The following is a 138,121-nucleotide window of genomic DNA, read 5'->3' as shown; positions in this document are numbered from 1 at the left end:
AGCAGCCCTGCTGCCAAGTGAGGCCCTGCTATCTCAGCACACACCTTCTCTTCTGTTGCTGATAAATGGGGCTGACAAGGAAGGGTTTGGAGGCTCCTCCCAGCCCTGCCCCTCATGCACTCCCCCCCCCAAGCACTCATATTATCTGTATCAAGCACATTTTAATGTAAATGCCCCAAGCATCTCTTTCAGAGGTACAATGCCTCCCGGACTAAGCCCCTCAATGGCATCAGCACATTTCTCGTGCCTCAGCTGCTCCCGCAGACAAACAGAAGTGTGGCTCTCCACAAAGGGCTATGGTAATGCCAAGCTGGAAGAGAGAAGAGGGGAGGGGGCAAGCAGGGGCCAAAGCTATTTCAATGACAGAAGAAAAGGCAGGCTCCTGGTATCTGGGTGAGTCAAGGAAGGGCCAGGCCCCACAGATGGAGCTGCACAAGGCAGACGGCTCAGCCTTGCAGCAATACATCACCTCTGCTTGGCGTGGAGGGCTCCGAGGTCCAGCACAGGGATGTCTCGGAGTGTGGCTGCAAAGGCAGGGGCTGGGCTTGCAACCTGAGATCTCTCCATGGAGAGAAGCATGGGAAAGCTGAAGCAGCCCATGGAGAGAGGAAGGAGCGTGCGGAAAACCAGGGAACACTGAAGGCTCTCATGTGCCATCGCTGGCTTCTGCATGTGCCGCAGGGAGCATCAGGCATGAGAGAGTCCTCGTTCAGGACAGGACAACTCCTTCTGCCAGGAACAGGCCAATGAGCAGCATGTTCAATGAGAAGGGATGTAAGGCTCACCCAGCCCGAGCTTTTCTCTGCAGCAGTTTTATGTGCCAAACCAAGGGTTATAACTTGGTGCATCCCTCATAGGTTGGATCTTCACAGTCATAGATTAGGAGCAACCTCTTAAGTGCCCTGATGGGTTTAGCAGAGATGTGGCTTGCCTTGGTCTTCCTTTGGGCTCCATCCTGTGCTCAGTAAAGCTTCCATAGGGACCAGCCAGGATCAGCAAGGGTTCCTGATGTGTACAGAATGGCTTTCCCAGCGTTGCTATGAGCCAGAGTGCTGAGCAAGCTTGACAAGAAGGTCAGGATCCATGCGTAAAGCCCAGGGCAGTGTTTCCAGCTGCTTCTCACATACAGAAATCAGGCATCACATGGCCTTACTCTTGCTGTCAGCCAAGCCGTGTACTCAGCTTATTAATCTCCCTCTGCAAAATGAGGCCAAGGGCACACAGGCATCCTTTCCATCAATTCCTTCACTCTGCTTTGATAATCCACCAGGAAACTGCAAGTAACTTTGCAGTGAGAGGCAATAACTACAGGCATGGTCATGGGATGAGCACAGGATTTGACCCCTGTGTGTCAGGAAGGGCTGGTGCCTGCCCTCTCCCTTGCTGTGAGAACAGAGACATGGCCAAGGGCAGCCAGTGCCAGGGCTGCAGTGCCCATGGGGAGCACTAATGCTGCTTCCCCCAGCACTGCTAGCCAGGTGAGCTGGACCAGCCTCCTCCCATCCATAGGTGTTTCAGCACTATTTATTCCAGCAGGCTTTGCACCAACCCAGCAGCAGGATAGGACAGGACACACAGGACAGCCCTGGATGCAGTAAAGAGCCCCTGGAGATGAATCTGGAGTTGGGCTGATGGAGAGGAACATGGAACACGATGAGGCTGCAGCAGCAGCTCAGGGGATAAAACAAGCTTCCTGCCTCACTCCTTCTGAACATGCAGCTTCCTGACATTGACATTCCCCAAGCCCAGAGCCTCATCCCACCCAGCAAGCTGGGGGCTGCAAACCCAAGCCAAGCGCAGTGAGGTTTGGGCCAGCTCTGCCCTGGAATGTGGGACCACAGCAAACCATTGTGGCAATAACAGGCACAAAGTGTTTGTGTCACGGCAATGCAGGGAACAGACTGCAAGCAGAGCCTGTGTCCATCCCTGCCATAAGCTCAGGGTCACGCTGGTCCCTTGGCTTTTCCAATGGCTGGGCCAGGCTCTGCACTTTGCTGGGCACCAGCTCAGAAGCCAAACTGGTGTGGGTTACATGATCCCAGGGCTGTCCTGACCTGGAGGCAGCAGTTATGGTTACACATGGGGTGTCTTCCACTTAGATGGAGATCCCTGCAGTGCTCAGCCCCACAAAACCACCCCAATCAGAGCTAATGCTCTCTATCAGAATGGGAATGCACAAGGGAAGAGCTACACTACAGAGCCCACTGGGGTTATTCACCTCCTGACACACGCAGGCATCCCTCCAGCTCTCAGCACATCTCACAGCCTGAGCACTGAGGTAGGTTGTGCCCCATCCAGCTCAGTTCAGGACGTGCACAAGCAAAGCCCATTCCCTGTTCTTGTGCAGCCAGGTCTCTTGTAATGGGGGGGTGGAAGAGCCAGCACTGTTGGACACCAGCACACAACCATGTGCCTGCTGCTCCCAAGCCACTCTGCTCCCCTTTCTCCTCACTCACTCCCATTCTCCTGCATAGCTCACTCACAGCGGATGAGACTTCCCTCCAATTTCCCATTGAAAACCAGGAACACAACTGGACTGAGGCCAGGGAAATAAAACTTGGGCTCCACAGGACAGTGATTCAGTAGTGCATAACCAAGGGTATAATTGGAGTTGCACTTACTCATACAGTCTGGGTGCTGGCATCAGCTCGTAGACACCAAACCACACCATGTTAAATTACAAGCCAGGGAAAGGGCAAACTTGGCTTGTTCTTGTCCTAAAGACCTGCTCCCCTCCAGTCCTCAGCTGCCTGTCATGCTCTGTGACAGGGCTCTGCAGGGCTCACATATGCAGAGGGGAATGGGCTGGCTTCCTCCTCCCTGTCCATCAGCAGCATCTTTGCCATACTCCAGGTGCAAGCAGACCTGTGTGGTCAGCTAAAGATGAGTGAGCTGGATCTCTGCACCTAGGGCATGCTCTGAAGATAAGGACGTGATGTGACCTGCAGCATCTTTACTGCCACAACGATGCAAGAGAAGCAGACAGCACAGGTTGGCTCTAAGATCCCAGGCTGACAGGCAGAAGGGATGCTGGCCCCTATCCTGTTTGAGCTCCAGAGTCACAGACACCAAATGTTTTCCATTTCATGTGTATGAAGCTGGACAAGGAGCTGAGCAGCTACTGTCAACCCCTGCACTCTGGGGAGGTCACAAAGAGAAGGTGAAGTTTGTGGTGGGCACGTTTAGAAAGGGGAGGAATCATTACTCCGATGCACTTGCAGGCTCATCCGCCCGGCTTTGATGCCAGGTGAAGGAACAATGATGCACCCCTCTGTCAGCAAGGAATTAAACCAGAACAATGTAATTAAGACCAATTACATGGCTTTATGGAAAGGGAATTTGTCAGACTAACATGGTGCTGCTCGAGGAGATTAAGGGATTGGGCGATCATGGAAAAGTGCTTCCAGATGAATTTCTGACAGAGGTGGTGCCAGAAACACTCTCAGCTCTCAACCCCACATGCTCACAGTGAATGGGTGATCCCCAAACCAGGAATAACCACTTTGCTGTTCTCCTGGACAGGTCTCAGCTTTTCACATTGGTTACCTATTTCCTGGGGGAAAGAAATCAAACCTGGAGTGTTTTCCATAAGTGTAGGGCTCTGTATGCACCTTGATGTCCAGTGTCCCCAGAGGCCAGGACAAAACCTGAGTGCCATTCTCAGTGCACTGGCCTCTGTGGGATGCAGGCAGAAAAGCCACTCTCTGGGTAGCAGGAGGTGGGGAGCAGCAAGTGCTTTATCAGGACACAGGACAGATGGGCACAGTGCCTCCTGATGCTGGAGATGTCTCTGGGCAGTAAAGCAGAGCCCTGATGTGTCATGAGACAAGGAGGCACAAAAAGCACAAGATGTAATCAGTTCTAAGTAATGTTAAGTTTGATGGCTTTATAATGGAAAATAACTGCAGTGCTTGAAGGTAGTTGACAGAGTTTCAGGTCCTTAGGACCTTAGTACAAAAGGTGTAAGAAAAGCAGAATAGAAAAACAGGACCTGGGGATGGAAAGTATCCAGGACTAGCAGATGCCCAGGATGGGTCTACTTTAACTGATACATAGGAGGATGGGATGATTGCTATGTCTGTAATGTTCATTAAGCTGGGAAAAGTAAAGGACCCTTAAAGACCATCACATTTCTGTGTGCATGCAGGAAACGTTCTGGAAAATGATATAATGTGCCCAGTGACCATGTAGGGATGGCCTGTAGAGCAATAGGGGACACACGTTAGGAGGAGCTATCCCCCGTGTCTCCCAGTGCTGCATTAAGGAATACCTGCTTGTCAGCTTGAAACTGTTGGTGAGCTTGTTCCTCTGGATCAGTCAGGAAATGCACAATCACTGTGGACCTGCTGGGAAGCCCATGGTGGGGCTCCTTGATGCAGTCCACTTGCATCTGGAGAGATGAGGAGCCCACAGAAACCACAGGGCAGTGATGGACTGATAGGTGGTGAGCTCAGCCTTAGGCATGCCCAAGGTTTTTGCTGGCAGCAGGATGAAGCAGAGCATGAAAGGAAGCTTTGGCAGAGGTAACAGCATTGCTGTTGTGGTGTTTACCTCCCAGCATGGAGAACACCACAGCAGAAAGCCCACAGCACGAGAGGCAACTGAAGGAAACCAGAGCATCCCCATTAATTGCCCGCAGGCAATGAGCCTTATGGGGTGAGAACACAAGGCCCAGCTACTCAGAGGTCCCTCTCCCATCCAGATCTGGAGCAAGTCCCAAAAAGAGGGAAGGCAGCTGCGAGGGGCTGAAGAAACTCTTGCTTCATCCCAAGTTCCTTTCCCTACAGGTTCAAACGAGCAGGAAACATCACTGAAACCCCAGAGAATCCCAAACACCTCTGGGGTTTTACCTTACCGAGACTTATCCCCAGCACCTTCTGGAAATGCCTCTTATTGTGTTTGGTTTCTGGTCCTTCCCGGAGAGGTTGTTCTTTGGGCACAGCTCTAAAGTCAGCTCCACATTTGTGGTCTTAGCAATGAGCTGGTTCTTCACCCCCATGAGGCAGTTGAAACAGCAGCAAAGCAGAGCTGCAAATCACTGCTTTCATTGTCAGAGAGTAACTTTTAACACCTACAACCACATAATGAGTGAAAACCTGGAACTGGAAATGCAAATAGACATATAATTCATAATTAATAAAGCAGTTCTTGTACTTTGTGCCCAGGAAAGCACCATGCAGCTCCTATCACCCCTTCACCGAGGTTATTCCACATAATAAATTCCAAATGAGTGGTGACGGTTGTATTTGGAATTACATTAATATCTGTGCATGCAGATCTGATGGCAGAGAGATGAGGATGAGGCAAGTGCTGTGCAGGCAGCAGGGGGGCCCACGAGGATGCTGCAGATTCTATGTAATTGCCATCAGCTCCAAATGAATGAATTCATCAGCTCCTCTTGCATCCTGGCAGAGGGGACCCTCTCAGGCAGAGGCAGCCAATGTCACATCCAGGTGACTGATGTGAAGGGAGGGTTTAAAGGGGACATCTTCTGTGCTGATCCAAAGTCTTTGACCCAGGTCTGGGTGGGGAACTTGCATCTGGACACATCTGTGCAGGGATGGGGCTGGAGGAGCAGCCTGGAGGAGAAAACAGCTCAGTTCAGATACCCTGGAAGCAAAAAGAACCCTCGGGTTAATGCAGTCCTGAGGGGAACCAGGAAATACAGAATTCCAACTGAACAGAAAGGTTTCTTTTGAGCACTACCAAAGAGCTGGGAAGTTGGAAGTGGCTTCATTTCAAACTACAGCACAACACAGTAAATTTGATGTATTGAACTCTTTGTTTCAATAACACAGTTACTTTTCAGTACTTAAATACATTTTGGGCAGAAGTGTCAGATGAGGTCTCAATTCCTTTCAAGATCTTTATGTTTCTGTAGCAATGACTTTGCTGTCACAAATCACTGAGTGGGAGCAAATGACTGAACACAATTCACTTCTTTTTGTAATGAAATAGGATTGCATCCCAACTCTTTTTCTTTGTTTCCTGCACCTTTCTCCAGGGCCATCCCCCCATCCAGCAATTCACATCTGCAGAGGAAGGCATTTGTACAGCTTCACATGGCCCCGGGCATCTTCCTTACAAGCCAAAAGGTAGGGAACATCCTTGGCCTGAGCAGACTTGAGGTCAAGATTATTTTAGGAAAGCCAATTGTCATCTTCGAGCTTTACTGATGCACTCAGCACCCAGTACCAGCATCCAGCACCCAGCATCCAACACAGTATTCAACACACAGCACTCAGCATCCAACACACAGCATTCAACACACAGCATCCAGCACACAGCAGCAGCATCCAGCATCCAATACACAGCATCCAGCACCCAGGATCCCTCCCCACCAGCCAGCCCCACTGCTGGGCTGTCAAGTAGGCAGAAGCCCCAGCCACACAGAGCCCATCTCTGCCCGCACCAAGAGCAGCTCAAAGGCAAGCGTCCCCTCTCCATGCTCTCCATCTCCCCCCATTCCCTCTGAGCACAAAAACACAACAGAAAAAGAAAGGAAAGAAAAGAAAGGAAGAAGAAAGGGGGAGGTGGGGGGCAAGGAAAGAAAAGAAAGGGGCGACTTCCAGCCAGGCAGTGAAATGCCATCTGTCTCCTGACAGCTCATGTGACACTGACAGACGTCCACTGCGAGCCGGAGCCAAAGGCACAGCAGCCCATGGCCGAGCATCCCTTCCCCAGCTCCATCCCGAGCGTGCTGAGATGAGAGAAGGTGAATCAGGCTCATCCCCCATTGCTCTTCCCACCCGGAACGTGCCTGGGGGTGCTGGAAGCAGCAGTGCTGGACTTTGGAGCAGGGCTGTCCCCGTGCTGTGACTGGGATCCCCTGGACCCTCCTGCCTCCCTCTGCAGCTCCTGGAGCACAAAGGCACAGAGCAGCCGGCAGCCCAACTGCTGAGCGGCCCGCAGGGACAGCGCGGGGCTGACCCGGGGACCCTCCGGATGGAAGGGGCAGGGAGGACAAGGCTGCCCCAAAGAGGGAAGCTGCAGCTCCTGTTTCCTGGGAGCACAGATGGCTCGAGATGACACAGGCGCTTCCCAGAAAGAGATCCGGCCCAGAGCGGCCCCAGGCAGGCAATGGGGAAGCTCCTGTGGAACAGGAAAAGCCCCAAATGTCACCAGTTTCCCTGGATTCCCAGCGGTGATGGTTTGGGTTGGAAGGGACCTTAAAGCTCATCCAGTTCCATCCACAGACAGGGACCCCTTCCACTGGAGCAGCTCCTCCAAGCCCCTGTGTCCAACCTGGCCTTGAGCACTGCCAGGGATGGGGCAGCCACAGCTTCCCTGGCACATGGTTGCCAAGCAGACCCCCAGCATCACCTCACCCAGCTCCGGTCACAGCTTTGCTGCCCACCAGCATCTTTACAGCATCTGACCCCAGGGGTCCATCTGACCTCTGCAGCTGCCCCTAACCCTGCAGTTACCTCAGGTGACACCTGAAGTAGCTCCAAGTCATGTCCTGTTCCTCTCAATGCCTGCTCTGCCTGTGCTTCCTGGGTCTTGCAGGGGGATGGTGCCTGTGTGGATGAGGACCAGGGCTCAGGGCTGCCTGCGGGACAGGGAGAGCACCACTACACCAAGGGCTCTGAGCCAAGAGAAAAGGGTCACAGGGTGCAAAAGGCTCTAGAGAGACCCTGAAGAGTTTCGTGCTGTACCAGGGGGAGAAGCCCAGATCATGCTGTGAATGACGGTGTGGGATTGGCTGGCCTCAGGCCATGGGAGGGATGGAGACAGGCATTACTGCAGGTAGGGCTGGGAGATGAGGAGCTGCTTCCACCCCAGCCCTGCAGGAGCCACCAGTCCCGAGTATGGAGAAACACTGTGGAACAGCCTGGCCCTGCTGTGTTTAACCTGGCTAATGATTAGCTAGATAGGACGTGGCCATCCAAGGGCACAGGGTGAAAACAGCCCTTCTGCCCTTGCTTACACAGCACACACAGCTGGGCCATTCCCACAGCCAGCACCCAGAGAGCCACAGCAGCAAGGAAATGCCAGCTTGGGAGCAGCATCCCAGCTCTGCTCCAACCATCACCCCAGCAAGAGCTGACCCCCACGTACACAACCACATCTCTCTGCAGAGGTGTTTCTGCATCCACAGGCAAATCCAGGGAGCTGTGATCTTGCTCTTTGTCCTTGTGGCATCCATCAGCTGAGTCAGGAGTTTATGTGAAGCTCTAAGGTCACGGAAGAGGTTTCCTTGTGTGCCTTGTACTTGGAGACCCCACAAGGTTCGCTCCAACACCCTCATCCCTGCCCAGAGAGCAGGGGCAGGGGCTGCTGCAGCAGTTCCACAGCAGACTCCTCTTGATACCCAGTACATCCTCCCACCTCTCACATCACTGCTGTGATGAAGAGCAACAGGTCTTTGACTTTCCTATGATCCCATCTCTGCAATGAGGGAGTGTGAGAACTGATAAACCAGAAGGGATTCCCACCTACCTGAGGAACCCCCTTCCTAAAACCTCTTCCAAAGGCACCTTCTTAAAGGATGGATCAGTTGATCCTTGAGGTCCCTTCCAACCTGCTATTCTATGGTTGATTCTCTGACCAGAAGTTGAAGGCTCTGTCCTTCTGTCTCCTTTCCTTTCCTTCCTTCCTTTCTTCCTTCCTTCTTTTTCCTCCTCATCCATCTGAATGACAAAGGTTTCTGGTCGCAGTCCTCCTGGGGACTCACACAGCAAGGTTGCTGCTCACTTCCTGACTGGCAGATTAAGGTAGATAAAGGGAGAGATTTGTCTATTGCCTCTGTGTTGCTGTGGCTCATTCAAGGCCTGGCCAGGAGCAAGGGGGGATCTGACCCACATCAATAATAAGGAGCAGCATTTTTAAACCAAATCATCTGGAAAATTCACAGATGATTCCGTCGGTTCCTTCTCTTGTGTCACTGGAGGCTCATAAATAATTCAGCCTTGCTCAAATATTTATGGAAATCCATTTAGCCTCAGTCCAACATCACCTCCCTCGGAAAACAGTTTCCTTTCCTATCATCTCCATTGCAAACCAAGTGTCCCGTGTCCCACCAGCCTCACCAGGGCCAAGGGCACCTCTGCCCTCCTAGGAACATACCCAGCACCAGTCCTGCTGAGGGGGTCCCCAGACAGCTCTGGGGCCATGGGATGATGCAGGAGCAGGTCCAGCAACTGCCCCCGTTGTGCTGTGGGCACCCTGAGCTGCACCATGGGGATGTGCAGAGCTGCTGGCACATGGAGGGCAGCTCCTGTGCAGGTACCAGTTGATGCTCAGGTCACTGAACCCTGTGCACAGGAGAGGCTCCTGGAGGTGATCAAAGGTCACAAAGCAAACTCCCACAGGAGCCTCGGGGATCTCCCTGTACCCACTCCCAGGGCAAGGTCCATGGGGCTGCCGGACCCACTGAGAGCAGTGACCCAGCACTTGCATCTCACTTCCTTGCCTCCTCTCTGGCTGATGCATTAAGGCTTCCCAAGAGCTCTCTTTCCCAAAGCAGAACAGCCACACAGGCTGCCCATCCTGCCCCCCACCCACATGGCAAACCCACCAGGCTCAGAGCACCTCATTGATCCTGCTGGGAGCTCAGCAGGTCCGTGGGCTATTCTTGTCTCTTTATGGAAAACCCACTTCAAAGGAGCAGTGTCTGAATCTCTTCCAGCACCTTCACTGCACACAAAGAAACTGGACAAATCCCCAGGGTCAAAGAGCTCTCTTTGAGCTTCCTTCTCCAGCCTTCACTTCTTGGCTCTTCATAAATTATTCAGCTTTCCTAAATACACAGAGGGGTCCCATTAACAACTAATTGTGCTTATTTAAAACAACTGTGTAATCAAACCACTATAGTGTTTCACCTTTCTCATAGCCCTGATCATCATCCAGAGGTCAGGTATGCCCAGAGGATGACCAAACAACCATACAAATCAAGATCACCCACTAGCTCAGCCACATGGTGGGCAGCCACATGAAGCCCATAGGGAGAAGCCACATCTTCTCCAGCCTGTGTTCCCTGCAGCTTCTATAAGTATTACCTCTTACTAGGTCACTTACCTGGCCTCTCTCCCTGAGTTTCTGCACCTATTTCTCTCCCCTTTGCCTGGAACAACATGTGGAAACCCTGCATTGGTTTCCAAAGTGCAGACAGCTTCAATGGGAAAGGGGAAAGGGACATTGGAGCTATCAGGCCTGGCACAGAGAAGCTGCAGCAAGGCTCTGCCTGGACACTGAAGAGCAGCATGATGCAGTCTGCCTGCAGCTCCCAGTGCAGGGACACATCTCCTTCAGCATGGGAGACAAAGGCATCAGGATGTGCACAGATGCTGACACAGAAGAGCTTCACTGGGAATAATCAGCCCTTGTTGGGAGAAAATCCAGGGGAATTTTTTACCAAAAAGGTGGATAGAATCCTCTTCCTGTTTGTTTGGGGGTTTTTTCCTCTCCTGTCCAGCACTTATGACCTGGGGCCTTGGGAAATGTGCTCTTGTCATCAGACTCATTACACACTGGGAAGAAATGGATGCTCCTGTGCTGCAGGGTCCGGCACTGCCTGACATTTGGGATGCCACCTAACGATTCCCCTTCATTTATAGCCCCATTGTAAAAGTGTCTGCAGTCAGTGGCAGGACATCACCTGCTCTCTCTTGCTCCATGAAAGCTTTGTGCATCGGCTGTGCTCTACTCCAAAAGGGGTTAATTTGTGCCCTCTTCTCCCCCAAGCACAGTTACACAATCAATCTCCAAAGAGCTGCTTGGCTTTCTCCTCCCTTCTCCAGCCTTCACTTCTTGGCTCTTAATAAATTATTCAGCTTTCCTAAATATGCAGAGGGGTCTCATTAACAACTAATTTTGCTTATTTAAAACAACTGTGTAATCAAACCACTATAGTGTTTCGCCTTTCTCATAGCCCTGAATTATTCATGTGCTGGGAATCTGCATACAGATTTATTGATTCTTAAAAGGGTGCATTTTTCACAGCCTGGAGAGAAATAAAAAGGACCCCTGGTTATTCTGGTTTGGAACATTTTGGCCCAAATTCCCATTTAACAAATCATAGGGTGTTTTCCTGGGAACAGACAGCAGGAAAACCCCCAGCATCACCTGGAATTCTGGAGTGCAACAAAAGGGGGTGTTTCCAACATTGCAATTCATCAGTTGCAGAGTCTTGACTTGCAGTCTTATTCCAGAGTGCTAATGGTTTATTGTTGCAGCATCCATTACACAAGTGACTTCTTGGTGCCTTTGGGTGCTCCCATACCAGCTACAAAGAAGAATGCCTGGGAGAAGAAAGGACATGCATGCAAAGCCATCGGTATCACTGGATCCAGTCTGGGCTTATCCCCCAAAGAAAGCACTGAAGGTCAGACAGATGAATGATCCCAGGGGAAACTTCATTTAAACACAACAGCAGGAACTTGACAAAAACCCCAGTTTTACAACAAGGGCCACATTAACCAAACCCCTGCTGCAGCACCAGCACATGGGCAGGAGCAGCTCTACTGACACTGCTTAAAGTGCATCTGAACATATGCTCTCAAGAGCTAATTCTGTACAGACAGCAGCCCTGAAACAGCAGCTTCTGGGGAACATTGCCAAGACAGACAACAGGCAAGGAAAAGAGACTGGTTTAAGCCTGGATGCTTGAAGAAGTCCTTGGCAGGGTGGCAAGAAGGTTTCGGCTCCTGTTGAAGAATCAAGTTTGTGCTCTTGTTTTGGGTAGAAGGAGCTCTGAGTTCAAATGAAAGGCATCCAAATTACTTCAGATAGGAGATTGCTCAGGAAAGAGCAGAAACCTGACAGGATGGCTCACTTAGCAGAGGACAATCCATGTGTGCTTGAGACAGATCCTGCCTTGCTCCAGGAGTCACAGTCCTGTGTGCAAAGCAAGAAAGTCCCATTCACTACCTTGAGATCAAAATGTGCACTCCAGGACCCCTTTCCACCTTAACAGGAGAGGAAAAACACATGAGCACGCTGGGTTTACACAGAGCACACTGCTGGTGGGCACCAATAATGAGGACAAGGAACGTGGAGATTCATGCAGAGGTTAATATGCCTCCAAAAACCAACCTGCTTAAGAGCTAAGTGCATCCCGACTGTGATGCAGAACTGGCCACCAGCATGGCTGGGTCCTGTGGAGGGTGGAGAAGGTGCTGTCCTTGATTTGTTGGGTGAGAAGGAGCCAGTCACCTTCCTCTTGCAGACCTTGTTATCCCAGATGGAGCTGGTTCTATTTACCTACATTCATAACTACAGTTTTACAGCCTGGGTTAATGTTGGTTTCCAAGTGACTGCACTAAAGTCTCATCCAGCCCTTAGCACCCATCCAGAGCACCCATCCTCTTCTCCAGCACTTCACAGGTCAACTGCAAAGCAACACAGATGCATGAAAAAGCTGATACAGGCAGCATCAAAGCACAGCTCCTTCCTGCAGCTGATCTTCAGAGCATGTTTCCCTGGGACAAACCCCTCACAGCACCACAGAGGAGGAGATCACTTGACTCCTCCTGATGACTTTTACCCATCACAGCTCTATGCCTGGAGCATAGTCCAGATCTGCTCTTCAGAGATAGGTATCTGACCTGCTCTTGACACCAGTGTCCAGGCAGGGCCCAACTGTCCTGGGTTCAGCAGTAGCAGTTGTTTTTCTCCTTCTCAGTAGCTGGTGCAGTGCTGTGGTTTTGACTTTCGGCCTGGGAACAGCGCTGACAACACCAATGTTTTTAGTTGCTGCTCAGTATTGTTCAGTCTGACCAAGGACTCTCTGAGTCTCATGCTCTGCCAGGGAGGAGGGGAAGCCAGGAGGAAACACAGACAGGACACCTGACCCAACTAACCAAAGAGGTATTCCATACCACAGCACATCATGCCCATTATATAAACTGGGGGCAGTTACCCAGATGGGTCAGATCACTGCTTGGTCAGGCTGGGTATCGGTTGGTGGGTGGTGAGTAATTGTATTATCTTCCCTTGTTATTTCCCTTATCATTATTATTATTGGTGGTAGCAGTAGTGATTTGTGTTATACCTTAGTTACTGGACTGTTCTTATCTCAACCCATGGGAGTTACAGTCTTCTGATTCTCCTCCATATCCCTCCAGGAGCAGGGAGAGGAAGGGGGAGGAGTGAGTGAAGAGCTGTGTGGTTTCTGAGTGACAGGCTGGGCTTAAAGCACAACACCAGCACACCCATTCCCATCTCCCCATGGAGAGATGGAGCAGATGAAACTCAAAACCATCCTGAGGACTGATGTACAAGCAGGTTGTTGTCGCACGTGTCTGAGTAGCTCTCTGCTGGACCACAGTGGGTGTGAGCACTGGTGCTGTCCCTTCGCTGCCCTCTCCTCCTGCCCCGTGGAAACAGGGAGCGGCAGGGAATGCCTGGATTCCACAAGAAGCTGAGGTACTCGTATAGGCAGCATTAATTACGACTCTTAACATTTAATTACAGGTTCCCTTGGTTTCCACTGTATATTTACAGCTAATTCCTCTGTGTTTCCGTAGCTCAGATGTGAACTCACACTCTAGCAATGGCAGAACCACTCTGTGTGTTCCAGACCAGCTATGATCCATCACTCATCTACAGGCACCTAGAGAGAGCCAAGAGGAAGAGCTGGGTGTTCCACCCTCACCCTGGCTCCCAACAGCTTGTACCAAAAATGGCCTCGAGCAGTTTAGAACAAGAATCCCCTTGAGATCAAAGAGCTGCAGAATTAAGCCTTTAGGGCCAGTAATCTACAGGGAAGCTGGGACCTTGAGGGACACAAGACCCTGCTCCAGTGTAAAGGGACTGCAAAAAGGAGTTGACCTGAAGCAAAAATCTGGGAGCTGATTGCTTGCAGTCACCCTCGGTGCTTCCCCAGATGCCCACAGAGTCACAGGGATGCACACGGGGACAGTGCAGCAGGGACATCACAGGGACTCACATCACGACATATTCCATCACATCCCTTTCCTGCAGTTCCCTGCTCCCTTCCCATCCCCTGTGGTGTGCTGCTGCCCATGCTCGGGCAGAGGGTCTAAGCTGCCACAATGGGTTTGTGCTCCCCTTGGCGTGGCTCCATTGCAGGGTGCAGTGAGAAGGGAGCATCCTTGTTTCTGCACCAGTGCCAGCCCTCTTCCAGGAAGCCAGACCTGCAGAGCTGGGCTGCAAATAGGACTTCAGACCCCCCTCTGGTCACTGGGTGTCTATTGTCTCTGCTGTGAGGGAGGCAGATGCTTCCTCCAGCTGAATTAGGGGTCCTGTGACCCAGGAACAAGAGCACATTCCGGAAGCTCAACCGTTTTCCCCCATTCCCAATCACTTGCCAAAGGGACAGATCCAAGTGGACAGGAGGCACCTCGTGGTTCCCGGAACCAAAGTCACCTCTGCCCTCCCCAAACACAGACAGGAAAGTGCTCCCTGCCTTCCCTGGGAGCTGAGCTGCCACAGCAGGGATGCGCCCATGGGATGGGTGTGCAGCAGCTCTGCTCTACAGTGGTGGGCAGCAATGAGATGAACCCTCCCTTGGAAGGCAGGGAGCAGCAGCTGCCTTACCCATCTTCCTGCAGTCTTTTCCCATGGATTACACTGGCCCTGACCGTAGAGGGCTTGGAAATCTCTGTTGTATCACATCTAACGCACAAGCACCAACTGGCTCGAAGGGAACAGCAGGAAAACAACCCAACTTACAAACACAAACCAACACACATGAGACTGCCTGAGCTGCTTGGAGCACACAGCAAGCATGCTCTCAGCTTGGCACTATGCTCCCAGCAGCAAGACCATGTCACAGTGGTCCCTTCACCAGCCACTCCAGGAGGATCCTGCAGTTCCTCTCTCTGCAGGTAGCACTGGAGCTGCTGCATCCCTTTAGATGGCATTGAAAGAGAGACAGGAGCAGTGATGTTCATCTCATGGAGCTTAGAGCCCTGTGGCTCTGGGCCCCCAGCACCTTTGAAGCACACATATCACAGTACCAGGGCTGTAGGGACAAAGGGAGCTTCATTTCTGTAAGGGAAGAAGGAGAATACACCCAGCACAGGAGAAACGTGACCGCTCCCTGCTGCCCTCTGCCCTAGTTGGATGCAGACGAGATAAATCCTACTGACTCCCGGCTCATTCTGCTCCTGCTCTGCTTTTGCTCAGGCTAGCACACGGATACCAACATGCAGAGGCATCTGCACTGCCTGCTCACCATCACTGCAGCTGGCCCCAGAGGAGCTGAGAGATCCCCCTGCAGCCAGGGCTCTTCCATCTAAAACCACCCTCCAAACCACACAAGGGATGGATTCAGCCTCTGCATCCCCACCACTGGGCTAAGCAGCGTGTGTGGGCAGGTGGGAATGCAACTGCCTCCATCCCACCACACTGTGCAGCAAAGGTGATGGATGTGGGCCCAGAAGCTCTGCAAAGCAGCAGTGGTACAGGGTGAGCTGCCTCTGAGGACACTTGAAGGGGAGGATGGCTGGGGCATGGCATGGAAACCCTGCCTTTCCTGCCTGTGTTGGTCATCTGGAGCCACTGAGCAGAGGGGCTGCCTGATGCCACCACCGGTTCTATGAGCTCTTCTAAAGAAGCATCCTCACTGTGTCACTGAAGCAATCACCTGATGCACAACCACACCACTTGGGAATCCACCTCTCCTCTGGCACTTCCTTGCCCAAGCCAGTCCATGGCAGGCTTCAGGTCAGATGGTCACAACAGGGCATTGCTTAACCCATCTGCTCTTTCCCGAGGACAGATCCTTCACACCTTGGCTTAATGTCCCAAAGGAGTCATCCAGGGAGTCATTCAGCCCTGGGCCACATCTGCCCAGGCACACAGCTGGTCTCTGGTCCTTAGGACAAGACACAGCCATGCACTGCAATACAGAGACATGCCTGGAGCACAGTACAAAGACTGTCCTTAGACATCAATCAACCAAGTGGCCCACGGACACATGGATCTGTCCCTAGCAGGTGGCATCCACTGGTTCCTCTGCAGCCTGGAGAGACATGTCCTGTATGACCACTGTGAAAAGACATCTCAGTTATGACAACTGGGTGGGAAAAAACAAGGGGGAAAGTATCAGTCCCATCCTGCAAAGCACAGTCCTCTCCTGCTTGCCCTCTTTGTTGTTTGGTTGGGTTATAGAGGTGCAGGAGCATCAGGGTCTCTACCCTGGGACAGCAGCTGTGATGGGGTGGGACCAGAGGTGGCTCCTGCCTGACTGCCCCATCGCAGTCATTGCTCCCAACTGCTGCTAGGACAGCTTGGACCACTGCAGGATGCCAGCCAGTGGACATTTTGCAGTGTAACCCTCCATGGGATGGAGGTTTCTGCCCAGACTCCTTAGCGCTCTCTCCTGCTGTGCCATGCTCTTGTGACCCCCATGCTGTGCCCTGCAGCCTGTGATCGCTGGGAAGAGCCAGGTCTTCCCCATCACATCTGCTCCATCCTCCCCCCAGCTATGATCCCTCATGCACAAGCTTTTAACTGCTTCCTTGTGGTTCAGCCTCTTCACACTCACCATGGCCACAGACTGGACACAGTTCATCAACAACCCAACTCTGGGTGTTGCTTTGTATTCAGAAGTGCCGGATGCTGAGCAAGGTGCAATCCAGCTCTCATTAGAGCCAAGACAAGGACCCCTCTGGCCTTGGGAGGTTCTGAATGAGTCCTCACGGGCTCTTGGTCTATGTGCAGTCTCATTCTTCAGCTCAGCCAGGCCCAAAGCTTTCCATTCCTATTTAGGGGAATTACCCCATTTGCCTGTGTTTGTTACAAGCATCAGAATGAAACCCTTTGAATTCCATCTTAATGGGATCCTGCCCCTAAGGGACTAAACCTTTTTCTTCACAGCAGTCTCTGTCTGAGCCATGCATGAGTACTTGGAGACCGTCCCAGTGTTTACCTGGAGCTGCACAGAGCTGCCATTAGTTGAACTGAATGAAGTTAGAGCCTTTATGAGAGATTCCAGCAGAGGTGGAGGCCGATCCCCTCTGATCCCCCCTCCTGCCCAGCCTGCAGCTCAGGAAGGAGCTGGACCTTTGCTCTTTGTCTTGCTCCCCAGCAGGCAAGCAAGGTACCAGTGAGAGCTGTGCTGCTCCTGGGTGGTGGGATGGAGCTGCAGCTGAGGTTGCTGTCTCTGCACCAGGCTGCACCCGAGCTGCACCGAGGAGGAGCTCTGGCATTGTTGATGGGCAGGAAGAAAGTCAGGGTGCTGATTATAGCCCGTCAGCTTCCCCAGCCACTTCCAGCAATTAGGCTGAAGGACTTTCCTACTAAATCAACAGAAATTGCTTCCTTCCCTCCTGTTCCTTGGAGCAGAATCAGCAGAGCCGGATCCCAGAGCTACCCACGTGTATGGTCAGGACAAGGAGTTCCTGAGACATCCAGGTGGAACGGTGCCTCCGCACCCAGCAGACACCAGCACTGGGCATCCCAGGACCCTCATCTTCATTGATAACCAAGCAAGAGATAGCAAAGAGATCAACCTCCAGGGCAGGTACATGGCAGGTGAAGCAATGTCCGCTCACAGCACTGGAAGCTGGGCTGGGGTCAGGAATCATTTGGATTGCTGCTAATAGATCCTGGTGGATTTGTGGATGGATTACTTCCCCTTTCCCCTCAGCACCATACACTCAGTCCTCTGGCAATTTAAACACCTCTAATTTGGACAAGGCAGGACCCAGCCTTTCCCAGCCCCTGGGGTACAGTCCCTTCCCATGCAGCAGGGCACTGACTCCAACCATGCAAACAGCCATTGCACGGGGCTGATATGGATGAACACAAAGCTCTTTTTCCAAGGTTATTTTCCCCCTATTAGCTCAGCCAGCACTGGCACAGAGGTAAGCAGGATGATGCCAGCAAGGGCAGGAGCCCTGGCAAGGTCACAGAAGCCTCCACTTAGATCAGCTCCTGCCATGTGAAGTGGATGGGACAGTTCCCCCCTTCCCTGTCTGTACTCCATGTTCCTTCTCTTCCCTGTGTCCTTGGTGTAATGCAAGCTGTACCTTTCCATGGCAGAACAAACGCAGTTTTCCTCTTGCAAAGTGCCTTGTGACACAGGGAGGAGGCAGAATCTGCACCAGAGGGTCCATCCCCAGGAGGCAGAGCAGCACATATCCTGCAGGGCAGCACGATCCACAGCGCGTCCTTTGCATAGCAGAGGATGAAGAAGCAGAGCTTCTGGCAGCGTTTCCCAATGACAGGGATGGCATGGATGCATCCAGAGCCTGAGGACATGAACGTGGACCTGCCCAGGCAAGGGGTTCCTGGACCACTTGAGCTGGGGAGTGTGGCAGGAGGGACCCAGAGGTCTCCTGTGCTCAAAGCAAGCTGTCAAGGGGTTGTCTTTGGGATCATCTTCTGCTCTTGACAAAACCCAAGAGGGAACTCAAACTGCCCTCCTGGCCCATCAGCTTTTCAGTCAGCTGAAGGCTTCAGGGGGTTTCCTTACACATCCCCTGCTCCCGTCCCCATGCTGGTCCCTTCATGGTGGGCACTTCATGGGCAAATGCGATGGGGCAGAGCCATGCCTGAATCCCCAGCACAGGGACCTGCTTCCCATGAGGACCATGCCATGGGAGAGCGTTTTCTCTCGCTGTGATAGTTCCCTGAGTTCACTCATCTCAGGAAATGCAGCATTTACAATTTAGAAACATTCTGTCAATTTTGGCAGGTTTTCCATCTCCAAAACCTGTCAGTTTCCTTCCCCCCCCCCCCCCCCCCCCCCACTCCTCCTGGTCCCCAGGCCCACGTCGGTCTGGTTCTGATCCACAAACACAGTGCTGCCACTTCCAGTCAAGCAAAAATCCCGGATCCATCTGATTGATAGCATCAGATTTGCTTAAAGATCATTTCAAACATCATTATTAAAAGTCACAGGGAAACGGGGTTGATGTGATTTGCCATCTGTGCTTGAGCCTGAAGAGGTGACGTTTCTGTCCAAGTGAATCCAACCCAAGACCCTTTTTCTTCAGTGACAGCTGAGATTGAGCTTGGCATCTCCTGCAGATGGAGCTTCCTCGGGGATCAGAACTTGCACGAGCACCAATTCTGTTCTCAATTTAAGCCCTGGGGCTTCCCAAATGCAAAACCTCAGGCAAGTTCCTCACAAAGCGGCGTGCAATATGGGCTTGGGGCTTCCTTCTCCTTCCGGCTCTGCCTCATGCAGCAGAAACCAGCAGTGAGCTCTTGCAGATATGGAGTGCAGTAAATGAACCATAGCAGGCGCTCAGGGAAGTTATTATTGACCCTACTTGAGATTATGCCTGGAATACCGGGATCAGCATTGGACCTCAGTTCAGGAGGGAGGTGAAACCTCTTGCCATGGGCAGGGACACCTTCCACTAGATGAGGCTGGTCAAGGCCCCATCCAGGGGCCAGAGGGAACTGGACCGTGCCCATCCAAGCTGATGAGCCTCACCTTCCTGTTGATCCAGCTGGGAGAGGGGAGGAGGGTGGCTTATTCCCTAGGAATACCATAAGTGTGGCCCCAGAGAATCTCCATCAGCCTTGAGGGCAGTGAGGAGAGCACTGGGTGGTCTGCGGGTGTCTCCATAGGTGTTTTCCATCACCTCCTTATGGGTTAGGTACAATCACCTCCTGGCAGCAGAGCCAGGGGAGTGATGGCACAGTGAGAGGTGGCCCTGTGGAGATCTCAGTGGGTGCAAACCCCTTGGAGCCACCCCAAACCCCCTTCTCCAGGAGTCCCTGCGCCATTCAAAGCAGCCTCTTCTCACCAAACAGGCTTTGGTGAGACAGCAGCTGGGTCTGTCCCCAGCAGAACCACACTGGTGGGGGTTGGTTCCTAGCACCAGCCTCTGGATGCACCTCACCCTCCTCCTCCCACCTTGGTCCATGGAAAACCCACCCTGGTTTCCCCACATGCTGCTTTCTAGAGCCACCACAATGCAGCCGGTCTGATGTGGAGCATCAGGGGCTGGCTCTGGATGGGAGCAGCCAGTCCCTGCCTGGGGAAGAGGTGAGGTCTGCACAACGTGGCAGCATCTTCCCCCTGCCACAGGCAGCTGCCTGCACCCCGAGGATGCTGCTCGCTGGGGGAGCAGCTTCCTCCCTGTGCCGCACAGGAAGCGATGCAGTATTTATAGCCCTTGTCTTGCACAACCTCCGGAAAAACCTGCACTAAACCAACCCCCCTGCACCAGGGCTGCTCACACCATCCTGGACCTGCAGGTCCTGAGGAGGAGTTGTAGGGTTGTCCCCACCATACAAGTGTAGAGTGGGTTGGGTTGGAAGGGAACTTAAAGCTCCTCCAGCTCCAACCCCTGCCATGGGCAGGGACCCCTTCCACTGGAGCAGTTGCTCCAAGCCCCTGTGTCCAACCTAACCTGGAATAGAAACAGTTCTGCATTCATTATTTTAGGTAATTCTGAGTTTTTGTTTCTATTCTGAACCTTCCTTTAAGTGATTTTCTGCAATCACATAAAGCAGGAAAATACTGAGATTTCAAAACCTCCACTTCAAAAGGAAACATGGAAATGTTTCGCTCCTGAAGAGCTCTGAAACAGGTCCAATTACAGCTCTGAACTTTACTTCCCTGGATGAATTCTGCTCCATTCGGCCCAGTTCCATGATTTCTTGGTAGATTTGTATAGGCTGAGGCAATACCAGTTCCAGGAATTTTTCCCAACCAGTCCGGCCCTAACATCAGTCCACTTCCAAGCTCAGCAGTGTTCATTTCCAGTTGATTTCCATCTGACCTGGAGGTATCCCCACCCTTCTCTGTGTCCTGCAATCAGCCCTCTGAGCAGCCTACAAGACACCAGCCCAACTGGAAACAGTCATGGGCTGTCTCCACTGGAGCTGGGGGTCTTCCCATCTCATCCTAAATCAGACCCATTTCTGGGAGCCGGGTGGGCTCTCTCATTTACAAACACATTGTGTCTGAAAACTTAGTCCACCAGAAGAATGCTCTTTGCTCATCCCTCCTGTGTCCTGGCTCTGCAGCTTAGGGAGAGCACACAGAGGGATCTCCACCAGCATCATCCCAAGGAGGAGAGGCAGCAACAGCATCACTGTTTCCCCATCAGTATTTCCAGCACGATGAAGCTGGCTCCTGGCACTGTGAGCAGACATGGGTATGAGAGGCATGGGCACAGCAGGACTAGGTGCAGCACCCACTCCTCTCCCACAGACATTTTGGAGGGGCCACTGAGCTGATTTTGGGTGTCAGATCATTACAGCAGTGCTTCTGAGCACATCGGATCTATGGCAGTGATACCCCAGGAGTGAACCCCAAAGAGCCTCCCATGCTCATTTGAAATCAGACCACACTCAAAGCCCATCAGGACAGGTCCAAGGAGTTTCATTTCTGGAAGGCTCCAGTTTTCAACCTTCTTTACATGCAGTTTTCAATGGCACTGGAATCCAGAGCTGGTGCAAGGCCGTGTGGCTGGAAAGGAAACACATTCCTGGGATCACCAAAGATGAGAGGGAAAAGAAAACCCAACAAAACGCTCTTGTTCAGCAGAAAAGGAACCAGGAACAAAAAGCCAACACGACCAGAGTGCCAGCCAAGTGAAGGGGACTCTTAACGGCTCCTGTCTTTCATAACCTGCTTCCCTTGGAGAAGAGTGACACAATAACAAGGCTTAGCGGTGCAGGCAGCACTGTGCATGGAGACCTGCATCCTCCTCCACACCAGCAACCACCAGGACTTCTATCCCTGCTGTATCCCTGCGAGGCAAGCCAGGGTTTCTGTTCCCATAGTACATATGGATGGATCTTTGGGAGGTAAATGCACTGGGGCATCTCAACATATGCAGCTGTGCAACTCCTGACATTGGTGCCTTAGTCCACAGGGCAACTCAGCTGTGGTACAGAGTCGTGTGCTCAGCCATTACACACATTCATCAGCTGGAGATATGGGAGAACTGGACAACCTCTGGTGGGGACCAAGCGTGCTTGAATCTGAGCCACTCTCACTTATCTGCCCTGGCTGAGGACTTCCTCCTCATGAATGGTCATGAATGGTTCATTAGGAATGGTCATTCACAAAGAGTGGCCATTCATCTCCAGGGGAGCACCCAGGGTTACATGAATGCCTCTGAAAAGGGGAACACATGAAGCCCTGAGAGTTCAGCATCTTGTCCTGCTTCTGAGAAAGGAGGTGACCAAGTCCATCTGCACTTTGCCCACTCATTGCATCCCATCCATCTGTAGTGTCAGGGGCATCAGCAAGGTAACCAAGAAGGACTACATCAAACAGCATTTTACCTTGTAGACACAATATACGAAACATGAAATCTGTGCTACAGCTCTGTATTCAGGATCTTTTTCTGGATTAGCAGAACCCATCAATAGTCTTGGCTGCAGGGAGCTGATAGTTCCAATATCCCAGCAGGGAGCATAGGAAAGGTTTCTGGTGTGATGGAATTCAGAACTGGCATGGCTTTTATCATTTTGCTAATGGCATTCCTCATAGCTGAGCCCATAGCGGAGCCTGCTGCCCCTCTCTCCCTGCATAGGTGTTGTCTGGAAAGGTCTGCTTGGCTGTGGGAGCTGTGGAAGATGAAGCCCTGGAGCACAGGGAAGGGGTTTCCATGGCCCCAGCTTCCACTGGCAGTGTGCAGAGATGCTCTGCCTTTGCCTGTGAGCCATCATCCCTCCATCCTCGCTGGGAAAGACCCAGCCTGAGGCTGCATCTTGAAGATAACTGCTAACATGGGAATATTTACGCAGGTCTCTCCTCTGGAGCCAGGCCAAGCTGCTGTGGTCTGTGGCCTCCACTAACAAATGTTAGAGCAGAAGATGGTGTTTGTTTAACTGCTTGTTCTGTCAATACTGTAGCTTGCAAAAGCCCAGAGATTGCACAGCCGGAGCCGGCCACGTGTTGGAGATGATCAGCTCTTGCACCAAGAGCAGGGGCTGTTTTAAGGCAAGGTGGGACTCTGCCAGGCTTCATTGCTCTCTGATCACAGAATCATGGAATGGTTTGGGTTGGAAAGGACCTTAACATCATCCAGTTCCAACCCCTCACACTAGACCATGTCACTCAAGGCTCTGTCCAACCTGGCCTTGAACACTGCCAGGGATGGAGCATTTACCACTTCTTTGGGCATCCTGTGCAGCACCCTCACAGTGAAGAGCTTCTGCCTTAGATCTAACCTGAATTTCCCCTGTTTGAACCCGGATCAGGGGGTGGGAGGGTGGGATGGGGGTGTCCCTGCTTCCCTGCTACACTCTGAGCTTGGAGATCTCCAGCATGAAACTGTCCTGGCCTGCATGGGTCTGACCATGCTTTCAGCAACAGCTCCAGCACCCCAGGTCTTGCCCTGTGGGAAGCAGACATCCCTGCATTCATTTCAGCTCCTGCTGTCTTGCTGATAGTTTCTTCCGTGTCTGGCCCCAGCATCGTGCCAAGTGGGGTATTATCCATTGATATCAGTACATAGCCCTTGATATCAGTATATAGCCCTTGATATCAGTATATAGCCCAGGGTTCTGAAATGCCATAGGTTGCAAAAGCAGAGTGAGTACAAAGTGATGTGTTCCCTGCTCTAGCAGGGAGCTGTACCCATAGGCTCCTGCCAGGATGCGGATGAAGGCTGGGAGGAAGAGGTGAGCCCAGGACGGGGCCATCAGAAGCAGGGAACGTGCTCCTTTTGGCCTGTCCCCCCACAGAGCTCTTCCCCTGCCACCTCTGCAGCCCAGCCCCACTTTCCTTTCCTCTTTGCAGAAGGTTTCAGGGTTCTTTCTGAAGTGGCTTGAGTTGGTTGTGAACCAGAACCCGAGTGCTGCGCTGGGAAAGCTGCCGGGTTTGGTGCTTCTTAGAATAGCAGCTCTGGGGTTTGTTGTTTTTTCTAAGCCTTATTTATAAACTGCTGCTGTTTGGGGTTCTTTTTTTATGACAAAGATAGCGAGTTCAGGAAATCAGCAGTGGTTTCTGTTATCTGGAGCACAACCACGCGAGAGAGGGAAGAGGGTGTCACCTCCAGGAGCCTGTTCATGGAAACTCGTATCTCACTGCTTCGCCCCATGAGGGACAGATATTTATAACCCCTCACGTCTCCTCTTCCTGCTCTTTGCTGTCACCAGCTTCAAAACTTGCTCATTCTTTTAACCCCACCAAAGTAGCCGGTGAGGGAGGGCCCCCTCTCTTCCCTTCCCAGCTATGCATGGTTAGTTCATTGCTCACATGTTGCATTGACCACAGTCACACCAGTTCAGGTCATCTCCCATAGACCTCCCACCCTCCTGCCTTGTCCTGGCCTTGCGGGTACCACATTGTGCCAGGAACACCTCCCATTCCCCCTCCCTGGCACAGCTCAGGTCCATAATAAACACTGGTGTGTCCCACACCTCGTGGGCAGCACAGACCCAGCCAGAGCAGAGGGATGCAGAGAGGAGGGGAGGGCATGGGACAGCCCATGGGTACCTCTGTGACCCAGTGCTGGGTGTCACGGTGGTCAGAGCATAAGGGCATGGACACCCATGGTGGGTTCAGCTGTGTAATGCAGGTTGCAAATATACCAGCAGCAGAACACACTGAGGCATCCCCCACAAGAAGAGAAGATGCTTGGAAGCTCAAGGGGATCTCAAGATCAGGGGGCTCCTTATAAGAGTCTTCCCATACCTAAAGGGGCTACAGGAAACCTGGAGAGGGGCTTTGGCCAAGGGCCTGTAGGGACAGGGCAAAGAGAATGGCTTTAACCTGCCAGAGGGGAGACTGAGAGGAGCTCTTAGGCACAAATTCTTCCATGTGAGGGTGCTGAGGCACTGGCACACGGTGCCAAGTTCTGCATCCTTCCTCAAGCCAGGGACCTCCTTGCCATCCAGCTCTCCTGCACCTCACCCTGTACCCACTATCCCCAACTATCCCCAAACCACCTTCCCTGGAGCCCGGACAGGAGGAGCACAATGAGAGCAAGGAACTAAAAACGCCTTTCAAAAGCACACAGCATGGCCTGTGGCAAACAGGAGGACGGTTTCTCTCCCTGCCTGGCACTCCACAGCTTTCACCAGCTTGTCCCTTACACAACAGATGCCTTCAGCAATCAGTGTTCCCAAAAAGGGCAATTGCGCTTTAATCCTGACAATGACAGCAGCAACACGAGCTGTTTTCCTAACATCACATATGCCAAAAGCTCCCATGGATTTCAATGGATACCAGCCAGGAACGCACACTTTCGGGTAGTGCATGTTTTCAGGTTACTCCCAATAAATTGATCACTCGCTGAAGCATCCAGGCCATTTTCCTTCTTACAAAGGAAACATGTCCATGTGGGATCTGCGCTTCCTTTGGCCACAAGTCCTGCTGCTTTGGCTGACCTCCAGACATCTGGCACACATCCACTGCACCAGGCCAGCAGTGTTGCTCGAGCCTGCTGGCACTGGCACCCTGGTGACACAAGATGCCTGCACTGCAGGCAGGTGGGAGCAGGATGGCTGCTCCGTGGGATGTGCACGGAGGTGTTTCTGTCATCACAGATGTTTTCTTCTTTATTGCTCAGAGCCTGCAGCCTGAGCCAGGGTCCAGCACAGCTCACCCCTGATGCAGGAGGAGCCCAGGAGGAGGACAAAGCCCAACAAAACCCTTTGCCTGCTGCCATGCACAAGCCTCCATGCCCAAAGCTGCAGCCACACACTACGGAGACTGGAAGTCTCTGACAGCAAAGGCTGTGATGCTCTGCCCTGGCTTCGGGGGAGGTTGGTCCCCAACCGGAACTGGGGCTGTTCCCAATGGCACAGCCCAAGAGGAGCAGCTTCTGCTGGAGGCAGCCATGGGACTGGCACGGCTGCCCATGGCCACACTGCACATGGACACCTCTGATGCCGTGTGATGCCAGTCAGGTGGCAACAACTGGATTTGTTTTCAGGAATACTGAGCCGATGAATAACAAAAATAGGAACCTGAGGAACAGGTCCCAGCGACCTGGATCCCTGGAACAATCCCAGGACTGAACTTTCAGTTGTCCTGACTCATCCACCGCATTCCTCCCCTGGCCACGCAAACCGGAGCCACCAGGCACACAGCCCACTGCGAGCTCACCACTTCCCAGGGCTGCCATGGCCACTGCTCAACACTCAGACTGGTTAGGAAATGGAAAAGCACTTGAGCAGGAATGAGGTTGGAGAAGCACCGTCATAGCCATGAGGGTCTGGAAATACCAGGCAGAGCATCGTTGCTCCATCAACCCAGGGAAAACAACCACTGCCATGTGCAAAGGAGGTTGCATAACATGAAGGAAAGAGAAGGCAGATAAACAGCAACAGCTATTTGTGACGATAACGAAAGAACCTCCACACCAGAGCCCTCCCCTCCCCAAAGAATCCCCACCATGGCCCTGACTACTCCACACTTCCCAATACGTGACAGTTGCATGAGTTGCATGAGGCAACTGGAGCAGCCCAGAGGAACCGCCACCAGCTAATCTGCCTCAAGACAGCAGCAACACAGGCACCAAGAGATAAGAAGAAATGACCTAAAAGGTCTCTGACTCCATGCTGTGCCTTCCAGGAGCAGTCATTCAGGTGGGAAAGCCCCACTACTGCCCATCTCCACCAATCCCACTGACATGCATGGGATGCCCCATGGGAGGAACTGGCAGAGGACAGGGCATCAAACAGGGACCCAGGAAGAGGTAGCCTTAACACATGATGCCTGACTCAATAGGCTCCTTGCCAGAGAAACCACAGCACGCTTTGTCCTTTTATGCTTCAAATACAGCCTGACGGAGATCACGATGACCAGGACATCCAGAGAGGCCACATGGGCAGAAAGATATACCCAGGCAGCAATGGGAGCCAGGCCCCTGGCAAAGCAGCTTCTTAACCTGAAGCAGACCTGTGGGTTGCTCACATCAGAGATTACTCATTTGCTTGTCTTTAACAGGGAAAAGGACACATAGGGAACCTGTGCAGGATGGTCATGGGATTGAAGGGGCAGTGCAAGAACAGAGCCTTGTGATATGAGGGGCTATGAGGGTGCTGAGGTGCTGGCACAGGGTGCCCAGAGAAACTGTGTCTGCCCCATCCCTGGCAGTGCTCAAGGCCAGGTTGGACACAGGGGCTTGGAGCAGCTGCTCCAGTGGAAGTTGTCCCTGCTCATGGCAGGGGTTGGAGCTGGAAGAGCTTTAAGGTCCCTTCCAACCCAAACCAGGCTGGGATGCTGTGATTCTGTGATGTTGCATGTGGACCATCCCTTTGACACTAGAGCCAGCTCAGTGTGCTGGTTCAGTGTGCGGACCACAGACACCATATGGAAACCTGGAAAACTCCAAGGTGGAAAGGAAGGAAGACCCAAGGGAGCCCATGCATGCTGGTGGCCCAGCCTCTAGCCAGGGTCTGTGCTCTGGTTTCCTTGGCCATGGGGAGGGTGGCAGCACAGGGGACACGTGCAGCAGAGGCAGGAGCTGGTGATGTGCGTGGCCCTGCCCCACGTCAGAGCCCGTGCAGGCAAACCGGTCCGGCAGCTGCCTGCCCCTGCTGCCCGGAGCAGCACCCTCAGGGCCAGGCTCAGGCTGTGCATCCATGGCTGGGTACTGCTCCCTCCAAAGCAGGGCTGGCTTCCTGTGGCCAGAGCCCACTCAGGAGGTCCCTGTGGGGGGGTCAGTGGGATGTGTGGGCAGAGTGGGGATGGGCTGTGTGTGCCTGGGGGTCAGGAACCAACCCAGCTGAACTGGGGCTGGATCTGCCTCAGGACTAGAAGCCTTTTAGCCCTTTGAGGTCAAAGTGCAGCCAACGCCTGCCATGGCACAGCTCTGAGCCCAGGGCGGCTGCACTGGCACAAGGCAAAGCTGCAGGGCAAAGAGCCAGGACTCTGAGCAGGGCCTTGCCAGGTCCCACATCAGCTCTGCCTGCACCAGCAAGGAGAGGCCAGACCCCAGGGTCCCTCCTCCCCAGCCCCACAAGGACATCCTGAGGGGCACACGGTGGTGCCAGGCTCATCTCCATCCCAGAGATGGAGAACAAAGCACAGAGCAGAGCAGGGAGCAGGCAGCACAAGGGGTGCAAGGCAGAGGAAAGCAAACAAGAGAAAGCAATTGAGGAAGCTCGTGTCTCAGCCAAAGTCCAAAGCAGGAGGCGCTTGCAAAGGACACTGGAAAAATTCCAGTGATGTTATCTGCCCCCACAGAGCAAGATTAGCACAGAGGAGGAAAAAGGCCATTAGAAGAAGTTGTTTACAAGCCGGGCAAGCCAGCTCAGTGGTTGGAACACACCAGCACTGGGGTCAGCTGCTGGCCTGGCTGCCACTTGGGAGGAAGCACCAAACCCCTCCATGCCCTGCTCTGGTCTCCATCACCTTTGCCCTGTGTAGTGGTCCAGGCAGGTGAGTCGCTATAGGTGCACACAGGGAGCCATACATCCCCAGGCACGTGTGCAGTGAGCTTGCAAGCAAGACACATGCGCCTTGGCAGCTGCCAGAGCTGAGCGGAGGCACAGCCTGCCCTTCCTCTGCTCCTGAGTCACACAGGTTAATGGCAAACACAGTGGAAGGTGTCCCTGCCCATGGCAGGGCTTGGAACTGGATGAGCTTTAAGGTCCCTTCAAGCCAAAGCAGGCTGGGATTCATTGGTTCTATCATCTCAGAACAACCCAGAGACTCTGGTCAGGCAGAGTTATACACGGTGACAAGAAGCTTAATATTTAATTTAACTTGTACATCTTGGCTTGTTGATGGGTTTATTTAAAGGCACACTGGAGAAACTCCATTGGAATTTGCTCCTGGTTCAGTGTTTACAGCACTATGGCCTCTGCAGAGCGGGTGAGCTGCAAACCCTCCTCACTGCCACCTTCCTTCTTCACATACCCAAAATGTAGACTCACAGAATCACAGAGTGCTTTGGATTGGAAAGGACCATCCAGTTCCAACCCCTGCCATGAGCAGGGACACCTCACACTAGACCAGGTCACCCAAAGCTGTGTCCAAACTCACCTTGATCACTGCCAAGGTCAAGGGATGGAGCATTTACCACTACTACATGTACCACCATGTAGGTACCATCTTCACATGATGAGGGGCAGATGAGGTGAGGACAGAAGGTTTATGGAGAATAGGCAGATGGGAAATGGCCGCTGCCACGTTATGACTGCCTTGATGTTTTATAGCTGATCCTCCTGTTCACTGTGTGCCCTAGACATTCTCCACGCTCCATGGAGCAAAATGCCTTAGTGGTTCACATCTGGACTCCTCCAGCCCAAGATCTTCCCAAAGACCTTCATCCATTGCTGCAAAGCCAACAGCACACAGGAGGAGCAGCTCACCTGATGCTGGAAAAACAGTACTTCAGGAATCCTCTGTGATGCAGCCGAGAGCTCCAAGGAGTTTCAGCTGGTGTGAAGGTGATTTATGCACACTGCTGCCCTGCATCTGTCCATGGCCAGACCCAGGTACAGCAACACCAGGCACTCGTACCTGCTTGGGAACTTGCAGGAGCTCTGCAGGACCAAGCATTGACACAGCTGGGCACGCAGTACTCTTTGGACCATAGGGCTCCTCAGATCCTTCCATCTACATCCAAATACAAAGCTCACGTTATTACTCCAATCTCCGTGCAAAGGTAAGTCCCACCCCACAGCAGTGGGTGGGATGTACACTGAAATGCATAGTGAGGGTTGCTTGGGCAGAGGAAATCCCCCCAGAAACCCTCTACCCACTCTCCATTTATCAGCACATCCTACATCCTGCAAAGCTCCTTATAAAAATGGTCTTTTTTTTTGCTTTCCCCCCCCTCAAAACTGAGATCTTGGGCTGTAGATCAGCAACTGGAATTAACAAGAACCAGTTCTGACATAAGCAAAGCATTGGAAGATCAAATGTTCACATCTCTGCCCGTGCCACCACTCTGGAAGCTTTGGGGACCTGATGTGATCACAGTAATGCCACTGGAGCTGTGCATGATTATCAGAGGTCAAAGAGGAGGAGGCAACATCTTACATAAATGAAATGAGTGGTGACAGAGCATCACTGTGCATCAGGCTGCAGGCACCCTCCTAAGAGGGAAAAGGGAAGGTCTGCAACACGCTGGGGATCAGATGCCTGAGCTAATGCCCACCCACATGGATGCCTTGACCTGGACACACACAAACACAGGAGGTGATTCCAGATCCCCAGTCATGCAGAGCCAAACCGGTGCCACTGGAGCAGCAGTGTGATTAATTCCCAGCCTGGGTAATCCACCCTGGATAACTCAGGGCTGATGACACCTGTACAGCCAGATTGGGTTGTCCCAAGTCAGGAAGCTGTGAATGACACACTGCTGGAGGTGGTTTGTGTGGTGACCAACTGACAGCCCCAGGGCTGGGGCTGGTACCCAGACAGTTTATCTGCTTCCCCAGAAAGGCCAGTCTGTCCAGGGCCAGTGACAGATGGCAGCACATGGGGGCCTGCAGCTCGAGTCACTCACCGTGCCTTGTACATACAGATGCAGTGGCTTGAGTCCTTCATGCTTGAGACCTCAGTACAAGGAACTACGGCTTATTCTGAGCCAAAAAGACCAGTGAGAGAGATGCTACCAGGACTAGTCTTTAGCTGGGCAGAATGAAATGCAGCAAAGTCTATGCTGGTCCCTGTAAAGTACGATATTACTGCTTCAAGAACAGTCCTCATGACACAGAGCACAAGAAGGTGGCAAACAGGGAGGCTGTGGATCTGTGGATGCTTCCCTCCACTGCGATGCTCCTTCCTACCTGCTACTCCTGTCCAAGGACTCCTGCCCCTGCCCAGGACCTGCTCTACACACCACACCTCCAAGCGGGAGAGGTTTTTATGGCTGGATGCACCTGCAAAGATGAGGGCAGACACTCCCCTTGTGCTTGTTTCTCACCTGGGTGTGCATCTGCTTGTGAGCTCTCAGGCAGGTCTATGGGAGCGGGTGTTTATTAGCACTAGAAAACACATTTGTCAAAATCTCTGCAGTCAAATCCCAATCATGATGTAATTCCATTAGACAATTAACCAACTGATTCATCCGCTGAGGCTGCACAGCCTGAAACTCATCACAGGCATCCCAGGCCTGATCCTTACACCAAGGCACATAAGTGGGGTAGTGAACAGGGATGACCCAAGTTTCCTGCAGCCGAGTATCCCTGGTGCCCACACCACACTGTGGGATCCACGCTGGGGATACTGTCCCTTGCTCCAACCACCTCCATGTCTCTTGCCCTTGTTGATGCTGATATGGAAAAGCAGGATGGTGCACACACCATCTGTGGGCACAGTGACACCAGGCAGCATGGCTGGACCATGGCACCCTGTTCAGGAGCAGAGTTTGGACTTGGGGAGACACTCACCCTCAGCATGGTATCAGCAGGAAATTGGGGGTGCTGGGCCCTGGCACTGGATGTTGTATGATGCTTTCCTCCCCAGCCTGCCTGAGGTGTCTGCACCTCAGATCTCAAGAGGAGCACCCAAACCCAGCACTCTGATAGTGGGGATTTGCCAACATCATAGAATCACCTATGTTGGAAAAGACCTTTAAGCTCATCCAGTCCAACCATTCCCCAGCACTGCCAAGGCCACCACTACCCCATGGCACTGAGGCCTCATCTCCACGGTATGTGAACACTTGCAGGGACGGTGACTGCAGCCCTGCCCTGGGCAGCCTGTTCCAATGTCTGAGCACCCTCTGGGGAAGGAATTGTTCATAATCTCCAGTCTAAACCTCCCCTGGAGTAGCTTGAGGCCATTTCTTCTTGTCCTGTCATTGGTTCCTTGGGAGCAGAGACCACCTCCTGGCTCCATCCTTTCAGGTAGCTGTAGACAGCAAGAAAGACCCCCTGAGCCCTCCAGACCGAACACCCTCAGACTTGCTCTCTGGTGCCCTTCGTGCTGGGGCAGCCGGTCCCCCCCACGATGGGCTCTGCTGTCCCAACAGAGCTCTGCTCTCAGAGCCCCGCAGCAGCCTCCGAGCCGCGGCGCAGCTATCGAACCGCCCCGTCGGGGCCGGGCAGCCGCTCTCCAATGGCTGGCGGGGCACCGGGCCCGCCCCTGCCGCGGCCCTATAAGTGCCGGCTCCGAGCGCCGCGCACCGAGCGAGCGGAGCTGAGTTCCAGTCCGAGCTTCGCCGCTGCCGCCGGTGCCCTCCGGAGCCCCGGATCGGTGCGTACCCGAGCGGGCACAGTCCCGCTCCTCGGGCCGGTGCGGGGCCGCGCTGCGCTTTGTCCGCGGGCAGGCAGAGACAGCAGCGGCTCCCGGGGAGGGTTCGGAGCGGAGCCTTCCCCCCGGGGGCGGCCGTGGGGCGTTCTCCGGGATCCTCGTCGGGAGCGGGACGCGGTGGTGTCCGCCGGAGCCTTGCCCTGAGCCGCCTGTCGCCTTGCAGGGGCCTGGAGCCATGGCCGAGCACATGATGATGTCCATGAGCCACGGTGGCAACGGGCTGCAGAGTTACCGCATGGGGGTGAGCGGGCTGCAGGGACCCCCGCAGCACGGGCAGCACGTGCTGAGGACGCTGCCTGCCGCCGGTCAGATGATGCCCTACGGAGGGGCCACCATGGATGGTGCGATGAGGCCGAGACCGACCCTCAATGGACAGATGAGCCATCACCAGATGCAGAGTGCGATGATGTTCAATGGCCCCAGTCAGCAGCAGCAGCAATACATGGGGCCGGTGGGCACCCAGCAGCTGATGGCCAGCATGCACCTACAAAAACTCAACACCCAGTACCAGGGTCACCCCCTGGGTATGAGCAACGGGCCCATGGGAGCTGGTGCCCAGCAGTACAGAGTGGGGCCAAACCAGCATCCAGGCATGCAGCACATGCCCTCACCAGCGCTGACCTTGAACGTTATGGACACTGATCTCATAGATGAGGAGGTCTTGACATCCCTTGTCCTGGAACTGGGATTGGACCGGATTCAGGAGCTGCCAGAGCTATTTTTGGGACAGAACGAGTTCGACTTCATTTCAGACTTTGTTAGCAAACAGCAACCCAGTGCCATCAGCTGTTGAGGGGCTTTGAGCTCCTCCTTGTGTCCTGGTGGTTTTGAGTTTGTTTCTAACTTCCTTCTCCACCTGCCATCCTCCTCCCTTCCCCTGCCTTGCCCTGCCCTGGATTCCTGACCTCCACAAAGAGACAATCATCGGACACTGGCTTGCAATGGATTGTTTTTTTTTTTCCCCTTCTGTGTGGTTTTCCTGTGTGGGAGTTCCTGGGGAGGGAGAGTGCACCCCAAACAGCAGACCAAGAGCTCTTGCTGTAGAGCTGCCTCCAAATGGCATTAACAGGATTTCTGGCTTAAGTAGAAATAATGGACTTACGACTTTCCACACCTCTGCTTTGGGTGCAGGCAGCGATGGAGCTGGATTTGCTCAAGGATTCTGTGGTGCCAGTGAAGTTAAAGCATCCCCTGAGAGAGGATTGTCTCCCCGGTGCATGGTTTGAACCAGTTTCCCCTTGCAAACAAGGGTGGGGTTGGATATTTGTTGGGACTTTTTACTGTGACAGTAAATAGGTCTCCAGTCCCGTGTGTCCAGCTCGGAAAGGGGGCACTTCCCCTGCAGCAGGCTGTTCTCTTAACTGGCTGAGCAGAATAAAGGATGCCTTGGGGAAGGGTGTGCATACGTGCCTAAATGTTCATCTCTGGAACTTCAGCTCTCTGACCTGTACAGCCAATCAACTGTAAAATATACCAAGTGCTTGAGGTTGATTCAGGCATAAAGGCTTAAAGCTGCAGTCTAGCTCCACTTTTTTCCGCCTCTGAAACCAAATAAAGACCACGAAGCTGTATATTCCAGTTCTAATCTTATTTATTTTTGTTCTTTCCTCCGATTATTTATTTGCGAAGGGCTCCTTTTGTTATTTGGCTTTGGGACTGCTAGGAAGGATGCATGGAGAGTACTGCAGCTTTAAGATGCTGGCTTCCAAAAGCAAGCAAGCAAAGCCTGGGATAGTTTTCAAGCTGCTCTGCAGAAAGTCACTTCCCCCCCGAGAGCTTTGTGCTGGACGCATAGGACTGAGAACCCAACACCTTTCCGAACGTGATAAAGATGACTCGGTTTCTCGTTCCCGCACTCAGGAGAGGGTCAATGGAAAGAAGCCGGTGGGGTTTTGTTTCCTCCTCGGTCTCTTGTTTCCAGGCTGCTGTTAACTCCGGGTTGCTGCTGCCCTCTGCCGCTGTCAGCTCCTGTGGCAGCCGCCGCTCAACCCAGCGCGATTGTACAGCCCGGTTTGCAAATAAAGCTGACCCATCCGCGCTGTGCGTTCGTGTGGTGCTGTCCCTGGGGCTGAGCCCTCACCCGAGCTGCCAGGCTTCTATTTCCAGCCCTCCCAGTGTGGTGCTGCTCCTCTGTACTCAGGGCGAGATCCCAGCGGGAAGATGCTGCTCTGGTGCAGCCCTACTGCTGTCTGACCCGAGGGGCTCAAATGAGGGGTGGCTCTGCCAGGAGCTCTCTGCTGCAGTTTTCTGTACTACAAATCAGGACATCCTTTGCTCTACTCTTCCAGAGCTTAGCTTGTTCCTTTAAAAGGTTCCCAGCCCGTCCTTCTGCAGAGATCACTTGTCCTTCTGCCTTGCAGCAGTGGGGGTCTGGATGCTGGTATTGGAGTGGCTGGATCACTTAGACCACACTCTGGGTTGCCTGTCCGTGTCCCTTTGCCCTACTCAAGAGCATTTGTTAAAGTCCTGTTCTTTTGGTGGTGATGCCTGTGCAATCTGGTCAAAAAGTCAGTGGCAGGGCTTGTGTTGCAGGTGGGAGAGCCTTGCTCGGGATGTGAGCCCTATGGTGATAGGCTGGTTGAGACCTAGAAGAGCTTTCTTGTCTCTGAGTACCTGCTGAATAGCAGAGGGCTTGGTCAGCAGACTGTGGGTAAGGTGCAGGGAGATGGCAACAGGATTTATTCTGTATAATGAAAGTAGCTGAACCCCAGAACAAAGCAGCATGTCCCAGTGCTGCAGTGCGCTGGGAAAGGGGCTGTTGATTGAAGTTGCAGCAAGGGAGCTGGTGTGGATGCAGAGGTGTGAAGCGACTGAGCGGTGTTACCTCTTCATTTCCTCAATAGTCACTGTTAATCATGGTCAGCCTCTATGATTTCCTAGGCCCAAACCACTTCTGATTTCTGCTGAAGGCCTGTTGAGCTCTGCTCTTCCCATCTAGCTCACTCTGACCTCTCCATCCAGCAACAGGCAGGAGGGCAGCAGGGTGATGCCCCAAAGCACTGGTATCTTGACAGGCAGTGCAGAGCGGTTCGTGAGCTTTGAGGACACAAGTGAACTCCTTACTTATGTCCACTTATGCCTCCTCACTGGAGAGTTTGCCTTTACAGACAGCTGCTGGGAAGCACCTCTCCTCTGAGGTACCCTTCTTGGGATAGAAGGAAGGGTCTCCAACCCTGGTGCCTGGGGATAGCTGGGCAGAACCACCCTGTTCCCTCACCTAGGCTGGATCCTCTGCTACATTCCAAATGGATTTTGTAGCTATTCTTGTGCAAACCAGATCTTGGAGCAGCCTCTGGGAGGGCAGGAGTGTGAAAGTACAGAAAGATAAAATACATTGCTCTCTATCCCTGTCTTTGACCACATGTGAAGTTTGCTGATGGTGCTTCAGTGATTCAGAGCAGCAAAGATGAAAGCCCAGTGCAGAGCAGGTGAAGGATCTGTTAACATATGGGCAGTATGAAGAGTCTGTAAACACATAAAGATTGTGTTTGTCTTAGGAGGCTTCAAGAGCAACAGAGTTAAGGGCTGGAAGGCTGGCCAGGCATGCACTACCACGCGTGTTTGCCTTGTGTTTGTGTTCTGCTAGAGGCGGTGTCTGGGGCAGGATATGATAGTGCCTGTCAGGTCTTTTGGCTTGACCCAGGACACCTCTTATGCCACAGGATGTGGTAGGTGCTGTGACACGTGGCCTCAAAGAGCAGATAGACAAAAGACATGGGGGAAAAAAATCCACCCTAATGAATAGATCCTGTTTCTGAGTCAGGAAGTCTTTGATCCAGGAAGTGTTTGAGGCACAGATCAGTGATGGAGCGTGATTGAACCTGGGAAGGACCACGGCATTTGTGCCAGCATCCTCTGCCCTAGGCACTGCTGTCAGTCACAGGTAGAAGCAGTGCTCTGCATGCCAGGAACCTGTGGTGTGACCAGCCTATGGGTGACCCATGAGCATGTGCCCCCACTCTCGCTGCCCATTGCACCCAAAGGGATTAACCTCAAGTGAGTACTGCCAGGGAAAGACAATGCAAAAGCCCATCTAGCCCTACCTCCTCTCTGGGACTGGGCTGTCAGGGAGGATTGATGGTCCTCAGGATGCTCCTTCACAGCTTTCAGAAAGGAGTGGTCCAAGGAGTTCTGAGCCACAGGTTATGTCTTTACCATGTTAAATACCCTGCTGTGGACCTATCCACCCTATACCTACAATCACTTGTTAATTCATAGGTATGTTTTACTTCAGCAACACCTTCTGCCAGCAAAATCCACAGGGCAATTGTGAAGATGTAACCAAGCTCTTCATAAGAAGCTTAAGCTCTGTAAGCTCCTCTTCATTTTAAACCCACCACCCACTCACTGTGTTGGGTGTCCCAATTCCCAACCATTTCTTGGTCACCTTCTCCATTTTATAGCCTTAGTGTGTTCCCTCCTGAGTGTCTCCCCATTCAAGGATCACTTTGTGTTGTAGGTTGTTTTGAGTACTTGTTTCTGCCCTCTCTCTAGTTTTATGGGATGGAGGAGGGAACAGCACTGGTTTAAGCCATGGCTGTGTCATGGGTTTCTCCAATGCTATAATTAGATCTGGTTGTTCTGTATTTCCATCATTCATCACAGAACCACAGAAAGACTTAGGCTGGAAGGGACCTCTGGAGGTCACTCAGTCTGCTCCAGGCAGGGCTGCACTCAAAGGCAGGGCAGCTGCTCAGGGCCTAGGCCAGGCAAACATGGAAATCATATTTCTTAAGGATCTTAAGAATTTCTTAAGTATTTCTTAAGGATCTTAAGGTCCTTTCCAACCATAACTGTTCTATGATTCTATCAATCTTCAGAGACTGGAATTTCTCTGGACACTTAAAAGCTGAGGGTCTCTTCTGGGCATCATTTATGGCACATTACAACACTCCTGCTTTTCAGATGCTGGTTACACTCTGCCGTTAGGTTGCTTCATAATTGCTCCACCAAGGTATGGACCAAGTCCTGCTTTTCCTGTTTCAACTGTAAATACAAATGTCAGTTGATTGCAGGGCACTGTAACGAGTTGAGAAAAGCTTTGACAAGGCAGCCAACTCCTGCTGCCAGCTGTATGTGAAGCTCAGCAGCACTCTCAGTGTGCAGGCGGCTGTGCTGCATCCTGCAGCCTCCACATGGAAGGTTGTTTCCTTCCCAGATCTGCCAGAAATACCACTTGAGTTTGTGTTTTCAGGGAATTCTGCAAGTTCAGCCTGTGTGACCTGCTCGTGACCATTGGAATGCCACAGGGGTGAAGGGACCTCAGTTTGCTGATCTTCTCCCAGTCTTGGCTCTGACCCACGTGTCCATCCTCGCTAGTACAACTGTGCTTGATGTGTGGAGCCACACTGATATCTGACTCTCTGTTCATGGATGTTCATGCTGCATAGTCTGCCCCATCTTCTCCCAGCTTGTAGTGCTGCTGGATAGTAGCATAATCTTCCATTTACTGACACTTCAAGGATGCTGGAGTGGGACTCTTCATCAGGGATTGTAGCGATAGGACAAGGGGTGGTGGGTTCAAGCTTCAACAGGGGAAGTTCAGGTTGGAGATAAGGGAAACCCTCTGCACATCTCTACCTTTTTCCAACAGCACCAAGACATCAGAAGTGGACAGGGAGGTTTTCTTTCACCCTTTCAGTCTCAGTCAAACCCTTGTGAATTGCTTTGTATTGCACATGGACTTCTGTGCTGGGCTACTAAGAGCCACAACCAAAAGCCACCCCAGCACTGGGAAAATCTGGGTAAGGCTGCGGTGCTGTGTTGTGAGCAGTGCCAAGAGCAAACTTTGTTTGCAAAGGGACACAGCTGGGTCAGGGAATGAGCTGTGCTTTTAATAATTAAACCTAGTCCTAGCTTCCCTGGAGTCCTGGCAGGGTTCAAAAGAAGATCCCATTGTCCCTGAAGGAAGAGGAGCTCAGCACTGCCCACAGAGCCTACTGGGGCAAGGCAAGGCAGAGATGCCAGCATCCCTAAGCAATTGGGTAAAATCCTAAGAAAGGCATCTCATGGAGATGAGGTTTGAAGGTGCCTATTTCTCTCCTTTGCCAGGGAAGGAGAGCTAGCTCAGGCTTGGAGACTGTGTTTGAGACATCCTGGAGCAGACAAATCATAGAATCAGATCCTAGAAGGGTTTAGGTTGGAAAGGACCTTAAGATGACTTCGTTCCAGATCCCACCTCCAGTGTGCACACGCAGGGATTGCTGCGCTGTTCAGTGGGTTGAAAAGATGCGACCAAACCTGCTGATTTCTGCCTGCACACCACAAGCATCACCCCCTCTGGACAACAAGCACAGCTGCTTCATGCCTTACAAACACAACTGCCACAAAGGGACTGATTTCTCCTGCAAAGCTTTTGCGAGGATGCAGGGCTGTCAGCCCTGACTGCACAGCCAAAGCGTTCCGAGCTGAATTAGACCCTCAGCGGTGTTTGATAACTCCAAAGAGTCATGGAAAGCTGCCCCCAGGAGATGGTCAGCACGATCTGCTCCATCCGCTCCCGTCTGAAGGAGCTCGGGGTGAATTCAAGGCAGCGAAAGAAAAGCTGCAGGATCCCTCCCTGCCCCCTTGCAAGGGCAGGCTCAGCGCAGCAGCCCGATATAAATAGCCGGCTTCAGGAAAAGGCACTTTCCGTTCTGGTGTCAATGCGCTGTAAAGAATAAACAGCTTTCGGAGCTGGAAAAAGCTCTCCTTATCGTCTCAGTATGCAAAACCTGCCTCTGCCGCCGTGCGTGCAGCCAGCTCAGGCATTCGGGGCACGGCAGGAGGCTGCTGGGTGCAGGCGGGGGAGCATCTGTAGGGTGGAGGGGAGGACAAGCGCTGCAGAGAGCTGAGTTTTGAACTTGGCTGCGGTATCCACTGCAGGAGTGAGAAGCCTTCCCTCCCTGTCCCAGCACGGCTGGGAGGCGGGAGACTGGGGACTGGTCACTCAGGAGCCATCGATGGTGGCACAGGCACCGCTATCCAGCCGTGGTACCCGACGGAGCCAGGCGGCCAGGAAGGGTCCCTGCCTCCCCCAGCACCCAGGGACACGCAGGGACACCCATGGGCACATCCCCAGGGGCACGGGGAGCTCCCGCGGGGCGCTGCTGCCTCCCGGTGGCACCGGGCGAGACCGACAGCCCAGGCCTTGGGAAGCAGAGCGCGGTGGGAGCGCCCCGGGGTCACCGGGGTCTGTCCCAAAGCGATTTCTGCTGCTTTAACTCCTTCTACAGACTCCTTTTGTGCCCCATGAGTGCCCCCATCCCCTCTGCACGCTTCCATTGGAGCAGAGCCTGTCCTGGTCCACCATCCCTGATCCAGGTCCTGCTCCCACACCAGGATGTCGTGTGCTGGGGATCTCCCACCCCAAACCGCTAACCAGGCCCTGCAAGTGCCTGCAGATGCTTTCTGTGTCCTGGATCCAAGAAGTTGGACAAGGCAGGGGCAGGATATAGCCCGGCCATTAGAGTGGCACAGCACCAGACCCATGCACCTATTATCAGGAAATGGCTTTATCAGCCTAAATCAGAAGTTGGATGGCACAGGTCTGCTTTGAGCTGTGCCACAGACGTCCTGTGCAGGCTCAGACGAACCTTTTCACCTCCCCTCCATTCCAGTTTCCCGTCTGCTCCACGATGCTCACCGGGAAGAACTTCCTAATGTCTAATCTCCATCTCTCCTCCGCATCAATCCCGCTGCCCATGTCACTGACACAGACGCCGCACAGCTCCAGTCCCAGCACTGTTTTCAAACTCATGACGAAATTTAATGGACTAATTACAAATTCTGTCTCTTTCTGAGAGCCGGGAGCATTCCCTGCATCCCAGCGGCGCTCCAGCAGGATTCACCCTATGAGGCTCAGCACATCCGCTGCCCTGCTCCGCTCTGCACCCACACAACCGGGGGCTGTGACCTTGGCTTTCCGAGGCGGGTGCCTCGGTCCAGCTCCCGATACCCCCGCAGCAGCATCACCAACCGCGGCTGTATCCCGGTACCCCCGTGCCCCGTTGCCATGGCAGCCGGCGGGCTCGCCCCGCTGCAGTGCGCAGGCGCCGGGGGCCGCGCCTCCCGGATATGCGGCGGCGGCGCCTGCGCGGGGCGCTGAGAGCCGGGCCCGGTGCCGTTCGCTCCCGGCCATGTCGCTCGGTCCGCTGGACACCGGCCGGCCCGGGGCCGCCTCCCCCCCGCGGGACTTCGGCGGCATCATCCAGACATGCAGCGGAAACGTGCAGCGCATCGCGCAGTACAGTGAGTACCGGGGGGCTGAGGAGCCGGGGCCTGCCGGGGCCTGCCGGGGCTGCGGGAGCCATGGGAGTCAATGTCCGCCGGGCCCGCGGGGTGCGCGTTGTGCGCTCCCGGTGTCGGTGTCAGTCAGTGGGGCTGAGCTGCGGCCTTGCCCTGTGGGACGGAGCGGGAAGCTGGCGTCACCCTGGGGAGAGCCCGGCCGCGCCTTGGCCTGTAGGAGCCGTCAGCGAGGTGTGGGCAGGGAGGCAAAGGTTGGCCCCCGCCTTGTGCGGGTGTCGGGGAGAAGCTGCTGGCGCAGGGGTCTGTGATGGAGCTGGTGTCCGGTGGCTGTGCACTGTGCTGACAGGGGTCGTGTTCTGTGGGCACGGCCTCGTTTGGGTTGGAAGGGACCTTAAAGCTCATCCAGTGCCAACCCAGGGACACCTTCCATAGAGCAGCTTGCGCCAAGCCCCTGTGTCCAGCCTGGCCTTGAGCACTGCCAGGGATGGGGCAGCCACAGTTTCTCTGGGCACCCTGTGCCAGCGCCTCAGCACCCTCACAGGGAACAGCTTCTGCCTAAGAGCTCAGCTCAGTCTCCCCTCTGGCAGGTTAAATCCGGCAGGGAAGCATTCTGCTGAGCAGACTGTGGTGCAGTAAATGGTGCTGCAGTTTCTTGGTCATATGGTTGTCATTAGAGAAAGTTCTGGCTATTGTAAGTTAATGGTTAAAATCTTACTACTGATCGCTGAAGTATTAGTCGCCTCCAAACAAGTGCTCGACACTTCCCAAAGACACTGCCTTTGCTAAAGAAGGCAATAACTGGCCAAATACCCATGTGTTTTAGGGGTGAGGTCAGTTGAAGATGTTGGTTCTTCTGAAAGTGGGCTCCTCCAATTCGATTATACAGTGCTGTTAATGCTGCTGAAACTGCTTTGCTTTTGCTCAGTCATGGTCATTTCCTCTTGGTACAGGCATGGCTGGTCATTGAATCCATCAAATACCACTGGCAGTCTGGGGATTTTCCTTTCCATAGGACTTCCACAACTCCCTTCGAAGTACTTCAGCTTCTCTTTCTCATAGGACAGGTTGCCACTGTCTCATGACCAGCAGCTGTCCTGTGTCAGTGCTCTGCCTGCCTCAGACAGAACAAATGGCCATTCAGCTTTTATCGGGGTGGGTGGGAACACACAGCACATCTGACTTAATGTTACGGTAATTTACTCTATTACATGTTTTATAAAAGCTTTCCATTCAAGCCTAGGAGGAGATGCTGGAGCCTTAAGCCTGTCCTCACTTCTCCGTTCATTCTCTGTCAGGAAAACAGGAAGCAAACAATGGGCACTCCTTTTGGGGAACTCTGTAGACTTAGCATTTCACACAAAACACACAGGAAACTGGTGACCTGAGCAGGCAAAACTGTTGCTTGCAAGACAGTTGCATGAACTAAGCACCTAGAGCAGAGGTTGAAAGGCCTTAAGTGATCTTAAGTGTAGAATTATCAGTAGGTGGAAGGCTTAGTTCTGCTGCCTTTTCTATAATAAGCTGCACCTCCTCAGCTTTGCCCCTCTCCATGCTGATGGGGTAGCATGATTTCATGGTCAGTTTGTACCCATGGAACCTTGTACTGCTGTCACGAGTGCTCTGCCCAGCATCCTTAGTGATGCTGAACATTGTTCAGCCACAGAATAGAGTGGATCAGTTTAAGCTGTCAAAAAAGTAATCTTCTATGGAAAAGGGAATAGGGAGAGAACTTGGTACTTGCTTTTCAGGTACATAATGGTTTGATGTGGTTCATTGTGTGTTTGCATGATCACTAGTGCCTACACAAGGAAAAGAGGAGAAAAACAGGAGGTAAGGGGGAAAGAGGGCTGGAATAGCTCTTCTCACTACCACATGATGTCAGATTGACGCAAGCTGACCATGAAGTGCATCAGTGCTATCTGCTGTTCTTGAAAGACTGTTTGTGCCTGTGTTGTGAAAGGTTTGGGCTATTATGAGTAGACAAATTCAGATATAGTTTAACTGATAGGAAGGTGAATACACAAGGTTTTAGCCCCACAGACTTGCCTTCAGGGGATCCATGGCTTGCTATCACTTTCTTTTCTGAAAGTTAGCCTGTTAGGCTGGATCATGTCTGAATGGGGGTGTTTAAAATGCACTTTGTATTTAAAGCAAAGAACATAAGTGCTGTCTTAAAAGTGTGAGTTAAGTCAAACATTGAGAGGAGCCCTATAGGGAACGCTAGAATACACTAGAACTTGTCTTACTAACTCATCATATGATCTCTTTATCTTCAGCTGCGCAAATAAGGAATTTGATGAGCCAGCTGGGAACCAAGCAGGATTCCAGCAAGCTTCAGGAGAATTTGTAAGTATTAAATAAGCTAACATTTGTATAGGTTCTCTTCCATTTCCATGTATTCTTAGAGGAACTGGGTTACTTGCTTTGGGGAGATGCTTTATTTGATAGATTTAATAAAGTCCTACAAAGCAAATGTGACTAGATGCATTAAGTAGTTTACTAGACAAATTAAGGCATTCCTTCAGGACTGTGGAGAAGCCATTCAAAACTGGTGGATAACAATGGTTAGAAATGGTGTAGCATATTTAAAAGGGTAGCAGTCCATCAGCCGTGCATTAGCTGTACTCTTGAGGACTAGCCATAGTAGCTTTGCTTGTGGTTTAGATGAAGATAATGCTATACTAGGCACTTGGTCCTCACATAAGAGCAACAAAGGAAAATGGCAAGGAAGACCCATAATAGTTGAAAAAGTAGTTGTAGTACAAACGAATTTAGGCACTACAAAGTTTAGCAATCTTACATGGCAGCCAAAATGGCACATGTGCTTTCAGAAGAAGAATATATGTCAGTGGAGGGACAACAGAGGAGACATTGAACAGGCATAGTCCAGACTGACTCCTACAGAGACTGAACAGGGAGGCTGTATGTCTGTGCATCTTCTCCAACTTGTAAAGCATAAATAGCAAGTGATGAGAAGAATAATTTCTGGAGCCATAAAAGGAAATTTCCATTCTTCCATTATCTCCTCATGTGACTGTACTTCCAATCTTGGAATATGCAACTTCCCAACCTTTTATAACAGCTGGTTTTTGGAGAAGTTCATAGGCTACATTTGAAGGATGAGATCAGCCCAGTTAGGAGAGAAATGAATTTGAGTGCTTGAGCTGCTCGGTTGACCCAGTCTGAATTGAATCAGATAGAAGAACTAATCACTAGTGACCCAACATGTAATTTTGCTGTCAAAAAGGCCCTCTTCTGGGTGAGAATGGTTGCACTCCACAGAGCATCAGCTGCCATACAAATTGCATACAAAAATGCAGGGGTGGTTTATTTGGCTCACATACTGCACGTCAACTTATACAATAACACAGCCTGAACACTTTGACTTTTATGTTTATTGGGCTGTAATGGGTGACTTTCATTCAAGCATCTTGTATCCATTGAATGCTAAAAGATTGGTTTTTGGCTTAGTATTTTGTGTCTTCTGGTTTGCAGTATTGGCTTTTATGCATATTGCTGCAAAATACAGTATGTGGTTCTGTTCTCTGAAACACTGTTTCTCATAAACTGCATCTTTGAAGGTAATGTCAAGACATCACCTTGTACATCAGGGGCACTAGTGTCTCTCTGTAATGTGGTACAAAGGAAGGTGCTGCTGTACCAGATCCTGTGCAACAACAGCTGTGAATTGCAGTTACTGGAATTGTTGGAAAACATAAAGGCTCAAGGGAAAGCCTTGCATTTCTCAAAGCAGAAGCTGGATCATTCCTCTCTGACCACCAATTTGCACATGTAAGAATTTAGTATCTCCCAGCCTGTACTTATATCAAATGGATATGAACCAGTGGTGGTTGTCAGGTGAACAGTTAGTTGCCAACTGTACCACAAGGAATTCACTCTGAAAGACCAGTTATGTTCACTGAATAAAGTTGTCTCTCCCTTGAATTTCTCTCTCTTATGCCATTGGAGAGAAGTATCTTTTTAAAACTACCAAATTACACCAGTTAGCAGGGAGCACAGAACTTTGAATCTCTTTATAAGCATAGTCCAGAGTCAAGTTGATGGTAAAAGCTGAAAGTACCTCTCTCATCCATTAGGATGACAAAAAAACTCCACCATAAAGATGTGTGATCTCAGGACCCCTACTTAGTCACTATTCTGGAAACTGAAATGCTCAGAGACTGCTTTTTTAGGCAGAAGCTTGTGTAACTGCTTTTGAACTTCTCTTTCAGACAACAGCTACAGCATTCTGCAAACTGCCTTGCCAAAGAGACCAATGAATACCTAAAGGAGCTGGGGTCTCTACCGCTTCCTCTGTCTGCTTCTGAACAGGTCAGCGCACAGAATTTGGCTGGATCTACTTTTAAATCACTCATTTCAGGAAACTAGCTTAGAGCATAGCCTCACAAAGCTTGAATTGGCACAGCTGAAGAGGCAACTGCCTTTTCTGATGAAGAATGGTGTTGAAGTAGGGAAACAAACTGGGTACATCCCAACTGCTTATACGACACTGGGAAAACTGTATTTCCCAGTGGCAAATAGGTATAAAACTTGCTCACATAAGAATAAGAAGCCCTAAATGTTTGGGAAGAACTGAGCATGTCTTTTGGAGTACATATCTGAAAAATAAACCTGTCACAAGGTGCCTGGTGATGTGAGCATTGTTTTAGGATAACTCCTTGCAAACTGCATGTCAGTGTGAAATGTGATCATGCCAAAAAGCCTTCCCCTGCCTGTGATTCATCTGGGGGGAGAAGGTGGCTCACCTTGCACATATTTGAATACAGGAAAGTACAGCAAGGCATTGATTATGACTTTCTCTCTTGCCAAATGGTCCTTTCAGTTCCCCCTGCCCATGGGAAAGAGAAGGGATAGTCTCCTGCTGTTGGCATTTTCCTGCTGTTTTAAATCACTGCTGTGCTTTGTGATACTGTTGTGGGATGATCTGTCGATATGGGTCAGCAGATGTTGTCTTAGTTTGTTCTTAAAGGTTTATATGCCAGTTGTAAGCATGGCCATGGTTTGCCTGTTTGTTCAGCAGTTATTTTTCAGTTAATCTCCCCCTGATGAATAAATTCCCATCACGTGCATAGCACTGAATGCAGCAGTGACTTTTGAAGCCTAATGAAGCCTGTGGGAACAGTCCAGTCAAAATCTGCAGGAGCTGGCAGCAACAGAGGATCTCCCCTGGCAGAAGGGCTGTTGCTTCCAGACAGCTCAGATGGAAGCTGCAGTGTATTCTGAGGCTGCTGTAGTGACTTTACAATAGGAAAAATAAATAATTGAAAACATTTCCTTGAAATTGCTGTTGAATTGATACAAACTTCTTGAAGGATTCCAATACTGGAAAGCTGTAATTCGAGACAGCTGTTGGGAATCTCTCTAATGGAAAACATAAGAACTGACCGGAGTCTAGAGTGTCCTTTGGGATGAGCTTTTTCACAACTTCTGGTTTCCCGTAACTGGGATGTCACAACAGTCAAAGGAGATGTCCTATAGAGGCTGAATAAGTTGATACTGTAAAATGAGGATGAAACAGGGTACTGCAAGTCATGTATTTAGAGAACAGCTAAACTGAAATGGTTATTGGGACTAAGGATGTTCTCTGGTCAAATAACAGCAGGCTTGTAGTGTGGCATGGCTGGAAGAGGTGGCTTATGAAACTGTGGTCATGGTGCTGTCATTAATCCTGGAAGTCTGGGACTTCCTGTATTTGTAAGAAAGTGAAGGGGGCTGTCTTACCAGGACAAGAGCAAATTAAGTACTACCAGTTTGGCTCAGTAGAGGAATGGGGGGGTAAAGGAATTGTAGGTATCCAAAAGGTATGTAATTAAATGTGGGGGATTACTGGGATGGGTTCTGAGTAAAAGTAATGGTGTAGAAGACCTCCACTTCAGACTTCAAACTAGGTTGAAAGCAGAGAACCCTATTAGACAGAACTGTTCTGCACTAGGTAATGCATAGAGCATTTGCCACAACCAGTTAAAATATGGTGGGCTTTTTGTTCTCTCCAGTGCCAAGAATGCTGGAACCAAAAGACACTTTGAGTGCCAGCATTTGTTGTTGTTATGATGATGGTGTTTTATTCAGTCTGACAGTTCTATTATCATGAATGGGAATATCTGAACATTTCTTTCTGTGTCAATTCTTTAGCGCCAACAGAGACTTCAGAAAGAACGTTTAATGAATGACTTCTCCGCGGCCTTAAATAACTTCCAGGCAGTCCAGAGGCGAGTGTCAGAGAAGGAAAAAGAGACTGTAGCAAGGGCAAGAGCTGGCTCCCGCATCTCTGTAAGTATCTGTAGGAATTCTGTATTGAAAAAGTGAAGTCTTCTGAGAGATCTTGTACTTCACCATCTTGTACCAACTTCACAGCTGTCTATAGACACATTGCTGAGTGCACTTGAGGCCTCAGTGCATCAGTTTTGTCATTTAAGATGTAAGTAGACACTCATTTCAGTGCACCCCTTGTCAATGTTAGCAGAGGAGGGAAGGAATCCTGGTAGTTGCGAATGTTGTGGAGGGTGAGATGCAGTCACAGTATAGTTAATAGCAAAGTATTGCAGGCTTGCTTTTTTGCCTGACGTCAGCCCTAGATTATAACATTTAAGAGGTCAGTTGGAAGCTTTCCACGCCTTAAATTACACCTTAGGTCTCACACACTGTTTATTTTCTTACAGCTTCTGTCGCGCTACTATCTCCAGTGTACGTTCAAACCTTCTCCCTGTTATGTTTTCACAAATCCCTGTAGCTGCTAAGAACTCATAATAAAAAGGCCAGTGAAAGCATTTCTCTCCCCTTGCCTTGGGGCTCTGTTAGGTGTGCATTCTGCATTTCTACCAAGGAGCACATTTATCCTTTGGATTATGCTCTAAATCTTTTGTTACATGTTGAAAAAGGATGTGGCAAATAACATCTGAGTAAAGGGACTCACTGCTTCTGATTGTGCAGTTGCCTCTGATTTGCAGAGATAATCTGAATTTAACAGCTCAATGAAAAGATGAGTCTAGATCTGATCTTAACTAACTTAAATCTGGAAGCTAAAGGGACAGAGGCATTCTTGGAGAATTCTCTGGACAGTTTATGCCTTTGTTTTCAAGATACTCCTGTTGATTTTACAAGGGGTCTTGGTAGTCTGTGACACTCACAACTCCTTTATCTCTTCCAGGCAGATGAGCGGTTCAGAGAAGAACAGCTTGTTTCATTTGACAGGTAACAACTTTTTGTGCTCTTGATGTTATACTTCTAACTATACAAATAACTAAAGCTTTGATGCAACGTGTCAGTGTAACTTGGGCAAGGTTCTGCTAAGTGAATGCAAAGCAGATTCGAAATGCAATTATTACAACACTTGTAATACACAATGTACAAAATTAACTGCACACAACAGGATTTTATCCTTAAATGTAGATTGTGTTATTATTGCCCTGAGGAAAATAGTCACCTTTCAGACAGTGACAGTGTCTGTCATAGTAGGCAGCTAAGTTTGTAAAATGTTGTATCAGCTCTATAGCGTGGTAAAGAAAACTTGGGACATTCCAGAAGCTTCTATGATCACTGTGCCAGTTCCTATGTATTTGTGTTTGAGAAAACTGGAATGAAATCTGCTGGCCCTGTCTGTATAAATCCTTTAACAAGAAACTTAGCTTACATGTCCCATTCCTCTGTAAATGTTGTCACAGATGAGTGCTGTCTCTGTACAGCTGCAGGACCAGGAACCTGGGGTTGTTCTGTAGGAAACCTTTCAAGTTCCAACTCGCTGCTGCTTTACTTGCAAAGGGAGAGTGGAAGTCCCTATGCACAGAGAAAGAGTTGTAATTTCTTTCCATCTCTTTCCAGTGGTGAAGACTGGAATCAGATGCAGTCTCAGGAAGAAGATGTGGCAATAACTGAACAGGACCTTGAACTCATTAAAGAAAGAGAAACAGCAATCAGGCAATTAGAGGTGACCAGTAGACACTGCATAGTTAACAGTACTGAGAGATAAACCAAAGAGGTCGTGCAGTGCTAACTAATGGGATGGGCTGAGGAGATCTGAAGGTGGAGGAACAGAGTTCCTTGTAGAGAGGATTGATGCCAAGATCAATCTCCCTGCTCCTGTTGAAGGAGAATAGGTATATTTTCCTTCCATGTTGACTGGTGGTCCTTCAGATGGTAGGAGCAACTCATGGTACAATGTTCATCTCAATTCCATACTGTGCCAATTGCTAGTGGGAGGAAATACGCAGTGGCAGCAATATTGTAGGCTCCTGTGTTAATCCCAGCTTCCACAGAGAGTAGCATCAAGTCACCTCAGTCAGTGAATGATGGCATCTGTTCTGATGCTTTGAAGAGGTACTAAGGATGAGGCTTAGAAACATTGGAACCAGTGTTTGTTGTAACTTGTTAAACTGTTATCTTCAGGCAGACATTTTGGATGTCAATCAGATATTTAAGGATTTAGCCATGATGATTCATGACCAAGGAGATATGATTGGTAAGTGTGTTTGGGTAATGGGAAGTCTCTTCTTAGTTCAATTACATGTTTTGCCTACATAGATTAAATTTTCTAGTATTTTGTATAAAAAGGATTGCATTTCTGATTTGTTTTTTTAAACACTGAAGCTCTGAAATGTTTTACATTGAGTTCTTTATTTTTCCATAGATAGCATAGAAGCAAATGTGGAAAGCGCAGAAGTCCATGTGGAAAGAGCCAGTGAGCAGTTACAGAGAGCTGCCTATTACCAGGTAAATTCTGTAGGCTTGCAGTACTGTCAGTGTATAGCTGAGCAGTAATAGAACAGGCATAGCAAGACACATAGAGGTTTGCAGCACACCAGACAACCTAAACCACTCTGTGATTCTGTGATTTAAACTGTAGAAATGCAGTACTATTTCTACACCAACTCCAAGTGACCAAGAGAAGATTGTATGAGAAAACTGAAGATGTTTGGCTTTCTTTGAAGCTAATAGGCTGAAAAGCACATTCTCTTTTTGTAGCCAATGTGCAGTAAAGCTTGCATTTTCCTTTAGAGAAGCAGAACTTGTCACATTCTGACTTAACTGCATCTCTTAGACCACATGCTCCTAAAACTAAAGCATTTATCTGTAGGATAACGCAGTTTAAGTCAAAGTGTTCAGACTACACTGGTTACTTCTCTTGAGTAAGCATGGGCATCTAGTGCTCTAGTTCACCAAAGTTAGTACCATTAACTCATGTACCTGCTTTTTCCTTGTCATCTGCTTCTGGTGTCAGTGGCTTTTCTTGTTTTTCCTTTTATTAGAAGAAATCCCGTAAGAAGATCTGCATCCTGATTCTTGGTCTTGCTGTGGCTTCGATAATCATAGGAATCCTTATCTGGAAGACAGTAGGATGAAATCTTCCCATGGAACCTAATCTCATTGCTGAGATCTTTTTTCCCCCCTCAGAGCAAGCAGGCTGACAAGTCTCAAAATTGAATTGACCACCCTGAGAGAGCACAAGCTGGAACTACTTCTAGTCATAGATATTAGCAACTAATGTGCAGATAACTAGTATTTGGAATTAGTGAGCCATGGAGACGGTATTTATCAGTTTATATACAAATTATATTGTTTTATGTAACTAAAATCTTGTGGTTTTGCTTTCTGTAATGTATTATCCCCTGTCCCAACTGTATGCTGAAGTGTGATCAAGAATTGGAGGTGTCTTGTTGTTGACGAGTGGCACAACATTAACATTTTATATGTATAGGTAACTGTGTTGGACTGGAATAAGAATGACATTCAAAGATGGCACAACACTGATACACATAACCTTAATCCAGCAGTTTCTAAAGTCTCCAGGGTCTGCCCCATGGTTTTATTAGTCGCCAAGTGGCTGTAGTTCTATATTCTCTTCAAGAGGTGTTTTAACAGATTGGAATGGCAAGAAGTATGCATGGGTGATAGCTGGAACCACTGGGTGCTGGTCAGTTCAGCCTCAAGACTTGTAATTGTGGTGGTGAGGTTTTTGAGTGTGGTTGGGGTTGTTCTTTTCCAAAGTGCATCATTTGAGGACAGAATCTTCTTTGATTTGTAATCTAACACTGCAACCTCCTTAGAGAAACTAGCTGGTGGTTTATTGTTGGACAGGTAAATATCTTCCAATGCTGACTCTAAAGCACTAGAAATACAGAGTTTTAGTTGTTCACTCCTAAGTGGTTTTAGAAGCTTCCAGGGAGAAAATAACACAAAAATGAGGAAGTGGGCACCTAAGTTTACAGGATAGATGAGTATTAGCTTAAATCCTGCTTCTGAAGAAGTGCTCTTGAAGCTCACTTGTAGTGCACTAGTAAATATCATGTGGGGCTTGTGCACATCTGTTATTTTCCACTCTTTATGAAACAGAAAGTGCAGAAACTGGCTGAGTGAAGTGCGGTGCTTTTCAGGCTGAGGCTGTGTGTGCAATTGGAAAGTGCTGGTTCCAGCTGTCCTGCTACTGGAGCTGGACAGGGTCTAGCAGCCACTCCCCCCTTCAATGTAGCTCTGAGCTGACATGCACTGAGGGAACACTAATCTGCCCAAAGCCCAATGGAGTGCGGTAAATGCAGCATACTGACCCATTTTGTATTTAATCCTTATTCCATGTCTCCTGTATAATAAAGTAAATGTGAAAGCTGGGGAGGGAGCGCGTTCTCCCACTTCCACAGTGGTTTGCACTATTGCGCCATCATTCCATTGAATAACCATCAATAAACACTTTTAAAAGCATACCTTGGAGCTTCTTTCTCTTGCAGTTTGGACATTGGCTCCGGTTTGTGGTTCCCTTTGTAAGCAGGGCAGAAGACTACATCTGTTACAGCAGTCTGTCCTCCAGCTTCAGTTCTGTGGTCTCTTGATTCTAAAGAATGGAACTAACTGAAATGAGTGAATTGCTTTCACTCGGACACACACAAAGCTCCTGTGCAGAGCCCTGTACAACAGTTGATAGCAGAAAAATGATGCCCAGATCAGTGCTGGGTCAACTCTATTTGCCTGTTACTGCAAGTTGAAGTCTTGGCTGAGGCTGTATGGCAAAATCAGACTTGAAAGAAGGAAACTGGATGTAGTTCTGCTCCTTATTTAAAGTACTCCTCCTCTATGGCAGAGCCTGGGGCTTTGTGCGTTGCCTGCTGCAGTGGGACAGTCCTCTGGATGTCTTAAAAGGGAGCCTGGGTGCGGTATTTGTAGGATCCATCCTTTCGCTGGTCTGTTTCAGTCCTCTGACAACTGGCACTGAGGACACGAGTCCAGCTCGTTGGACTCAGCATGGCTGTAATGGCTTGAGGCTTTCTGCTCTTTCTTTCCATCCCTGAACTTAGCAGTGAGGCTACTGCAGGAGCTGTTTTTAACGGCAGTCTTGGCTATGTTCCCGAGCATGAGGAAGCACCAGAACTGCCATGGCTGCTGTTGCAGCATCCTGGCGCTCGGGTGTGTTTCCTACCACTTGGAGCTGCTGGGACCTGGCGCTGGGAAAGCTGGTGCTGGCTGTGGGAGCCAGCCAAGGGATGCGGGTGCTCGCACGGCTGCCTGGGGCTGAGGCCTCTCCGTGGGGATACTGGAGAAATGCGACTGACCATAGAATCCTGGAATGGTTTGGGTTGGAAGGAACCTTAAAGCTCCTCCAGCTCCAACCACAGGCAGGGACCCCTTCCACTGGAGCAGCTGCTCCAAGCCCGTGTCCAACCCGTCCCCGAGCACTCCGCTGTCTCACACCGTGTCCCACACCGTGTCCCCCTCCTCACTTCCAGCCCCGTTCCTCGGCCCCTCAGCGCACCCCGGGACCCGGAGCCGCCCCCGGGCCCGTCCCCTCAGCGCCGCGCGGTGCACGCTGGGATCGCGCCTCTCCTCCCGCCTCCCGTCGTGCCCCGCGCGTGCCTGAATGGGGCAGATACAAGATGGCGGCGAACGCGAACCCTGCCGGTGGCGGAGGCCTGTCGCTGTTCGAGTGCCCCAGCTGGTGAGCAGCGGGACGGGGCCGGTACCGGGGCTGGGGCTGCCGCACCGGACCCATCGCGGCTGCCTTTGCCGCAGGCTGCCCTCCGCGCCGGGCCGGGGGAGTGGCTGTGGGGCCAGGCGTGGGGCGGGAAGGGCCCGGGCCTGCGCTCCCGACCCCGCGGGGCCGGTGCTGCCGCTGGCGGAGCCGGGAGCAGGGCGCGTCCGGCGGCGGCTTCGGGCTGCTCCCGATGGTGCTGCAGCCTCAGGCCGCTCCCGGTGGTGCTGCAGCCTCAGACCGCTCCCGATGGTGCTGCAGCCTCAGACCGCTCCCGATGGTGCTGCAGCCTCAGGCCGCTCCCGATGGTGCTGCAGCCTCAGACCGCTCCCGATGGTGCTGCAGCCTCAGGCCGCTCCCGATGGTGCTGCAGCCTCAGGCCGCTCCCGGCGGTGCTGTGGCTTCGGGCTGCTCCCGATGGTGCTGCAGCCTCAGGCCGCTCCCGGCGGTGCTGCAGCCTCGGGCCGCTCCCGGCGGTGCTGTGGCTTCGGGCTGCTCCCGATGGTGCTGTGGCCTCGGGCCGCTCCCGGCGGTGCTGTGGCTCTTCGCAAGGGCCTCAACAGAACGGGGCATGGAGTGAGACTTGAGCTGTGCTCCAGCTGGGTGTGCAGCGCCAGAAACCCGTCGGCTTGAGGCTGCCCTGGGGGTTAATTGCGTTAAAAACTGGGGGCAGAGCGGCGTGTGGGAGCAGCAGTGTCAGCACCGTGAATAGGGTTGGGTTCGAGCCGTAGCTGGACGGGATCTCTGGAAATCAGCTGCTCCATCCTCCAGCTGCAAGCAGCGCCTTGGATGAGGTTACCTGGGCTGCGTTTGCCTTGATCTGTTGGATGCAGTACTAAATACATCTTTGCTGTGCTGTCGTCTGTGGGGGGTGGAACATTGATTGTCCGGAGGTTGTGCAGTTGTATTTGAAATCACACAGAAAATGAGACGGCATTATAGCTGAAAAGTGAAGCCTTGGTGAGAGCTGGCTCTGAACGTGCATGCACAATTGCAGTCTTTAATTGCACAGTCATCTGAGGTTTACCACAGATTCCCCTGCCTTCAGTGCTGCGATGGTGGTGCTCAGTGAATGGATGCTCAGTGAATCTGCCTTATAATTTAACCTGTTTTAGGAGTGTCTACTTTAGCTGGTAAAATCATCTCACCCTCTCACGAGAAGGAATTGCTCATGTGTTGTAGTAGATCATTTGTGCTGAACATACCCAGGAAGAAGCATTTCTGTGAGACAAGATGGTGCTCCATAAAATGATGGCATGATAGAGTAGATAAACAAGGATTGTGGATGTTCAACCTGACACTTGAAATACCTGTTTATATATATATATATATATATATATATATATATATATATATATATATATTGTACAACAGTGTTCACCATTTGCATTATATTCAGTGGTAAATCTGAATTACTTCTGCCTTTGCAAGCTATAGATTGACCAGCTGGAGAAGTAGAACTTTTGCAGTGCTCAGTTGCTGTTACTTGTGTGCTGTTGCAGAAGGATTCCTAAATAACCACCCGAAAGGAGGATTGTTACACCTGCATCTGTGAGGGCCTCTTTAGTTATGTATTCTCTGGCTTCTACTACATAGAGGGCAGGTCTTGCATAGCTTCACTGGGCTGGTGCTGACCTGCTTTGGTTCTGAAGCACATCCTCTTGTGCTGAGTGATGGAGATGTGAGGGTAAAGGAGCGTTGGGGAGATGATCCAGGCCAGGGTTTCACAGCCAGGAGTGGGAGGTTGTGTTCAGGTGCCAGGGTTTGTTTTATGCTGGCATTTCTCACATTTTTGGTAACTTGCTTTTTGCAGCCTGAATGTCCTTTTGCTGTTGTGTCCTAAAATCCATTTACTTCTGATTTATTTCTCTAATCTGCAAAAAAACAAGTAGATTAAATTTCCTGTTAAAGCTTTCTGTGGCTTGGTGTGGATCTGCTGAATCGCAGAGTGTGGCTCACAGTTTTAAACTGCTTCTTTCAGAGCAACACAGAGAGGATGCAGGTATGATGCTGAGTTGAAAAACCGCTATGGAATGGAATCAGTATTCATACTGAGCAATGGGGCTTTGCCAGCAGCAGGCTTGGACCAGTAGTACTGTTATTTGAAGCTCTGACTTCCAGAAAACCTCAGTGTAAACATATCTTGCAGGATCCTTGAGATCTTACACAGCACCCAGAAGTCTTCTGTTTAGGTAGCAGTGTAGATCCTGGTACAGAGAGCTTTGGGTGACCAAAAACATGGACTTGCAGATGGGCTTTGTGGTCAGTTGCAGCTTCTTCTGTAGTGAATTAGCTTCAATCTCATCAAAATCAGAGTCTTTACTTACCTGTTTTTCTGTCTCTAAGCAGGTCTGGCTTGGGGACTACAAACACCAATTGTATGAGAAACAGATCTTAAATGTAATCAACAGAAATAGCTTTTTTTCCCTTGCCTTTAAATTGCCCACATTTTTGAGGTTTGCCTTCGTCATTGTACCTGTTCTTTCCTAATGTGATTCGTGCTTTAGTATCCAGTTCCCAGGAAAGACTTCCACTCTGAAATTCAAGGTTTTCAATCAGTTCAGTTTCCAGGGTTTAAGTTCTGGCTTTGATTTAGTTTTTGTCCTGTTCGAAGGTACTTCTTCAGAGTCCATTAAAACGCATTATTCTTTCTTTTCTTGTGCTTCCAACAGTTAAACTAGCTCGAGACAATGACAAACGATGAATGCTGTCTTCATAGTGCTTGTTTGTGCCAGCACTTGTGTATGCATCCACTGTAATTCCTCCTGAAGTGTTGGCAAAGACATGGGCTCTGCATTTGAAATGGAAATAAAGGTGTTGCTGATACTATGGATCAAAATTGAGCCAAACCATGACATTAGAAAATGTCTTTAGATAACAATGCCATACCCTGGTTTTATGAAGATTTTTGCTTTACTTTTGAGCTCGTTTTAGTGAGCAAAGTAGTTCCTGTCAGGTACAAAAGATCTGGGGTGTAGTTTTGGGGTGACCCTCAGATGTTTAATGACCACTGTGCTTTTTTTGTGGTCCAACCTGCATTTGGGACGGTGAATCTTCCTTTACTCTCCCTCTCTCAATGCACCAGGAGCTGGGAGGATGTTCTGGAACACATTTGAAGTGGGATGTTTTAAAGGTAACAATGATTTCAGTTGCTTTGAGCCACCAATAGGCTACTCCTGGCTGGGATTTTGCACAGGTTTCTGGAGGGGATGAGCTTTAGAGTTCTGGAAGTTCCACCCTGTCCTTGAAGTTGGGATGCATACCACAGACACACAGGCCAAGATTCTTAGGAAGTAGCTAAATTTAGGCTTTTGAATCCACATCTAGAAACCTAAATAATTGACCTCATTTGAAACTAACACAACAGAACTGAAGCTGTCCTGTCCATGTCTTTCATAGCTACAGCTCAGAATTTCTCTTTCAACTGGGTATGACTGAGTCAGTGCTGTTGGAGAAGTTACTAATGAAAATAGAGTCTGTTACCTGTGCTTAATAAAGCTTGAGTCAAACCAAACCAGATGCCGTAGGGAAACAGCGACCTTACTCTGGGCCAGAACAGAGCTTAAGCTGTCTAATAAAATAAAACCAACAGTGGTTTTCACTGGATAGAGGATTTTTAAAGAGGGATGGTGTTGGGGAGCCCTCCCTTACAGGTGAAGGGAAAGAGTGAAAAATATGGGATGGAAATAAAAGGGTTTCATCAGAAATGTAAGATGAAAATCAAACTGTCGAATAAGAAGGCTGTGGAGCAGCTCTCTGGTAGGCAAAAACGTTACATTTGTGTCTTCCCTTCCTCTGATGTCTACACATCCAACATACCTGTTCTCTGAAAAAGCAGGAATAATCTTACCAAATAATCATTGCATTATTACTCACTACTTAATATTCATTTTCCTATTTAATTCGGTGCTGTTTGAATTCATTTTTTGATGCCATAAACTCTGTAGTTCTCTCTAATAGAATATTTATGGGCCCTGCTCTCAGGAATTAATTTTTGTACACAATTTCCAAATTTCACTGTATTCCATGGAGACTTTGCTCCTGAGTAAGTAACCAAGGGAACCAGTGGGAACCAGTAGAATCGAGTTCTGAGTGGAACTGCATTGTAACAAGAAAACATACATAGTGCCAAGGTGAAGTTAGGCAAATGCTTTAATACAAATGGAATGCTTTGTTCAGTTGAAGCAGCCACGTCTCTCATCAGAAAGCTTCCATAAAATACTCCTAAAACACAGTGCAATTGTTCTGTGTTCAGGATAAGTCTGTAATCACCAAGTTCGAACCATGAGCTTTTTGAAATGTATTTCTCCCAACTGAAAGCTTGGTGGGATTATTTTAATGCTTCTAAGAGCAGAGGGAATCATAAATGCCTCCCATCAACCTGCATGGGTTTGTAAAAAATGATGGGTTATGTGTTGGCAGAAGGCATCTGCAGGGAGGAGAAGAAAATGATGAGATTTTCATATTTTCCCCCAAATAATCCTGCTTACATTTGTGTAGGTTTGGGATGTAGCTCTAGTAAGAGTATTAGCTCTAACCCTAATAAATGTTCTATGAAATGTTTTGATGCTATATTTTCCCTTCTTTATTTTCTAGGGCAGGGAAGCCACCACCTGGCTTACATCTGGATGTGGTCAAAGGAGACAAACTCATTGAGGTATGAAAACAGGGTTTGTGTGTATTGGGTAAATCATGTATATAGGCATCAGCAGTAGAACATTTCCCAGCATTTTCAGCACTTCCTCATAGGTATTTAGCTTCTCTCTCATATTCATGATGTTCACATCAGTTTATTTTACTCTGAAACGTCAGAATGAAGAGAATTCCATCAGTTATCTTCTGATTAGGTGCACTGTACAAGGGTACAAAACTGCCCTGCCCAGGTAACAGGCAGTGACAGTGGGCTTCCTGAACATTAAATCTGTCTTAATAAGAGAGAGAATAAAAGTAAAATGCTTCCAAACTTAATTTTGAATGAAAGTTGACATTTTTTTCCCTACAAGATACTTGCAGAGTACTGAGACTGCATCAGGACTGTCCTTCACTGACTCTTTCTAGGCACTATAGCATTCAGACCCTTTGCATTGCGTTTGTCTTCAATCCATGGGCCATGGATTCTGCTTCCCCAGTTCTGAAACTGGTGTGTGTTCAGAATCAGTTTGAGAGATCAGAGAGCTGCAGTAGGCTGCTGCTCAGCTCAGCCTTCTCCCTGCCATGCCAGCAGCACCAGCTGGGTGCGGGCTGTACTTGGCATTGGGTTTCCCAGTCTTCCTTTCAGGCCATGTAATGAAATTCAGTGAGCAAAGCCAAATGGCTTTGTGACTTTGGGGGGTTTGGTGTGTGGCAAGCAGCCAGACATAATGCAGCCTTCCCACCTGGAGACTGATTCTGTAAGATGAATTTTTTCTTGTCATGTTTCCTTTAGATTCTTGAGCTTGGAGAGAGAGCTTTAGGATGAAAGAGTTTACATGGGCTTCTCTGCTAAATTAATCCTCTGGTGCTCAGCTCTGTCACAGGAGTCCTGGTCAGGACAGTGCTATATGGAAGCTGAGGGTGCACCACTGCTTTTGGTTATGGATGAGCAAAGTTGGTGTTGATAAATGTCAGTCAGGAGGTGTATTGTGCTGGTGGTGTCAGGCTCTGATGGCCAAAGCTTTTCTGAGCCCCAAACTGGCTTGGTAGGGAAATCCTAGCTCACTGTTCATGCAGCATCCATGGCTACTTGTGTGTCTGCCTTGTGGCCTTACACACTGTGTATTGGTGATGATTTAGTCCTCTAGACTGCAGTGGTTACATCAAACAGTGACCTATGCTCATGTTTGGGAGCTGTGCAACACATGAAAAGCATTGAGTGTGATCCATCTCTTTCCCTGTTGGGCACATGTGGCAAATAGCTTTTCAGTTTTATGGTAAGAACATTATTAAATCTTCCTGGATTACTGAGCACTTGATACTAACCAAGCCATCCGTATCAGAGGCCTTGTGCAGAGGTCTGTGGTACACCATGTGATTGCTGGGTCTGAAAAGTGCTACATTAATACAAGCCATGAAGTGTTTAAGCTCAGTGTGTAAAGGAAGACACTGGGTTATAACTCAGAGGCACAGAAAATTCTGGAAACTTATCTTGGAGTAAAGGCAAAAAAATTATTTTCCCCTGTTGATTTGTGACAGTATTTCCAATGTATTAATTCACTTCTGTATTTGCAAAATCTCTTGAATGCTGCCAAGTCAAAGACAAAGGGAATGGTTTTAACCTGCCAGAGGGGAGGTTGAGCTGAGCTCTTCCCTGGGAGGGTGCTGAGGCGCTGGCACAGGGTGCCCAGAGAAGCTGTGGCTGCCCCATCCCTGGCAGTGCTCAAGGCCAGGTTGGACACAGGGGCTTGGAGCAGCTGCTCCAGTGGAAGGGGTCCCTGCCTGTGGCAGGGGTTGGAGATGGATGAGCCTTAAGAAAATGTAGTAGAAAATGAGGTTCACGTGTTGTTTTTTTGCTTGGAGGTAAGGAAGAGGAATGGAAATACTGTGTCTTACTCCAAGCTGTTTCATTTTCTGCATGACTTTGTAGTGCTACAGAACTTAGGTGCTCATAGTGTCAGTCTGATAGCTCAAAAAAACCCCAAACCAGCTACCTGTAACTAGTGTGACACATTGGATCTTCTAGCTGACCAAAACCAGGAGCTAGCAACTTGAGTGACATGAATGCTACTGCCAGAGTGGGAGATCCTTCCTCATCCCACAGTCCTAGTGCCTGTATCAGCCCTATGCTGGGATATGCATCTGCCTGAAGGCAAATTGATTCAGTCCAGTATGGCAGCAGAAGACTAATGCAGCAGACAAGTGATTTGGAAGCTGAGAGCACTGGGACTTTTCCATTTTCAGCTGCTCTGATTTTACAAAGGGAAGATTTGAATTTCTGTATTTAAGTGTCAGACAAAACTGAAATATTGCTGAGCTGTTGATGCTTTGTTTAGAACTTGCTCTGTTTATTCATGTGCTTGAATTTTTTCAGGAAGATCCACAAGGTGATAGGAGTCTAATACATTTCTGTTTGATATTCTACCTCAGAAACTCATCATTGATGAGAAGAAATACTATCTCTTTGGGAGAAATCCTGATCTGTGCGATTTTACTATTGACCACCAGTCTTGCTCTCGGGTCCATGCTGCCTTGGTCTATCACAAGCATCTCAAGAGGGTTTTCCTCATAGATCTAAACAGCAGTAAGTAGTATGGCATTTAACTAGACAGAAGCACAGTATTTCAGTGCTTAAGCATTCCTGAATCTGAGACACTTTTTCCTTTGTTCTTGTTGTTTCACTGTGTGGATAGATGACTGTACTCTGAGATAGCATCCTAGGGAGAGATTGTAATGGGTGTGGAGCAAAGAAATGATTGCTCCAGTGAGCTTCCATCTGCTTCACTTGGTGTTTAAAAGAACATTTCTAGACTCTTAAGAGGCTAAGGGAGAAGATGAAGGTGTCTTGGCCTTCCCTTCAAAATTTCATGAGGTTTTCTTTACTGAGGGTGGTTTCCCAAGATCTAAAACCTGTTTTTTCTGCTGAGGTACTGATTCCAGACATGGTACATTGGGACATACAAGAATCCAAAAAGTAAATGGTGTTCGTACTTTATTCCCTTGACTTTTTGAGGACTTCTCATGTGTGTTATCTTAGTTCAGTGGGTGATATGTACATAGCTTATGTTTTCACAGTACCTCAGGGACTTGTATCTCAGAGCAGCCATGTAGCTTCTGAACTTCTCAAGACTTGAACTTGAATATTTTAAGCCCAAGCTGATGACTAACAGCCTATTTTGTATTTTGATGTTCTCAGCACACGGCACATTCTTGGGTCATATCCGTTTGGAACCTCACAAACCCCAACAGATACCCATTGACTCCACGGTTTCATTTGGTGCTTCTACACGGGCATACACGCTGCGGGAGAAGCCTCAGACGCTTCCATCGGCGGTTAAGGGAGAAGAGAAAATGGGCAGTGAAGATGAAGAGCTCAAGGGCTTGCTGGGGCTGCCAGAGGAGGAGACAGAACTTGATGTGAGTGCAGTGTCACACTCTACCTAGATGGTGTTTCTAGCTAAACAGCATTCCCCTTTTGTTTGCTTACGTTCAAGCTCTTCATTTCTTGGCCTTGAAGGTGGTCTAAGGTGTCTTCTGCTGGCAGATACACACACAGTGTCTCATTCAGCTGTGTTCATGCAGCTTCCAGAATACACTGACCTAATAATCCTCTTCCAGTGGTCTGCTCACAATGGCTCTCCAGGGAGTTACACACTCCTCAGCTACCTCAGGTCAAGGATGATTTCTCAGTAACTGAATGCTGCCCTGTTTCCTGCAGTTAACTAGTGAAGAAGGAAAAAGCAGCATATGTGGCATTCACAGGATTGTTGAGGTTGGAAAGAAACTCTCAGGATCATCTAGTCCAGTCCTCTGGCTGAGCAAGGTCACGTACAGCAGGTTGCCCCAGGATCATGGTCAGTCATGTTCTGAGTATCTGCAGGCAGAGACCATAACCTTTCTGAGCAGCCTGTTGCAGCACTGGAGCATTCTTTCTTCCTATGGTTCCAAAGTTGAAACTAAACATAGTGCTGTGGTTTTCTGATATACACAATTGCATGGTTAAATGAAACTTCATACGCTAGTTGTTTAAAGTATTTAATCTCCATATTTGTCACTAGAACCTGACAGAGTTTAACACAGCCCACAACAAAAGAATTTCCACGCTAACCATTGAGGAAGGGAACTTGGATATTCAGAGACCAAAGAGAAAACGGAAGAACTCCAGAGTGACATTCAGTGATGAAGATGAAATCATCAATCCGGGTAAGTAGTTCGCTTTAGTCTTCAGTTGATGCCCTTAAAGCCCCCTTTCCAGTGTTGTCATAGGGATTCCTCCTGGCTGCATATGGATAAGAAATTTAGCAGTCGATGTTTGGGATCTGCTATTTTAGAGAAGCTGCCACATGTCTCAGTTAAGTCTTTGACTTAATTTAACACCAGCCAGAAAAACCATTTTGATGTAGAAGGTTATACAGTTCAGTGCTCAGAACATCCTAATGTAAACAGCAGTCTTCTGCATTTACAAAAGGGATAATGTTTTCAGAGTTTTGGAGCCTGTACCCTTGAATTCCTTCAACTCCTCCTTCCAGGTTCCCCCAAGGACTTCTGGGGATGGCTGCTGTGCCTTTGAGCATGTACAGGTGCTTGTCAGCTGCAGCTTTCAGCCCAGAACTCCAGTGTGGTCAGTGAAAGCCACCCATCCGTATGTTCACCTCCCTGTTCTCCACTGGGGTTGAAAGCTCTTACCAGGATATCTGATGAGCCCACCTGGAGCCAAAGCCACTAGGTGTCCTCCTGGCTCCTCTCTTCCTCTGGGCATGTTTGTGCTTCCTGAGCACCACTAGAGGACTGGCTTGGAGAAGGTCCATGTACCAGTTCCTCATATAGGCTCCTTTACCTGACTGATGCTCTATCTTCCTGTGTGCTTACTAAAGGCATCACTGTTCTTGCTTTTGCAGAGGATGTGGACCCTTCTGTTGGACGTTTCAGGAACATGGTGCAGACAGCAGTAGTCCCGGTTAAGGTACAGAGTAACTCAGTTCTCTAATGAATGCATTACATTGATGAACTCATGATTGATGCCATTAACTCATTTTAGAACTTATACCTTGAGAACGTAATGTTCTTGTGGTGAAAAGTGTTTTACTGTTAGCAAGTCATGTTCATGTTTCACAGTTGTAGTCTTTTTAGTAGATTTGACCATTTCCCTTCAAATGCAGCTTTTGCTCTTTAATAACACATGGGAGCAATGGCAGTATTTTTTTCCCCCACAAAAAGAAACACTTCCCAGAATTCCAGTACAGTGATTCTAGGCATTGGTTAAAATTATGGGAAGTGTGGAAAATAGAAAGTAAAAATGAAAGGCTGTTTGTTTAAATCCTATAAGAGCTGAAGATTTCCTGAGGTTGTCTACTAGAACTAGCAGGGTTTAGACTTTGCTCCAAGATGAAAGTATTGCCTGTGCTATATTGAATTTGACTGTAAAGCTTCAGAGCAGCTAAGCAACAGTGTGATAGCGACTTCACTTGTTGCTGGTATGCATGAAATAATGTGTGTGGAAAAGGATAATTCTACACAAACCTCAGGCTTCACGAGATCCAGATGATCAGGAGCCAGCCAAAATCACCCAAGTGATCTAGGAGTTGCAGTTTGTTACTGGAGGGAGGAGGGTCTGTTACTGACTAAAGACCTCCTCAGTCTTGTGTTTAGGACAGGCTCAAGACTGCTATGTATGTACAGGAGGTAAAGAAGTGCTGAGACCTGATCTGAGTTCAGCTTCTGTCACCCCTGCCTGCATTGTGCACCTTTAAGAGTTTATTATTAAGTGGTTTTCAGAGAAACCCAGAAGAAATATACTGGGATGTGGTCTGTAACCACTTTGCATGGCAAGTCAAGGTGCCTTTTGGGGGCCAGTTTTCTACAGCTTGCTTATTTCATGTATTCTGACTAATGTTTAAATACTTCCATCCGCAGAAGAAGCGGTTGGAGAATGCAGGCTCCCTGACCACGGATGATTCTGCATCACGACGGATGCAAAACTTCCCCTACAGCGGAGGATTGTATGGGGGTCTACCTCCAACCCACAATGAGGCAGGGTCCCAGTCGCACAGTGGCCATGGGACAGCACTCATTGGTGGCCTGCCAATGCCCTACCCCAATCTCGCCCCAGATGTGGACTTGACTCCTGTTGTGCCCTCAACAGTCAACATGAACCCAGCTCCAAACCCTGCTGTCTTTAATCCTGAAGCTGTGAATGAACCCAAGAAGAAGAAATATGCAAAGGAGGCATGGCCAGGCAAGAAGCCAACCCCTTCCCTGCTGATCTGAGCTGGAGTTTGTGGAGTGAGGGTGGGAGTCACGAACTCCAGAAACTGTTGATGTGCAGTATCGTCTTTTTAAGATTACAGTGTCCTAACCAGGTGAAATACCAAGATTGAAGAAGTGAAACATCCTTTAAAGATCTGTCTTCAAATGTTTTTATATGTCTGTTAAAGGAAAAATAAGAATTACAGCTCCCATCTCCTTTTGAACCAAAATATCTGGCAGCCTTTTCTTAGCCATTACTGTCCCCAGAGGTCTTGAACTCCCAGTTTTGATCCAGAGGTTGAAGTGGCAGCATCACACAACTTAATTCTCATTTATGGCATGACCCTGCAAATCCATGTTTGGAGGTGGTGTGCTCACTACAAGTCATGTTGTTGCCACTGGACTTGCATGTAGCAGGTCAGCTCTAGCAGAAGTGAATGGTTGTGGGGCCAAGCCTTTCAAAATCTCATTAATAAGAGTTCCAAAACTTGCAAACTATAGGTCAGCTTTTTTGTACGTTTTCCAGACCCACCAATGTGTGGGACATTGTTGGGGTTTTTTTGTATTACTTTAGTTTGGCTACAGCTTTGGGGTTTTTTCCACCTCAAACACTACAGCATCCCATTAGTTCATGAGGACATGGAGTTAATGGACAAAAAGAGATGGGTTTCCCAAGTTGTGGCCCAGTATTGTTGTTTGGAGTATTGTTTGGAGGACTAAAGGGGTGCACATGTGGGTGGATGGGAGCTTACGTTGGTGCTACCGAGCATGGGAAGCCTCAAAGCATTTGAAAGGTGGGTAAACACTGACTATAAATAACTAAGTCAGGTTGATCTCACCCATCTGATCACTTAGGGTGGAGTTAACACAGAGGAAACCAGTTTCCTTTAAACTTGGTGGCTCTTTTAACCTAGATCCATTTGTGTTTGCAAATGGAAGTTGGGAGCTTAGAGCATGTGTGAGATGCAGCAAGAGGCACACAAAAGTGAGCAGCCATCAGCATGTTTAACAACTAAAACCACAATCTGCTGGTTTGGCCACTAGTAACAAGGGATGAGAACACAGTGCTACTTAGAGCTAGAGTATCAGTTCTGAGTAGAGAATCTGCCTCACCTTGAACAGAGCAGTGCACAAGTTTGTTTCATCATATTAACAGGTTTTTGACTAGTTCACTTTGTCCTGTTGAATAAAATAAGCTTGATTTGGATCGTTGTTCTGGCACTTCAGATCCTCAAGTTTAGATTTCACCACCTGATTCACACGTATTCAGACACAGTATCTCTTTATATCAGGTAAGGCCAGAGTTCTGTTTTGCCTGGCTTTTTTTCACATTGGATAATGCAGTTCAGCTTTGTGGTGACATTCCTCTGTTGTTTGGGGATTTCTCCAGGAGATGTGCACCACAATGACAGAGTGTGCCCAGCTCTTCATTCCATACAGTACTGTGGCTACCTGGCCAAGTTGAGGTGTGCACATCTGGTGGTTGCTGGAGCAGCGTGACAGTGCCTCTGGTGTGCTGCGTGCATGGGACCTGGTTTGGACACTTGCTCCAAAATCAGTGTGACTTCTGCATCTGCAGAGTGATTGCTATCATGTTCCTGAGCTAAAAATGAGCTGGGAGCTACCCCATTCCCAAGAGGGATGGCTTTAGAGACTGGTTTGTCCCCTTCCCTGCACCATCTAGCTCAGGCTGTTAGAAGGGTGAACACAGGACCTGTCAGACATTCTGCTTTCAGACACTCCACGTGGACTCTGAGAATCTTTCTCCCTTTAGGTTTGCTTCTTCCTGGTACGTAGAATTGTCTTTTTCCAGCCAGCCTGCTTTATGAAGGCAACTCTTTAGGGTAAGATTTAGTTAGGGCAAGTGAAAGTTGAGCAGGTTTTCTTGTTTTATTTGGGGTTTTCATTTTTGATGGGTGTTTTTTGTTCTTTGCAAGGTTTTTCTTGAAAAGGGAAGCTTTACTGCTCATTGCTTTTCAAGCTCCTCCCTGGGTTTGAACAAGCTCTCATTATTGTAGAGCTTAGGGGACACAGCTGGTACAGGAGGGGATGATGTAACATCTAGGGGCTTTGTACAGACGTTTGTACACTTGTGTAATATGTAATAGGCCTTTTCACACTTTCTGTTGAGCTTTTTACCTGTAACCTTTACTATGTTGTAAATTAAATGCAGATTTTGCCAGCTTGGAGAGTGCAGTGTGTTCCTTCCCAGCCCGCACTTCTGCAGCTGAGGCTGGACCTTTATTCTGTGGCTTATGGGATGGATTTGTGCCGTGGCCAAGTGCTGCTGTCACTGCAGGTCTTGTTCATGTGGCTGGCTCAGGCTGCAGCTCTTAAAGCTGCTCCAGCTCCTCTGCTCGTGACCTGCTTTGCTGCCTGGTGCTGCAGTGCACAAGAGGGGTACTTAAGAGTTGGTTTTAAACAGCAGGTGCCTTTGTTCTGTGAGTGAAGTTCTACCTGCTTCTGCCTTAATCCTCCCTCAACAAAAGTTATTCTTTAGAGCCCAGCTTTGTTCTCATTGCCCAGCTTGCTGCCTCCGGCACACGGAGGAGCCTAGGATCTAAATGCACTGTCCTTTGTCATGTTGGGTCTGCAGCTTGTCCCAGACTCACTGGGGAGAGCTGCAGTGGAAACCTGTAAACTGGGACCTGGTCAGAGGTGCCTGCAGTGTAGGGTTGAGCTCTTTAGGCTATAGATGAGTACTTCTCAATGCAGTAATATCCACTGGGCAGTTACATTTCCATTACTGTGTCAGCATGAGGCTGAATCTTCACAAGATGTGCAAGCTGCTGATGTGCCATAGGTAAAAATAGTTGGTACGGGTCGAGTAGTGAGCTTTGTGGGCTGATACTCTAAGTGTTGGTGTGGTTAGCAATTAATTTCCTGTGTTGAAGGAAAGGAGTCTGCTTGCATGATGATCTAAAGCACTCTCTGCAATGTGGATCAAGGTACCCATGTGTTAGAGACATGTCTGAAACAAGGACTTCTTGGAGAGGAGGTGACTTGTGCCTGGGGCCTTTTAGGAGAGCAGGAAAAGCTTCTGCCTACTCTGTCTCTTGCAAATGGATGAAAATGACTTGCCCTGGTGCTAAGGATAGTCCAGCTCCAAGTGTCAGTTTGTCCTCTAGATGTCCTGCTGCAGGTGCCTTGTGCAGGGGGAGTCTCCATGTGCCTGTGCCCCCTGACAGTCGGATGGCTTCAGCCTGCACCAAAGGATGGGAAACACCAATTCCAGTCAGTGCAGCTCCTCCTGCAGCTGGAGGCAAAGCAGAAAGACCTCTCTGTTCCTGCATCTCCAAGTTTCATTTCCACGTTGTCCCATCCTGCTCCCACTCCTAGCCTGCAGCTTCAGGGAAGTGCAACTCATAAGGTAAGTTGAAGGAAAACCCTTACAGAGATGAGGAGCAGCAGTTCTCAGAACCCATGGGGCTGGTGGCCGTGGGGACCACGGTCGGATGCTGTGTTGAAGGATGGGGCTGTCTCTTCTCCTGCCCTGGAGACATGGGGGTTTGGCTTTGCCTTTCCCATGGCTGCAATGACCAGAGCCACTGACTCCCCTCTCCTGAGCACAGCCAAGGTGTGATTTGTGCTAGGGGGGAGTGGGTCTGAAAGGCCACAGGTGAGCCAGGATGGAGGTGCTGGTGTGTCTGTAAAAGGGGAGGGATGTTTGGACCCAGCCCTTTGCTTCCTCCACAGCCCCATCACTGTGTCCGGCCCCAGCAGGGCAGGATGGTACATGGGAAATGTGTGATGGGGACAGCCTGGGTGGGACATGACCCAGAAGAGCTGGGGCTGGTGCCTTCACCCACATCACCACCAGGGCTGGGACTGGGGGACCCCAAGCCGTGATGGGGTCGGCAAGAGGGCTGACCCCAGTGCATGGATCAGGCTGTGCAGGCTGCAGAGGTGCTGGTGCCACAGCTCTGTGGCCAGAAAAGGAAGTCTCCACTGCTAGAAACAGAAGTGAAAAGCAGGCAGAAGTGAAAGCAAAGCTCAGATCTGCTTCCCACACAGTTCCCATCTCTGCAGAGAGCCCTGGAGCACCCAGCAACATGGCCATGGAGCCCCTGTCCTTCCAGGAATACATCTGCTCCCTGGACCCCGCCACCCTGCCCCGCATCCTCAGGGTTTGCTCCGGTGTCTACTTCCAAGGTGAGTGCTGGGTGCCCACTGCCTCCAAAGGGTGCCCCAAGGCTGTGCCACCTCCCTGTGCCACCTCCCTGTGCCCTGCCACGCAGCCTGGGCTCTCCTCCTGCCCCCAGCGAGACACAGGTTCTTGTGCCACCACCAAACACTGCCTAAGCCACAGCTGCTTCTGGGGCACCAAACCCCATCCAGGCTGGTCCTTTGCTTCCTGCGCTGCCCTCAGCCCAGTCAGTGAGTTCCCTGCTGGCAGTGGGGTCAGGCAGGGATGGAGCCATGAGCTCAGTGCCTGAGGAAGGGGGTGTTATCCCTGGCTCCAAGGGGAGGAGATCAGCAAGGGCACAGAGCCTGGTCTGAGCATCCTGCTCCCTCCTGCACTGTATCCCTGGAGACAGGTGGAGGAGAAGCCTTGGCTGCCATGGCCTTTGCAGAGCAGCAGTGGTTGGGGTGGCTTCACTCCGCTCACTTGAGGTGAACGTTCAGCTTTCCCCCAGGCTTCTGGTGGCCTCAATGACATCTTAATGGTGCTGAATGAGCAATAATGCCCCTGCTGCCCCAGCAGCAGTCCCCTGTTCTGCCCCTGCTGCAGTCCTGGTGCTGCTTTCTGCTTTGCACAGCAAGGGCTTTGTCCAAGTTCATCCCAGGGAGGTTTGGGATGCAGAAGGTTTGGTAGCAGCTCAATGAATGCAGAGATTTAAAGGCACAAGGGGACATTGCTGGTGTTGGAGGGTGCTGGGAGGTGGTAGCGTGGCCTGAGGAGTTCCTGCTCCAGGAGGGGCAGGAATCTGCCCCATCCCTTTGCGCTGTGAGCAAGCACTGAACCTTTCCTGCTGCATGTCCCATGTGAGTGACATTGGTTCTACCTCCAGCCACTCCTGCTGTGCTCTTCTGCACTGCTCTTCACCCCTGTTACAGTCCTGTGCTGTTCCCAGCACTGGATGTTTCCCAGGCCATGGGCTGGACAAGCTTCCAGGTATCCCTGATTCCTTGGAAATACACATCAGCCCAACAGAGACCCCTCAGCCAGCCCCAATGTGTGTTCCTAGGGATCAACCCCTGTGGCACCCTGCAGATGCTGTGTCCTACACTGATGCTGTTTCTTGACGGCTGATGCTGTTTCTGGGTTTCCTGCCATTACTGGAGGTCTCACTGCTTGTGGGTTTGGTAGCAAAGCTTTGGTTGGGTTCCTAAGGTGCTAAACAGAACTGCTGTGGGGCTTGGCCCCTTCCTGGGCTCCTCTCCAGCCTCCACTCACCAGCTCTGCACTGGAGCTGGAGGAGCTTTGAGGCCCCTTCCAGCCCAAACCTCTGTGATTCTATGGGGCTCTGGAGGAGGCTTTTACCCTGAGGAACCCCCTTGTCCCCCCCAGGGTCCGTGTATGAGATCTCAGGCAACGAATGCTGCTTGTCCACCGGGGACCTGCTCAAAGTCACAGCCGTGGAGCTGCACAAGGTCATCTGCGAGGACACGGACACGGGGCAGACGATGGAGCTGCCCCCGACGTTCAAGGGTGAGTGTGGCTGCCCTGCCCCATCCCACACCCCATGGGTACCCCCCCCCTGCAGTGCCCATGGGCTCAGCCCCATTGCCCCCAGGCATCTTCCAGCCGGTACCACGGGGACCCCTCCCGGGGGGCGGCAGGGACCAGGGGCTGACGCTGCAGCAGGCACTGGGCACTGGGAGGACACAGCCGGTGCTGTGCAGAGCACTGGGACCCCACATGCTGCTCCTGCGCCTGGTCTATGAGGTGCATGCTGCTATGGACTGTGAGTGAGGGGGGCACTGGGTGTGAGGGGCATGGGGGGGTTGGGATATGGGGTGCCCCTGGGTCAGGGCAAGGCAGTGCTGTGGGGTTGGGATGGGTGCTGTGGGGTTGGGTTGTGTTGGAATGCTGTGGGGTTGGATGGGATGCTGTGGTGGGGCTGGATTGGGATGCTGTGGTGGGGTTGGATTGAGATGCTGTGGGGTTGGGATGGATGCTGTGGGGTTGGGATGGATGCTGTGGGGTTGGGATGGATGCTATGGAGGTTGGGTTGTGTTGGGATGTTCTGGGGCTGCGGTGGAGGTGCTGCAGGGTGAGGAGCCTACCTTGCTTTGGTGCTGGGACCACAGAGGGGTTGCCTGTTGTGAGCTCCTCTCTGACATGGAGCCAGTGAGAGCTGCGCTCCCACAGTGCGCAGGGATGTGGTGCAGATCCCGTCCACACTGGAGGTGGATGTGGAGGACATCACAGAGGAGGAGCAGCACATTCAGTTCTCCCAACCGCTGCTGCTGAGCGAGGTGCTGACCATGGAGCACATGCTGCCGGCGCAGGCCGAGGTCCTGGAGGGCCCATCCGGCCCTGCCATGTTCCACAGCTCATGGGTGCCATGGCTGCGCCAGGGGCAGCGGCTGCAGCTCCATGGCCGCTCTGACACATGGCGAGTCCTGGCCTCGGCCCCGGGCAGCAGCCGCCATTTCCTGCTCACCAGCACCTACCGGGGCCGGTTCCGGATGCGGCCGCGCCAGTTCCTGGGGGTGCAGGAGCTGGTGGCTGCCCTGAGCCCAGGCCGGGCCCTGTGTGTGCTGGTGACACAGGACTGTGAGGGACGAGGCCTCCATGTGCCCCCGCTCGGTGTCGGTGACCGCCTGGAGGCCTTGGGGCTGCAGGGGCAGGGGCCTGGCACCCGCCTGCGCTGCCACCGCCATGGTGAGGAGGAGGAGGGTGAGGAGCTGCTGCTGCCGCTGGACATGGGGGCAGCTTCATGGAGGTGCTCAGCAGCAGCAGGTACAGGCTGGGGGAGCTGCTGGAGCTGCAGGCACTGCCCTGCCATGTGCATGTGGTGGCTCCGGACCCGGCGCTGGCACAGGACCCGCTGGGCACCCTGCCCACCCTGCGGCTCCAGGCACTCCTGCCCCTGCCCTGCCTGCTGAGCAGCTTCTGCCAGGAGCCCGAGCAGGGCTTCGAGCTGCCACTGCCATGGATGGACTGCTCTGTGCTGCTGCACCCCGGGCCTGTGAGCCCCACACCCCCCTGTGCCCCACTGCAGGAGATCACTGAGGACTTCTACTACCGCCTGCTGGCACAGCTGCCCCCCAGTGCGGCCCCACCGCCCCCCCGGCCCCCCAAGCCAGCGCAGGCAGGGACGGGCCCAAGGGGGAAGCCTCCATTGGCACCCAGGTCCCCCCACCCTGCACTGATGGGCACCTGCCCAGCTCCTCCAGTGCTGCCTCAGGGGAGCACCTCCAGCCTGTGTGGACAGCAGGGATGCCCTAGGGATGCAGGTGAGACCCCCGACCCCTCCTGGTCCCCCCATGGGGCTCAGCACAGAGATGCACTGCCCAGGCAGGATGGGGACCCCTGGCATCACTGGGGGTGCTGCTGGGGCTGACATCATGGGCACCTGGGCAGGGATGCTCAGGTGATGTCTGCACCCCAGCAGCCAGCTGGGCCCCCATGGGGGCTGCACCTCCCCATCCCCTGGCCCCAGATGGAGGAGGGAACCCATAAGTAGTTGCCTGACCCCTGTGTCCTCAGGGTCTGCCCCATCCTCTTGTCCCACAAACACAGGCACACATGGGGGGCCACCCAGATCCATTGTCCCAGACAGGGATCATGGTGAAGGGCAGCAATGCTCGACCTCAGGGGTGATGGGGCAGTGAACACCACTGCAAACCCTGGACCTCCATCCTGTATCCACCCCCCAGATCACAGGACCTGTGGCCCCGGACACTGGTGTCTGTGGTGGCCGAGCACCATGAGAGGCCCTTCTCCCCCAGCATCCTCAGCCCTCATTGTGTGCAGCTCAGATGGGGGAGGTTGGCAGAGCAGGTCCGGGTGTCCCCCATGGGGTTTCTGCTCTGGAGGTGCATGTCCACAGCCTCTGCTCTCTCTTCCCTTCCAGACCCGGAGACTGACAGCTCTGACCATGAGTATGAAACCATTGACGACACCATCCAAAAGACAGTGCATAAAATGCAGGCAATTTTCCCCTTCTAGTCCTCCCCTCTGTGAAAGCCACTGAGCCATCAGAGCAGAATGGTGCTGGGTGGCCACTGAGATGCCAGCACAGGCCCTGGGCCATGGACCTTGCTCTGCTCTGCTGACAGGGGGCCTGGGCTGGGATTAGGCAGGTATGTGCTGGGGCCAGCACGGCTGTGGCACATGGGGAGAGGTGGAAGTGCTTGTGGCACTTTCAGGCTCTTGGCACCTCGAAAGGGACCAATGAGCTGCACTCATGGCATTGGATGCAAAAATATTACCTGAAACCCAAATAAGGACCAAAGTTGAACTTTTCTTTCGCTGGAAATTTGGCAAAAGCCCCAGGAAAGTGGCAGAGACAAAGACCTCATGGTTCTGATGTGCACTAATGGAGAAGAGCAGCTGATGAGGGGAGAGCTTTGTACCAACAGCAGGCAGGGGTGGCACTCCTGCATCATGACTGTGCTCCTTTCTAATCAGAGCTGGAAAATAAACCATAGCTTTGACCTCAGATCACATTGTTGGGGTTTTTCCCCTCTCCCAGTGGAGAGCTTTGGTTTTCCAGCTATTCCCCACTCAGTGCCTAGGGCAGAATCCCAGTGCTGCAGAGAGGAGCTCATTCATTCCAGGTTGGCTTGACTCCCATCCAACCTGGCCTTGAGCATTGCCAGGGATGGGGCAGACACTGCTTCTCTGGGCTCCCTGTTATCTCCACCCTGACACATCACCAGCAAGAACCCTGCTGGTTCCTGACTTAATGTTAGGCTTCAAAGATAAAGAAGAAAAACCTGTTCCATGCAATGCACTTAATTTAACCTTCAGCTAAAATGCCTTTGGTGGCAGAAATGATCCTGGCTCTATTTGTAACACTGATGAGTGGCACTTTCCTCACTAGTACTAAGTTATATGTCCAGACATTTACTTTAAAGCCATTAACTTTAAAAGCTAAGGAAAAAAGAACTATAGGTAAAGAAACTCTGACAGCAGGAGCTGGGTTTTACCCATATGGGTAGGTTCTGTGAAGGCAGACAGTGTTCTTTAGGGAAGAAAAGCCTCTGAAGCCACACACACACAAGGCTACCCAAGTTAGAAGTTTACTGGAAACGTTCAAAAGCTCTAGTAACCAGATTACCTCATAGTACAAATATAGACTCAAATGTATAAAGTAAACCAGGGAAAATCTAATCATGATTACTGTACATCACTGGAATCTTACTCTGGGCTGCCCACTCTGTGAAGGAAATGGAATGAAAGCAGAGTCAGGAGAAACAGCTCTAGAAACAAAATACAGGACAAGATTGGGAAGAGGTTCTTTCTAACACAGGCATCCTCTAAGGAGTCAAACACAAACTGAAGGCTCCAAAGCTTTGAGTTCAGTCTTCCCAAATCTGTCCATGCTTTCAGTCACAGCATATAACTGACTCCAATGAACAGAATCCTACATGTTCTGCTTATCCTTGATTTCCAAGGAGGAGGTGCTCAGAATAACGGGGACTTTCAGAGGCTAGAAAGGGCAAAGCCCACCTTCCATGTCACAAAGCTCAGTAGGATAACTTCAAACATGGACAAGCATTTGCTTAGAACTAAATCCAGTGGGAAACAGCTTCACTCAGCATCTGTTGACTTGTAGTGATCATCATCCACAGTGGAGTAGATGTGTCCCTCGCTGCTAAGGAATTCAACAGCTTGCCTTGAAGGAAGAAAACAACCCAACAACTGCTGATTAAATCTTATCAAGCCCCTTTACTGGTTTTCTAAGGCTGAGGAAGGAGTTGTAAGAGACAGCAAAGGAGAACAGAAACAGTCTATTCCCAAGCTTTGAGCAGTGTGCCGAGAGGAAGGTAGGCCTTGAACAGGAGAAACTACTACTGACACACTGAAGCACTCCTGGTGCTGTTAGTTTGCTACTGAACTGTCATTGCAAACGGGCAGCAAAGCACTTTATCACCCTTTCAAGTGCCATTGGCTCATTCTAAGCTCACTACTGCGTCCTACTGGGAACACCTGAAATTACCAGCGCTGTTCCACAAGCAAGGATCAGGGCTTGCCCACCATTTCTTCCCTGCCTCCTTTGACCTGACTCCAGGAACGACTGCCTGGATTTCCAGAACATCCTTTGTTTCTATAGACTTACTTGATGGTTGACATGCTGACGTTGTGGAGCTGAACCTTCAGCTCTTGAAGACTCATACCTTCTGGGACAGGGCAGTTTTTAATCAAGTTCAGCACCTGGAAAAGCCAGAACCACCATTAGCACACAGCTGAGCTGCTCTGTTGTGGATGGAGAACAAGGCTGAGGAAGAACCATCCATCTTCAAAGAGTCACCGAGCTTTGTCCTACATCACTGCAGCAGCTTCCACTGTGGAGCCATTGGCACCTACCTGAGCCTGGTGCGCTGTGAGCCCGTTCATGGGCAGGCTGCCACCTCCTCCATAGCCCCCCACGTTACCCGTCCCAGTGCCGAAGGACTGAGGTGCTTTTGATGCTGACTGAAATACAAGAGTAAAACTGCTGTGGTGAAACTGGCTAAAAGACTCACTGTTACTGCAGTAATTACAGACACCCCAAAGAAACCACTGGAAACCGACTGCAACACAATCGCTCTGTCCAAGGAAGCCAGGATTCCTGTTACACCTTCACTGCTCCACCAGCTTTAAGCTTCCCAGCCCCACAAGTGCTCTACAACTTCCCCAACAAACCAAGAGGTCCCTCTCTCTGGCAGACAATCAGTCAGGGCCAAGAGCAAATGCGGATCTTCAAGTACATACCATAAGGTTTTTTCTGAGGATCATATGTGCATTGACAATCTCTACCATGTGTGTGGTCAACTCGTTCATGTTTTCCAGAGGCATGATCTTAAATGCCACCAAACTCTTCTTATTCTTTCAGGGAGGAAAAAAGACACAGCAAAGAACACAAATTAACACCACAGCAGCAGGAAAGTGCCAGAACAGGGATGGTGGTGGTAGAGACAAACACAAATGGCAAGTCTAGTAAGAGCAGTTACCTAAACAGAGCCATACATAAAGGAGAACAAAATACTTGCTCATTGGAGTGCGATGAGGAGGACGAGCAAGGATCACAATGAAGTGGATATACTTAGGGAAGCCACTAACACTGAGCTAGATCATCAGTCCTCAGGCCACTGCCCCAGCCTCAGGACCCAGTACCCAGGCATGGGTGACATGATCTTACCTGGAAAGACCGAAGATGACCAGCAACTTTGACATAAGTTCCTGGAGGTACCACCACATTCTCGCTACCTGCCTCCTGATAGGGAGGAAAAGGAAGGGTTTTCTCATTCATAGTTATACTTCCTAACAGATGGCTTAGCAAAGGAGGCTTATCTCAAGCAAACACAAAGGGCACATCCAGGAGGAGCAGTCAGATAAACATCACCATAAACAAAAGAGAACAAAATACTTGCTCCTTGGAGCGCACCATACATGTGACAGCAGCCAAAGGCTTTGAAGGTGGCCCTGCCCATGGCAGGGGGTTGGAACTGGATGTGCTTTAAAGCCCCTTCCAACCCAAAGCATTCCAGGATTCTATGCAAATCTGTTCACTCTCTTTGTATTTCCACAGGAGTCCTGAGCACACATCTCAGTTCAGCTGTGAAATAACAGTTCTGCTTCAGCCACTGCTCTCTAAGAAGTTATACACAGCATTCAACATAGAATCACATGTGAATTACAAAGCAGAACAGTCACAGCACCAGTGCTCTCTGCTACAGCAGCATCTCCTGTGGATTTCAGATACATTATCCCCTAAAATGTGCCCACATCTTTTTGCTCAAATGTCCCTGGAGAAGCAGGGAATCAGACATGATGATCCTCACAGGCCCCTTCCCACCCGGGACACCCTCACCCCATAGCTTCCCCCTTCACTGCTCCCAACAGCTTCTAACGAAGCACCTTTGTACCTCCTCCGAGACTTACATCGGTGTCAACCCACTGCCGGACATCCATGGGCGCTGCCGTCATGTCGTCCACCTTGTACAGGATGTTTGTCGGCGCCTTCTCCGCATGCCGGATGATGCCCATGATGGTGACCTATGGCGGAGCAGGGCCCGTTGTTCACCCAGGGAGCCCCGGGGCCTGCACCCTGCCTCCGGGGGGGGGGCTCACCTGGGAGATCTCCACCTCTCCGACCCGGAACGTCTCGTCCACCTGCTCCGCCGCCAGCAGCTGGGACACGGTGCAGGGCACGATGTTCTGCGAGCGGAGCCGCTGCAAGGGCCGGAGGAGCCGTCAGCACCGCGGGGACCTCCGGCCCTGCACCCCCGCGGCCCTGCCCCGTGCCCCGCGGCCCTGCCCCGGCCTACCTGCTTCTTCTCCGTCTGCGTTCCGGCCGGGGAGCTGAAGCCGCCGGCGGGGGAGCTGAAGCCGCCCGGGGGCCTTGTGGCGGCCCCGGTGCTGTACCCGCTGTCGAAAGTACCTGCGGGGGACAAAGGGAGTGCGTGAAGCGGTACCGGTAACACCGCATCCCCGCCGCGGCCTCGGGCACCCCGTGCTGCGGCGGCCCCGGGGCTCCCGGCGCTGCCCCCCCCCTCCGTACCCTGTCCGCTCCACATGGCTGCGGCCGCACTCCCGTCCCGCGCCCCGCCGGCCCCCGCCCAGCCTGAGGGCCCCGCTCCGCTGCCCGCAGCCAATCGCAGCGCTCCGTCTTCCGCCTCCGTCCAATAGGGGGAGGCCGCTGCGAAGCGGACGGAGCCATCTTGAGTGCGGGCGCTGCCCGGCCGCGTTGAGCGGAGGGAGGCTGCGGGTAGGCGGAGCGGGGCGGGGCAGTGCGCAGTGCGGGGCGGGGAGGGGCAGTGCGTAGTGCAGTGCGGAGTGGGGCCGTGCAGTACAGTGTGTAGTGCAGTGCAGTGTAGTGTAGTGGGTAGTGCAGTGCAGTGGATAGTGCAGTGGGTAGTGCACTGTAGTGCAGTGCAGTGGGTAGTGCAGTGCAGTGCAGTGCAGTGCAGTGCTCCGCATTGCCCCCTGCCATGCGTCCCGCCGCGCTCCTCCTGCTCTGCCCGCTGGCCGCTGCCCTCTCAGGTAAGGGGATGCCGGGCGGGGGTTCCCGAGCGGTGCCCGACGGCAGCTCCCCCCGGCCCCGCTGAGCGTGTCCCGGCGGCGGCAGGGCGGTTCTGGCACATCACCGACCTCCACTGGGACCCCGGCTACGACCCGCAGGCAGCGCCCGGGCAGGGCTGCCCCTCGGGCGGCTCCCGCACCGGGCCCGGTGCAGGGCCCTGGGGCAGTTACCTCTGCGATGCGCCCTGGCCCCTGCTTGTGTCTGCGGGGCACGCCATGAGGAGCATCCTGCAGCGCCCGGACTTCGTGCTCTGGACCGGGTGAGGACGAGACCGGACGGGACCGGACGGGACGGGAGGGGACGGGAGGGGATGGGGACGGGTTCTGTGCCCGGCCGCACCAGCAGCTCCCGGACGGCCCCGAGGTGCGGTGTGAACGAGGAGCTGTTTTGCTTTAGAAGCATGAAGAAGCTCCGGTTTCCTCCCGGGTCTGCAGGAGTGGGTGCCCTGTGCCACGGGAGGCCGTGGTGGCACCTGCAGACAGTGACAGCTTTGGTTTGCATGGTTGTTGTCAGTCTGTGTGCCCTCTGTGTGCCTGTGCTCTGCTGTCACCCCCAGTCCCAGTTTGCAGGGCTGATGCCTGACCCTGTGTTTTCTGCCTCTGCGGGTGCTTGTTCCTACTGAGAAGCAGTTCTAGATCCTTATGACTTTATGTTGAGTCTTCTTTGTCCTTCAGACTATTTCACCCCATTTGACATCATTCAATGGGCTTGTTCCAGAGGATCAGACCTTGATCCTGCCTTACTGGAGGCATTCCCTTGGTCCAGATGAGCACGAGTTGGTGTTCAAACAGCTGTGTAAGCAGCTTTGCTCCACTCCTGCCAATCGGGTGCTGACCTGAGATTACAAACTGCTGTTTCTTGCAGTATTCCTTGCCAGCTTTAGTGTCTGTTAAGCGCACCAAGGCAGAGTGAGCCTCCACTTCCTATGCTTGTGTATAGGGTTTTCAAGGTAGAATAACACGGAGCCTGTTTTCACTTTGAATAATCCCTTGGAAACAGGCCCCAGTGCCTTGGCCAGTCCCTGTGGTGCTGGTTCCTGCCCCCTAAAGGCTTCAGCTCTTCACCTCTATTTTCTAGGAGGCACAAAGGGAAGTAAACGAGTTTGTCTGGCTCAGCACATGAAGCTTATGCCCTGTTAGTCACAGGCAGTGACTGTGCTTTTGTTCTTGCAGAGATGATACTCCTCATGTGCCCAATGAGATGCTTGGAGAAGAAAAGGTTCTGTACATAATAGAGAATCTGACTTCTCTTATAAGAGAGACATTTCCAGGTGGGATTTGAGGGGATGAGAAGGGCAGAGGGGTACAGAGTCTCATGGGAAGAGCTTACCAGGGTGGAGGAATGACAGGATTGGGAAGGGGAAAGGCATGGAAGGGCTGTGGTTGTTGGGACTTGTTTGTTCTCTTGCTGGTTGCTGTATGGCAAGAGGCGTGTCTGAATGGAGGCGTCTGGTGCATGCTCCTTGGTTCAGGTTAACTCAGAAGAGAGGCAAAGAAACACTCGTGTCGTTAGTCATTGGGACAGAAAAGGCTGCAAGATTCCCTTGAGCTTAATCCAAGCCAGCAGTGGGGGAAGGAGCATTGTTGGTGGTGAGAGCTCATGGATTCACCTGCGAAGCCATAGCTCTGGGGTGGCTTGTCCCAAGGAGGGGCAGGCAATGCAACCAGGTGGCTGTTGGCAAAGCTCTCTGGTTATTCTTTCCAAACCTCAGGGAGCTTTAGTGCTGAGGAACTCTGAAGCAAGCATGGATTCCTCTGCACCTCCTTCTCTCTGCCTCTAGATACTAAAGTCTATGCAGCAATGGGCAACCACGACTTCCATCCCAAGAACCAGTTTCCAGGGAAGGACCACAGGATCTACAACCAAACGGCTGAACTGTGGCGTCCCTGGCTGAACAATGCTTCTATTCCACTCTTCAGAGCAGGTTTGGTACCACTAACTGCTGTTGACGGTGCTCTGAGGGGTAGGGGATGGTTAGGACAACACCATGAATGGCTTTCCCTGCTTCTGTGCTCAGAGCAATAGGATTTATAGAGTATTTGCAGAGGAAGGGCCCAGTTTAATGCTGGTTTCTGGCACTGAGGTCTCCTGCTTGAGAGGAAATAAATGTATGCTTTAGCAGTGACTCTTAAGTTACTGGCAAGTGTCTCTCTAGAGGGTGCAGTGAGAAGAAGGATCTCCTAAGCAAGCTGCTGGTGCTGGCAGCACTGTGGCTTCCTGAGCTGCCAGCTCCTGCACACTGTCCCCATGCTGCCTCTCCCTTCACCTCGAGAGGCATCAGCATGACAAGAGGCACACGAGGGGTAGAGCTGCTCCAATTCCCCATCCTGGAGTGGTCACAGCACTGCTGGCCCTGTGTCCGGATGGTGACTGCTGTGCTTTGCCAAGGGGAGCTGAGAGGGATGGGAACAAAGGGATCTGAGCTCATAGGAAGCAGTGTGACCAGAGCTGCAGCTCTTGCCCTCTTGATTGCATTTTTCAGGAGGTTTCTACAGCGAGAAGCTGCCTGGCTCAGGGACAAGGGGGCGAGTGGTTGTCCTCAACACCAATCTGTACTATGACCAGAACAATGAGACAGCTGGTGAGGAGGATCCTGCAGGGCAGTTCCAGTGGCTGGAGGAGACACTGACCAACGCCTCTAGAGCAGATGAAATGGTATTGAAAGGAATCAATAAACTCTATAGGGGCTTCTCCCAGCCTGGAAGCTCATCCTGCTCCAGCTCTCCCTTCCATGCAGGCACAGCAAGGCAGTGGGATGTGTGGGCTTTGCAATCAGTGCAGCTCTTGCCTTTGTAGGTGTACATTGTGGGGCATGTCCCTCCTGGCTTCTTCGAGAAGAAGCGAGGCAAGGCCTGGTTCCGGAGTGGCTTCAATGAGAGATACTTGCAAATGGTGCAGAAGCACCACAGGGTCATCGCTGCTCAATTCTTTGGGCACCACCACACAGACACCTTCCGGATGTTTTACAGTGATACAGGTACTGGTTCTGGTTGCAGTTTTCAGTGGCTGTTAGGCTGAATGCAGCTGAGAGGCCAGAAAAGGCTTGTGAAATGCTTTGCTCAACAAGACACAGCAGTGGTTTTGATCCCCTCCTCCAAACAGGGAGGAGCAGATTTTCCCCTCAATGCCTTGCAGCTTCTCACCTTCTCCCTGTTGATGGGGTTTGGACATTGGGGTTCAGTTATGAGTGTGTGTTGTGGTTACAGGTGCTGCTCTGGTCTCCTTTGCTGAGTGTGGTTCTCTTCCACCTCAGCCCTTGTTGCTTGAGTCTTTGGCAGCATCGGGAAGCTCTCAAGCTGCAGCAGTCCCATGTTCAGTCTCTGCTGCCATTCCATGTGCTGATGTTTGTGTATGTGGTGGTGTGACTGGGGCTGGTGGCAGAGCTGCTGTTGGCAGCAGGGTGCTCACTGCAGTGTGGACAGGGTATGTGTGGTGCTACCCAAGGTCTCCCATTCATGGGTTGTTTTGCTCTTCTCTTCAGGTTCTCCAATCAATGTCATGTTCCTGGCGCCTGGAGTGACCCCCTGGAAAACAACATTGCCTGGAGTGGACAATGGAGCCAACAACCCTGGGATTCGGGTGATCGAATACGACCCAGACACCCTCCAGGTGTTGGTAGGGGATCCCCATGTGCTGCACACTGCAGTTCTAGGGCAGTACTTCAACTCCTCCATGTGGTTTTAACAGGCAGGACTACAGGAGCCAAGCAGCTATGTGGGAGAGGACCTCAACTAAGATGCTTGTCTCTTGTGTAGCACAAGGGTTTAGTAAGAGCATCAGTGAGTAAAGGCAGGGTGACCACAGCCAACCTGGGACTAGTTCCCCAGGGCAGCACAGGGCAGGTTTGGTCGTGTTCTTCATGTCTTTAGCTAGTTCCCTTTGGCACTTGCTTTGCTGCCCAGGTAACAGGGATTGCAGAACTGCTCCAGGAAGACGCTTGTCAAAACCCCCTCCAAAAACTGGTAACCATCTAGAAAATTATTTGGGCCTCCTACTTGCTGAATGGATTCATTTGGAATGGATCTGAATCGAGGTGGATTGTAGGGGCAGCTTCTGCTCCCTGTGTCTCTTATTTGTAGAGGGTGGGCTGTTTGTGCCTTTCTTCACAATGAGGAAAGCAGCTCTGTAGGTGCTATTTATGGCATGACACAAATGCTAAATAAGCTGTGGAAGGTTAGGGAGGTAGTGAGGCAGAGGCTGAGAACAGAAGGTGTGAAGCTTCATTCTTCAGTTGGTTCACAGCTGACAAAATGACCTCCCTGAGTCAGTAACACTCCTGCAGCCCTGGCTGGTGGTAAAACAACAGGCCAGGCTCTATTTCCTGATGTGTGCAGGAAAACGTGAGCAGAGAGGAGCCATCCCTGTACAAACAGGATGCCTTTGTGGTGAGCTCTGAGGCTCTCACCAGGTGTCTGTCCCCAGTGACAGTGGGAAGCTGCCGCTGGGAGAGAGCTCAGTCCTCACTGGGCAGGGGTTTGGTGCTGCCCTCCAGGCCCTGGGAGAGGGGCTGAGCCCATCCCATCCCATCCCACGTTTCACTCCAGGACTGATCCTCTCCTGATTTGTCCTCGTTCTGTTTTTCTCCCTCTGCAGGACATGGTCACTTACTACTTGAACCTAACTCGTGCCAACTTGATGGAGGAAGAGTCCCCAGTGTGGGAGGAAGAGTACCGGCTGACAGAGGCCTTCCAGGTCCCGGATGGCTCTGCACACTCCATGCAGACAGTGCTGGAGAGGATATCCCAGGACCCACACTCCCTGCAGCAGTACTATGAGTTCAACTCTGTCAGCTATGATCTGTCCATGTGTGAGGGGTCCTGCCACGTTGATCACGTCTGTGCCATCAGGGAGCTTGATTTTACACGATATGAGGAGTGTGTTGGCACCAGTAGCTCTGCCTCTGCCCTCGTGGGTGTTTGGCTCTTCTTTTCCTGCTTGCTCTTAGGGCTCATCGGTCCCCAGCAAGCGCTGCAGTGACTGAAAGGGAAATGGAGGGAGCTCAAGCTGACAATGCACATGAATTGGTAACTGTGAATGTTTTGGCACTGAGAATCCACTTGGAAACCAGGATGGAATTGGTGACTTTTACTAAAAGCTCTGTGATGTTGATTTGAAATCATCCAGAAAAGCTTCAGGTACAAGGATGGGGCAGCAATGGTCACAGAGCCTTGTTCCAGGCTGACCTGCACCAGGAGCTGGTCTCCCTCTGCTGGGACCAGCATCACCCATGGACTTCACCTCCTCGGGGTGGGAGCTGTGACCTCCCAAGTGCTCCTGGTGGGTTCCTCACGTTGGCACCTGCTTCTCTTCAGGGAGGACCATGACTGGTAATGGGGAAGGTTGTGTTTTGGTGGCCCCATACAGCAGCTGCCTCACCTTTGGCTGCGGTGGGATTGGCTCTTCCTGTGCCAGAGGATGAACCTCAGCAAGCTTGGGCTGAGCCTTCCACGTGTCAGTGCCCAGGATGAGGCTCTGGGGGAAGCAGTTTGATTGTTATTACTTCTTAAATTAGAATTGTATTTTCCCCAATTGCAGAACATCAACAGCTTTTCCCTTTGTGCTCTCCCACTTTGTCTGCACCTGGGTTCTTCCTTCTGCTGGGCATTGCCTGCTGACCTTACCCCCTTCCCTGCTCCCACCCTGAACCACACACAGGTGTTTTACTGGGGCTGTGCCAGCTTCTCCAAGAACCTCGGGGGCCCCAGTACAGGGTCAGTGCAGGAGAATGAGGCAGAGAAGGATCTACTCTGTTCTTGTGCAACCCCACTTGGAGCATTGTGTGCAGTTCTGGTGTCCTCAGCATCAAAAGGACATGGAACTGTTGGAACAAGTCCAGAGGAGGCCACGAGGATGCTCAGGGGCTGGAGCAGCTCCTGTATGGAGCCAGGCTGAGAAAGTTGGGGCTGTTCAGCCTGGAGAAGAGAAGCTGCATGGAGACCTCAGAGCAGCTTCCAGTGTCTGAAGGGGCTACAAGGATGCTGGGGATGGACTCTTCATTAGGGACTGTAGTGACAGGACAAGGGGTAACAGGTTGATACTTAAATAGCAGAGGTTTAGATTGGATCTAAGGAAGAAATTCTTTCCTGTGAGGGTGCTGAGGCACTGGAATGGGTTGCCCAGGAAGGTTGTGAATGCTCCATCCCTGGCAGTGTTCAAGGCCAGGTTGGACAGAGCCTTGGGTGACCTGGTTTAGTGTGAGGTGTCCCTGCCCATGGCAGGGGTTGGAACTGGATGATCTTAAGGTCCTTTCCAACCCAAACTACTCTATGTCTCTGTGTGTTACCTGTGCCAGGCAGTGCGGGCAGGGCAGGCAGGTGAGCAGGGCGGGTGCTCCTGTGCCGTGGGCGGCGCTGTGGGTGCAGCTGTGCCGTGGGCGGTGCCCTGAGCGCCCGGAGCCAATCGCTGCCCTGGGCGCCGGGCGGCGCTGCCGGGGCCGGTGCTTGCCCTGGGCGGAGCCGCTGCCGGTGCCGCTGCCGGTGCCGCCGATGGCGCGGGGCCTGGGGCCGCTGCAGTTGGTGCTGGCGGCCGCGGGGACGGCGGCGGCGGCGCTGGACGTGCTGGCGGACGGGTGGGTGGCTGTGGGGTACGTGCGGAGCGGCCGGCCCGGCCTGGCCGCGCTGGTGCTGGGGCTGCGCGCAGCCGGCTCGCTCGGCACCCAGGCCTGCAGCTGGCTCTGGCTGCGCTCCGACCCCCCTGCCCTGCGGCCGCCCGCGGCCCCACCGCTGCTCGCGGCGCTTCACCTGCTCCAGCTCGGGGTCCTCTGCAGGTACCGCTGCCCCCGGACCCCTCCCGGACCCCCCCGGACCCCCCCGGTGCCCTCCCGGTGCCCCCCCGGTGCCCTCCGGTGCCCTCCCGGTGCCCTCCCGGTGCCCTCCGGCCCCGCTTGGAGCCGCCTCTATCCGGACGCGGTTTCCCTTCCCCGGCCCTGACACCGGCTCCGCTGCAGCTCCGGAGCCTGGAGCGGGGCACGTCCGGAGCTCTGCCCCGTCCAGGGCTCCCGCTGGGCCGGAGGGGCTGCGCCCAGCCTCGCTTCCGGCCGAGCGGGATGCTCCCGTCCACGGCCGCTGCCTGGGGAGGGCCGGAGGGGCTCTGGAGCTGCCGGGGGTGATTGGAGCTGACCCCGGGTCCCGCAGGGTCCCGCAGCCCTCACCGCTGCCCTTGTCCCGCTCAGGTGCCTCCATGCGCTGAAGGTTGGCTGGAACGTGTGCAGGGCGAAGGAGGAGGCCGGCGAGGAGCAGAGGCACATGGCGTTCCTGTGCCACGACATCAGCATGCTGCGGCTCTTCGAGACCTTCCTGGAGAACACCCCGCAGCTCACCCTGCTGCTCCACGTTATCCTGCAGACCAACAGGGCAGAGCCCCTCCAGGGTGAGCGCTGGGGCTGCAGGCTTGGGGGCAGAGCGGGTGCATGGGGCACATGGGATGGGCTGGGGGTGGCAGGGCTGGGGGTGAGGGAGCTCTGAGGCCCTTCCCCTGCAGGGGGGAAAGCGGGAGCCTGCTGGGGATGCTGTGGGATGGGGGTGTGGATGGGGGCAGAAGGGGGAGCGCAGGGCACCGAGGAGGGCTCTGAGGGTGCTGAGGTGGGGAGTGAGTGTGACTGCAGTGAAAGGGGAGCCGGCGCTCGTTGCCTGCCCGTGTGTGCTGGGGCTGCCCTGGCTGGGACCGGGCTCTGCAGAGCTGCTCGGCCCCAGTGCTGCTTCCCCATCCCTTGGGCAAGGCCGGGCTCCAGCCTCCACCATGGGGAGCCCCTGGCTGAGGCTCTGACCCACTGCAGGAGCTGCTTTGGAGCTGGTGGGAAGCTCATGTTAGCAATGCTGGGCATGGGGGGTGGCTCAAGCTGAGCTGGACCCCCCTGAGCCTGCCCTCAGCATCTGCACCTCTGTGCTTGCAGGACTGGGGCTCTGCACCGCGTTCCTGTGTGTGACCTGGTCTCTCCTGGACTATCACCAGTCCCTGCGCTCCTTCTTGCAGGACAAGTACGAGCTGAGCCTGAGCTCCTCCATCGTCTACTTCCTATGGAACCTCTTCCTCATCTGTCCCCGTATCCTGGCGGTCGCCCTCTTTTCCCTGCTCTGGCCCTATGCTGTGGCCGTGCACTTCCCACTCGTGTGGCTGGCCATGTTCCTCTGGGTCAGCCTGCAGGGCACAGACTTCATGGAGTCACCCGGCCCCGAGCAGCTCTATAGGGCCGTGGTGGCCGTGGTCCTGTACTTCAGCTGGTTCAATGTGTCCCAGGGAAGGACACTGCACCGCAGCATCATCTACCACAGCTTCATCCTGCTGGACAGCACACTGCTGACCCTCTGCTGGCTCTGGTACCGCTCCCCCTCTGACGAGCACTCCTACCTCATCCCGGTGGTCTCGGCCGCCCTGCCCTGCTACCTGCTGGGGCTGGTGCTGAGGGTCACCTACTACAAGTGGCTGCACCCCAGCCTGCAGGCACAGGAGGGACGTGGCTTTGATGAGGTGGATGCCAACGGGACCAGCGGTGGGATGGAGCTTCTGCCACCCTCGGAGCCAGACCTCGTGAACAGGCGGATGCGGTGGCTGGTCCAGACCCAGTTCTCCATCTCCTGGCCGGGGGGGCAGCGATTCCTGAATGGAGCTGCTGCTGTGGAGTCTGCTGCCTGAGGCTGCTTCCTCCAGAGGGACTTGGCCTGGATTTGTTCATCCTGCTGCTGGTTCTGTGAACCCTGGTCTGTTTTGGGCAGCTGGAGGGACCTGGCAGAGAAGGGGGTGATGTGCAAGCACCAGGGGGTCCCACACCCCCCTGGCTGTTGGTGCTGGGGGTTCCAGCCCGTTGGCTGTGCTGACTTGTAGCTTTTCTATTTATTAGCTTTTCCAAAAAAAACCCAAAGCAAATAAATGGTGAGTTCTGTGTGTGCAGCCTCTGCTTGAGCTTCCTGCCCCAGCCAGGACCTTCCTCCTGTGCTGTGGTGAGGGCAAAGACTGCCCCTTATCGTTATCACTGCGCTCAGGGAGGGACAGGGAAGGCAGCAGCAGGCAGGGACAGCGGCCGCTGGTGGCTCAGCACAGGCACCTCCGGGTCCCTTTGCAGTGTTCCCACTCCCTGGCCGTGTCCTGGATGCTGTGGCCAGGCAGGAGCTGGCTATGGCTGGTTCTCAGCTGCAGGGGTGTGATGTGCTCCGTGGCACCACCTGGGCAGGGGCCAGCACATCCCAGCTGTTCCCCATCACCCACCCTCCTGGCAGGACCCTGTCCCCCCCCCGCTCCTATGGCAAGCTGAGCCCAAGGCCAGGGGCACCACAGCAGTGGTTGGGAGGAGGGCTCATTGCTGGTGTTTGTGCAGGACTATCCAAGCACCAGGAGCTGGTACCTCTGGGTGCCTCCACCATTGGCTCCCATAGGAACCCCCTTAATGGTACCAGTGCCCCCGAGCCCAGCCCAGGGGTGCAGGGGACAGAAGAGGCTGAAGCAGTGACTATAGAAAATAGACTTTATTTGTTTTCCAGTTCACAGGACAGTTCCCATTGCAGACCATGAACAGGCAACAGCTCCACAGCCAGCGGTGCCCAGGGCTCGTCCCCATCCCTCTGCAGAGGGGCTGGGAGCACAGCAGGGGCTGCACTGGGTCCTGCTGCTCCCAGCTCACCCTTGCAGGCAGGGAACAGAGCTGGGCAGGGGGGTTTAAGCCTCAGTGATGAAGCTGGAGGGGAGGCCACAGCCCCACTGCTGCCCCTGCACTGGCTTTGGGACCAGGTCAGGGGGAACGGGAGAGCACAGAGACAACCCAGAGGGACAGAGCTGCTGCTCTGGCCCCACAGGAGATGGGAACCCTTAAAAGAGCCAGGGCAGCCTGTATGAGACATGAACACAGAATGTACCAACAGCCTCCGGTTAGACAAGGACTTCACATACATTCAAGGACAGGTGTGTGGAGCATCCGTGGCTGCAGCTATTCCACACCTGGGGAAAAGCCTGCTGAATCTTAGCATTCCCTTAAAGCCGTTTGAAGTAAAGGCAGCTGAAGGCGAGCTGGGGGGGCCCTGGGGCCAGCACCCCCTCTGCAGCCTGCTGCGGGCCCTGGGGAACGGGTGGTGGGAGGTTAAGGCACAGGGTTTAATCCCAAAGCTCAGCCACGGGAGCCAGCGTGCTCCCAACAGGCTGGGACAGCTCCAGGAGGGCTCTGGATGCGCTGGGAACCCACAGGGATGTGCAGGATCCAGCACAGCCTCTGCGGGTGAGTCCTGACCCTCTGGTACAGCTACAGACCCTGGGAGCAATGGGGCTGCTCCTTGGCACAGCACATTCCCACAGGATCCACTGCAGCTGAGGCACAGACCCCAGGGCTCTTTATGGAGCCATCCACAATGGAGCTGCAGCCCTGCAGCCCCTCTCCTTGCTCTGCATGGGGCCCACGGTGCTGTGGAACCCCAGCACACAGACATGGGCTGCCCGTGGGGACACATCTGAGCTCCCCATGTGCTGTGTGTGGCAGATGGAAGAACATCTCCCATGGGCTCCTGCTTCTCCTCAAGTGAGCACAGCCCCAGCCTGCTCCATCCCCTCTGAGCTGCTCAGTAACACCCACAGCACAAACTGGCTCCGTAAGAGGCTTCTCATGGGACTGGAGGGCAGGTTGCTCCCAGGCAGCAGGTTCCAGACAAGGGGCATGGTCCTAAAGCAGAGTTCCTGGGGAAATAGGCAGACCCAGAGCATCCACCTGAGATCAGAGCACGAGGCCAACACCTAGCAAGGAGCTGGATGGGAAGCAGAGCCCTCCTGTGACCACCTTGGAGAATCCTCTGATCAAAAACCAGGAAGCAGAACTGGAGGCTGGGACATGTGAACCTCAGCAATAGCTCTGGGTGCAGCCCCTGAGCGCTGGGGATCCAAACCCCCTGCTCCAGGCACATCTCCATGCTGGTCCCCAGCACTGATGGACATTGCTCCTCAGTCATTAATGCCATGGAAGGTCTGCAGCAAACATCACCCGTGGCTGTGGTACAGCCCCATGGGGCAGTGTCCTCCCTGCAGTGCCATGGGGTCAGCCCTGGCCCTGTGTGTCCCAGGAGGGTGATGCTGGGCTGGGGACCAGAGGTCTGGAGGGGCTTGGGCTCAGCAGAGGTGTGTGGTGGGACAGAGCAGACATCTCTGGGCAGGGACCCCTGGCACTGGCTGGGTTGGTGCCATGGAGGTACAGGGAGGAGGCAGAAACCACTGAGCTCAGCCTGACCTGGCACAATTCCTGGTTCCTGGCACTGCAGGGCATGGACTCCAGCCTCTTTCCAATGAGCCATCATTCCCAACACCAATGGGCTCCGGGCTGCCAAGTCACAGTGTCTTCCAAAAGGAAGTCCCTCTAACAAGGGGTTTGTTTCTAACTATGTCGTTATGCAAAGAAGAATACAAGAAAATGGAATCAGATTCTACTAAAACGAACTTCCTCTCACTGGAGCCAGAAAAGTGGAGGTGAAGGTTAATAACCATTCCCTTCTTCATAACATCCATGAGGATTCAGTCCTCTCCAATGATTCCTAGTCCAGATGAGGACTCTGTTCCCACCGGAGCAGTCTGCAATGTTGTTGTGCTGTATCTAACGTTCACAGGCAGTTGTATTCCTGTTCAGGGAAAATCTGTGGGATCTATGGCCTGGGTCACGGATGGAATCCAGTGATCTCCTGCTGGTTAACAGACTCGAGCACACATTGACTGGAAGCCACCAGGATCAACTCAACACCAAGACCTTCCTCTACAAGGACCATGTAGCCCAGGATCATTCCCTTCTCTATTTTCCAGTAATCCCACACTGAGGAAATAACATGAGGACATTGTAATAAATTAACTGCTTTGAACACACAGGGAAGGAGAGAGGACACATTTCACAGCAGTAGAGGTATTTTTGACATTTTCATTAGTATTTCCTATGAAAAGCCCCCAGCTCTCGTTGGCTCCATGGAACAAGGGAGGTTCAGCTCTGCCATCAGGGTTTCTCTATAAAAATAAGGTTTTGTGTTTAACTTGGGTTCTACAACTAAAGCTGAACAGAAGGGAGAAAGCTCCTACAAGCACTTGTGTTGGATCAGCCTCTCCTGCTGGAGACTACCTGCTAGAGGAACTCAGCTGGCTTCTGTCTTCAGCCAAGCTCCAGCTCTGCTGAGTCCAGAGCTTCCTCACAGGACACCTCTGTACTTGGCAGGGCCCCTGCTCCTGAGGTCGTGCCTTGGGGCCGCGTTGTGCTGCACAGTTCTCCTTGGCTATGTTTTCTTCATCAAGCTGAAAAATGAGTCCCCAAATGTACGAGGTTTCTGCCCCCCCAGTGATGGAGAGGGCTTGCAGGAGCTGCAGTCACACCTTTGCTCCGGCTTCCTACAGGAAGTCTAGCTCAAGGGCTTGGTGAAGGGACACGAGGTCTGCGTGGTTTGTGATCCTCCAGAAAGGCATGTTGTGCTGTAAGAGATGGCAAAGGCAGCTTTACTGGGGTGATTTCACAGCGAGGTGGAAGCAGGCAAGGCTCAGCTGCAGGGTTGTGCAATACCAGGTTGTGACACACCATGTTCAGGAAGGATCTCAGCTGCATGGTGTGTATCTGAAGCCTGATCTTGTCTGCACATCTGTTTATGACAGGCACTGGCACCAGCAGCTGCTTGGCATGCTCCTGATGGAAACCTCAGCTGCTGCTTTACCCAGGAAAGCCTTTCCTGGGAAGTGACAACTCTGGCACGTGGCAGGCACGTGGAGCCTGCAGAGGTGATGTCCTGACATCAACCTCTGTGCTTCCCTGCCTTTAGTTAGCAGGACTGAACAACCGGTTTGCTCCTTGTTTGTCACTCAGACCAATGGCAGATGCTGTGTATTGATGTGGCTGATGACAGACTCCCTCTGTGCTTCTGAGAAACTGCATTACCCAACTCCTAGCTGTGTGCTATGATCAAGACACACTACATCATGATACTCTCTTACAGGGACAATGTTATACACAATGCTAAACAGTAAAACCGAAACTTTAAATCCCAATAGCCACAGAATTCCCCCTCTTAACGTAGTCAGATCTCTCTTGCATCAAAGGCAAAGTTTCCCCTTGGCCTGAAGAGTTGAGCCTTGCAAAGAGGGTCCCTGCAGAAAACAACTGCAAACTTCCCTTTGCATGGACCCACATCCCAGCTCTGCAGTCAGAAACTCACCTGCTTAGCTGCCACCTCCTCATCTCGCCCATCTCCAATCACCACATAGGTGACTTTCTTTCCAAATCGTGACACGATCCTCTCAAAACAGCTCTCTTTACCTGCCAAAGGAATCCCACTATCATGAGCCTCAGGCAGAGAACAGCAGAAGCTTGAACAGATCCCTTCTGCCCAGCACAGAAACTCATTCTCATCTTACTGGGAAGCAGGTAACACCCAGTTCAGCTTGTGAGGCCAGAAGCCATCACTATTACATGGCCAGAGGGACCACAGCAGCCACAGGGGCTGCTCAGCTGCAGGAATTGTGTTTCCTGCATAAGAATCCACAGCAGACAGCTCAGCGCCAGGCACCAGCACAACCCCTTACCTATTTTTGTAGCACTATAAATATTTTCAATGGGAAACACCTCTCCCAGTCCATAGAGGAGAACTTTGGCAAGAGCTGGCACCAGCTGGGTGGTTGTGATCAGGATGTTCTCACAGTTTTTCCTGAAAGAAGAAAAACACTTGTAAAAGCCCATCTATGGCCAGTGGTGCTGAGGGCCACCCTGGGCAGCTTGCTCAGCTTCCCAAAGTGCCACGTGCTTCACTGTCCTGCCTTCAAGAGGTTTCATTTGTGGGTTTGATTTGTCTGCTTTTTGTTTAAACCAGGAATTCTCTGGCAGAAATGGAATTCTGTGAGCACAGTCCTATTATGGGGATCATCCCAACAACACATGATGCAGCAGAAAACCCCCAATGAGTGGAATTCCTGCTCTGACTCCTTTTGCTTCTCAGTACCTGTGACAAACAGCAGCAGTATTGCACACAGACACTGCTGCAACACAGCACTGAACACAAATCAGAGTGAGAGAAAGGGCTGAGAAAGCAATATACACATTTCCAGCTTCCATACCTGGACTGTATGAGTAGCAGTGACTTTAATGCAGTTTCCAGCCAGGAATCTGTTAGCACTTCTATATCAGTCCTTAGTCGCTGCAGAGCCTCCCTCTTCTGCGGGCTCAGAAGGCCTGGAAGGCAAGAACCACAGGTTTTCCCAGCTGAGTGGGCAAGTCCAACACAGAGAGGGGCAGCCCACACTTCAACTGCCTCTTCTGCAGTAAACACCAGCACTGAGGGCACCTGAAAGCTGAGACTGTTTCAAGGTAATGGGAGAAGCCATCACAGGTTGTGTGCTCAGATACGGGTGCAGGTGAACACTCACCTCCAACATTGGTCTTGTACTTGTCGTAGATCTCTCGCACCCTGCGGTAGCGGAAGGCCAGTTTTCTCATCCAGTCCACTCCTCCCTGGACGCCAACTGAGGAGCTGTGGTTTGTGTTACTGCCTGAGCCACTGAAGCCATCGGTGGAGAAATTGTAGTTGCTGTTTCAGAAAAGCAGATGTGAGACGTGTTCTGCCTCAGCAGCAGAATCACTGCAGCTTTCCTGGGGGGCATAGGCTTGATGACAGCAGCTAGAAAAGCACCTTGAAGAGGAGCTCTGCTTCACCACTTGCCCTCTACTTCTCTCTCCCTGACAGACAGGCACTTCTCAGACCTTCCCATGAGCCCATCCAGCTCCCATACCTCATACCCTCACCCCTCTGATAGCCTGCACAATCAGCTCACAGATGGATGTAAATGAGACTGTCAAAGGTCAAGATCATGAGGTCTGGAGTGCTGGTTCTCCATCACACCTCACTGAGCACACAGGCAACATTCAGCAGTGGACAATATAATTCACGTTATAATTCTGAAAGCCCTCATGTTTTGTAGGTCTTCAAAGAAACACCCTGCAGCAAACCCCATTTGCCAAGTTTCAATGGCACAATGCTGACCTCCCTCCCCATACCTCATTTGGGTTTCAAGTCCCCACAAAAACCAGACTGCATCAGCTATACATTTCATTCGTCATACACCACCTTAAATCCTGGCCATTGTCATCAGATGCCACATCTTCTATGTGTACCTGGTCACACTCCTGTTTAAGAAACAAAGACATGTCATGATCCAGAAACATACTGAAATTTGCAGGTTAAAGAATGTGTGATCTAAACCAAACCTGTATTGGGTGTTTGTTTTTAATGGGGCAGGGAGGTAACTGTCATTACCACCTTTGCAAAGTTCACAGCTGCAAGCAGTCACAGTCACTTAAACTTCATTTAAGTTTCTATCTGCATTAATAAACCCATCATTTTTCCATGATGTGCATCAGTGATGCACCTAAAATTAACTGGTCACTGCTCATATTCAGCCCTCAGTGGAAGTGGTGTGGAACAGTGAGATGTGTTTAATTTGGCAATGAATTCTGCACATGAAAGGGGATGGCAGTCGATCAGAAGTCCTTGAGGCAGGATAGGAATGGGAGGCAGCAGAGAGAGCTTGCAAGAAAGACAAATGGAAGGGGCTGTGGGACCTCCTCACGTGCAGCATGCCTATGGAAGTGTGTCCTTCACACTTGTTATGCTGCCAGTGTAATCTCCTGAGACACTGGCTGAGAGGCACAAGCTGTGCTCTGTCCTTGGCTTAGTCAAAGCCCCTGAGATCTGACATTCTCAATGTCACTTTTTTCCCCACATCTCTACTCTTCCTTTCAAAACGGAATCTGTGACAGCAAAGTGCTTACCCGTCCAGCTGGCAAATAAAAGACAAAGCAGAAATCACTCCTCTCATTTATATAGGATCAAGTAGAAACCCACCAGAGAGCTATGAGAGAAATCTGCAGAATGCCTGTCTCAGAGTCCACCTCTGATTTGGTTGTGCCTAGAACCGCTTCAGGTGTGCAGACTGCTGTGTTTCAGCATGAAGTGGCTCGGGAGCACAAGAGCCCTCACAAAGGGTGCAGTGTAGCTCTAACCAGGTAATGTGGAGCTTTGCCTTTCAAAACCGTTTGCCACGTACCTCCAAGTCATTGAAAAACAAGTGGGTATCAGCTACTTCAAAAATCATCTCCTCCATTGACAGGCCTGAGCCAATCACTATAGTTGGGTCCTGGCAAAGCAAAAAGAGAAGAGGTAAATTCACTGTGGTTACAGGCAGGGATCACTCTTCCACCAGTTACATTGCACAGTGTTTCCACTGCCTATCAAGCCTGATGTAATTCCATCTGCATTCAATGATGTAAACTACAATTTCTCTAATATCTAATATTTAATACATTGACCAAGTGTAATAAAGCACTGCAGCACTGCACAGCAACACACTGCAGCACTGCACAGCAATGCACTGCACAGAAGGGACTGCTGCATTGTCAGAAGCAACACAAACAAAACATTTACAAGATCTTCAATATATTTTAAAGGAGAAAATGTCCTTCCTTTCACTATGTGCTGTGACCTCAAGGATTCCCAATGATGATAACATCAGTCTGACTTTTAAAGACTTGTAAGAAGGGAAGTATTTGTGATGCCTGTGTCCTAGCTCTGTGTAAAGCCAAATTTAGTGTTCTTTCCCCAACAAGTTAAGAGTATCACCTCCTACATTTCAACCACATTACCATGATCTGTTCCTTTGGAAAGATCAACATTTAATTGTACATGACAGATACACTTTTTCTTCCACAGAGAAGACAATTATTACCTTGCCATATTTTTGAGCATAAGACCCTGTGAGAAGCGAATGGAAGATTATGATGGTCTCATCCAGGTCCCAGAGAAACACTCGCTGCACAGAGAACAAAAGCAGGTTAGAACTGAGATACTCCAAGCACTGAGCTACAGTGCAGCAGCAAGTTTTAGGGTTAATTCTGTGGTTAGTTGCTGCATGCTTTTAACAGCATTATTCACGTCACAGACTGAACACATTAAACTCTCAGCTTATTGCAGTGGAGTTTATATACTGCTGGAGTGCACCAACACACTTCAAGAGTAAGGCTCTCTTGGTCAAAACTGTTTCCAAAACCTTTTCTTGCTTTTATAGTTATAAAACCAAACCAGAGTGCTAATGAACTGCAGAGCCCTGCTAGGGCAGTTTACTGTCTGTGATCTGGAGAGCACCAAGTAAATGACTTTGGTGCTTTATCAGAAATACCTCTGTTATGATAAATAATTAGGATCAGCTGCCATGAGGAACAGCAGTTTCATATAGGACTTTGATAAAGTGGAGAACTGGACCAACAGGAACTAGAAGTTCAGTAACTGCAGAATGTGCATGTGGGGTAGAATAACCCCTTGTATGGATCCAAGCTGGAGGGTGCAAGTGCAGTATGAGCCAGCAGCACTCTCTGTGTGATAAGATGAACTGCCAAGTGTGCCTGGCTGATAGAAGGAAGGTGTCGTCTCACCCTACTTGGCACTGGGAAGGTCACCCCACATGGCAGCCCCTGTTCAAGACTTATGTGAGGACACCAGAGCAGCCAGAAAAGGCTGTCGAGATGGTCAGCAGCCTAGAGAAGAGGCTGAGGGAGCTGTGAGGGTTTATCTCAGCAAAGAGGAGACTAAGGGTGACCTAAAAGCAGGCCACAACTAATCGAAAGGGAACTGAGAAGATGATGGAGACAAATTCTTCTCGATAATGGCAGGTGGAAAATTGCCATAGAGACAGAATGAAAGAAATAGAGAACTTTTACCACCACACTCTTCTGCAATGCTACCTGTAGAAAACAAGGTTACTATTTACCTCCAGTTCACTGTCCTGTGAGGAAGAGGTATCTGCTTTCCTCTTTCCCCTGTTCTTCCCAGGGATGTTTTTCCTTGCCTGCTCATCTAACTCTTTACTTGCTGTTGCTCTTGATAATGAAGGACTTGTGGATGCATCTCCTAGAAGAAAGAAATCACACAGGTCTCACCCCCATCTCTCAAAACAAACACCAACATAAAGCTGATAACATCTGGCCACAAACCTTTGCAAAAGGAAGATGTTATCTTGCTTTATTGATGCAGTAGCAGTTGAACCCTTGGTAGAACATAAAACATGATTTCTTTGTCCCATCATTTCAAAGCAGCTCTGTTGCCTCCAGCCCACTAGGACCAAACTACTTACTGCATTCTGCCTGCAGCACAAAGCCAAGGACAGAGCACCCTCCACCCCAAGGCCTGTAACCCCTTAGGTGTCTCACAACCATGGATCTGCCTTATTCCTCAATGGCTTCTTTTAATACTTCTGGAGAGAACACCAGAATCCCTCAGTCTGGAATAAGTATACAAAGGGAAGTATTTCATGATGCTTCTCCCTCCCAGGCTTCCTGGTCAAACACCCTTTGGGCCAAGCAGCACTATACAACACATACTGTTACCACCTCCACACTATTTGCTCCTGTGCCACTGAAAGCCTTGGACTACCAGGTAAATAACAGGCAGAGCACACAGTTACCTGGAGTGTGGTAATCACACAGAAATGCACAGTGTGCTGGGAAACACATCACAGCTCCATTGCCCTATCAGAGAATTAGTAAAGGATAACAGGGATGAATTGGTCCTGGAAGCACAGACATGACCAAGCACCACGGCCATGGCTGATGGAGGTAGATGATGGAGCCTATTCTGCTACTGGAAAGAGCATCCTTCCCAGGGAAATGGTAGAGCACCACCATAAAAAACCCCCATAAACATCAATGCTTTGATGTGCAGAATATTACTGCCACAATGGGAGATACCCTCTGAATCCTTTACTAAGAGTTCAGGCAGAAGAGGTAACATCCTGGACCTCTGCCTGACTAGTTCACAAACAGGAGCAGAACTGGAGTGAGAAGGCAGAAGGCAAAGGGGTCTTGAGAAAGCCTGAATTCAGTTGGGGTCTTTCAAGACAAGACACAGCAATTCCTATGGAAATTCATGCAAAATGTTAACCTTGGAGAATTTCAGAGCTAAGAAAATGGCAAGAAAACGTTAACAATTGGGTCATTCCCTGGCCAGTGCCTTCAAATAACAGGTCAATTCCATAGGTTTTCAGTATCAACTAAGAAACATTCTCATGGGTAAATCTGATGTTTCTCACCACAGCTAGAGGGCAACTGCTTCCTGAAAGAGGGCAAGAAGCTGTGCTTCTCGATACACATCACAGTGTGGTCAGCTGTCATTTCAAAACCACTTTACATGATAAAGCAGAAGGAAAGAAAGGATGAGTTTCTCAGCACATCAGCAACAACTCATTGAGAGGTGATGGCCAAACTACAGCTCTTGACAAGGCTTGTGTGAGTCCCATCACGGAACCAGCATCTATGCCACGGCTGTCAGGCAATCTGAATACCTGGCTGCAGTATTCAGATTTGGAGATCCTGGAGCTAACAGGAGCTTTGAGAGTGGGTATCATCCACTGCCCTGCAGTGAATACCCAGCCCCAACCCATGTCAATCAACAGTCCCCAGGTAGTTGCTGTTGACAACACTTCAAGTCACCCCTTGAATTCCTTCTCCCTTAGGCATCCAGAGCATGTACTGGGTGTCTCCTCAAGTGTCACAGTTACATGACTTCCTCTACCTAAGCTCTTAAACCCTGCACACCAGTGAGACCAGTCTGACAACAGAAGACAAACGTCCTGTCTGTCCAGGCCAGCATGCAGAGGTGCTGCAATTACCTTTTGGACAAAAAGCTTTCCCCATGTGTGCACTCTGCACTGTTTATGTCAGGTACTCTGCAGACACCCTGCTAAAGATCCAGCCATTACCAGAGGAATGTCTCTGCACCGCCCGCGTAGGCACCATGGCACTTGGCTTCTCGGCTGGGTACGTGGCTGTGGCTAACGCAGTGCTCTCTGTGTTGCTCTCTGCTGGTGTCACCACTCCAAAGCCAGAACTTGGGTAACACGTCTGGTACTGACTTTGGCCAAGGATTGTGTACGTGGGATAGTCCTGTTAGAGGAAAGGATCAGTTGTGACAGGTAACTCCTTTCAGAAAACATTCTGTATTAAGATGACTTGTATGCTAGAACGTGCCTGTCAAAAAGAAATCCCAGCAAGAGCAGTCAGACTTCATACTAGTTCTTTCTGCATATCTAAGACATCCCCAAAAAGGGCTGAGAGCTCAGAGTTCCCAAGGGCACAGGCAGGTCTGCAGACAGGAGGTCAGCAGTGACAGGCACTCCTCTGCCTCCAGATTCTTCACAAATGAATTCCTTATGAATGATGTGACAGTAACAGGGCAGGATCAAGTGGATACTGTGGTGTCAGTCCCCTCTCTCTGTGCTCTGGTATTTGTGGTTTAGTCTTGGGTTTTATTTGCTGATATCAGATGTACTGACAGCACTAGAAAATTGTCTTGGGCTGAGTGTGCAATACCAGACACAAGAGCCACAGGGTAAACTGCCTTTACTCATGCCCTGACTTCAGCAAGCAACTGTTTTGCATGCTGTGACTAAAGGTATCCGTTTATGAAGACTATTTACTCACTGAGACCACTGAGAACCTGATGCTGTGCTTGAGGATTTCAATTTCTGCTAATTCAATTTTACTGATGCTGCACATAAACATGATAAGGAAGAAGTTTTACCTGTGAGATGCTGGCTACTGCTGACGTGGAAATATTGACAACAGTTGAGGATGTAGAGACTGGACTGGCATTGGTAGTTGATGCTGTAAAATGAAGAATTATTGCATTAAATGCTTTTAGGAAAGCACAAGAGATGAGACCAATCCAAGCTGTGAAAGAAGTACTTACTATGTGCAAGCATCTGTGCTCTCAGCAGCACTCTGCTTGTAACAGCCATAAAAGAAGTGGGGTGGATTTTGAAACCAGTTACCTTTCAGCTGGGCTTAGAGGGAAGGAGAACCAATGTACCTGCAAACCCAGGTGTTTCAGAACCCTTCCCTCCACCCCTGCCAAGCAATTGGAGTACCATTAAAATGGCTTCACAGCTTGACTAGAAGTTTTGGGAAGACAACAATCACCTTCTGATGCTCAATAGTAGCAGATGGAGATGAATCAATCAGTGAAATGAATGTGAATGTCTTTAAATGAGCTCTGATCAATTCTCTCTGCATTTGACTCAACAGATTTTGTCTCATTAGAACAGGAAATTGAAGGAAACAGTAAAAATAGTTCCAGTAGTATCAAAAGGGTGTTTCCTATTGAGGAAAACAGTGTATTTCCCCAGATCCCTGAGACACTACAACTGGGGTCTGGATGAGACTTTCTGCAATGATTTGTCAACAGCTTGCAGGTCAAATTATCAGAGACAAGTATTTGTTAGGATGAATTTTAAGCCTTTCTGTCACTGTATTCACTTCTTCCAAGACACAGAAGAGGCTGCTCTGGGAACACCAGTCATTTAGGAGATGGTGTGGTTTTATACTCCATTGAACACCACTCCCCATGGGGGTTTGGGACCCTCGAGGATTAGTGAAAACACAGAATGAACTCAGCATGAGCAACATCAGGATGTACTAAAGCAGGTGCCACCAAGAAGTATTCTCTTTTGCTAAACCTTTCTCTGCACACAAATAAAACTAAAACTCACTTTCACATGCTTATGAAAACGCAGAACTCCACAGCCTTGCCTCTACCTGACCATCACTGACAGAATCCCTCACTTTCTGCAGATGACACCCATAGGAGTTCACCCAAACCCAAAGAACTTGAGCTTCTGAAGGCTTCAGTCTTCCTACCCAAGGAAACAGACTCCACCATGAACTCTTACTGTACAGTGTGTTATGTCAAGTGCACATGCTTCCTGGTGAACAGCTCCAGCAAAGAGGAATGGATCCAAAATATGCCCCCCAAAAAAGGATGAAAACCAAAAGGAACAGATCTTAAAAGAGCTGCAGAAATACAGAGCATTTACAAGAGGTGAGCAGGGTGAAGGGTGGCATCTTCCTAGAAGCAGAAACGAAGGTAGCCCCTGGGAATCCCCACACAGGTAGGAGCAGCAGTGTTCAAATCCAGATGGGAGAGAGTACAGAGGAGAAGACTTGGAAAACAGGCTGCAGTGAGCAGCAATAACAGTAATGAAGACACTCAAGTACCTACAGTAGCTGTGCAGCTACTAGAAGCACAGTTGTGAGAGGCAGGTACCCATCACAGATACTGCTCAGAAGCAACTGGTAGAGAATAGGGGTTAGTTTCCCAATAAAACTCCTTCCACCTATCCACGTTACAGGAACAATCAAGGCTGTTACAGCTAAAGAGAATGGCACTTCCCAGGGCACTGTGAAGAGCAGCTCTCCAGACAAGAGCCTCTTCTCTGGAGATGAGTTCCATGGAAGACATTATTGTGCCACCTCTCTCAAGATGACTACAGAGAGCACACAGAAAGCCATTCTCATCTGTAGTGCTCTGAAGAGGCTGTTGCTGCCCTGAGATAAAGAACACAAGAAACCATGGGGAAAAAAAAGATTCCAAGTGCTCTGATTCTGGTAAAACCAGATTCCTTGTGTATGAATTTCATGTTTAGCTTAACCCTGGTCTCCTTCCAATGTTTCTTTCTTTATTACCCTTTCTCTATCCAGTGCTACACATCAGATCCTTACAAACAGCTCCCACCACAGAGACTGACCAGTTCTTTCTGCACTGGGGGTCAGATCCTTTATCTGTGAATGGGCAAAACCATGCAAAAACGTTTGGCATGGATGTGCCAGAAGGGACCAACCGCTTCATGGCCTCAGCAAACACAAATACTACCTTGAAGATGCTGTAACTCTCTTCTTTCTTCCCAACTTCCAGACCTCATTTCAGATCTTATATCTCTACCTCCCCTGCCTTATTCCTATTTGGTTTTGCTTCAGTTGTTTTCAAAGATGCTTCAAGCCCGTTCTTGTGCTGGGCAATTGCAATGAGTGCCTTTCATGTCTCACTAGGCTGTCCTGCTCCCCCGGGCAGGAAGAGGTGAGGCAAGAAGCAGCTATTCTTCCTGTTGTTCCCAGTGCTTCCCAGCACCTCTGTGATGTGCCACCATGGCCAAGCACAACAAGCAAAATCCTCAATCACTCAGTGCACTTGGCACTCATTAGAGCACATCTGGATACTGCATTCGCTCTGGGGCCTCAAGCACAAGAAACATGTTGATAAAATTCAGTGGGTCTGGCAAAGAGCCACTGAAACACACCAGGAGCTGGAACATGCATCCCGTGAGGGGCAGCAGGGGGAGCAGGACAGCCCAGCCTGCAGAAGAGATGGGTCTGGGGGACCTGACAGCAGCCTGCTCCTACCTGCCTGGAGGTGATTGAGAAGACAGAGCCAGGCTCCTTTTGCAGGGGCACAAGCAGGAGGAGGGGAGGAACAGTCACAATGGGAAATGGGGGATACTCAAGGTTGACAACAGAGATAAGGGTTCTCTTTTGTGCTGCCAGCCAGGCACTGGAACTGGAGAAAGCTCCATCCTCAGAGGCTTCTGAGACCCAACTGGATGAAGCCCTGAGTAACCTGGTTCTGAATTCACTGTTAACTCTTCTTTGGGGCTGAACTGAATTCTCCCGAGGTCCCTGCTATGCAAACATCACACAAGAAATAAAGAATTCTTGAAGTGCTTCTAAAAAAACTACAGAGAAAGAGGCAAACTCACAATTCATCACCCAAACAAAATGGCAAAAATCCCACCTAAACCCCCCATGTCAATTTGCACATACTTGCCATAAGCAACAATGTTCCATTACTCAACCAAGTGGCACATTTACTCCTAACAATTGCTTTGAAGCTGGTGTAATTCAGCACCTGGCTTCTTTGATGTGGCACTTCCAGCAGCTGGAGTATTTGAAGGCTTTTCCTATAGTGAGAAATTCACTTTCTACAAGATCTACCAACCTGGGCAGTGTGTGTGACAGTTTATTTCCTAATGTCAAGCTAAAGCCCATCATAAAGAGTTTTAGCTGCAAGAGCATTCCCACTACAGGCATGCAAGAACACAACATTTAGTCTCATCTCCCCTTCCCATTTGCTTTTCACCCTGTTAAGTCCATCAGCATGGCACCAACAAGCCAGCCTGGTGCATACACAGGTATGTAGCAAACACAAACCCAAACACATACACACACACAAAAAGAGGCAAAGCATAAAGAAGCATGCACAAAGCAAGGACAAACGTGCAAGCCTCTCTATTTGTGGTATCTGGACTCAATTAGGTGGAGAGAGATGCAGATAAAAACCATGCCAAGTTACCTTCAATGGAATAAGAATAATGTGCTGGGCTGGGCTGGCTTGTGGTTAACCCTGTAGTGCAGGTAAGAACACTGTGCTGACTTGTAGATGCAGTCTGAATTAAACCACTTTCAGGTTTCATACCTGGCCACAGTGCACCTGAATCAGATAAATTGGACCAGTTACAAACAGATATGCTGGCACCAAAGAGCATGCTGCCACCTCAGATGCAGATCTTTGCTCATCACAAAAGCAAGTAACAAATGACACTTGAGGAATGTTGCATTTCTGACTGTCAGGCTGTGCATGGGTTAGAGCTGCTGACAAAAAGCCTGGAAAAGAGAAAATTAGAAGCACCAACAAGACCAATTCCCAAAGCTTGCAACTAAAAATCTGATCGTGTCACAGGAGGATGAACTGCTCATCATGTAAGGAACCTGCTGATCCCTCTGAGGTGCACAGCCCTGCAAAGGACCTCAGCTTTACATGGTGAGGCTGAGCTGGTATCTATCAAGGTGAAGGAAAACGCTTCCACTGCCTCACTGGGCTCCGAGTTGAATATGTTAAAACAAGCCACAAGTCAGTAACTTCCACAGACTGACAACAGCAAAACTAGAGCTTAAAACAAGGGAAAAAACCCGCATCTAAATGTTTCACCTAGACTTCCTGCTGCTCTGGAAAGCCTTTGTAATACTGGGCAGAGCACAGAGCCAGCAAACCATTGTAGTTCCTCTATTCAAGGCACACATCAGCACTGTGGGTCCAGCTCAGGTGCCGTGTTAGGGTGTAGTCTACTGCACTGACAGGGTAAAACCAGTGTCCTACTGAATCAGCTCAGCTCAGGCCTGGTTCTTCAAGGCTCCTCAGGCTTTTGTTTAAGTGCTTCCAGACCTAGAGTCAAAGTCAAAGGCATTTGTCCCTGGCCCTGGTTAGAAAGCAGGAATCAACTGAAAGGATCTATGTAAAAAGAAGCAGGAATGTGCAAAGCAGAGGGACAAAGGACATGTGGAGCTGCACACAAAGTTCAGGGCCAACAGAAAGAACACCCTTCTCCTTAAACCCCCCCCCCAAACCAGCACCAAGACTGTGAAAGCCACCTGCAGCCTTTCACACAGTGTATATAGCAGGACAAGCCTCAGGCTATGAGCTCTGTTTCTTACCCAGAAGACATGGGAGATGCTCTAGAGCTGGGCAAGTGCAGCTCACTCCATGCTGCTGCTTTTGTCAGAATGAAACTCTTAAATGGCTCTTTGATTTATTTACATACCTGATCTCAAACTGTCACCTATGAGTCAAACTAAGTCATTCACCTATCTGTACAGCACACCAGGGTTTTGATTCTTCAAAGCTGTGTCTTCATTGCTGTTTCAAACCTCTAGAACCACGTTAGCATACAGAAGGGAAGGGCTGATTTAAGAAAGGTTGTAGACATATTGCAGAAACTCCAGAATAAAACATATGGGAAACAAACCCTCTATGGAGAGTGGGAAGAGCTGTATTTGTTTAGGCTGGAAAGGGAGTGCCATGACTTTCAAATAGGTGAGGAAGTTTTAGAGGGAACAGCAACAAACAGTTCCTTACAGTGCAAGACAGATGGACAAGGAGCAGACAGCAACACAATGAGAGGGTGCCAGAACACACAGAAGTGCCTGACAATGAAACACAAACCAACTCTAACGCATGGGGGATGGTTACCACATGAGGAGTTAGCAATAGGTCAGACACACACATCAGAGGTGCTTGCAGGGGTGGTCGGATGCGAGTGCAGGAGCTGACACAGGTTGTGTGGTAAAGCATCTTTCAGCTCCTGCTTTCCATGACTGTAATCTCTCAGGATAGACAGGTTCTACTTCCATACAGCAAGGCACACTCCTGGCACTGTGGCACACCTCTGTCCCTCTCATCCTGCAAGACACTAACAATAAGCCAGCGCAGTCCTGAGGGTGACAGAGAGGAAGGCAAGGGGGGAACGAGACCCCTCCATGTGCAATGGCAGCAGCAGGGCACATCTGTGTACGTGGAAAGGCCTCAGAGGATAGCCCATCACTTGTAGTTTCTTGAGTTAATGTAAACCATCACATCCACACTGTTTCTGCCACCAACATACAGCCACATACAAGCAGCTTGTTGTATGTCACTACTCTCATTTTACTGCTTCTTCAATAAAATCTCTCTAGACCATGAGTATGCCCCATGCAGAGCAATGCACTAAACACCATCCAAAAAGAACCACACTCCAAGGAAAGGTGACAAATTGGCAAGAACATAGGTCATCTCTTCTCTGAAAGCAGCATCATGACCTGAGTGTTCTCAAGACCACACTTGTCAACTTGCTTGAATTTCATACTTCAAATACACCTGTTTTGTTCCAGCTAGATAAACCTCGATGCCTCCTTCTTTTTTGGCATGGAAACAAATGCACAGTAGTAAGTCATGCAAAGCTCTGGAACAGGCCCTTCCATAATGGTAAAACATCTGATCAGGCTGTCTGAGTCCCCATCTGCTCACGGACATTGTGAACAGGAACGAACTGTATCATTCCCTCTGCACTGTGCATGCTCAGTCCTTTACCCTCCATTGTCCATCTCATCCATCTTCTCAGTATGATCAAGCAGGTACCACTCCAGTATGATTTTCATTACTGGTAAAATGACTTCTAACATTTTCATAACACTTAAATTCAGACTAAAAATTCAGGTATTTAATAATAGACCTCAAAATTCATACCAAGACATTTCAGTAACTGATCACATTTCAGAAGATGTTTAACAGAAAGAGGTTCCCATGAAGTCAACACAAATGCTGCTCTCTTGCCTTGGTCTTCAGAAGAATTTCTCCTGTTACATTCAGAGTATAACACTAAGCAGGGAAGCATCCCTGAATTCCAGAACCTTGGGATAAAGCAACCCAAACACACATCCCCCCAGTACAGCCACCACAACCAAACATCACACACACAGAACACTAACAAACCTCTCCACATCTTTCCTACCCCCTTGATTTTAGAATTAAGTCTAAAACACCTTTTCAAACATCTTGGCCTAACACTTCAAGAGAGCATTCCACAGATATACCCATATTTGCCTTAAAGAAACCCAACCACACAACACAGTAACACACCTGAGCACTTCCAAAGCAGCCTTTGTGCACTGTCCACAGCAAACTATCAATAAACACCAAATAAATGAAGTCAATAAAACACCCAGCTACTGTTCAGATACAGCAGAAACAGTGCAACAAGGCACTGAAACCAAAGTACAGGCACCCAGGGAACAGCAGGATGTTCCAGCAACCATAAAATAGGGTTGGGCACAGTTTGTAGAATCACAGAGTGGTTTGGTTTGGGTTGGAAGGGACCTTAAGGCTCATCCAGTTCTGACCCTCTGCTGTAGGCAGGGACACCTTCCACTAGAGTGGGTTGCTCCAAGCCCCATCCAACCTGGCCTTGAACACTGCCAGGGATGTAGGTAACAGACCATCATGACAACACACACCACTACAATCAGACAAAGAAAATGAGGAAGGCAGTGTTTAGAAAGCCAGCAAACAAACTGCACTGGTAACTGAAAACTGGAGTATGGAAACAGCATCAGGCTCCTCCACACTCATTCAGCTTTCAGAGCAAAGCTCTTTCTCCAAGAGAATGAAGGGAGCTCAGGCAGAGAAACTTGGCTCCCCAGGACACATAACACAGAGTCAACCACGTCCTCACCCACCAGAAATCCCAAGCCCACAGCAGCTGGTGGAACCTTCCCAGCAGGGACTGAGGATCTCACAACAGCATCCATTTACACTTCAAGGCATGGAGATTTTAACACTACACATAAATCTGTCAGAGGATCTGTTCATTCAGTTCTACAGCATGACCACAAGCCCTGAGACAGACACTTGTGGCTCAGCCACTACCATGCTGTTCATGACAGCACCCAGGTGCTCTCCCAGGTTACCTGCATGGAAGGGAATGTTACCCCCAAATCCATCAATGCTTGGTGCTAAGGGGCAGAACCTGTTTCTGCCACAGTACATTTTTGAGAGCATTATACAGTATTTACAGCTAGTCACAGCAGACTCTTACCCTTCAAGCATCTGCAAAAACTGGAGAGGCTATTGAAGGACTCAAGTATTAGAGCAACTTAAGTCAACTTATTTGCCCAGCAAGACTTCTTAGCATGAAATCTGTATTTGGTGACAGGTGAAATAACAAAAACGTCTTAATCCTGGTCAGCAAAAAGGAAAGAAAAAATACCTTCATCCTATAGAGATGCTATAGGATGGGCTCTTGTGGGATTTCCCTGACAACGAAACTGCACAAACACAGCTATACACATCTAGAGAACACTATGATCCCAAACAAAGAACCATCTGACAAGGTTCATGGGGAGGCATCTAAATTAATGGCCAGGAAAAGAGCTTTGTAATAAATAATATCCTATGGATTCCATCTAGAGATCAGTACTGATCTACAGTTCAAGTCAGACACATGCTCTCCTACAGACTCTTCTCTCCAACACACCTGGTTAAGCTTAACATCATCTTTTTCATGAGAGAGAAGACAAGAACTGCAGGCCCTGAGAAGTCTTTGAGAAGTTACTTCTTACCGAAAGGAGGTAGTCCGTAGGTTTGGGTGGTCTGGGGGTAGATGGTGTAGGGCTGAGACTGCTGTAGTGCTTGGTACTGAGGCTGACCAGGGTAAGGGCTCATGGTTTCCGATACAGGTACAGAAAGGATATGTGTATATGGCCTTATTAAACAGAAAGAACAAAAGTAAAAAAGAGCTATTTACATGATGCATCTCTCAGCCTAAAAACCAGAAGATATATAAAACAAAAAACGCTTCAGAAAGCAGAAACAATACACACTGATCTGTGCTTTGGTGTAATAACTCACTTGTGTTTCCCAGAAGGAGAGGCTCTTGATTTACATACACTGCCTGGTTCTTGCTGTGACACCAGGGGAAGCTCTCCCCATTGCAATGCCAGAGTACAAGTGCTTACTCTAGGGCTGAGGGGAAGAACAAACTCCCCATTGCAACAGGCAAGAGCAATTAGCTTCATTTATCTTGCCTCTTGGGCATGCTGCAATGGGAAGAACTTTAAAGATCTCCAAACGTGGTGAATGATGAGAAAATCCTACATTCCCTTTAACTGATGTCCAATTTGTTTGTCCCCCAAATATCATGGGCACTATTCAACAAGTTGCATTGTTAATTACTTGAAGAGACTTATTTAACCTTGTGATCATAAAACAACAGCAACGGAACCCAAAGAGTGACTTGTGTCAGCTTCAGTGTCTGCAGCAACAAGTATCTGTCACCAGCACATATGAAAGTGTGATTTACAGCAGCCCAGAAATGCTTCAGAAAGGAGAGTTACAGGATTCAGTGAAGAATGTTTGACTTACTTTGCAGAATACATTTGTGAGGTATAATCATTTGATGACCTTGGGATATAATCAGTGCATGTCATAACTGAAAAAAGAAACAGTTTGTGTCATTACATAGGTGGTTTCAACACCCAACAAATAAAGCCAATAGAATATCAGCATGCACAGTATATTTTAACCAAGACAAAAGAATTTACAAAGGTTTCTTAGTGAGGATCTTGAATATTTGATTATTTTTTCAAAGCAAAGTTTAAAAAAAGCACTGTTAAGCCAGCACAAAATGGTTCTATTGCCAGTTCACAGCAGGTGGATGATCCAGTCAACACCATTTCTCCCTTTGTAACAGTGCTTTTCTCTTTACTAGTTGCTACCATCATCTTTTGCAACTGTCATGAGAAAACTTTGATTTCATTCCTGCCCAAATCTTGCGTTTCCTGAAGCAAAGTAACGAAGCCAGTGAAAGAACTGAGTAAAGAGAGTGGGACCAGAAGCACTCTGGAAGACACTTACTCTCACTGGCCATGGGAAGGTTTGAACCAAGGCTTGAAGATTCAGGTTTCTCATCGCTGACTTCTGCATTGCTCACATGACTGCCAGGACAAACAAAGGCTAATTGTTAGTGTTATGAACTCTTAAATGAACATCCTTGGGCCTTGTAACCCAAGATTTGGCCTTCCTAACTGAGGCAAACTGGCTCTTAACAGAAACCAGCTCTGCACTCTTCGCTGTTCCACACAGAGATCCTGAGAGAGATTTGCATCTCTAATTAGACATGAAACTGTACTGGATTTGCACTGCAATGTCTGGTAGTGGGGAGCTGCAGGGGTGCACTGAAGCAGAATCATCACCATTCACTCTGGCATGTTCAGACCTGCTTGTGCTGCCCTCAGCTCCTCTGCAGCCAACAGAGAGAAAAAGTCCTCCTAGGACATGGTTCATCTCACCTCCCACCAGCTAGACAGACTTCTGCCTAAGAGCTCATCTCCCCTCTGTCAGGTTAAAGCCATTTCTCTTGTCCTGTCCCTAAGAAATTGTCCAGAAAGTAATTGTTCTCCACAGTATTTGTGACTACTCACAGGAAGAGAATAAACCCAAATACAGCTATTCTCAGAATATGTAAGAATCGTGATAAATTCCTAAATATGATATACATCAGGAAGCACCTACTGAGGCTAAAATTAGTACCAGAGAATGGCTTTAAATAGAAGAGGCTATCGATTTGAGAGGGTTTAACTGCTCAAATCAGTTCTGCTGAGAATCAGAGCACAGACATTATTAAAATATCCTGATTCTCACCAGAATCAATGCATGTTATGTGCAGAACATGACAGTCCCATCAGATTCTGTGAAAAGCAGGATGCTTGATGATGCAATGAAGAGTCTTTGTAACTGAATACCAAAGCGTCAGTATATGTTTTGTAATTGGGAACTCTAAATTACAGCAATTACAGAATTGACTTTTATTTGCCATGAAAACAATGTAAGCTTCTAAAATGGAAGCTTCTAATGATAAAAGAACAGCAATAACAGTCCCACACTAAATCAAACTGAGCATTACATACCTCAAACTTTGTTCTCTGGATTCCTGCATCTTGGCTTTTTTCACCTGTGAAGACAAAAAGGTTCAGACACAAGCGAGGAGAGCTGTCCTTGAGAGAACCTGTGCAGATCCCCACAGCAGGAGCTCCCAGCAGTGGTTAAGCACAGAAAACCTTGCACTGAACTAATACAGTATCAAGAGTGGGTTACAAACCTGACAACTGACTTCACTTTGCTCTTGTTCTTTTACTAGGAAAATTCACTTGGTTTAAGAATGGTCTCACTAAAAAGAAACCCCAAAGGTTGTTCTCTCAATTTCTTCCTGCAAGAATGTGCCACTATACTCAAAATATCACCTCACTTACTAGTTGTGATCAATAGTCTCACATTATGCCTCAGAAAGACTGACTGGAATAAGATAGTTAAAAGGAGTTACCAAGATCTTCAGCTGAAAATTACAGCAGAATCTCTTACAGAAGCTGCTTTCATGTACTGAACACTAGCTGCACCCTGTCTCTCATGCCCTGTATAAATACCTTACATGGCATTTCCTTTCTTAATACATTTCATTCAGTTTTAAATCTTGTATGTATCTGGAGTTCAATTGTTCTGGTTTTGCTGATTTGCTTCCCATTTTGTGCATATTGACTCACACCCATAACCTGCGTTTTGTGTCACACAATCTTTTGAACAAGTGGAAATCTCCATTTCCATTTCATTCAATGCCATTACAATGTATTTTCTAACTGGTTAACTGAAGAAGACCAAATTCTCCCATTAAAAAAGCATCAGAATCTTTTCAATGAGGATGTTGCCCACCTGCCCTCAGTGTTTTACTGTGCATGTGAACAGGTCCCCAGAATGAAAATCAGCTTCACTCTCATGGTAACGTGGCAACTGCTTGTTGAGTTTGCATCAAGTTTAATGTGGGACTATTACATTAATACAAACTTGATTGTTTAATTCCTGAGCTCTCATGTTTTAGACATACAAATTCTACTTCGTATCATACTGTATTAGTAACAGCTCTACAAAGCTCATGTGAAGTGATGTTATCAGCTACTGGTAACACAGGCAGGATCACAAAGAGGTAAGATGTTTGAACAACAGCTTTTAGCCTAAGACATGCTTCCCTACTCAAACTCACTGTTAAATAAAGAGCTAAATAAAATGCTTTCCCCCTGCAGAGATGATGGATCATAGCATCTTTTCAAGGTCTCAAGCCCGAGAAGAGTTATAGACTATTCACACTGTAACATGCTGCTTCTGTCATTGAAAGAGTGAATTTTCATTTCTCTGCAACAGGCTTGAAACAGTCTGGTTTTCTGAGCATAACAAGTAATTATTTGACATAGGAACATTACAGAGTTCAAGCATACATAACTATTTCTTTTCTTACTACTGCCTGTAAAATTGTAGTAAATTCAGTGTACAACACACTGCACTAAGAGCAAAATGATTCTTTACCTCTAGATAAATATACTCAGAATAAGCCTCATTTTCCATTCTTAATCACAGTAAGGCTACACTGCATTTGGGAGATCACCAATGTTCATTTTTAGCCTCTTCAAATGTACTTACTGGTTGTTCGGGTAAGTCTTGAGGCTCTTCCATGGGTATTACTATTTTAATGCTTAAATGAGTTGAATCGTGTGTTCTTGGCAGTCTTCAAAGGCTGTCAAAAAAAGGTGTTCATAGCTTTATGTACTTTTTGGGGGGGCTTATCATTTAGGCTATCAGAGAACATTAATTGTTACATATTCCACCCACCAGCTTTCCAAACTCATGTTGCCATCTCCCAAATAAAAGACAAAATTCATATATGGAAAGATTTCATAAACAAGGGATTTAGCTTTAAGCTTCCAAGAGCCAGATTTTTTACGCACGTGGCACATTTCTGCATCATTTACTTGTACCACACTGACTCCAGAAGCTAAAGTATCAATCAGACATGTGCCCCGTGATTTGAAACACACTTTAAATGATCAAGCCTGGTCTAGTAGGTCAGTAAACAGCGTGATTCAATCTAACCTGTTTTAATTTAGAACATTTATATAACGAACAAAAAAAAACCAGGACAAGCCTCTACACCTACATGCATTCAGATGCAGGAGGGCTCATTGCCGAAGTCACCCAGCAAGGTGGTTGCTTCAAGTGCACCTTTCAGAAAGAGGAGTTTGATGAACATTTATAATAGCATTTTTATGTTGGAAGCTATGTAACCCAGTAGTGCTGAGCGGAGGGATCCTGCATCCTAACATCAGAGCTGCTATCCCCTGTGTTTTAATAACAGGAAAAGGGAATCTTGCAGATTTCTTGCACAACTTGGTTCAGTTTTGCAGTTTGCTAGACAAAAGAGAACGGTCCATGTCCTCCACTGCTCCCCCCTCACCCAACTAGTGCTCACCAACAGTGAGACCCTGCTGCTCCCCTTTCACCCTCTCATTTCTCACCCAGTTCATTAAAACCAACCCTGACCTCTTCAGCCAAGCCCCATCTCCAGTGCATCAAAGGCCAGCAGGAGCCTCCTCTCCTAGCCCAGCAGAGCTGGCTCTTCCACATTCACATGTGTACACGGCTGCACACAGAGGACAAATTCAATGGGTTACAGAAACCAGAAGAAATCACATCATCATAGAACAGTTTGGGTTGGAAGGGACCTTAAAGATCACTCAGCTCCAACCTCTCTTTTGGAAATCAATCATTCTGTATGTGGAGAAGATGAGCAGAGGATCTATCCATAACACAAAGCTTGGAGGGCTGATCATAAAGTATGTCCCACAATTTTCTTACCAGTTCCTTACTGGACTTCTGAGGACTTAACAGAGAAGCAGCAAGGGAGACATGCTCAGAAACACTGTGGTTTGTAAGAAATCAAACACAGTGATGTTTTGTGCTGAGGTCCAACCTGTTCCTGCCTCCACAGCCACAGGAGTTAGGCTGTAAACCTCAGTGGGAACACAGAGGCTCTTCACCTCCTTCCTCTCCTTCTGTTCTCCCAGCCTGTCTGGAGCATTGACCTACACATCATGAGACTGTCCCCATGCAAAGTGACTGAAGAACTCAACCCTCTGGTGCCCTAAAAGCACTTGCTCTTTCCCATCCTGGTTCTTCCAGACCTACTTAAGCTCTTGGCACGTGTAGGCAGCCTGCAGCCAGCCCCACGTGCTGAGCATGGGGATGCTTTGCAGCTGGGATAATGCCCTATTAACCAGGAAAACACAAAGGATTTCTTCTCCCTTATTCGATGACAGGTCAGGGTCTGGCATGCCACATACACCAGGGTAAGATTTCATTGAGGGCTAAGTGTTCTCCTCCCCTAACCAAAGACTCACCTGTATTCCCTCAACCGTAAATCAACTGAAGTCACAAGAACTCTATTCAACAGCTCTTTCCAAACAACCCTACTCACACCACACACAAAGCAGTCTACAGTACAAAGTGCTACTCTTAGTATTCCAGTTTTCCCCCTCATTGCTTTTAATTGGGTTTATTTTACAGATAAAAGCTTCTTTCCTTTCAACTTGTTGTAGGAATAACAGAGAAAAACCAAGGCTGAAAAGAAACCCTGGCAGTCAAAGATCACAAAGAGCAGTGTAAAGTACAACGGCCAACAGCAAGAATACATGAAATAGGTACCAATGGGTCCTGTCCTGTTTCTTGTTACCAGTCTCATTGTATGAAACAGGTCTCACATCACACTTCAATCCATACAGCAATAATTTCCCATTCTACGCTTTGTTTAAAAGCTCTGAGCAGCTCTTTCTGTTTTTGGAAGGAAAGAGCAGGACTTGGCACCATGGGAAGTGGTGGATCCCCCAGTCCCTTTTTGTCTTCAATTTAATTAAAAACACCCAAAGAAATAAATAGAGTGAAGAGAGAAGAAGCACACTGTGATACTGCTGTGCACTGCATAGCACTGAGTGCTTTTTATTCTGCAGGTTTATAACTGAAGTTCTAATCTTCAGGCAAAGAACTCTACTGACCCATCTCCCCATGGTGGCAGCAACCTCTGTCCCCCACACCAGGATGTGAGCATAGAACCTCCTCACTCCACAGCAAAGTTCCTCTTCAGTTTTATCCTCCTCCATGTCTCAGCATTCCTACATCCAACTGAGATAATATTTCATCAGCCAAGCTGCTGATATACTTCAAACTTGGTATCCATCATAGGCAAAGCTGTGACTGCAGTGAGAGCCAGCCTGCTGCCTGCTCCTGCAGGGATCTCTCGTGAGGGTTTGGCAATACCAGGCATTCCCTCAAGTGTGGAAGAATCCCCCAGTTTGTTTTGAAACAGCTTGATTAAAGCTGACACGAAATGACAGCATCAGCTTGGTTCCTAGTTGGGCTGTGCAATAAACCAGGAGCTGTCAGGGATTGAACAGTTTTATGTACTAAAGCTGCATTTTCCCTTCCTCCAGGCAAAACAAGTTAATGGAAATTCTTCATCAGGTTGTACCATCACAATGATGCAACAAAACAAGTGAGTAAATAGATTCCTGGGTGTGTAAAATGTTCTATCTGGTGAGGCTGGATACAAACTCAAAAAGCTTTAAAGACACTTTAAAGAGAAGGGAATCACAGTGTTAAGATGCTCATGCGACCCAGTGACATGCAAAGAGACAGGGGTGAGCAGCAGAGGAGAGGCTCATCCAGCTTCTCTCCTCCACTAAGGAATGACATATTTCAGACACATCACTTGCTCTCACACATTCCTGCAGGTAACACAATGCATGATTTCCTTCCCACTGCATTCAATGTTCATTGATAAATGTCACCCTTGTTATGGCTGCACATGCAGTACCTGACAGCCAGGCGGAACTGAAGAGGTGTGCTACTCCAGTGTCTGAACAGACAAATGAGGTAAGAGGGGAAAGGAACTCGGGTTTCTAACTTCAAACCCTACCTTCCTACACAACAACCAACTCCTCAGACAACAGTCTTGCTCTCCAGAGCAACTGTGAGAAGTGCCCTCTCACATCCATCTTCAAGCTTCGCCTGTTAACATTCACTCCCTCTGTAGCACAGTTCTCCCCTCATCTCCTTTTCCAGCAGCAGAGAGCAGCTGTTTAAAACCAAGAAAATGGGGTAGAGTTAATGAATGAAAGCTGTGCTGCTCACCAGTCTGCTCATCTCCCATCAGAACAAACCCAGTGCATCTCCCAGCAAAGATTTAACTGCTATCCTCTGCACATCTCACACCCCAGCTGTGGCTGCCCCATCCCTGGCAGTGCTCAAGGCCAGGTTGGACAGAGCCTTGGGTGACCTGGTGTAGTGTGATGGGGTCCTGCCCACGGCAGAGGGTTAGAACTGGATGATCTTAAGCTCCTTTCCAATCCAAACCAGTCTGTGATTCTATGGAAAGTCTGGGGGGAGGCAGATGGGGTGTCCTGTTTTTGAAGGTACTATGACAAGAACAGTCCTGATGGGTTGAAAAACCAGGGTTTGATTAAAATGTCATAATCTTAAAATGGAAATGAAAAAATTAGCAAAAATTAGCAAAACTTTATAAAGTGAGAAAATGACTGACATGTGGTAGCACAAATACATCCTACCCTAAGCAATGCCTGTTTCATTAACAGGAACCCTTGAAGGGCTGTCACCAGCAGGGCTCTGGGCAGTCCCTTCATACAGACCATGCACTGGCTGCCCAGTCCTTACACAATGTTTTTCAATTGGATTTTGAACCACAGCAGGGAACTTTTTTAATGGGGAAAAGAACTGTTTGCACAAATGGAAGATTGGGAAATAACAACTTCATACTTGAGAAAAACAACTCCCACTGAGCCCAGAAAGAAGTCAGCAACCTCTTCTAGCTGGAGCTAACATGGCACAAACTGCCATCAACCTTTTAGCTACAAACCACATCACAGGAATTTATGCAAATGGAAGCAAAGGAGAAAACTCCAGCATAGCATCCCAGCCTGGTTTGGGTTGGAAAGGACCTTAAAACTCATCCAGTTCCAACCTCCTTACACGGGCAGGGACACCTTCCACTGGAGCAGCTTGCTCCGAGCCCTGGCTAACTTGGCCTTGAGCACTGCCAGGGATGGGGCAGCTACAGCTGCTCTGGGCACCCTGTGCCAGCGCCTCAGCACCCTAAATACATATCAAAAAGTCACATAACTAGCACCAGGAAATTAATCCTATTAGAGAAACTGCTTCAGTTTCTCAACCTGCACCAGGATTTTATAAAAAAGGTTGTGACTTCAGCAAATTTCTTTCTTTTGTTATTTTGCATTAGAGGAGCCATGGTATTTATCACAGTGCCATCAGTTCTGAGCACATCTGTAGCTATTTGTGTCTTAGCAACAACAGTTGCTAGAGTAACCTGCTTGAAAAATTGAAGAATAAAGTACTGGATATTTGAGATACTTTCCTGGGGTTAAAACCCAGTTTAAATGCTGGTGTTAGATGCTCAGCTGCTTGGACCAGCCGCTGCTTTTTCATCAAGCAGACTGACTGCACCATTTGCTTCACACTGCATCAGTCCTGCTGGCAGAGGCAACTGGGAGCACTGGGCTGACAAATGGTCCCTCCAGGAAAAGCCACCAGTGGAGATAATGGGAGCCAGGCCACCACTCCTCCCACTCCCTCCTACCTGGAGCCACATCCCTGCTTGTCCTCCAGCGCTCACTCACAGACCTGTTCCCCACTGTCCAGTCCCTCTCTCAACCTCCCACAGCCACCCAGATCTGTCACAAGGAGAATGTGGCTGTCTCACACCCGTCTCCAGTGAGTTCCTGAGTGCCCTCAGCCCTGGTACAGCAGGACTGGGGGAGCAGCTCTGCTCTCAGCACATCCCCTGTCTCCAGGACTTTGTACACCTTGGTTATAATCTCTCTCCAAATCAGAGTCCCAACTTCCAACACCTCTCCAGAAGACATCTGCTCCATTCCCTACAATCACAGTCTGCCTCTCTCTGCTCCCTCTTGAGACACATTGACCAGAGCTGCACATACTATACATGCATAGTCTTTGCTGTGAGGGTGTTGAGGCGCTGGCACAGGGTGCCCAGAGAAGCTGTGGCTGCCCCATCCCTGGCAGTGCTCAAGGCCAGGTTGGACACAGGGGCTTGGAGCAGCTGCTCCAGTGGAAGGGGTCCCTGTCCATCGCAGGGGTTGGAGCTGGAGGAGCTTTAAGGTCCCTTCAACACAAACCATTCTATGATTCTATGGAAGGTGACATACTGGCTAAGGACACTGGAAAGCTGGAGGTATCCAGTGTCTTCCTTGCTTCAGGCTTTATCATCAACTGTAAAAAGGAGATGCATGACACACACTGGATTCTGGTGGCAGTTCAGCAAGAACACTTTGAGTAAAGACCAGTTATGTGTGCTTTTTAGAACAGCATCCACAAAAAAAGGTCATTTCACTCAGAGATTAGAGAAACCTCAAGAGCTTCGTGCTGGGTTTTTTTCAGCATAAGGTTGAATTATTTAGGTCCTGGAAAGCCACAGCACAAGTTAACATTTCCCAGAACTGTCAAACTACTTTTGCTATCTTGTGTGGAAATGCTGCGAGCAGGACAGCAGTGGTACCACTGACTCATAGGGACTTTTTGTTGCTTTCTTGAGGTCAGGCAAAAGTGAGTATTTTGTAACTTCCTTTTCTTTAAGCCAGAAGAATTCATTTTTCCTCGTATCCAGAAACGTCAACACAGCAGCAGGCTTGGCATGAGAGCTAACAAAAGACAAAGCACTACAGTAGGAAAGCACCAAACCTCAGGTGTCTTTGTAGTTCTCCAGAATACCCAAGGTAACACTTGAAGAGGAAAAGAGTTATCTCTGAGTCCCTTCATCTTGTAGGAAGGACAGCTCCCCTCCCTACACCCCACAAGTTCTGGATGGACAGGAAATGGGGGGTTAAGTACACAGAATAATCAAGGCAACAGCTTCTGAAATCTCAAGAGCATCAAACAAAATATCAGACTGCAAATGGGACCAGACTTCTGGGTTAAACTTCAAAGCCTTGAACCACCAGGGCTGTTTTCTGTGACAGCATTTTCCCCAATAGGTAGATGACAACAATGGTGCCTTTACCAAGAAAGCAGCAAGGGGAAACTCCGGTGGGACACTGGTGACTGAGAATACCTCCACGTGGTTCTGAGGATAGCTGCTACTCTAATTGCAGCTCTGAAGAACAATCACCTACTTTTTCAAGTGATCCTGGTCCTGAATAAGCATTTTCCTGTCCTGAGCATCTTAAAAATCAATCACGTTTTACAAAGATTTTCCTAAACTCTCTCAAATAGAATAGGAAAAAACCTGTCACAGAGAAGACATTAGTATGAGACTGATCTGTAGGATCTTCAGAATGGACTTGCAGGTATGATAGTTATAGAAATATGAACCATCCCCCAAGGTTTAGAGCTGCCATACACTTTGTGTTGTGTTCCAGTTGGGGATTCTCAGAGAAACAGCACTGTTAGTATCCAAACACAAGCAACACAAACTTCAAGATCTAGAAAGAAGCTCCTGGGATGTTAACAGCTCCTGTAGGTTGGTCTCAACTCATCACCTGCTTTAAGCCTTGAATCTTCAGACACACCATGACTTGCACAGGGGAACACACTTGCCAGGCTCTTCATTCAATTGAAACATTTCTGTAGAGTTTATCCTGTTTTATGTTTAGTCATATATAACTACCCTTCGGTACATAAAAGTTAGGAAATCATACATTAAACTGCCATAGAGGTAGTCCAATCCATTAACACAAAACATGGAAACCTGTTTAATAAAGTGTACCCAAACATTCTCAATTCCAAACCCATTCAACATCTGGATATTTCAAGTGCAAAGTTCTGAGAAGCTGTAAATCCTTCCCAAGTCACCAATAGCTCAGGAATTATTACAGCTCTTGCACACAGTTGTGATGGGCAAGTGACAGGTTTTCAATCCCATTTGCTGCACAACCCAATAGTTATTGAGGTGCCAGAACTACTGCTGGGGTTGCATGGAAGAGCTGAGGAGGAGGCAAATGCTGCAGGAAGACTCTGTAGAGCAATCCAAATGGCTTGTGAACAGTGAGACCTTCACCTCTGCTGGCCACTGGACACAGACAATAACTGTGTACTGCTGCTTGCCCGGCAAAAATGAGACTGCAGAACTGCACAGGTAAGAAGTATCACACCATAAGGTGACAAGAAATACCCCTAAACATGACAGGTACAGCCTCAGAGGTCAGCAGTTCTGCAGGAAGCCACTATCTTTATACGCACTTATAAGGAGCTTATTACAAAAACAGTGACTTGAGGCATGTGAATTGCTGTGATTTTCAACAAACCTTATTCAGCATCAGGAACTTATGATAATCTGCAGCAGACAAAGCTGAAGGAAACCACACAACACAGGCAGATAACAATAATCACTGAAATCTTATCTTAATCACTATGGTTGGCTTTTAATTACCACCTGGAAGTTATTACACTACCCACTGAGCGCCTCACAGAGGCAGAGCTGAGCTCCATAGCGAAAGGAAAGTCCACCAGGACTCCATCGGAATGAACGTTCATCTCCTTGAAGGGGTGAATGTTCCATCTCTGGCAGTGTTCAAGGCCAGGCTGGACAGGGCCTTGGGGGACATGGTGCAGGAGGAAGTGTCACTGGCTGTGGCAGGGGGTGGAACTGAATGATGCTAAGGTCCTTTCCAAGCATTCTGTGATTCTATGAATTACCACAGCTATGTCACACCAAGAACTAGCTCCAGCCTGGAAACGATTTAGCCATCCCATGCAGAGCAGAAACCAAACTAATAAGCCACACCAGGCTTGAGCTGGCTTTACATGAAGCTTCAGCAGCTCTGCACAGCATCCCAGGCACATCCAGCAGAGCTCAGCTGGGTCCAGATTGTGAAGCCCAACTGGTCACGACTCTACCCAGACCAAACACATCCTCTCGAACTTGTATGCACAAGCTCCAACATGAGCAACCAGCCCCATCCAACACAAACCATTATAGACGTTTAAGTGCTTTCTTGCAGGGTTTGAGTGGGGCTGCCTGTGCTGAGGCTCCTCACAGCCCCATGGGCACCGCACCGGGCCCGGGCCGAGCTCCTTACCCCGGCCACAAGCACCCTCATCACCCCAGCTACCCCAAGGGGCTCTTCCTGCACCTCTCGGCTGTCTCCCACCGGCACCGGCCGGACGTGAGGGGGAACCGCGGGTCCGACCCGCACCGCCCTCACCGCCTCCTCAGGCCCGGGGCGGGCGCATCCCCTCCGCACACGCGTGGTCCCCGCGGGGGACGGGATGGGCCCTCCGGCCCACGGGCCTCACCTCACCGGCCACGGGGACAGCCGTGCTCGGGGCGGGCTCTTACCGAGAGGCGGCTCCGGCGCCGGGCCCGGCAGCGCGTCCCGCAGCGGACATGGCAGCCCCTCCCTCTCCACAGCGCCGCCCGGAAGCAGCGCTCGGCCGCGGAAGTGACGACCCGGCCCGGGCAGCGCTGAGGAGGGGAGCGGGTCCCGGCGGGGAGCGGGTCCCGGCGGAGGGGGCTCCGCGCCGGGGTCGGTGATGGGGAGCTCGGTGGGGTCGTGTCTGCGGTTACTGCCCCAGCGCCCTCAGGGGCACTTAAAGCAGTCACTGCGCAGCCACAGCTGCTCTGGGCACCCTGTGCCAGCGCCTCAGCACCCTCACAGGGAACAGCTTCTGCCTCAGAGCTCAGCTCAGTCTCCCCTCTCTTGGGCAGGTTCAAGCCATTCCCCTTGGCCTGTCCCTATATCCCTTGTCCCAAGCCCCTCTCCAGGTTTCCTGCAGCCCCTTTAGGCACTGGAGCTGCTCTCAGGTCTCCCCTTCTCTTGTCCAGGCTGCCCCAGCCCAGCTCTCTCAGCCTGGCTCCAGAGCAGAGCTGCTCCAGCCCTCGCAGCAGCTCCATGGCCTCCTCTGGACCTGCTCCAACAGCTCCAGGCCCCTCTTGTGCTGCTGCCCCAGAGCTGGACCAGGACTGCAGGGGTTCACCCCAGAGCTGCTGCTCACACTCCGGGGATGCAGTGCTGTACCAAGGCTCATCCCTTGCGTATAAACGCAGAAAGATGAGAAGTTAAAGGACAAAACACTTGAGGACCAGACTTTATTTAGAAGAACTTCTGAGGATCCATTTTATTGCAAAGTAAAGCAGAGCCATGCAACAGTACGATAAAACCAGCAGGAATCCCAGGAACAGGAGCAGAAGCTCAGGCTGGTGTTCAGAAACACATTGCTGCACATCTCCTGAAGCATCCTCAGGGCTTCTTCCTCCCCTTACCCTCTACCTCAGATACGGGTTTCTGTTTGTTATCCGAGCCCACGCTGCCCTCCCAGCTGTTTCTGTGCAGTGAAACACGCTGTTTACCCACAGTGAGTAACCTAAACTGTGAGCTCCGTTCCAGGCTTTCCAGGAATCAACAGCACATCACACATTTACCCACCGAAAATCCCTTTGTGTGTCCTGCAAGCGCTGCCAGACTCCATCTGTCCGTGCTCTGGGGGCTGTGAAGCAGGCTCAGCGGCTGCCCAAGGAGGAGAGGAGCGCTCCAAAGCTCCTCCTCTGCCCTGCAGGAGCTCCGCAGGCACAAGGAGCCCTCCGGGAGGGCACAAACACAGAGGCAGATTCCTTTTAGCAAGCAGGAATTGGGCTTTTGAACCCCCCTTGCTATGTGCCATAGCTCGGATGGCTGCAGATGCAGGGCAGAGCTTTGCACATGGCTGAGGGGCACAGGCAGGGAGTTCTCTCTCTGTGCCAAGAGGTGCCAGTGGGGCATCCTTATGGGTGACCATTACTGGAGCAGGTCCAGGGCCAGGAGGGAAATGTGTTCCCAATGTGATTGGATTCTTTCCTCTGCCTGGCACTGGGTCTGGAGTGTCCAGCTGGCCCTGGCAGGTGGCCTTAGAGAAGGAATCATCTCATTTCCTCTGCCTGCTCACACAGGTAAGCATTAGCTGCCTCTGAAGGACTTGGATCTCCATTGAACGTAGGCAAGGTCTGATACAAATGTTAGTCCTATCTTTGGAAAGACTGGGGCTTATCTTCCACACTCTCTGGTGTGTGTGGGAGGGCTGCTGTCCTTACCAGTGATTAATCAGTGCCACAGGTCAAGACACTTCTCCTGTCATCAAACAGACTCTCTGCTGTAGTTCAGGGAACCAAAAACTGTTGTGCAAACAAGTAAGTTCCCCTCCTTGCCCAATTTCCTGGGCTGGATTGAGCAATTGGGGTTAGAAAAGGAACCTGCAGTGTCTCATGGTTGGTAACTGAACCCAGCACCCCTGGAAAACCACTTTGCCCCAGCTGACTGCAGGCAGCCCTGAGCGAGGGGTCTCCAGCCTTGTCAGGGTGCCTGAGTTATGTGTGTGTCAAGTGTGCTGTATCCCTGCACAGCTCTGAGGTACTCAGAAGGTGGCCATGACCTGACCTGGTACTTCACTTGTGGTAGCATATCAAGAACTACTCAGCTTCATTTCTTCATAGCAGAAATAGAAAGACTTGGGGAAGGAATAAGGCAAAGTTGCTTGCTACAGCCCTAATCGAAATAGACAAGAACAAAGGTACTGAAGCATTTTAAGCTGTTCTTAACATAATGCCCATGCTGACAATAACCTTCTGTTATCTGGAGCCTCCAAAGTGGGATTGGATTTCCACAGACACATGCACTCAGCCCAGGGTTACTAAACAGTGCAAGAGGCCACTGGTTTGCCAGTTCTGCTGTCATACAAGAAGCCAGGACAGGCAATAGTCCCTGTTAGACTTCACATTGATCTGGGGCTAGGTGCTGAGGCACTGCCGATCTCTCTCCCTTTTCTTGCCTACTAGGCCTGTTACTTGACTGATCCAAGAGCTGGGAACAAAGGCAGAAGTCTGTGATAGCTCCTCCCAGGCACATCAGGTCTGGGCCCCACCACACCATGCGAGTAGGCAAGAAGGGATCAGAGGTGCAGATCTCTTCTTTGAAGGCATTTGAGGAACTCCTTGGACTATGACCCTTCTAGCCTCTCAAGAACCAGCCCAGACTCTCTTCACAGAGCCATGCTTAGAAAAGTCACTTGAGATGAGCAGCTCAGAGCTGCTCATCTCTTCCACATCTTGTAGAAGTCTCTGATGCTGGATTCTTCATGGGAGCTTGGGCAGGTAAAGGACCAGGGATGGTGCTTGTGGGGGATTTCAGTGCACTCAGCTTCCAGCTGCACAGCGCACAGACCTGGTGACCCATTTCTTTCACATAAAAGCAGACCATCTGACCTGTTCTGGGTGCCCATGAGAACATCAGCCCAGACAGAAGGTGCTTTCCTGCTGGACTGCTACAGGCTCCAGTTCTGCCAGTTGCATGTGATAGAAGAAATGAGCATCCATTCTTCTACCTAATGGGAAAAGGAAATGTAAGATCCTAGTGCTCTGCTGTGTCCATCAGTGCCTCTCCTTGAGAGAAGATGGGTGACTAACTCACACATCTCAATCTGCACTCGGAACAGGGCTGAGCTAGATCCTAATGGCATCCTCCTGGTGAATGGTGCCCTCAATCACTGTGTCTGTGGTTTGCCTGGAGCACTTGCGACTCCCTTTCATGCTTTTCAGCTTTTCTGAAAGATGCTTCTGGAACTTCTTGGTGAGGAAGCAGTAAATGATAGGGTCCAACACACAGTTTGTACTCAAGAGGCACAAAGTCACCTGGTGAGCATCATTGAGCTGTTGGCGCAACTGGCAGTTTTCTCTCTTCCACTGCTCCAGAACAGTCAGGGTCCAGGGCAGATGCACCAGGTGATGAGGTACAAAGCTTATGATGAACACAGCTAGCACTGTGCACACCATCCAGAGTGCCCTTTGCTTGACATGAGCACTCTTCCGTGGCTGGGTTGCTTTGGAGAACAGGGTCCTGATAATGATGATGTTCCAGCCTAGTATAAAGATGAAAATGACATAGAAGAGGATGCAGATGATGACGTGGATGGCGAGAACAGCTGAAACGCTGCCCGAAGAGTCATAGTGCTCAAAGCACCGCGTGAAATTCCTAGAATTGATCTCCTCCTGGTTAGTATTATTGTCAAAAAGGTAATACAAAGAGCTGCCCACGATTATAATCCAGATAGCTGCTGATAAGTAGATCCCCCTTCTCTGGGTGGTAAACTGAGCAGCTTTAATGGGATTAGTCACAGCTTGGTAACGGTTGTATGTGATGACCATCAGGAAGGCAACAGAGGAGTAGGTGTTCACAAAAAATAAAGTACCAGCCACGTTACAGAGGAACTCGGGCATGATCCAGTCTCCATGGTGGTGGTAGTAAACAATCCACATTGGCATCGTAACCAAGAAGAGCAGGTCAGCTACCGTCAGGTTCACCATGAATATCTTGATCTCATTGAGTTTCTTGGTGGGGTAAATGCGGCTGAAAATCCAGAGCACATAACAGTTGGCAGCAAAGCCCAGAATGAAAATGATGCTGTAGAAAACAGTGAAGAGGTTGTAGCGAAACTCTGAGTCGATGTGGCAGGAAATGTAGGGATCAGCACTACCTTCAGCACTGCCTTTATCCTTTGCAGACATCGTGGTGCTGAGCGGGCACGTTGGAAGTAGAATTTGCTGTAGCTGTAGCTTTTCTTCTCACCTGAGAATATAAAGCATAAAAGGAGTTCATAGGTGCCATGGCTGAGCCAAACCCACCTTTCCTTTTGAGCTCTCTGTGACCCCAGGGGTTCTGCTTGTATGGCAGGACACGCAACAGAATGCAGGAGAGCTTTTGCCTTCATGCAGTGTTGTTTGCATCACAGATGACTCATCTCTAATCTCAACAGGCTTTACTGCTTGAGGGTTCTTAGATAAAATCATTGAAATCATGTTAATCTGCTCCATCTGAAGCTTCTTGATCTTCGACTATAAGCAGGCAGGTTTTCTGGGTCCTGTTTCCCCGCTGTGGTTGCTGATGCTTTCTAACTTGCCTACATTTGTTTTAACCTAGAAATTCCAGAAGTGAAACAATATCTGGTAAAAATGTCCCACTAGTGCCATTTCCAGAGTCACTTTCTAGTGTTTTCTGACATTTTCCTGCTTACACTTGCACTTTCTTCGTCGTAAGCACCTGAAGGAGGCCTTGAAGAAACCTGGAGAGGGGCTTTGGGCAAGGGCCTGTAGGGACAGGCCAAGGGGAATGGCTTGAACCTGCCCGAGGGGAGACTGAGCTGAGCTCTTAGGCAGAAGCTGTTCCCTGTGAGGGTGCTGAGGCGCTGGCACAGGGTGCCCAGAGAAGCTGTGGCTGCCCCATCCCTGGCAGTGCTCAAGGCCAGGTTGGACACAGGGGCTTGGAGCAGCTGCTCCAGTGGAAGGGGTTGGAGCTGGAGGAGCCTTAAGGTCCCTTCCACACAAACCAAAGCCATTCTATGACTCAATGATTTCACATTCACTTCATAGGCTACCAGGCCTCCCAGTTTTTTCACTGAGTGATGTACAAAATGAGTTACTAATCCTAAAGGATGATGTTTTGTGCTACATTGCTGATTTTTCCTACAGTTTCTCTCTCTTCACATCCTGGCTGTTATCTATCATGCCATCATTTTGAGCTGCCATCAAACCCATTTGTCTCCCTTCCCCCCCTTTTCTGTATTGAATGCAAGTGTCAGCAGCAGCAGTTCCTGTGTCACTGGTGAGGCTGCTGACAAACACTGTCACGAAAGAGACATCCCCACCTCAGTTGACATGTCTTCAAATCTTGCCCGAGTTTGGATGTACCAAATTCCTGCATCACCAACCCTGTATGTGGCCTTGGCTCAGATTTCCATGGATTTGGTCTAATCTCTTGTATAGTTTCAGCCTCTGCTTTTGCCATCCAGAGGATGTGCATAGCTGCTCTTGGCCCTGGTGCCAGCTCCCTGTCTGATGGACTCACCTCTCCTCTGATGGACACAACCCTGCAGATCAGCTTAGTCTGGTCTCCCTCTTCCTTCATGGAGTGCTGCACATTGCAGTGTACTTGCCTTGGCTCTGCCAGCTCCATGGTGTTTCCCCCCAAAGACTTACTGCCTCCTAAGAAGGCACCATCCTGCCTCAAAACTCTCTGGATCTTCCCCAGCAGCACCCAGTGACATGAGCCCCCATCACACCCTTCCTGGGCCGAGTCTCCTTCTCTGTGCCCATATGTTATTGGTTCCCCATTTGCAACTTCCCACTGCAGATGGGGAAGTCAGCTCTAGCTCAGGAAAGCTCTCCCTTTCTTCAGCAAGCTCTGCAACCTCCTCACCACCTCTTTCCAGCTGCTAAGAGAGGAAGGAAAGAGTCCTCTTGCCAAGCCTGTCCCTCCTCAACCCTCACAGGTCACCTAAGGACAGATCAGGGTATCCACAACGTGCCCTTGGACCTTCACAGGCAGCACTGGGGTTTGGGTGCCTTTAATCCTTCAGGCAGGTTCCCTGTGAATTAACAAGCAGCTGTGGCAGTGCCAGCAGTTGGCCAGGGGACAGATGTGTCTGTCCTCTCCCACCTTGCTGACATCTCTAGAGGGTAGCAGCCAACTGGGGGGTGGTACCCAGGAGGTGAGGATGCTCTGGGCTATGACACCTCAGGGTCTGGCCACACAGGCCTGGCACATCCCTGCGGAGAGGTCCCAGAGGAGGCAGGGACTGCTTCCATCCCCTGCTCTGCCTTTGATGCATGCAGGACCCAAGGCAGGTCCTACTGCTCATCTCATGGATGTTTCCACACCCTCCTCTGTGTATGAAAAGTCATTGTCACAACATGGCCTTAAGTGAATGTCACTGTCTAAGCCCAACTCTCCCACCCACTGAGGGACCATGTCAGGTAAGGACATCTATGATTTGGAAGGGTTTGCATCTCTGAGCTTGGGATGGTACCTACCAGATGCAGACATTCAGGGAGGGGATGAGGCTCTGCAGGGGCAGGAGAAGCTAATGGGGAGCTCTGTGTTTGAAACCCTGTGGCATGGAAAGGGAAAAGCAAAGCCCTGTGCTGCAGGTGGGTTTGAGCTATGGGGCTGCGTGAGATGAATGCAAGGACATGCTCTGGTTTTAAGTCTGACAGAAGCCTCTGGCAGAGCTGGGCTGTGGTGTCTCGTGGCCACAACAGCACTTGGTAGAGCTCATCAGGTTTGCATCAGCGGCTGCGCAGTCCAATGCCAAGGTCCTCCAGGGAATCACAGGAGAGTTGTTTTTCCCTTTCTGCTTTAAGCCAGATACTCAACAAAATGCAGCTAGAAGAGAGTGTGGCACCATGCCCCTAAATGTACTCGATTCCCACTTCCCTCTTCTGTCGGAGGACCTCAAGCTTACGTGCCCCATGTACTTGTGAGCTGTCCTAAGCCCTGGATGCTGGAGCATGGTCTGGAGCATCTCACTCAGCCTCTCCTGTTGAAGTGGTTCCCCTTTCCAGGAAGCAGGTCAATATTCTCCATGCCAGCAGAAAGGAGAGGTGCAGTGGTCAGAGCAGGGCTGGAGGGTAGGGGTCCTGTGCTCTGCTGCAGCAGCCAGTACTGCATTACCCATATCCTTGGAAACGTGAGCCCAAAGCCAAGCCCAAGCCACTACCAGTACCCCAGTACCCCAATGCCCCAGCTGGTAATCCCAAGTGGGTTATATCATCAACTCCACTCTATGCAAACCAGAGGTTCCAGGAGTGAACTCTGCTCCCAGTCTGCACCCTGGGCCATGCTCTCCCAATAAGGATTTACAAGCTTATGGCTGCAGAGTGCAACCCCAGTGCTAGCAGAAGCTGTGCCATCAGCAATAGTATATTCCAAGAGGAGTTATACTAGCAAAGTGTGGTTTTGTGCTTACCAGAGTCAAAAGCATTCAGCACGATTTGTCCATCTTCAGCTCCAGTAGAACGGTGATGAGTGTTTTACAGAGGATGCTTGATCTTCTTCCAAGCATTATTTTCTCTGACCTGGGGCTGGAAGGTCTCCACGCAGGCAGCTCTCAAGAACAGGACACCAGAATGGGAGCATCTGCAGCATGATTGCAGAGTCACTAGAGAAGAGGAAACGGGTGACATCAGCTCAAAGGAAATGAGAAACAAAATAGGCCATAGAGGAAAGGCAATTAACCACAGCAAAGATCTGGAAAGCCCTTAAAGCTGCTTCCTCCAAGTATTGCTGCTTCTCGTGATCCTGGAAGAGGGCAAAGGGGATTTTCCTCCTAAAGACAGAATAGGAATCCACTCTGTGCCCCTGGTTAGATCTGGGATTAGACAGCATCTGAGCATCCTTCTTCCAGCCTATGAATGACGGAAACTGGGAGCTTTCACTTAATAACTTTGAGGAAGTGCCAGGAAACTCATACATGCCATGGACAAAGCCATTCCCTAGCAGAGTCTCACTCACACTTGTGCTGGAGCTAAACAGACCCAGGATCCAGCCATCCCAAGTCCCTTTCAATCTCAGGGACCTTGAGTGGACACAGACACCACACAGACCTGTAGCATCACTGCAGAAGCCTCATCTCACCCTTCGGGTCCCCCCAGCATGGCCTGACACAGCCAAAGCCTGTCCCCTGGTCCCCATACAGGCAGTGCAGGGTCTCCCACCACCCAGCACTGGTGCTGTCACTGCAGCTCCCTTGTGCTGGGGGATGTTGGGTCCTGCTCAGCTCAGGTGGCTCCCGAGCTCCTTGGACACCCCACACTGCTGCTGTGGGGGACAGGGGTGACCCTGCAGCAGCTCAGGGCTGTGGTGTCTGTGCCCCTCTGGGTGTTTTGGGCCTGGAGCAGCAGGACATCCCATTTGTGCAGCAGTTTGCTCTGGAATGGTCCTGGGGACATCCAGCTGTGCCCTCGGAAAAGAGCTGACCCAGGAAGAGAAGCCCAGAGCAGTGCTGGGGCTTTGCCTGCCCCTGGCTGGGGACATCCAGCCCCCAGCATGGACAGAGGGTGGTTTCCAGCACCGCTCTGGCTGCCCCGATGCTGCACAGCCCCTTGCTTTGAGGTGCCTGAGGCCAGGCAGGCCAACCTCAGCATCCTGGCAGAGCAGCATTGCTGCCATCCACCCTGTCCCCACCATCAGTGCTCCATGTGCCCAGCTCATGAGGAGGATGCTCTGTAAGTGGTGTCCTCCCTCCTTCCTCCTCCTCTGTTAACTGTAAGGGTGGACCAAGGAATCTGACCCTTCATGGACCGGAGAGAGCCCCAGTTGTGCCCTGACTGCTTTGGAGAGCTTCAATCCAAAGCAAACACAAGCGCACTGATGAGGGTGGCTGGCAGCCAGTTTGTGCCTTTGCGGAGAGCAGCAGGGTCACGGAGGGAAGGGAAGCGCTGGCAAAGGCTCAGCAATGGCCAAAGCTCCTGTCCTGCTGCAGCCAAGTGCTTAGAGGAAATGAAAGCCCTGGAGGTTTGGGGCTGGGTTGGAGCTCCCATCAGGAATCTTCATCCTTCCTCTGCTCAGCCCCGTGATAGCTCCACCAGGACTGGGCACACGCACGTTCCCCATGGTCAGCAAAGGGGAGCAGCTGTAAAACCCACAGAGCCACCAGCAAGGACAAGGCAGGGTCAGTGGTGATGGACACCCCAGGGCTGGAAGCTCTCACGGTGCTTCCACAAGCTCTGCTTTCTGGTTCGAGCACTCCTGCTGCAGTGAGGACACCTCACCCTGGGACTGTGCCTGTGCTGCCCAGTGCCCCCTCCCTGCTCCCCAGTGCCCCCTCCCTGCTCCCCAGTGCCCCCTCCCTGCTCCCAGTGCCCCCTCTCTCCTCCCCAAACTTACTCATTTTCCAGCTTTGCCTCCAATGCTCAGCAAGGCCTCAAGCTACTGAGAGGCACAGAAGTGCCCAGAACAGCCCTGGGCTGTGTACACCAGCCTCTTGCCACACTTTGCACTTGTCCATCTCGTAATACTGGGGGAGTTCCCTTCCTCTTCAGCTCCATTTTCAGCTGTTGCATTTAAACCATGAAAAGCTGAAGAGGACCTGGATTCTGCACTTCCAGAGCCATGGCAATGGGAAAAGCTGAGTGAGAACAGTGCTATCCCCCCTGAACTGCAGGGAACAGCACCACTAGAGCTGGGCTGGCTTTGGCAGCAGCACCGCACAGGGCAGAAGGTGAGCTCCATGGACCACTGCATCGGAACTTGTGTTCACAGGCCTGGCTAGGGTGGCTGGGCTGGAGGGGAAAGGCTTCACATAGCCCCCATGGCAGGGCACTGCTCCCACTGGCAGAGGGGTAAGGTACCTGCCTGACCAGTGCAAGGGCAGGGACCATGCACGAGCAGGATGAGGGCTCCTGAAGAGGCTCCGAGTGTTGCCTGTAGATCTAAAGCAGGGCTCCTCAGCTCACTCTGCAGCATCCAAAGTTGTTCTTGCCACCCAGGATGGGACCTCAATGAGGGCAGTCCCCATCCGCACAGCCCCAAAGGTAATGGCAGTGCCAGCCTGACTCATCCCTGCTTCCTGAGCGCAGGGGGTGAGCACACACACATCTTCCCAGCACACCCCAATGGGGAGCACGAGATGGCTCTGACGGATCCAGGGGGACGCACAGACAGCTCATGTCCTGAGACACGGAGGCACAGAAGGAGCTTGGGGAGGGAGAGCAAGCGAAGGGGAAAGAGCCTCTTACCTTGGGGACACAGCACCCGCTCGGCAAGTGGAGCCACCGGAGCCTCTGCCCGGTAGCAGGCTCCTATGGAAGGAGGGTGCCGCTCGCTCCATGTGACTCACTTCCCTCTTGGCACTTGCGACACGGCTCAGACCTGCCCTGGCTGCGCCCTGCAGCTTGACACCAGCTCCTGAGGCCCTTCCTTGAGCAGCAGAGGCTCTGTCCTGGCCAGGGGCTCATCCTGCTCCTGTCACCAGGAGCCTCACAGGCCCTGCCTGCAGCAGCTCCAGGGCAGGGGCATTCCCCGACCAGGCAGGGGTGCAGAGGTGGTGTGGGCTTGGTAAGGGGGTCAGCACCTTCCACAGATCCATCCTCTGGGCTTCTCGTTTCTTTCCAGACACTGGGACCAGGAGCCAGCAAACGGCATCGACTCCTTGTTCAACTGCTGCCATTGGAGGTGGAGACTTGCCCTTGGCTGCCTCGGGGCAAAGCGTCAGGATGAGACCACTTTGCTGTGAGTCATTCTGGGCTGGGGCAGGCAGTTCCTGCCCTCTCTGCAGCATCATAACCCCCCTCAGCTCTTGTGCTTCTTCAGCCTGGGAAGAAGGGTGGGTGGGCACACAGGGACCTGCTGCTCTGGCTGCTGCAGCCCCAGCTCTGCCCTCGCTCTGCTCTCAGGTGGGATTTCCCCAGATGCCTGCTGTGGTAGCGCATAACATCCACCTGAGTCACCCGTGTTACACAAGGGCTGCTCCACAAGGAAACGTTGGCTTCTCTTTGCTGGTAAGAACTGGCACTGGTTTCTGAGACAGCCCCCAAGGGCCTCACAACCACAGCTGGGTGATGAAAGCCCATGAGAGCAGGTACACAACCTGCGCTGCTGTCAGGAGCTGGCTGTTGGCACATCCTCTAGTGCCCCATCTAAGCCTGCCAGACACCCACCTGCAGCACATACCCCAATTCCTTAGCCTACAGCAAAGCTGCACCAGTTCTACTGTGGCCTTTCTCAGCAGAGGCTGAGAATGCTGCACCTAAACCAGCGTGTGCAGCTCAAAAGGGAGGTGCAGAACTGGAGTGGCACTGGCAGAGCTGCCACCATGGGCTGAGGGACCAAAGCTTCCCAGGTCCTCTCCAGGGGAACAGAGGAACCTCTGGCAAAGGTCAGGTATTTCACTGCTGCTGCTGCAGCCTGGCTGGCAGATGGGAAGCGTTGCAGCACTTGGCTGAGTAGATAAGACAGGACAAACACGGCATCATCAGACACAGAAGCGTATCAGAGGCAGGACAGAAGAAAAGGAAACAGGAACAGCTCAACAGGGAATGAAACAGCATTGTCCTAAGCTACACATTCTGCTGCCCCAACCAAGTTGTACCCCGTGGAAGAAACAACACCAACACAGCAGGTCCCACAGGAGCTGCAGGGCTCTGGTCACAGACACTGCATGAGAGCCTGGAGCAGGCCCCACCATGGCCCAAAGGCTCATAAACACACACAGCACTGAGCAGCAGAACCCAAAGTGTAAGGTGGGTCTTCCAAACACTGCAAGTTCTCACAGGACTTGTCCTGAGCTACCTGGAGAGCTACTGGAAGGTGAGTTCCATCAGTCAGCTCAAGCTATCTAACTAACAGGTGATGTGTGGCAGGACAAACAGAATCCCAGCCTGGTTTGTGTTGGAAGAGACCTTAAAGCTCCTCCAGCTCCAACCCCAACACCTTCCACTGGAGCAGCTGCTCCAAGCCCCTGTGTCCAACCTGGCCTTGAGCACTGCCAGGGATGGGGCAGCCACAGCTTCTCTGGGCACCCTGTGCCTCAGCACCAAATAAGGTGAAGAAACTGCATTTCTTTGCTTACACAGAAAATAGGAACTGCATCCTACTGTTCCCAGAACTAGTTAATGCATAAAACACCAAAATACCTTCTTTTTACTAGAGAAAAATGTTTCACTTTACACCTGGTCACATGGACCAGTACATGAGAAGAAGAAACAAAGGGAAGTGGAGAGCACCTTTCAGCAGATCACCTTAGTCCTGGGCCCTGTCTGGCAGCAGAACCTTCCCTGGGAGCTGCTTTTCCTGGAGCAATCTGTGTGGTAACACAACTCAATCGTGCTGCTCCTCCCCAGCAGGCAGAAATAGAAGGCAGTTAATAAAAACTTAAGAGTTGAGACACCAGAAGATGTAGGGGCAGCAGAACCAATCTTTCCAGAGAGACCTTGCCCGAGACACAAAGAGCAGCACAAAGGATTGTGCTCCTTTAAAGATGAGGGCACACAGACAGCACATCTAACTGAAAGGAGCTGGCTAATGGCAGTGAGGAGGAAGAAGAGCAGTATCTTCATGGAAGCAGCTCCCTCAGGGCCCAGTGTGGGGATAACCATCAGGACAGATGGAAAGAGTCTGCAGGAAGGTCTCCAGAGGAGTCTGCCAGGCACGTGTGAATCCACAGCACACTCCACTTTTGACACCTTTAAACAGTTGAAAATCCCTTAAAGGCTTTCAATGCACACCAAAAGTAGGATTTTACAAACCAAACCCCTTGTGCCTGAGCTCATCCCACAGCTCTGGGGAGCTCTACGGGGAGCTCCACTCCTAACAGATGCCCAAGTCCTCCCAACCCATCACCGCTCCCCAAAGGCACAGCAACAAGCTCAGCCTTCAGCATGGACTCTGCCCCCCCAGCATCCACCCAGGCAGCATCCAGGGAAGAGAGATCCTCTCCCTGTCCTCCTGGTGCCACTTGGACTGTCACAGTCACAGTTCCATCAGAACAGGCTTTGGGATGAGAGCAGGTCCTTACCAGGGCAACATTCCTGCTGGAGAGCAGCAGCACGCACCCCAGTGGCCAGCACTCCATTCACACCTTTCAGTTCTTGAGTCATTCCAAGAAAAAGCAGCTCTGGTAACTTGGGTAAAAATTTATTTTACATACAGACCACTGCAACTGAACTATAAATCAAGAGAAGTTATTTTTCCTTTCGAGGAAGGGACCAGCTGGCCTGAGATTAACAAAGTCTAAGCCTGAGAGCTGGGATTTTAGGTTGGAAATCAGATCTTGGGGTGTGTAGGGAAGCATCTTTCCAAGCACCATCCAGTTCAGTGAGAGCTGCAGGACTCAAACTGCAGGTCAGATGCACTGCATAGTGCTGGAAGCAGATTCCCAGAGTCAGCTCGGACCTTTCCGAAGCCAAACTTGCTGAGAGAGATGATGCCTGGAAAGACACGGATGCATTTCCAGTGCCTTGTTCAGCTCTCAAACTGGAAACAGAAGTGGTGAAACACACAATGTGTGTGAAGTACAAAACATCGAGTTACAGGGCAGCAGACAAACAGGACAGCAATAATGGTGGGGGGACTCCTAAGCCAAGTGTTCTACATGTAGCGGGGTCCTGGCCAAGTTCCTACTGTGGCCCTAGTTCAAATGGACAGAGTACAAAAAAAATACTTTGACCAATAATTATACTGAAACCAACTCAACTGAAAAGCAATTCTTACTCTAGGTGCCAATGAGTCCTTTAAAGCAGGGAGGGGACTGAGGAGCTGCACCTGGGCAGTGCCAGGATCATTCCCGCTGCTCCATTTTTACTTTGGGAGGTCTCAGGAAGGTCCTGTTTTTCTTCTCTTTCTTCCCCTTTGTATTGGCCTGGAAATTCCTCCAGCTGTCCACACGACCATCCCGGCTTTCCTGGGAACAACAGGGAGGAAACAGGGAGTTAAGTAGTGCAAGAGCCAAGGAATGTTTGGTTTGTATAAGAGATCTCAACAGCAATGTCCCCCTTATGCAGCATGTAGCATCCTGGCTGCTGGGACACACACTGTGAAGGCAGCACAGTGGAACTACAACTGAGTTTACACCACAGGCACCAGCATAAGCCCCATGCTGGTTTCTTGTTTCAGAAGCAAGCAGCTTGGGTTGTGCAGTCCTCACTACAGCCTCCTGAGTCCTCTGATGTGCAAAGGCAACAAGAAACCTCATCTCCACTGGATTTTCCTAATCTGTCAGTACAGAACATGCCATCTTCTTACTCTGGTCTCACATCCTTGAGATAGCTCCCCTTGTGCTGCAGCTTTCAGAGGAGAGAGAAGGGAAACATCTGCCTTCTCTCCCTCTCCTTGCCCCCAGCTTCAACACAAAGACACAACCAGAGAAGGCCTCTGGTGCCCTCTTGTTTCTCCCCTCCCTGGCTGATTACCTCAAAGTTCTTCTGCCATTCTCGCTCTCGTTTAGCTTTCTCTTGTGCCTCTATTTCCTCTTCCCTCTGCCGCTTCCTAGAAGGGAAACCACAAAGAAGTAGTGAACCCACAACATCTGCTTTAAAGAAACATGGAATCACTTTCAAAACACCTTGGGCAGCTCTTCTGATTTCTTGGCAGATTAAAGTGCTTCTCAGATCAGAAGAGACAAATACACACCCCTAAGACAGCAAACAGCAGGGAAGAACAGTGAGCAGAGACGGTGGCTTGGCACCACTGACAGCACACATGTACTCAACTAGGGAGTCAGCTTCTCTTGCTCAGCAGAACAAGTTGGACTCCTTTAGAACTAGTGGTAAGTTTCTATAAGTGTTGAGAACACACATTGTGTGAGAAGTGAATAAACACCTGAGCATGCAAGGCAAGAATGAAGGTTCACCTGCCATCAAAAGCAGTGCCCTGCAACTACCTCCCAGACTTAGACTTTTCCAAGACTCTGTGATTCCTTATCTTCCCTGAGGAAGCATGAAGGGGGAAGAGCCCGAACTGCACAAGCAGAGTGCTGCTCATACCTTTCGTGCATTTCTTTCGCTTCTCTTTCTTTCCTCTTAATTTCCAGTTCAGCAAAGAGCTTCATCGTCTGCTTGTATACAGCTTGTTTGAACTGCGAAACACAAACCCAGCCTCAAAGTAATGCCCATGAACACAGGGAGAGATGACTGCTTTACATAGGAATGTAAGAAGCATAAAAAGAAAGTGAACCATATGCCCATAAACCCCATATTCTGCCTTGACAGTAGTCAGTAAAAGTGAGATATGGAAAAGGCAAACCATTACTGTTCAGTAACTTCCCAGCAGATCATCTTGATGGGGTGTGAAAGGCACTGGCTTTCCAGTAGGGAGTATCAGTACACTTAAAATAAACTTCATTATTAAAGAACAGCAAGAGATTTCTAAAAATCAATGGGAAGTACAATTGCAATGGGGTTACTGTGGTGAAATCAAGAGGGAAAAGAGAAAGATGCCAATGGCAAAACCAATGCTGTCAGTGTCTGATAATCATCCATCATTCTGTTCAAACCTCTAGGATAACTTTTCAGGCTAGAACTCAGGTAAGAACAGCTAGGTTTTATGTCATGCCTTTTCTAGATAAAGTGATTTATGGCATAACAGCACATCTATCCTCAAGTGCTATTCAGAAGAAACAGCCAAAACAGCTCTTACTGCAAAACATCACTAACAGCACGTTTAGACTCACTGCAGTGGGTTCTATACTGGCAACAGGAACACCACAGTCCCTGCATTCACAATACAAGAAATTCAACCCAAGACGACAGCATGGTGCACAAGCTATGAAGACTTGCTCCAGAGAACATAGTATTCTGATCTATGTAATCTCAGGATAGATTTACTCTTTACACTACAGTTACGTTATTTTCTAACATGTACAGGTATTACCCACACATGGTACTCTTGAAACAGATTCTGTCCTCCCTAGTTTCTCTGCCCAGTAAATGACTTACAACTTCAGGATCATCCTCTTCTACAGTGGCTGGTTTCCCATCCTTCTTCAACTGCTTCTTCTTTTCTTTCACCTAAAGATTAAGAACAAAAGTGAGAGACAGAAGATTTGCTAGGGCTTATAGAACTGTGCCCAAGTAGTTCTGCATCCCTGCTCCACTGTGGGGGAGGCTCTCTGGATGACAGTGATTTCTTGATGTGGATCAATGTTTTATTTTCAACCAAAACCTCCTGGTCCTAGATCCAGATAAATACGTATGAGATCACTACCACATGAACTGTAGTCATTAAAAATACTATGTTAGACACTATTTATTCAACCCAATCCCTCAGATGGGCTCTGTTCTTGTTCTAAGTTATTTTTATATCTAATACACACCATCCAAACCAGGAGGATGTCTCTTTTGCTTTGTAATAGTCAAAAGACTAACAACACCAAGCAGAAAATAAAGCGTTCCTTGGTTTAGAGTATCTGACTGCTCCCATATCATCTGCTTTCTCAAGCTTGTTGTGTTTTAGTCCACTCACATCACTCAACTTCTTGGCTAATGCGATCCAAGCTCATTTTCTTATCTTATAGGTCATTTCCCCCCAACTTCTCTTGCTGTCACCACTTATTTTCTTCCACCTACAGACATCTGAACTGCATCATCCATTTACAGACCTGAAAAAACCCCATATGTAGGTCAGATCCTGTGCTCTGACCTAATTATTTCAAGTACTGAATTTCACTGAATTATCTTGCACTGAGCTCAACAGCAGTCTTGGACAATGCACGTTTTGTTCATGCCAGGAAGAGCTCAGAAGCCACCTGCACAGCTTTGCTCAGCTCATCTTTTAATGGCCTAATGTACCAAACAGTAAATGAGAAATGACTGGTTACCCCTCACCCCCACTCCTGGATGTTCCTGTGGAATACTTACAGTGTGTTCCACATATTCTTTTCCTGCCTGGATCACATCCAAGGCTCTCTTCTTCTGCTCCTGATCTAGCAGCAACTTGTACGCTTTATCTACAGCTAACAAAAAGCATCAACATTAATAGCACCAGTAATCCCATTCACAAAGCACCACAAGATTGCTCCTTCTTGACCATACAGCTTTTGCCTCCTAGAATTCGGGGGGGGGACTCGTTTGGTCAGGTTTTGGGGGGTTTTGTGTGTGTGGCTTTCTTTAAATGTATCTGGGTATGTGATATCACCATTAATTGAGTTTTGGGGTATAATAGTGACAGAAACTGTCACACACCTTTGGAATTGGGGGGGGGGGGTGAAAGCATCAGTCCTACCAAGTGATATAGTCATAGGGCGTTATGTAAGCTTAAGGTGCATAATGCAAGGTGTACACCTAAACCCATGGCATTACTTCTGCCATATGGTCCTGGAATAAAATCTAATGCTCGGATTAAACAGTTTCTCTCGCACAACCTCGAAGACCCAGGGCCGTGGCTGTCCCCGGGGCCGGCTGACGATGCCGTTATCGCCACCTGGTGACGCTTTGTGCTTGAAACGCTACCCCACACCTCATGTAAAGAGCCTCTGCAGCAGCTCTGCCCCCTCAGTAGAACATCCATCCCTAATAAACCCTGAAACCAGCTACAGAGAAACAGCTGTCCAGCTATTGCCGTGCAGCAGCCCGAGGAAAAGGTGAGAGCATTACCTTCAAACGCCTTCTGGGCTCTGTCTGCATCATCTTGGTTTTTGTCTGGATGCACCAATATTGACAACTGCAAGAGAAAGGATCTTGCTATCGAGATCATTGTAAAAGATGGAGCATTTCAGAGATTTCTGTGGGATGAGGGAACAGTCTGACATAGGGGATCACATTCCTTTGTATACAGACAAGCCAGCTGACAACATGTACCAGTATGCATCAGTAAAAGATTAGAAATCAAACACAATCCCTACAATAAACAGGCTGAGATGTGCAGAACATGAGCATCCTTCGGCTGCAGTGCCTGGGGCTGATAGGAACCCTGTGATCACCCAAACCTAGTATTCTTGGTCTTAAGAAGAAACAAACTTACACAGATCAACCTCAACCCAAGTTAACCTCTTAATCAGCATCCTAAGAAGGTCTCCGCTATCCCCAAGGCTGTTCAAATATCAAACTGCTTAAAAGAGTGGGGAAGTTTTTCCTTAGGCTCCTTTACTGAAAGTCAAGAAAACTCCTTCCTGTACTCTCTATCCAGGAGAGAGAGGCAGGACACTGCTCCCTACAATCCTTAGGGCATCCTAACTGGGCTGGAAAGCACATCCTTTACCTTCTTCTTCAAACCTTCTCCATGTGGCTTGTTTTCCTGACTCCTGAGTTTTGCTGTTGCTGTGTGGCCTCTCAAGTTTGTCTGCATCTTTCCTGGTTCAAAACCAGCCACAGTGTGGCAACTGACATTGCAGCAGTGCTGAAGAGTGCAAAATGATGACTTCCTGGACCCTACAGATGGCACTTTCTAGTTCACAGGACAAAGGTTTGCTTCTGGTACTAAACAGCAGCATGCTGCTCATTTACTCCATGATTTGCTATGCCAATATCTTTTTCCTCCTGTTGGCAGCTCCACACTCTATATTCAGGTGTTAGATCTCATCAATACATGATTCCATTCCATTCTCCCTATTTCTACGTGCTCCAGGTAACTCAGCCACCAAAAATGACTACTGAAATTCTCAAAGAAACCTCAAAGCAAATACACTTCTGGATCCAAGTCTGTGTGTTTGAGAAAAATACCTTTGGTCAGCTCTTCCGAGAGATCCTGACCTTCTCTTTGAGCTGAAGTTCCATAATCTGGTTATACATGGGCAGATCAGTGTGCAATAGCCCCACCACACACTTCACAGGCAAAGGGACACTTCTGCAGCTCTCCTCTTGTTGATACAAAGATTGTTTTATGCACTTCTTCCCAAAACAGCTACTCCTCTACCCAGATACAGCTTTACCACCATCTGCCTTGTCCCCAAGCACAGCTGCACAATAATCACTACAGGGCTTCAAGTTTCCTTCCAGAAGCTCCAAGTGCAAAAGCCAAATACCTGCCGGAATCTTTTCTTTATCTCTTCATCTGTGGCTTCAGGATCCATCTGCAGGACCTAAAAGAGACCATAAGAGTTCGATGATACTACCATGTTTCATGTTTTGAGAGCAAGCTCTAAACACATGGCTCCTGGTGCACAGACTCAACACCAGAAAGCTCCCCCCCATCAGGGAACTGCTTCAGGACCTGAGTTTTCATCCAGTAAAGTAGAAACACCACATCTGGGACACTGTTTGTGTGTGCACACACTCCTCTAACTACGCCAGTGTCCTTTCCACACTCAAGTCTCATGTGGACAGCTGCCATCCCTAAATAGTCACAATTGGTCTAAGCCTCCAACTAGTCCTGCAGCAGTGCTTAATTTGGCAGAAACTGAAGACACGGTGGCTTTGATCCTGTCAGATCGTTCACAACTGAAACTTTGGGCAGAAAACCATATAACTTTGGGCAGAACTTCATTTTATCATTTTGAAAGATAGGAGAGTTTTACTGTTTGGTCTCCATGAATGAGCTCAGATCTTTGTCTATAGAACTTTAGGGATATGGCAGAGTTTTGCAGCTCTTTGGTGATTTACTGAACAGAAGTCCTATGCAAGAAGTGAGCCTGCTCAATGCAAACACACACTGGTATGACATGAACAAGAGCTACAGTCTACTTCTAAATGGCTTTCCTGATTTACTCCCCAGGTCAGATACTAAGATCTACACAGAACTGGACATGGTCACGGTGAATGTGCTGGCTGATGTGGCTGAACAGCCCTAAATTGGGACTACAAAGCATCTGAGGGTTTAAAAAGGCAGATGAGGATGATCTCAAGCAGGAACACATGCAGTGAAAGCCAGCTCCAGATGAACACCAGGTGGTTTATTTACTCTCTTCCTCGGGCTTTCATACTCATTAAGACTTTGTCACTGATTGCAATTGGAATTAAAGAGTGTGATGTGCAAGGGAATTAGCCGTGTTCCAGTGACTCCTCAAAGGTTGCTCACTACTGTGAGCAGCCAGACTCCTCCTCTTACCCTATGAGCATCCAAAACAAAAGCCAGAACTGGAAGTGCTAAGCCAAGAGTGCTCAGAACATGTCACCTGTAGCTGCTACCTTCTCATTCAGGCTCCCTAGCATCGACCTCGCAAACCTTCCTGTGCTGTTGCACAAGGAAAATGTGTCAAAAGAGTATCATTTGCACCTGATATAAACCAGTGACAAACACACACACCATCCTCCTGCCTTCTGAAAGCTCCTGCGCTGTAACCTACATCCAGAGAACTTCTTTCTGTCTTTATCGTCAGCCTTTCTACTGAAATAAATACTCAGGAAATGGGGAGGTTGGAACACCGAGTCAGAAGGGAGGATAAAGCATTCAAACCAACCTCAAAAGGGTTCAGGTTGAAATAGGAAGATCCAGGTCGGGTCAGCCGGTCGATTTGGTTTTTGGATGTTAGAACCGAGTCTCGTTTTTCAATTTGCTTTACCTGAAGAACAAGAGAGGCTGACATGAACTGACCATCATGACATGCTTAC

The 138,121-nt window shown here is 50.2% G+C and overlaps 10 protein-coding genes and 1 non-coding gene across 14 annotated transcripts in view; 7 read left to right on the top strand and 4 right to left on the bottom strand.

The window, feature by feature from the left end:
• The first annotated feature begins 31,942 nt into the window (after positions 1 to 31,942).
• LOC101868352 (cbp/p300-interacting transactivator 3) lies at positions 31,943 to 34,090 on the top strand. Its single transcript, XM_005142707.3, has 2 exons — positions 31,943 to 31,996; positions 32,217 to 34,090. Exon 2 carries the CDS (start codon positions 32,229 to 32,231, stop codon positions 32,844 to 32,846), a length of 618 nt encoding a protein of 205 aa, XP_005142764.1. The 5' UTR covers positions 31,943 to 31,996; positions 32,217 to 32,228; the 3' UTR covers positions 32,847 to 34,090.
• A 6,033-nt stretch (positions 34,091 to 40,123) lies between these two features.
• STX12 (syntaxin 12) lies at positions 40,124 to 50,991 on the top strand. The gene is made up of 9 exons (XM_005142708.4): positions 40,124 to 40,282; positions 42,556 to 42,625; positions 44,512 to 44,611; positions 46,433 to 46,570; positions 47,448 to 47,491; positions 48,119 to 48,224; positions 48,683 to 48,755; positions 48,924 to 49,006; positions 49,543 to 50,991. Exons 1-9 carry the CDS (start codon positions 40,171 to 40,173, stop codon positions 49,633 to 49,635), a joined length of 819 nt encoding a protein of 272 aa, XP_005142765.4. The 5' UTR covers positions 40,124 to 40,170; the 3' UTR covers positions 49,636 to 50,991.
• Positions 50,992 to 52,093: 1,102 nt separating this feature from the next.
• On the top strand, positions 52,094 to 65,312 carry PPP1R8 (protein phosphatase 1 regulatory subunit 8). Its single transcript, XM_034069370.1, has 7 exons — positions 52,094 to 52,217; positions 56,847 to 56,907; positions 59,313 to 59,466; positions 60,079 to 60,299; positions 60,941 to 61,085; positions 61,781 to 61,845; positions 62,796 to 65,312. Exons 1-7 carry the CDS (start codon positions 52,156 to 52,158, stop codon positions 63,147 to 63,149), a joined length of 1,062 nt encoding a protein of 353 aa, XP_033925261.1. The 5' UTR covers positions 52,094 to 52,155; the 3' UTR covers positions 63,150 to 65,312.
• On the top strand, positions 58,192 to 58,357 carry LOC115945439 (small Cajal body-specific RNA 1). Its single transcript, XR_004079773.1, has one exon. It is a non-coding gene; the product is annotated as a small Cajal body-specific RNA 1 (non-coding RNA).
• Positions 65,313 to 67,146: 1,834 nt separating the features above from the next.
• Positions 67,147 to 71,357, top strand: THEMIS2 (thymocyte selection associated family member 2). The gene is given in 6 exon segments (XM_034069403.1): positions 67,147 to 67,280; positions 68,641 to 68,781; positions 68,867 to 69,037; positions 69,445 to 69,999; positions 70,002 to 70,535; positions 71,156 to 71,357. Coding segments are annotated over 6 exon segments (1,596 nt in total). The 5' UTR covers positions 67,147 to 67,180; the 3' UTR covers positions 71,251 to 71,357.
• A 953-nt stretch (positions 71,358 to 72,310) lies between these two features.
• Positions 72,311 to 75,847, bottom strand: RPA2 (replication protein A2). The gene is made up of 9 exons (XM_034069276.1): positions 75,791 to 75,847; positions 75,558 to 75,670; positions 75,361 to 75,462; positions 75,172 to 75,285; positions 74,429 to 74,503; positions 74,002 to 74,115; positions 73,615 to 73,722; positions 73,367 to 73,461; positions 72,311 to 72,922 (listed from the first exon to the last, which is right to left on the bottom strand). Exons 1-9 carry the CDS (start codon positions 75,804 to 75,806, stop codon positions 72,838 to 72,840), a joined length of 822 nt encoding a protein of 273 aa, XP_033925167.1. The 5' UTR covers positions 75,807 to 75,847; the 3' UTR covers positions 72,311 to 72,837.
• Positions 75,848 to 76,159: 312 nt separating this feature from the next.
• On the top strand, positions 76,160 to 81,880 carry SMPDL3B (sphingomyelin phosphodiesterase acid like 3B). 2 transcript variants are annotated; one of them, XM_034069274.1, is made up of 8 exons: positions 76,160 to 76,272; positions 76,358 to 76,571; positions 77,485 to 77,582; positions 78,093 to 78,236; positions 78,795 to 78,967; positions 79,109 to 79,289; positions 79,794 to 79,927; positions 80,906 to 81,880. In XM_034069274.1, the coding sequence occupies exons 1-8, from the start codon at positions 76,221 to 76,223 to the stop codon at positions 81,287 to 81,289; spliced, it is 1,380 nt and encodes a 459-aa protein (XP_033925165.1). In that variant the 5' UTR covers positions 76,160 to 76,220; the 3' UTR covers positions 81,290 to 81,880. The 2 variants fall into 2 exon arrangements, with proteins under 2 accessions (XP_033925165.1, XP_033925166.1); XM_034069275.1 differs by having other exon boundaries at positions 76,184 to 76,287; positions 76,319 to 76,571.
• Positions 81,881 to 82,797: 917 nt separating this feature from the next.
• Positions 82,798 to 85,175, top strand: XKR8 (XK related 8). The gene is made up of 3 exons (XM_034069402.1): positions 82,798 to 83,078; positions 83,484 to 83,680; positions 84,204 to 85,175. Exons 1-3 carry the CDS (start codon positions 82,798 to 82,800, stop codon positions 84,941 to 84,943), a joined length of 1,218 nt encoding a protein of 405 aa, XP_033925293.1. The 3' UTR covers positions 84,944 to 85,175.
• A 613-nt stretch (positions 85,176 to 85,788) lies between these two features.
• EYA3 (EYA transcriptional coactivator and phosphatase 3) lies at positions 85,789 to 117,751 on the bottom strand. 3 transcript variants are annotated; one of them, XM_031043365.2, is made up of 19 exons: positions 117,680 to 117,743; positions 109,457 to 109,521; positions 108,943 to 109,036; positions 107,385 to 107,428; positions 106,333 to 106,412; positions 105,841 to 105,907; positions 105,039 to 105,181; positions 100,462 to 100,599; positions 96,862 to 96,944; positions 96,041 to 96,224; positions 94,055 to 94,194; positions 93,017 to 93,100; positions 92,339 to 92,428; positions 91,360 to 91,418; positions 90,662 to 90,822; positions 90,353 to 90,467; positions 89,825 to 89,946; positions 89,458 to 89,558; positions 85,789 to 88,723 (listed from the first exon to the last, which is right to left on the bottom strand). In XM_031043365.2, exons 3-19 carry the CDS (start codon positions 108,973 to 108,975, stop codon positions 88,643 to 88,645), a joined length of 1,725 nt encoding a protein of 574 aa, XP_030899225.2. In that variant the 5' UTR covers positions 108,976 to 109,036; positions 109,457 to 109,521; positions 117,680 to 117,743; the 3' UTR covers positions 85,789 to 88,642. The 3 variants fall into 3 exon arrangements, with proteins under 3 accessions (XP_030899225.2, XP_005142766.1, XP_030899226.2); XM_005142709.4 differs by lacking the exon at positions 109,457 to 109,521 and having other exon boundaries at positions 117,680 to 117,751; XM_031043366.2 differs by lacking the exon at positions 100,462 to 100,599.
• A 664-nt stretch (positions 117,752 to 118,415) lies between these two features.
• On the bottom strand, positions 118,416 to 127,942 carry PTAFR (platelet activating factor receptor). Its single transcript, XM_005142710.3, has 3 exons — positions 127,880 to 127,942; positions 125,110 to 125,301; positions 118,416 to 121,934 (listed from the first exon to the last, which is right to left on the bottom strand). The coding sequence occupies exon 3, from the start codon at positions 121,871 to 121,873 to the stop codon at positions 120,812 to 120,814; it is 1,062 nt and encodes a 353-aa protein (XP_005142767.2). The 5' UTR covers positions 121,874 to 121,934; positions 125,110 to 125,301; positions 127,880 to 127,942; the 3' UTR covers positions 118,416 to 120,811.
• A 2,817-nt stretch (positions 127,943 to 130,759) lies between these two features.
• The window catches only part of DNAJC8 (DnaJ heat shock protein family (Hsp40) member C8), an 8,373-nt gene continuing 1,011 nt past the window's right edge, over positions 130,760 to 138,121 (bottom strand). The window contains exons 2-9 of the mRNA XM_034069319.1: positions 137,971 to 138,072; positions 136,597 to 136,653; positions 135,230 to 135,296; positions 134,495 to 134,589; positions 133,574 to 133,645; positions 132,623 to 132,714; positions 132,050 to 132,125; positions 130,760 to 131,541 (exon numbers count right to left, since the gene is read on the bottom strand). Of these exons, the coding sequence (XP_033925210.1) occupies positions 131,419 to 131,541; positions 132,050 to 132,125; positions 132,623 to 132,714; positions 133,574 to 133,645; positions 134,495 to 134,589; positions 135,230 to 135,296; positions 136,597 to 136,653; positions 137,971 to 138,072 (684 nt within the window). The 3' untranslated portion in view covers positions 130,760 to 131,418. The remainder of the gene's footprint in view (positions 131,542 to 132,049; positions 132,126 to 132,622; positions 132,715 to 133,573; positions 133,646 to 134,494; positions 134,590 to 135,229; positions 135,297 to 136,596; positions 136,654 to 137,970; positions 138,073 to 138,121) is intronic.

Source organism: Melopsittacus undulatus, chromosome 14 (assembly GCF_012275295.1).
Source record: "Melopsittacus undulatus isolate bMelUnd1 chromosome 14, bMelUnd1.mat.Z, whole genome shotgun sequence".
NCBI lineage: Eukaryota > Metazoa > Chordata > Aves > Psittaciformes > Psittaculidae > Melopsittacus > Melopsittacus undulatus.
This window is presented reverse-complemented; position numbering and strand designations above follow the sequence as displayed.

Coding starts and splice junctions, on each gene's coding strand:
- LOC101868352 (XM_005142707.3), top strand. CDS start 32,229: ATGGCCGAGCACATGATGATGTCCATGAGCCACGGTGGCAACGGGCTG.
- STX12 (XM_005142708.4), top strand. CDS start 40,171: ATGTCGCTCGGTCCGCTGGACACCGGCCGGCCCGGGGCCGCCTCCCCC. Junction 44,612..46,432: donor CTCTGTCTGCTTCTGAACAG/GTCAGCGCACAG, acceptor TCAATTCTTTAG/CGCCAACAGAGACTTCAGAA. Junction 46,571..47,447: donor GAGCTGGCTCCCGCATCTCT/GTAAGTATCTGT, acceptor TATCTCTTCCAG/GCAGATGAGCGGTTCAGAGA.
- PPP1R8 (XM_034069370.1), top strand. CDS start 52,156: ATGGCGGCGAACGCGAACCCTGCCGGTGGCGGAGGCCTGTCGCTGTTC. Junction 52,218..56,846: donor CTGTTCGAGTGCCCCAGCTG/GTGAGCAGCGGG, acceptor TTTATTTTCTAG/GGCAGGGAAGCCACCACCTG. Junction 59,467..60,078: donor CCTCATAGATCTAAACAGCA/GTAAGTAGTATG, acceptor TGATGTTCTCAG/CACACGGCACATTCTTGGGT.
- RPA2 (XM_034069276.1), bottom strand. Junction 73,723..74,001: donor TCCTCAGAAAAAACCTTATG/GTATGTACTTGA, acceptor CTTGTATTTCAG/TCAGCATCAAAAGCACCTCA. Junction 72,923..73,366: donor GTCAGCATGTCAACCATCAA/GTAAGTCTATAG, acceptor TCTTCCTTCAAG/GCAAGCTGTTGAATTCCTTA.
- SMPDL3B (XM_034069275.1), top strand. CDS start 76,221: ATGCGTCCCGCCGCGCTCCTCCTGCTCTGCCCGCTGGCCGCTGCCCTC. Junction 79,290..79,793: donor GATGTTTTACAGTGATACAG/GTACTGGTTCTG, acceptor TCTTCTCTTCAG/GTTCTCCAATCAATGTCATG. Junction 79,928..80,905: donor CAGACACCCTCCAGGTGTTG/GTAGGGGATCCC, acceptor CTCCCTCTGCAG/GACATGGTCACTTACTACTT.
- XKR8 (XM_034069402.1), top strand. CDS start 82,798: ATGGCGCGGGGCCTGGGGCCGCTGCAGTTGGTGCTGGCGGCCGCGGGG. Junction 83,079..83,483: donor CAGCTCGGGGTCCTCTGCAG/GTACCGCTGCCC, acceptor TGTCCCGCTCAG/GTGCCTCCATGCGCTGAAGG. Junction 83,681..84,203: donor CAGGGCAGAGCCCCTCCAGG/GTGAGCGCTGGG, acceptor CTGTGCTTGCAG/GACTGGGGCTCTGCACCGCG.
- EYA3 (XM_005142709.4), bottom strand. CDS start 108,975: ATGGAAGAGCCTCAAGACTTACCCGAACAACCA. Junction 107,429..108,942: donor AAGACTTACCCGAACAACCA/GTAAGTACATTT, acceptor TTGTCTTCACAG/GTGAAAAAAGCCAAGATGCA. Junction 91,419..92,338: donor TGTTTTTCAATGACTTGGAG/GTACGTGGCAAA, acceptor TTTCTTAAACAG/GAGTGTGACCAGGTACACAT.
- PTAFR (XM_005142710.3), bottom strand. CDS start 121,873: ATGTCTGCAAAGGATAAAGGCAGTGCTGAAGGTAGTGCTGATCCCTAC.